Raw genomic sequence first — 144179 nt, forward strand, 5'->3', positions numbered from 1 at the left:
TATGTATACAAAAAAATTAAACAGCTATGCTATTTATTTGTTCACACTTTATTCTCAGTGATCTCTTATTTTTGGCTCAATTGAAACATCAGAAAGTAATAAAGATTCAGAAATTACCCAGTTAATGTCACCTATACCAATAGTCCACTGAGCTAAGGTAGGGGTTTAGGGAGAAATTTGCGTGGATGATTAAGCTTGGTTTACTAAGTCCAGGAAAGTTAGTATAGTTCCACAATACAATATTTCTAACAAGAATTTGATCAAGAAATAAAAACATATATACAGGAAATATAGTTAATTCTGTCTATCTAGAAGACTAGAATGAAAATCAAAGCCATAAACAGAAAATCGGCGCCAGGAGCTGGCAGCAGGAGCAAGCAGGGCTGGCCCCGGGGCGGGACTATGGAACATGGGAGCAAAGAATTTTCAGTAACCACCAGAGACTCACCCAGATGACAGCGACCAGTGCCCCATCTTGGTCTGGGGCCCCCCCGCTCACCTGCTCCACCATCCCCCTACAGCAAACGCCCACCATATTCCATGCTCTGCCACCTGCTGCTGACACCCACCATGTTCTGCATGCGCCCTCTAGTGGTCAGCGCACATAGTGACCGGTTGTTTGGTTGTTCGGTTGTTCCACCATTCGGTCTATTTGCATATTAGGGTTTTATATATATAGACTAGAGGCCTGTTGTATGAAAAGATTCGTGCAATAGGCCTTCCCTTCCCCTGGCTGCCGGCACCGATTTTCCTCTGGCACCCGGGACCCAGGCCTTCGCTCCGGCTGGAGCCACCTTCAGTCTTCGCTGCTCCAGCTGGAGTTGCCTTCAAGCCTTCGCTCCGCTGCTTTGCACCTACATATGCAAATTAGCCGCCATCTTTGTTGGTTAGCCAATGGGAGTGTAGCGAAGGTACGGTCAATTACCATGTTTGTCTATTATTAGATAGGATAGTCTATATTCTATATACAGTAGGTCCTCAGGTTACATCGGAGATCCGTTCCTACGGCACAACGTAACACGATTTTCGCCATAAGTCGGAACCCACCTACATAAGCACCTGAGTCACTCACGTGGAGCACATACACAGCAGTAATAAAGTGAAACAGTAAAAAAAATTTAAAATAAAGATAATTCCTGACCTTTACTTGTGGTAAATAAATAATAAAAAACATAAAGCACATATGTACAATACGTCGAAATGACAGAACTTTTTTATATATATATAAATAAATGGGAGATGGCGACGTAACCATGAAATGACATACATTGAGTCTGACGTAACCTGAGGACTGTCTGTATATGATGTTAATTTTTTATTTTAAGTGAACACAGAGTATTGAAAGGGCTGCAAGCTGCGGGCAGGAAACCTGGATCCCAGTTCTGTTTGTACTCCCAAGCAAATTTGAGCAAGCCATGAAATACTCTGATTCTTGATTGCTCGCCCTATAAAGGAGGAGAGTGAATTAGATAACCTCAGATCTCCTTTCTAATTTAAAACTAAACATGCTCAAAGTCACTAATCATCCGAGAGATGCAAATCAAAACAACAATGAGGTACCATCTCACACCTGTCAGATGGTTATCATCAACAAATCAACAAATGACAAGTGTTGGCGAGGATGCAGAGAAAGAGGAACCCTTGTGCACTGCTGGTGGGAATGCAGACAGCTGCAGCCACCATGGAGAACAGTATGGAGTTTCCTCAAAAAACTAAAAATGGAACTCCCATTTGACCCAGTGATCCCACTTCTAGGAATATATCCCAAGAAACTAGAAACACCAATCAGAAAGGATATATGCACCCCTATGTTCATAGCAGCACAATTTACAATAGCTAAGATTTGGAAAGAGCCTAAGTGCCCATCAGCAGAGGAGTGGATTAGAAAACTGTGGTACATCTACACAAAGGAATACTATGCTGTTTGTAAAAAGGAAGGAACTCCTACCATTTGCAACAGCACGGATGGAACTGGAGAGCATTATGCTAAGTGAAATAAGCCAGTCAGAGAAAGATAAATATCACATGATCTCACTCATTTGTGGAATATAATGAACAACATAAACTGATGAACAAAAACAGATCCAGAGACAGAGAAGCATGGATCAGACTGTCAAACCTCAGAGTGAAGGCAAGGGAGGGTGGAGGGAAGGGGGAGAGATCAACCAAAGGATTCGTATGCATGCATATAAGCATAACCAATGGACACGGACATTAAGGGGGTGAGGGCTCGAGCGGGGGGGGGGGGAGGGGAGGAGGAGGCCAATGGGGGGGATAAGGACACATATGTAATAGCTTAATCAATAAAGAAAAAATAAAAATAAATAAAAACTAAAGGGCTTTTTAATAGTATATATGGCCCTAGCCTGTTTGGCTCAGTGGACAGAGCATCAGCCTACAGACTAGAGGGTCCCAGGTTCGATTCCAGTCAAGGGCACATGCCTGGGTTGCAGGCTTGATCCCCAGTAGGGGGCCTGCAGGAGGCAATGGATCAATGATTTTCTCTCATTATTAATGTTTCTATCTCCCTCTCCCTCTCCCTACCTCTCTGAAATCAATAAAAATATTTTTTTAAATAGTACATATGAAAAAAATATACAAGTATTTTATAAATGTAATCCAAAATTACAAGTTGTTAGCTTCTTAAGATAATACTTTTTTATATTTTAACACTGTATTTGACTATTTTGCAAAAATACTCAATAATATTCAGACAAATTAGGATAGGATAAAATATCTGGTGAATGCACTTTTAAACTATAATCACTGAGAATTACTGTAATTTCCATTATCATTTTCCTACTATTTATGTTACTTTTGATTAAATTATTTATCTTTTATTTTGTTTTGCTCTTTGTTATATGTTTTTACCTCTATATTTTGAAGATGGGAATTATTTTCTCCCCATAATTCCAATATTGAATAAAAGGTCCTCAATAAGATTGACCAACACAATCAAGATTGAGATTGCCAGTTTAAGAAATACAAGCAATTAAGACCCAGGTGAATGAGTATGTTCTCATATTAAAGAAAAACTTAGACACAATATATTAAAAGGGTTTAAAAGTACATGTAATAGATGTATGTTTACACCAAAGTCAATCTAATGATAAATTATTGTAATTAAAGATATCTTTGTTGATAAGGATGGAAATAACTGCCTAAAAGACCCATAGAACATACATTAGAATTGGCAGTATATTGCTCCCAGTTCTTGAATGTCATAATTCTCCACTGCACAGAGAGCTAAAAATCAAGAAATGATCAGTCCAGTGGTTCCTCGGTGATTTCTCAGCATAGCCTCAGCATGGTAGAACCTCTGTTAAGGTCTCCAACAGGTTAGTGGTAGCCAGGACTGCAGCCTGTGCCAAGAAGCCACAGTGCATTGACTAGAAAAACCTCCCTTTGTCCCCGTTTCTACCAGCTCTTTTTCATCCTAGTCTTCCCTGGAAGCAAGAGCAAGACTTTCTCTTCTACTATAAAAAACTGCAGCCAAGGTAGAGTTCATAGGTGATCAAGTAAATGGTCAGGAATCTCCATTCCCTATCTTTACTCCCCACCTCAGTCAGATGCTCCTTTCGCCTCAGACTGCTCATGCTGGGCTCACCGCCTGGGTATCACTCCTTGAAGCCACATGTAAGACCCACGCCTTAGCAAGCACAATGAAGGGCACCCATAAGTGCAGCCTCATTCTGTGATTTCTGATTTGTAATTCCAGATATTTTACATTGATCTCTAAGTATCTACTTCAAAACCTCCTACCCTGTACTTCCAATTTTTTATGACTCCTAGGATTGCAAACCTCTGAGATCTGCTCAGCCCTTCAAATATCACTGCTATTCTAGGCCTGCCTCCACAACCATCCGTGCTAGCAGCGTGAGGAGCAGAATAGGGAATGGCTAAGACTCTGGAACCAAAATACTTGCCTTTGGATCCCAGCTTGTTTACAGTGTACTTACTAGCTTTGTGACTTTGGATAAGAAATTTAACCTCTCTAGAAATCAGTTATCTATAAAATTGGGATGAGTAACAATCTTACATAGTTACCATGAAAATTAATCATGTTTTTACAAATAAAATACTCAGAATAATGCCTGGTACATAATAAGTAATTTAAAATGTTAGCTATTATTAGAATGGCCAATTTAACTTTATTTAAATTAACATTATTAGAATGGCAGAAGACCTAAAAAAGCAATTAAATTAATTTTAATGACTCAACCATCTGGTAATCTTAGTTTCTATTTTTTTTAAATTAAGGTGCTCATATATCCTAGCTTCCCGGTTTAACCTTGTTGTCCTGGGGTAATTATTAGAACAACCTATTTTGTTTTAGTGTCCAGATTTGGACAATAAAGTATGTAATCAAGTAAATGGTCAGGAATCTCCATTCCCTATCTTTACTCCCCACCTCAGTCAGATGTAATCACCCTAATTATGATATAGAATTCTCAGTTGTTCTCCCGTACAATTAGGAGAATGAACTAGATGGACTCTGAAATCATGTAAAACATAAGGGTTTGTGTTAAAATAGATAGTATTTTGTTAAAATACAAATGTATTTTGAATTTTGTTAAAATACAAATGAAAAGAAGAAATATATGAATGTTTTATAAATATAGTCTAAAATATTATAAAGTTCTATTAGGTTTTGTTAAGATGACATAACTTAATGGCTTTTTAAATTTTAAATAAGAAGAGTTTGAACTTACATGTGGAGATCTTTTAGTTCACTTGTTCAAAATGCGTGAGAGTCTCTCTGGAACTGTGCCCTCACTCTCCTTCAGTTCTTCCTCTCCTACTTGCTTTCACTCCCTCTTCTTTCCCCTAGATGTGAGGGTGAGTGAGGGGTGGTCAAGAAGAGAGAGAGCTTCTTCCTCTCCTTAAACTCACCTTCAAATCAGGGTTTCCACCCAAAAAACTGGCCAGTTTCCAATTCCAGCCTGGAGAGCAATCGTTCTGATACAAATATTATCTGAACTTTTTAAATGTAGGGAAGAAAAAATGAATTTTTGCAAAGTCTTTTGTCACTGCGTGATATCTACAGAATGACAATATAAAACCTGAGAAGTGCTAACATCTTCATTTAGATCATTACTAACATTTTAAAGTACTTAAAGCCAGAAATAGCTTCTGGAGGATGACAGAATTTTTAAAGATTAGATTTAAATACACCACATGAGAACTGTTTTTATTCCTTATTTCTTTTCCCATCACACAGAATAGTTCCTCCAATTTGAATAATATACTATTTATGTCCACCTTCAAATTAATTACATTGCTTCATTATAAATCATGGATTGATAAAACCTATAAAATTTAGACCAAATAGGTATTACTTGTAAAGTATATATTGCAATCAATGCTACTTACTTAAAAAGTTGATTAATTATATAAACATAGTTCACAATTATGAAAAAGTACTTTTATATACTTCAGTAGACATGCAAAATGTAATCTTAAATATGAATCACACTATAATTGCTTGATTGTTGCAATGAGATGAAAGGAAAAAAACAACAAGGATCCTGCAGAGAACAAGAAACTGTGAAATTAATCATAGAGGGAAATAATTGTTACATTTATGATTCTTTCGATTATGGATTATGGAGACGACTTCTTAGCAACCTCTTCCATTTCAAGACAGCATGGTGTTTTATATAATAAGGCTCTGAATAAAGCAACTATTATCAATAGTGTTTGCAACTTAATTGGCTACCTTTGAAGTTAAAAGTGTCTTTTCGCTTTCTAACTTTGATTCACAGCTGTATTTTAAAACATTGCCATTCTGTCCAGCTGTTTAACCTCCATTTATGTTCTTAGAGTCTCTGGAGGATAAGTGCATATATGTTTTATTAGAGCTGAGAAACATTTTCACAAGGGAGGAATAAGTGCAAATTCTATTAAACATCTGTTAGTTTATGTGTTTATCCAACATGTCTACACTGCACCCCTATCCTATTATAATTACATTTAACATTAAAAAGAACTTCACTTTAAACCACAAGCAGAATTTCGTAAGTTCTTAACCAAGGCTAGCCTCTAATGCCTAGCCCATTTACCAGAAATAGTACTAAGAAGGACGCATTCCCTCTTTAAAGGTTTGTCTGGAAGAAGCCTTGGTGAAGGCTGATGTTCTCAAAGGTATCTACCCCAACACAAACACCAGTTAATGAAGATGGCTGATTGAGAAATGAATTTCACTGCCCTGGTTTAACCAACCAAAAAGAGAGGAAGATTCGGTGTAACCAAAAAAAGGGGGAGACTTACTAATATTAATACTGTAAAGAGGAAAGGAAAGAAGGTAAAAATGTACACCTCATTATTAAAAGGGGAGATCAAGAATTACATGACCTAAAAATCTTGGAAGGTTAAATTTGGGGGAAGGAAATATTCATCTCAGGCTAATCTCAATGATCTGTTTCACTTGATTTTCCTGCAGTGAGGTCTTCACTATAATATGACAACATCCTCTTTAATTAATGCCATAGAAAATAAGTGTTTATTTGATGCCTGTTAAGTATCATTTGATCAGTAATACCAACATAGAAAGTGTAAGAGAGTGTATTATTAGATACAACAATATTTAAAGAGCAATACACTGATCACGAAGTGATTTTTCCCACTGTGATATCACTTCAAGTGACTTGGTGTTTTGATTGATTTCTGTTTTTCCTGGATGATCTACGCTTACATAAAACTATTTGTAAGGAAGTAAATGCAGTTGCAGGCAGTGAGGTCCAGTCTTAGATCTCACTTTATCAGTCCCTGTAGGGAAGGAGTCCTTCTGTCCCTCAGCCAGTTCCTCCTGCTGCTGGCTCTACTCACTGCTGGCCCTGAAGAAAGGTATGTTATAATTGTTATAATCTCAGAGGCATTGAAAGGCTCCCAAAAAAATCTCTCCATGGAATCCAATACTGACAAATTCCCCCTTTTATGGCTTGTCCTGCACCTCAAGGAATTGACTCCAGAAAGCCCATATTAAAATACAAATATGTTACTGGAAAATCTAATACTTTATCACCCATTATGATAGCAACACCAACTTTGTAACTTCCTCAGCTCTTTGTTAGAAAAGGCATTAAAAAATGAAGTTGGTTTTCATTCATTCAAATATATATTGTCAGTCTACCACAGCTAGACTAAATGCTGAGAATCTCAAAATAAATAAAACAGTGTCTTATCCTCAGGAAGTTTACTGTCTGGTGGGGAAGTTGGACATATATACAATCATTTTGTTGCATGTACTAGATAGGTCTTAATAAGAAATAATTTGAAAACAAGAAACAGAAACACTTGGAAAACCTGGAAAAAATGAATAAATTACTAGAAGCACACAGTCTTCCAAACAGGAACAATTAGAAAACCTGAATAAACTTATGACAACTAATGAAATTGAAGTAGTAATTAAAAATATCCCAGCAAACAAAATTCCTGGGCCAGGTGTCTTCACAGGCAAATTTTACCAAACACTCAAAGAAATAACACATATCTTTATCAAACTATTCCCAAAAATTCAAGAGGTAAGACTCCCAAGCTCATTTTATGAGGCCATTATTCTAATCCCATTATCCTAATTCTTTAGATAAAGATGCTACAAAGAAAAAAAATTATAGGCCAATATCCCTAATGAACATGGATGCTAAAATTTTCAACAAGGTATTAGCAAATTGGATCCGGCAATACATCAAAGAGATCATGCACCATGATCAAGTGGAATTTATTCTGGGGATAGAAGGTTGGTACAATATTTGAAAATTAATAATTGTGATACACCACATAAATAAAATGAAGGATAAAAACCACATGATAATATCAATAGATGCAGAAAAAACATTTGATAAAATCCAGCACCTATTTATGATAAAAACTCTCAGCAAAGTGGGAACATACCTCAACATAATAAAGGCCATACTAGTATATGATAAACCCACAGCCAACATCATACTGAATGGGCAAAAACTAAGTGTTTCCCTTAAGATCGGGAACAAGACAGGGATGACCACTTTCACCACTCTTATTCAACATAGTACTAGAAAGTCTAGCCACAGCAATCAGACAAGAAAAACAAATAAAAGGAATCCAAATTGGAAAAAAGAAGTAAATTTGTCATTATTTGCAGATGACATGATTCTGTATACAGAAAACCTAACGGCTCCACCAAAAAACTACCAGAATTTATAAATGAATTCAGTAAAGTAGCAGGATACAAAATTAATATTTAGAAAATGGTGCATTTTTAAAAATATATTTTTATTGATTTCAGAGAGAAAGGGAGAGGGAGATAGAAACATCAATGATGAGAGAGAATCATTGATCAGCTGCTTTTCGCACGCCCCATACTGGGGATGGAGCCCGCAACTTGGGCATGTGCCCTAACCAGGAATTGACTTCCTGGTTCATGGGCTGATGCTCAACCTCTAAGCCACACTAGCCAGGCTCAGTGACATTTTTAAACACCAATAACGAACTATCAGAAAGAGAAACTAAGAAAATAATCCAATGTACCACCCATGGCCATATAATTCACTCTATCCCCATATCAATTTCTTTGAAAGAGAATCTGAAATAATTGTCACTTGAATACAATAAAGGTAGTTTCAAGATGAGCCTTGAAGAAAAGGTAAGCATCTTCCAGGGGAACAAGTGGGGAAAATGCAACCCAAGCAGACAGAGTGTCATGTTGAAAGGTATGAATGGAGCAAAGTAGCCTATGTAAAGATCTCTGGCCATGAAGCAATTGATTATGCTAGGAAGACAGTCAAGGACCAAATGACAAAGTACTTTTTATGCTCTGCTAAAAAGTATGGTTTTTATCCAATAGTTTATAGAAGTGGGGTGTCAAATTTTTTAACCAGAGGAGGGACAAGTGCAGACTTGTGTTTTAGAAAAAAACAAAAAACTCTGACAGCAGGTAGAAGGATGAACTACAAGGAGACTAGACTGAATGCTCCACTCAATAAGCTATTGCAATAATTCATACAAGAGATGGAGCCGTCTCAAAATAAGACGGTGACAAAGGGGATATAGAGGAAAGGAAGGATTACAGAATATTATGAAAACAATCTAAAATATAATTAAGTCAGTTCAAAAAACCAAAGAGCCATAAGCTTTAATATGGGAATAGAAGGAAAGTCTAAACCAAAGCCAAGGCAGATGCGAAGGGGTGCACCAGACATAGGAAGAAGAACACACTGGCAGAGAAGAGCACAAAAGATAGACTTTGCATTCTTTCCGATCTTTCCTTGGGGCAGACTTTCCTATGGTCTCTGAATATTTTAACCCAAATAAAGGCAGACTCCAAATCTTCAGGATGTGAGCACCAGGGGCGGCAAAATAATTGGTAATCTAACCTTTATCAAAGGTTTACTCTAGTTATCCTGCCATTTTATTAAAATGAGTGTCCATTAGGCCTACCACATAAAAGGACAAGAATTCATTCCTGGTGAAGCCTTAACTTGCAGGTGCCAGGCCTTGTTTCATTATGTATTTAATTAGAAGTTTTTGTGTTATGGTTTTCCCTTGAATTCCAAGAATAAAAATTTTAAAAATGAGAAATGTGAACTTCTCTGATGATCCTATGACTTTGAAGCCACATATCTGAATATATGATCTCTTGCTTTTGCATTTAGAATCCCTGGGGAGTAACATTATCAAACTGATTAAGAATGCATAAATCTTCATAAGAATATGCAATCTTGGCCAGCTCAGCACAGGACACTGAAGTGACTAAGTATCAAATTAAAGATTATTCATTTTTGTGTGGAATTCACTCCAGCAAGAAATTGAACAAGGGGATTTAAAATCCAAAAACAGTGGGACCACCTCCTGAGACATTATTAATTATTAGTGGGCTTCGGTCTTTCAGCTTCTTATCTCCCTATACACCCAATGCTCCCATTGCTTTAAATTATTATCATTATTTGCTAAATGCCTTCAATGTACTTGGTACCCTGGCAGGCATAGGAAAAGGTATCATACCTGCCCAGGGGTTTTTCTGCTGAAATTGCACAGATATAATTTAAGTTTGAAAATGGTCCGTAGTTGTCAGTTACAGTCTTTTCTACAGGCATAGAAGCAATAGAACAAAACTAAAAGTATGTAAGTTCATACACCTTCTTTTTTCCCCTTGGGTCTTCTTTATATTCCACAGCCTGGCCTACTACCCAGAAAACAATATCACAGAAATATGCCACAGGTCAGTAATGAGAGGCCATCAAGAGCTCGGAGTAAATGATGAACACTTAGAAATAATCCTGCATCTCACTTCTCACCCTGCTCCCTGCTGTGTGTGCTGGAGTGGGGGGCGGGGGGGGGAGTGTCTGTGTTCAGAAGCAATGGCAAGTGAGGAGAGTTGAGTGTAGGGTAAAGTCCCAGAGCTGACTTCCTCTTCCCTGTCCCTACCCCAACCAGTCCAAGCCATGACATTGCCAGCAATATCTACACCCTATTCAGATCTTCACATTCTCTCAGAAACCCTGTTCTTCCCAGACATATATATATATACTCCAACTCCTGTCACAAATGTCTAGAGAGAGAAGTGGAGTCTGAAACATAGCCTCTGATTTAGGTCTTTCTGTATACATTTGTGTTTCCATAACTATCTAAGTGTATAAAAGAAAGGAATAATGGAAGTAGCCTTTCACCTCTATTTGTTCCTCCAACCCTGTTATTACTAATAAAAAAATTATTTTTAAAAACTAAAAATGCTGTGTTTGTTTACCTCAAGGTCAGATAAGTGATGGGGTAAAAGCAGTGTTCAGAGCTCTATTCTACCATAGGATAAAGAAAACTCCAGACTAAAACCACAGGAGACTAGTGTAGAAAGGAAAGCAGGAAGACCAACCCTTGGACCAATGAAGAAAATAACAGTTGGGAGACTGGTGGAACGGGGAGGAGCTATTGAGAAATGGCCTAAGGCTGGAAAGAATCAGAGGGGGGGATTGTTTACTCTACAGAAAGTTACCTTTGGTACATAACCCCACTGCCACTGCAACCACACAAACCATCAACAGCCCCTAGGTCCCACCCCAGCCTCCACCAGTGGCCTTGGGATCCACCAATGGTTTATAACTCGGGTAGTCCCTGCTTCCTCTGTCCGCAGAGAAGAAGGGGAGTTCTTTCTGATGGCCCAAAAGAGAACCATGAGGTAGATCCAGAAATTCAATCACTGAAAGCCAGTCCCTTATACCACATAGTGAATTATCTGAATATGAGCACATATGTTTTTTCCTTTGAAATACATACTCCTTGAAGGCAAAGCTCTTATCTGAGCATGAATACAATGAACAGTGCATATGGATACATTTCCAGAGGTAAGTACTTACATATCTACTGAATTTTTGCCGACTGGCTTTACCCTATGTTTTAATTCCCACTAAGCCAGCTCTTCACTCACTGCAACCCGGCAAGGCACTACCAACTATGCCCAATTCCACAACTAGCAATATCCAACTTTGCCACCTCCTCTGGTCTTCTCTTTTCAGTCTCCTCTCTGTATTCATTCTATCCTGCATGTGTTACACACACGTATTCATTACTGATGTAAGGATTATTTACTGAGCGTCTACTATGTACAAGACATTGTGCTAAGTATAGGCACAGTTAAGTTTGGAGTCCCTGGAGTTTTAGCATTCCATTCATGTCTACTCTAACCTACCAATTTCTAAAATGTCAACTAGGTCTTAGTCCACTGAAGCAATATGAATCTAAGTTCTTATTCCTCATACTCCTGACATTTGTCTAGATTCTTGAATGCATGCATAGTTCTTTTCTTACTGATCCTTTGCAGTATTATTGTTTGAACCACCAAAATCCTAGCTCATTTTCTCAGAATGAACCCCAGTTGTTCAATCAAATAATTTGCCTTCAATAGATAGCTCAGTGAAACTGTTTTTTACAGAGATTGTATAAAAGTAACTTTAAAATGGTTATGTCCAGAGATAATTGAGGAGATAAAGAAAGAAAAAGGAGATGGAAATTATAATAAAAGTAAAATAACTAAAATCCTCAAAGTAAGAGGTACAACTGTGTCATGCTTGGTGAAAAAAAAAAAAAAAAGATTTTTCAGGGGTAAATGAGGCAGAGGCAAGTGTTCCCTTGATCAAAAGATTTACAGCATCACCTTGCAATCTGAATAAAGTATGGTTCAGGCTATAAAAATAGAATATACATACTTCTTTTCTGATTATATAGATATAGCACATCTGTAGTATTTGTACACTAATCATGTAAGTTTGTTAAATAACAGATGCCCATTTCTCAAATTTTAGCCCCATTTCATCTTTAAAACCTTGCCAAATACCTATAAAAATAAGAATAACCAGGAGGGAAGCATATTTTAAGAATAGGTTAAATGATTTATGAATGGATCAGTCCTCTGCTTTCTCTTATCCACCCAGACAAAAGCTAATATATGATTGTCAGGTCTGGAATCCCTAAATGTCATAAACACAAAAGCTGGATAATTTATATATCAGGGTGGGATGTGGGGCACAGAAGGCAAGGGAGAGAGAGGCAGAGAGATTACATTTAAAGAAAACATTTCATATGACATAGTTTCTAAATGTTGGTTAAAGGAATCGTTTAATCTTACTGAAATATATTTTTTCCTAGTTTCTGTACTGCCTTAATTCTTTCTGTCCAAGTTACTACTTAATTGTTATTCTTCCTTGTCAGTAAATATCCTATTTTTCCATCTTTTCTATAGATATTTTATTCTTATATTTCTCCAGGTTTTTTCATTCTTGCCTCTTCTCCCCTTTTCATTTGTTTATGTAATCTATTCCTCCCTCAACCACTTCATTTTTTATAAATTGTACTTAAATCTGGTTTGTACGCCGTCAGATTTATAGGTAACAGTGGTAGTAATACAGGATGCTAAAAACAAGTATAAGAACAATAGATACATCATCCTATTTTTAAATTTTAAAATATCAGCTTTTTGTTTTTCTCAAGGAGGTTGCTACCTTACTTTCTTTTTATTGTTATAGCATGTTTACTCAGTTAAAGGTATACGCGTGAATCAACGTTTCCAACAAGAACCCAAACTCCAAGCGGGAAGCCCAGAGAATCCAGGGTCTATAGAAACTTGCCCGGCCTCCACTTTTCAATAAGAATAGATTTGGGTCTGGATGAAGTCACCCATGTGCCTGAAGAAACAAATGTCAGAGCGACCTACTAAAATCAACCCGGAGCTAGGTAGCAACAATGAGCTGGGGATTAGCACTGACAGCTCCCTTAATGTGATTCTTTGGGACAGGGATTAATTTAATGTGTTGCTGTCAAATGAAACAAAAAACAAGATGGATTTACTAATGACTCTATTTCTATACCACACACACTTTTCCACCCCTGATCTATGTCAGAAGGAATCTGACAGCAAAAGAAAATAATTTTTTAAATGGAAGGAAGAAGGCATTGCCTTGTCGACAAACTTTCAGCATGAGAGTTTTCACTGGGCTCACAAGAGGATGAGCATAGGATGCGGGGCCACGTGGCGGGAGGTCTTCGGAGCAGTCTGGCCACCACTACAGGGTCCCCGGCTTGGGCACAAACTTCCACGATGGCCTGCACTTCTCCAGGCCTCCTTTGGCTCTGGGTTGAAAGTAAAAGTTAGGAGGCTTCTACATTTCCCAGCTCTAAATTGCTAATCGCTCAAACTGGAGGCCCCCAAACCTGCTGGGAGTTGCAAAGAAAACTCGGCAGTGAGGCTGTGACAGAGAGGGGGCGAGTCAAAGAGCTAAGGTTGATCTTTGGCAACAGTCAAACGCTAAAGCCTCCTTAAAATAATTTGGATTCTTCTTTGTTCTCCCTAACAAAGAAACTTTAATTTGCAGCTCTCTGCGAAGAAAGACAATGCAGACAAGCCATTTTCAGGTGAAAGGTGTCTCGTCAATTAATGATCATTAAGCAATCACTAAGGATTGGCAGGAGCTATTCATCGAATAGAATGCTCATAGCATGAAACTGCATCGATTTGCGGTATCGACTGTGTGGGGCATTGTTCCTGGTGAATGCTTTGTTTTTACCTCCTGGGAGGTGCACACCTCCCTAGTCTTAAGTATTTGTGTACATTCATGTAAGTTCCCCTGAGGTTAGTAAACACCCCGGGTCTCCTCTGGTCGGAGTCTGGTCTCCTTGACAGGGTTCGTTGTCCCCGCCCGGCGCCTGAGCCCTGAGCCTGTGGCTAAATCGGCGCCCATCAGGTACAGCCCTCAGGGGGCATTGTTGGGTCCGATCGGACCTGGCGGTGCGGCCCCGAGAAGGGGGCACCCCGCGATGCCGTGGCTGTGAAAACCGGCTGCGACCCAGGAAGAACCTGAAAATGACCGGGAGCGGAGAGATGTGGCGCCTCTCGCCTTTCAGCTCGCTCCTCACTCCTCTGAAGACGCCCCCGGGCCGCGCCCCGAAAAGTGCTCTTGCTTGGGGAGGCACTGACGGCTCCCCGCCCGGCCGGCTCCCCTGCGATCTCCTGGGGCATGAGCTCCAGTCCCGCGCGGGTCCTCGCTTCGCCCGCCCCGCGCGTCCCTTCCCCGGGCGGATCGCGGGTGTGGAGCCGAGAATCCTGGCTCTGGCACTAAACTCGGTGACCATGAGCGGTTACCCAGCCTCTTAAAATCCGGGTTTATCCACCGGGTAAGCGAGACCGAAGATGCCGGCTCCGTCTTCGTTGGATTCCGTTTCCTTTTCTCTGGTCTACCTTCTCTCTTCTCTGGCTTATGCTGCCACTTTCGGTCCTGTGTTTTCCCTTGATTTTGTCTCTCCAATTTCTCGGAATCCTTTTTCTTTTCTTCTTTCACTTCTTCCGCCCCCCCCCCCACCCCCCCACCCCCTCGCTTCCCCCCACAAGGTTCATTATTGTAGTCAGCAAATTTAACAAAGATTTGTTTCCACTTCCTGGACTCTGAGCTCTCCAAAGCAAATCTTAATCTCCGTCCGCCCCCCTCCCTGGGCCACCCCCAAATAATAGGGCAGTCAAGAAAGAACTCTGCAAGACACATGTCCCGTTGCCTTCCCCTGCGCCCCCCGCCCCGAGTTTCAACCATTAAATTTCTATAATGCGGGTCCCCTACCACCATCGCTGCCCTGAGGTCAGAGGCTGCTGTGACCCAGAAATCTATGCAAGGGCTCAACAAAAGTCCTCAAGCGACCTGCGTGCCGAACCGGGAAGCTGAATCCAGAACCCAGTCTTGCAATTATTCGTCTTGTTTCGTACAGAGAAAAACAAGCTTGTATATGATGTTCCATACTCATGTATGAACATGTTTTTAATCTTTGAATAAGCTGAAATATGCAGTATAAGAAGAAACAGCACAAGATCTACTCAAGGTTTTTTTTAAGCATGTCTGTAAATTTTACCTATATAACTGAGGTTTATTTCAAATCAAGTTCTTAATTATTGAGGTTGGTTAGAAGAGAGAGAAAATTTAATTGCCTAAAGCTTGAATTGCCTAAAAACGAAGAGCTGCATTTATACTCACTTATGGAAACATTTTAAAAGATGTCTGATAATGTTATTTCTTTACAATAACATAAAACTACATATACATTATCATAGTACATATCGTATAAATAAAATACTGTATAGGCAAAGTTTGTATAAGAATTTCTTTTAAAGAAGCAAAAAGCTAAGGAGAGAAAAACTCTTAAAGAAGGCTAAATAGAGAATTTTTAGTTGCTTGCCAGTTACCTCAAACCTAAAAGTATCAAGTTTCCTTTGAAATTATTTCTCAGTTTTATTAGAATCTAATTGAAGATCACCTGTAAAATGTTGGAGGAAGGAAGACAAGTAGGAAAATATAAATTCAACGCTTAGTTTTTGAAAGAGTAAAAGAACCACAGTACCACCTTGTGGAGAAGAGAGTTTTTTTTTCATCCTCTATATTCTGGTTGCTTTATTTCCCTCTTTTTCTCAGTCACATAGACCTACACAAATTTTAAATAAAAATTAATAAAGCTATTTAAGGCATAGGACAAAAACTTGGGTCTATATGAATAAATTATGATAATATTATCTCTATTATTTTAAACACACTAACATGTTTATATCAAAATAAATTATAAGTTTTATCAACAAGTTAAACATAATATATGGTATTAAGAAATCGTGCTCCTACCTGGGCTGGGTGGTTCAGTTGGTTGGAGCATCGTCCCCTATACTGATGTTTCACACTCCCTTCCTCTCTCTAAAATCAATGAAAACATATCCTTGGATGAGGTTTAAAAAAAAATTGTGCTCCTAAATTACAAATAATGCCAGAAATTAAATGTTAGGCATGAAACAGTAAAAATAAAATTATGTGTACCTTTTAAAAGAAGAATAATTATTTTTAAAATTAGTTTAAATTTCACTATTAAATACTATTTATGCTTTTTAAATACATATTTTTTTGTTCGGTTGTTAGGACCTGGAAAAGGCATATTCTTAGATAAAATACAAAATAATGTTCTATTTTTAAAGTTGTTTGTCTCATTACATTTAAGATTGGCAGAGCAACAAGACATTTATAGAACCTATGTTTGTTAGTTTAACAAAACTGTCCTGGTCACTATGAGGATATGAGAAGGGCATAAATCATAAAGCTTGGATTTTAAGAAATGCAAAATAAAAAGTGTTTCTCTACTCTGGTACATCTGGAAATATCTTACATGACACAAATGTTTCCTGTCCTAAATATGTTTTCTGTAAGGCATGAGAGAATTCCACGGTTACCTGTAGGCATTCTTTATTCTCTGTGCTTTAGAATCAGAGAGCTTGTATATCCCTCTGACCTTCAGGAAGGACTAAATCAAAAGCATCCCGGGAAGAGACCAGTGTATTTCAAATTGTGTTCAGCAGAGCCCTGGGGGCTGTCAAAAGATTATAAGAGGAGAAGAACATGGAGAGAGGCCCCTCACTCCCAGCTTCTACCAACTGACTCTGCTTTATCATTTTATATAAATCCAGTAAAGAACTGGTGTAAGAAATGTCCTGATGCTTCCTGCACATTTATTAACAAATGCACTTTAAGAGCAGCCCACCAGGCTTCCACATACCACATTCTTTTTTTTCTTTAAAAAATAGTTCATTTCAAAATGTATACAAGTTGGTTGTTTTAAACACACACACACACACACACACACTCAATTAAAAACAGAAGTATATTAAGTTAAAAATCTCTGTATCACAACTCCAACCATTCATTTCCCAAATGTTAAAATAGTTAACATTTTGGTTTATACCCTCCCAGAAATGTTATCTCTGTGGGCAAAGATACAAGTGTGTGAGCGCACGTGCGCGCACACACACACACACACACACACACACACACAGATTACTTGTTTTAAGAAAACAGGATTATATCACCTTTGTTTTCTCCCTCAATAATATAATAGAAATATCTTTCTATGTCATTACATACAGAACCTCCTAATTCTTTGTAATGACTCTATATTATCCAAAGTATAATTTATTTAATCTCACATCTATTGTTGAATAGTTGGATTTCTGCTTTTCTATCATGTTCTTCCCCCTACCAAAAATACATTTCCTACACTCTACTGCAGCGGTTCTCAACCTGTGGGTCGCGACCCCTTTGGGGGTCAAACGACCCTTTCACAGGGGTCGCCTAAAACCATCAGAAAACACATATATAATTACATATTGTTTTTGTGATTAATCACTATGCTTTGATTATGTTCAATTTGTAACAATGAAATTGGGGATCACCACAACATGAGGAACTGTATTAAAGGGTCGAGGCATTAGGAAGGTTGAGAACCACTGCTCTACTGGCTAACATCTACACACACACACAAGTTTCTGTTTTTTATGTTACTTCAAAGTAACCACACTAGCAACCTATGAGAAGCAACAATTTCAAAAAATGTAAAACATAATTTCTCAATACAATATACTTCTCTACCCAAACATTTTAAACACAATAAAACAGGGTTGGTGTTCATTTCTTCTCAAGAAAACAACAAACATACATCCATTTTAGATTGCTGCAATGCCTCCAGAATGGGATTTATGCTTTTTGGAGCAATTTGGCTGTGTCTATCAATACTTAAAATGTGCATATCTTTCAACCTAATACCACAGTAGCTTTTCTATAGGACTATTCATGCAAATTCATTAATTCATTCAACATATTTATTGAGCCAATCTAAATGCTAGTAATTTTGCTAGATTCTCATGGAAGAGTGGTTTAAAAAAGAAAAAAAAAACCTCAGGGATATATTTATCAGTAGGATAAATCTACACTGAATAAATAATTACATAGTATATGTGTCATTGCCAAAACCGGTTTGGCTCAGTGGATAGAGCATCGGCCTGCAGACTGAAAGGTCCCAGGTTCGATTCTGATCAGGGACATGTGCCTTGGTTGCGGGCACATCCCCAGTGGGAGATGTGCAGGAGGCAGCTGATCAATGTTTCTCTCTCATCGATGTTTCTAATTCTCTATCTCTCTCCCTTCCTCTCTGTAAAAAATCAATAAAATATATTTTAAAAAATTACATAGTATATGTGTCATTAATTGCAATAAATAGCAACAGAAAAATTATAATAAACTATTTTAACATTGGGGGTTTTTTTCTCAAAGAGCTACAAACTGTTATACAATCTCTCATTATACTTTACCTCTTAAACCCAATCTTTGATAGTATATTTCTAAAGCATTCCACGTATGTCCTTTCATTTTTTAAAAATACACCGCAACATACAGACAAGCCACTTAAGTCTGATGAACCTTTGATTGACCTTGGTAAATCACTGCTTTCAGCTCACTTAATAATTTTAATCTTTGTACCAAGTTCATTGTTAAGATACTTAGGCCTTTATGTCTCACCATCCCCTTCATTTTTCTATTATGAATTCATTTTTACAATAAGGATAAAATAGGATTTTCATATATTTAATAAATACTGTGCCTAAATAAAACCAAGAAAGGTAAAGCTGTGCCAAACCTGCATTATTTCAACATCACTGATGATAAGATGGTTTAGAAGAGTTCAAATTCAGTTTGGATGTACCATTGTTTAATGATTCAAGTCTGCAGTTTAATACATGAAAAAGAATGTATGAAAGCTAACATCCAACATAAAATATAAAGTATTTGTATTGGAGGAATAAGACCTAGAAAAAAGATGTGGCCCTTATCAACAGTTTAGTTTTCAAGGATGTCATTTGGAATAGTAGCAACAGATACCGAGATGAACCCACAGAAAATGTCTGAATGTATCTAGAGGACAAGTGAGATTTGGCCACCACAGGTCTATTTCTATAACAGACCAAGGATGCTCCTGGGAAGTAACTCATCTTTAGGTTAGCAGCCACTTCAGGAGTACCAGTAAGGTACCAAGTAAGTGTAACAAGCTAATGTCAACACTAAGGGATACTTTTGGCCACATTAGCAAGCTTATGTGAGATGTGTGGAGACTTCCTGAAAGCACTGGTAAGAATTTAAGAGGCCAGAATGATCTCAGAGTGGGGCCTGGGGGTTTGAGGGGAATAAGAAGGGTGGAAATGGAGGGGAGAGCATAACCAGAGAAATATTATTTTGTTTATCTTAGTATGACCCTGTGACCTTTGGCCCTGGTGCACCCTAAGGAATGTGAGTTAAATAACATAACACAATGCCCTAACTGGGAAAAGGCAATTGGAAGTTGACACTGTGCCAAGTTCTTTCTTTCAAGTTTGGGTTGATTTTAAATTTTGGAAGCAGAGTTCTTTTCTATTTGAATCATGAGAAGAACAGATCACTAGAGAAAGATTATTTGAGGGCTCATTAATGACACTAACTGGTGTAAAACTATGATGGGGGGTCGGGGGGGGGGGGGAGGGGGGCGGGGAAGAAACCCTGGCCTCTGGAGTTTGGAATAGGAATTTACAGGGAAAAGGGCACGAGGAAACTTACTAGAATGGTAGTAATGTTTTATATCTTGATTATATAGGTGCATTTATTTGTCAAAACTCAGCAAAAGTACACTAAAGAGCTGTGCATTTATTATATGTAAATTTTACCTCAAAAGAAAAAATGTAAAAAATATTGAACTCTTGTTAATGATATGAATGCTGAAGTATTTAAGGGAAAATGTACCAATGTCTGCAATTTACTTTCATCAGTGAATACATCAAAAACTAAATGCATTGCCCTAGCCGGTTTGGCTCACTGGATAGAGCATCAGCCTGGGGACTAATGAGTCCCAGGTTCGATTCTGGTCAAGGGCATGTACATTGGTTGCAGGCACATCCCTAGTAGGAGGTGTCCAGAGGCAGCTCATCGATGCTTCTCTCTCATCGATGTTTCTAACTCTCTGTCCCTCTCCCTTCCTCTCTGTAAAAAATCAACAAAATATATTTTTTAAAAAAGAAAACTAAATGCATTGCCCTAGGCCAGTGGTCGGCAAACCGCGGCTCTCGAGCCACATGCGGCTCTTTGGCCCCTTGAGTGTGGCTCTTCCACATAATACCACGTGCAAGCGCGCACAAACAGTGCGATTGAAACTTCATGGCCCATGCACAGAAGTCAGTTTTCGGCCTGGGCGAGTCTATTTTGAAGAAGTTTTATTCAACGTACCTATAGTTTAACTAAGACTTAAAACTTTAAGTAAAGTTTATTAAGTTAATTTTAGGGAATGTTGTGGAGCGAAAGAAGATGTAGTATCAAGGATTGAGAAAGGTATGTTGAGATGGTTTGGACATATAGAGAGGATGAACGAAAGGAGATAGACGAAACAAGTATACAAGACAAGTGTGGATGGGAGAGTTGGAAGGGGTCGACCTCAGCGAATGTACCTCAATCAGATTGAGGAGGTTTTTAGCAAAGGCCAGCTTAGGAGTACCCTAATTAAGTTAATAACAATGTACCTACCTATATAGTTTAAGTTTAAAAAATTTGGCTCTCAAAAGAAATTTCAGTCGTTGTACTGTTGATATTTGGCTCTGTTGACTAATGAGTTTGCTGACCACTGCTCTAGCCGGTCTGGCTCAGTGGATAGAGTGTGGGCCTGCGGATTGAAGGTTGTGGGCTCAGTCCCCAGGAGGGGGCGTGCAGGAGGCAGCCGATCAATGATTCTCACTCATCATTGATGTTTCTTTCTGTCTCTTCCTTTTCCTTCCTCTCTGGGATCAATAAAAATATACTTTTAAAAATAAAATATTGAGGAGAAAAATTAATTCCTTGGATACAAGATTTTAAAAGAGGCCACAGTAGGCTAAGATTTAGGTTTTACACCCCATCTAAAACCAACAAAGAACCAGAATGAGATGGAACTAGGCAAGATCAGTATGTCAGCTATCTCACTGCTCCTGCCTCTGACTTCCCCAGCACCCCAGGTTATACTGATTCTCCCACCTGGAGGGTCAATCTTTGCCTGTTTATCCAGCCATTCCATTTGCAGTTAATATGGAAACATAAACAGCTGTCCACTTTATAACCATCCCCGACTGACACACACATTGCCCTCCAAACAAAGAAGCTTAGAAGCTGACACACTTGTCCATATCTCCAGTCTCATCACTGGCTTCCATGTGGCTTCCTGAGCCTCTTCTGCCCACAGTCAGGCTTCAGATTCAACACCCCTATGATGACCAATGATTTCTGGGATTACTCTGGCCCTTTTAATTCCAGCTCTGGGAAACTAGTTGTAAGGGTGGAGTTTCTGTTTTGGTTCTTGTTATCTCATCAGGTTTCTGTAGTCACTCTCCCAGTTTGGTGTCTGAGGCCCAGACTATCACATAAATAGATGATGACTGCTGTACCAGAATGACCCCAGGACAGGCGGCTAAAGGAGGCTAAAAAGGGTCCTTGACTTGAAAGGCATGAGGCTCACAAAAGGGTTGAGATGATAAAAGCTACATCTAAAGAGGCGGAGATCAAGCCCCTTAGTTATGCAGCAAATATATTTAAGTTCCTACAATGTGCTAGGCACTATGCCAATCACTGAGTAATTCGGTGGTGAACAAAATAAATATAGTCTCTGACCTCACAGAGCTTGCAGTGGTGAAGAGGAAGTAAATAAACACTAAATAACAAATACGTATACACATTATTATAAAAACTGCAAAAATAGGGTTCTTTGTCAGAATATTAAGGAGATCCACTTTAAACTGGGTAGGGAGTAATGTCTCTCTGAAGAAGTGTCATTTAAGCTGTGACCATGTGAGGTGTCAGGGGGAAGAAATTATCAAAATGAAAAGGAGAAGATACAAAAGTTTATGAGACAGATTAATGTTAGAGGAAAGGGAAGAAAATTTATTTGACTGGAGCAGCATGAGTTCCTGGATAAGGTTTCAGACAAGTGAGCATGGGCCAGTTCCTGGTGAAGGCCTTTGGATTTTATTTAAGTACTAGAGGCCTGGCGCAAGAATTCATGCATGGGTGGGGTCTGGCCGGCCCACCCCGATCAGGCCAGTTGGCCAGCCTCAGTGCATGTCATAATGACTGGTTGTTCCAGTCACTTGGCTTTTATATATATATAGATAATGGGAAACCACTGGGTTTTAGACATTGAAATGAAGTCTTCCTGAGTACTATCTGCTCCAGAAATGGCTCCAGTGCTGGGTACCAAGTCTTCTGAAATAATACAAGAATGTCAGTTCCAAGCAATCAGGAACTTTTATCTATGTTGCTCACTGCTCTAGTTCCATGCCCGAAGTAGTAGGTAAACATTTGTTGAATAAACAGTATATCTTTAAAGATAACAGATCTGCTATATGATTGTAGATTTAGGTCATACTTAGAGTTTCAATGGTTCTGTTCTCCTTTATGCATCTAACTATGGTTTTTACACCATAGACACCTTTTATTGCTTTACAGTAAAGAAAAGGTAACTCTCTAGCACATACTCCAAGAGCAGAAAGGCTTTTGAAAGAGAAGACTATTTATCTGGTGTTTTGATCACAAGTCTTATTGGGAAAGGGAGAGTCTCCCTTATAGCTTCATATAGTCTATACAGTAAGCACTAGGAAACCCACAGTTGCGAGTAAGAAAAAAATGTAAACTGTAAAGGGTGATGGGAGACTGTTGGTGGGACAATTGGAACTCAATGGTTCATGTGAGTAAGAGTCCAGAGAAGGAGACCCAGGCACCACTGAACCCAGATGCTCAGGCCTCATCATAGGATGCTAGTTCCCTCCATCCAGGCTACAATTCACGTTACAGGCTTTGTTCTCAAGCAAGTCTTCCTAAGTGGCCAAAAAGACAGTTACTAGTAGCTCCAGATAGGCAGACTACCAGTCTAGCAATCCTAGCAAAAAGAGAATGCCACTTTCCCACAGTGCTAGCTGAAGTCTATTGGCTCTGATTCCCTGACTTGATTTATATATTTTCCGAAGCCTTTTGCAGCAAGGGTTCAAGGATCTGGAGAAGGAGCTGCACATAAATGGATACACTAGACAAGAAATATAAATTTAGAAGGCATGGGGGAAAGTCAGGCGGAGATCTCACCCTCTAGTGGAGTGGGCCCCTGAATCTCTGGACCCATCAGCTTTTACTAGAATATACATTTGCCCTTTAGTAAAGCAAACACACATATCAAAGGTAAGGTTTGGTAAACAGTAAAAGATGATCAGGTTAGGAGATTGCCTTCAGCCACCATTGTCTCCACAGAACAATCGGTGCATAGCTTTTAGCCCTTGCTAAAGCCCAATGTCCATCAGCCTTCTAAAGGACTTCTTGCATAATTATGACCTGCTGGTCTTAGCCTCCAGCACATATCCACTCCTGAACCAATCACTGTGGCCAAAAGAATGTACTATTTTTCATGGCCACACCTAGTTGGTGTTCCCACCACTGAAGTGGGGGAACAATTTCACCTAAAACCCAAGTACAGAGAGGGGTCATTCTCCAAAGGAAAACCAAGATGCTTATGCCAGAAGAAGGGAAAGTGAATGTTGGGTGGACCAATAAAAAGCCAACTAAAGACTGATAAGAATCATTTCTATGTGCAAAGAATATTAAAGGCGAAGAATGACTAATAAACAATTGTGTGGTTTTTTCCAAAGGAACACACATACGAGGGCAAATCTTCAAATAACAGAATCTATGTATATAAACTTTCTGCTGTTTCCTCCAGGTTTGGATGAGTGCAAATTTCAAGTGAACACTCCAATCTAATGCATGAACATGAAAAAAAAAAAAAAAATACCCTAGCTCTTAAATTATAAATGCTTACCCTGACATATGTCAGGAAGGCAGTAACCATTTATAAGAATTTTGTGCATTTCTAAGGAAGTTTTAACTTAATATTTTATAAATTAAGCTGAAAATTGCTGCAATGTGGAAAGCTAAATGTGGTACTTATTTCAAATTGCTGGATGCTATTCTGCATAACATGAAGAATAATTTGTGGGTTGTGAAAACATAATACCATATACAGATGAACTATTACAGAATTGTATACCTGAAACCAATATGATTTTATTAACCAATGTCACCCCAATAAATTCAATGAAAAAGAAAAAAAAGAATCATTTGTCTTTTGGACCAGTTATTTCCATAATTTAAAATGTATTCTGTTTTGAGCATTTTTATACTTAATCAAAAACTAAAAATCTTAAGTGTAAATATCATTGAACCAGATATGAGAACATTGAAAAATGCTAATCTCAATGAGACATTAGTGGAATAATAAAGTAGACCTTGAAACAAACAAATTATACAATAATGAGAAGTTATTTTTGAATAGAATTCTTGAAATAGAAGAATGACTGAAACTGAAGAGAGAAAAAAAGAATTAAGTAGACCTACCAAAAATGCAAAATCAGTTAACTATAATCAATAGGAAAAGCTTAACAGAGGAAATATACTACAACTCTAGATCTTGCAATATAAGTACTGGGGTGAAAATGAAACACATTGAGTAAAACCAATGACCTACTAACAACTATTAATATTTGCGAGACTAGCATACATTTGCAAGAACATCATGTAAACATAGCTGGGAACTTTAAGCTTCCATGAGTGTAGAGAGTTAAAACTAAATAATCATTATTCGTACTCATTGCTATATTTATAAAGCCTAGCATAGTGCCTGACACATAGTACACATACAATAAGTTTTGTCCAATTAAAGAATATATATAAAGAGATAATATGCAAATTAGCCAGGACGCCATAATGTCACAACCTTTCAGGAGGAGGCTGCGTGCACAGTGAGGTAAGCCCCAGATGGCGCAGGCCCGCAGAGAACAGGGCCTCTGCATGTGAGCTGCAGAGGAAACACCTTTTCTGACCACTCATTGGCTAAGCTCCCGGTACGCCACTCTCAGTGATCCTGGTAACTTGGGTAATAAGAATCCAAGAAGGTTGGCTGGAGCTCCAGTGGCGCAATCTGTTAGCGCGCGCGGTACTTATAAGAATCCAAGAAGGTGATCTAGGGTTTTTACACCTCACTCCTGAAGGAAAAATGAAGGTCTGCTGCAAAAATTTTTAAAACATGCAATTCCTGACTATTTAGGGGCACTGACCTCTCTTCCCTTAGACCAGTGGTTCTCAACCTTCCTAGTGCCGCAACCCTTTAACACAGTTCCTCATGTTGTGGTGACCCCCAACCATAAAATTATTTTCGTTGCTACTTCATAACTGTAATTTTGCTACTGTTATGAATTGTAATGTAAATATTTGATATGCAGGATGTATTTTCATTGTTACAAATTGAACATAATTAAAGCATAGTGATTAATCACAAAACAATATGTAATTATATATGTGTTTTACGATGGTCTTAGGCAACCCCTGTGAAAGGGTCCTTCGACCCCCAGAGGGGTCACGACCCACAGGTTGAGAACCGCTGCCCTAGAAGCAAATCCTAAGACAAGAATTAAGTGCATTTGATTTATTTGGAGCAGTGACCCTGACAGAGGGATGGGAAAGCAATAGAAAAAAAGAAAGGCATCCAACACAGGGACATTGTTAAAGCAACTACCCCAGTTGACACAAGAAAGCTCTAGAATTATTCCAGGAAAAGGGTGAAGAACCTGAGTATTTATACCTTTACCCCATAGATCTCTGGGTTAAGGGCCATCACCTGAGGGACATTAATTTCCACATATTTTTCAGCCTACCAAGCATGTGGACAAAGTGGATTAAGGTTAGCCCCTCAACAAAGATGTAGTTGGTGGGCCCTTGGAAGTCAAGCTGGGATGGATGGAAAACAGTAAGAGAATCTGAGAAGATATGGGTGAGACACTCATAGTGTCTGCTACACTCGGCAAGCAACAGTACTCTCTCTATATATAAAACCCTAATATGCAAATAGACCGAACAGTGGAACAACCGAACAACTGGTCGCTATGACGTGTGCTGACAACCAGGGGGCGCACGTGTGAAACATGGCAGGCATTGGTCGTGGTGGGATGGTGAAGCAGATGAGTGGGGGCCCAGACCAAGGAAGGGGGCTGGTCACTGTTATGAGGGTGAGCCTCTGGTGGTTCCTGAAAATTCTTTGCTTCCGCACGGCGTGGTCCTGCCTGGCGCTCGCACCTGCTGCTGGCACCAGCCCCGCTCGCACCCTCAGGGCTTCTGTACCTCCCCCTGCTCCTGAGGGGTGATCAGGGCTGGCAGCTTCCTCTCGCACCCGCTGCTGGCAATGGCCCTGCTCGCACCCGCTGCCGGCACCTGGCGCCGGTCCCAATCACTTGCTGCCATCAGCAGGTGTGAGCGGCAGCTGCCAGCCCCGAGGGGCGATTGGGGCAGCAGTTGCCGCTCGCACCTGCTGCTGGTGCCGGCACTGCTCACACCCACTGCTGGCACCAGCCCCAATAGCTCTGTGCCGTCAGCGTGTGCGAGTGCCAGCAGCAGGAGCAGGGGTGTTGGCAGACAGGGGACCGAGGTCCATGGTGGGAGGGGCCAGGCAGGGGCACAGAGGATGGGCCAAGACCCGCCCCTATGCCCACTGCAGCCTCGTGGCCCACAGTTCCTTTCAGGGTGCACGAATTAGTTCACTGGGTCCCTAGTTGTTATATAGCAGAAGAGGCCCTAGAGTAAAAAATAGGATACAATAATAAAATGATTCCACTTTGTTAGTTTAATAACGAAGATGGTTTATATTGATTAATTAAACTTTGAATTATCTGGATGTATGAGGAGGGTAGAACTTACTCTCAGATGATGTATAACTTCTTAGCACCAAGCTAAATAGCTTTTAAGGGCACTATTGTTAGTGGCCTCTACTGTCTACACTCAGTAAATCACTGTTGCTTGATGAAGGAGTAAATAAATGATTTATGACTGAGCTATCCAGGAACACATATGCCAGAACACAACATGCAGTCATAGCAGCCCACCTGCTACGAATTTAATTTTTTTTAAATTCACTTTTGACAACAGGGATAACTTTGATGCAGGACTTTTTCTTCTGTGAGACAGCCATATACTGTTTTAGCCATACAGTATAGAGAATAAAAATAATATATTAAACCGCAATAATTTCCCCCTAATATAAACACAATTATACAGTAAATTCAAAATCTAAAGTAAAAAAGCATCTTGAAATTCATACGGTTATTTAACTTCTTTTTCTCTGTATGTTCAATGTCCCACATTCTTTCTCAAGATCTAATGGCATTTCAAAGCTAAAATTTTAATATAGATTTTATGTCTTATTATAAACCTCCAGTTAAATTTTGTTGCTTTCAGAAATCGTCTGTATGCCTGTTCAGTATGCTTCAGTTGGAGGTGAATTATCCTTTCTGATATGTATTTTTCTTTACAAATTAAGCTTAAGACACAGGAAATAATGTATTCTTTGTTGTTCAAAGGGGATCGATTTGAGGGTTATTAAAGTTGATAATGAGTCCTTTAGAAAAAAAGTAGAAATCAATTCTGAGCAGGAAAGTTAAGGTAAGCAATATTATACGAAACTGAAACCAAAGATGACTTCATTTTTGTTAATTTAATAAGTACCATGTGTCAATTCGAATGTTATTGTTTTTCTTTTAATGGAGATGGCTTATACCGATTAATTAAGTTTTGAATTATCTGGATATATGAGGAGGTATAAAACTTACTCTCATTTAGGTTGATCAAGAATTGCTTAATTTGATCTCAGAATGAAATTTCCCTTTAGGCTATGAATTTCATCCAGTATAGACCAGGATAATGATATACTTTAAGCAACTGCCATTTATCAAGAAAACCAGAAGTATTTACTAGAATAAATTTCTAAAGAAATTTAGAGATTTAAAACCCTAACATAAACTGATGATAATATTTAATATTTTTCATCCTCCCCAAATTATCAGTATCTCCTTAATGCCATGCAGCATAACAACATTACATTTAATGCACTCATTACTTTGAGTAAAACAATAAAATGGAGTTACTGAATTTATAAAACCAAAGATTACAGCCAAAATCAAGTTGTTCTCAGCAAGGTGAATTGTCCCATGGACCCTACTGTAAACAGTTTTCAACTTTAGTTAAAAGAAATATATTACAAATCAAAACAGAATCACCAACATCAGCTTTCTTCTTTGAAACAATAGGAAAATGGGCCCTTGCCTGTTAGCTCACTGGTTAGAGCGTCGGCCCCTACACCAAAGGGTCTAGTAGACTAGACTCTCAGTAAAGGGCACAACTCAATGTGCGTGGTGCGGGAGGCAATGAAATGATGTGTCTCTCTCAAATCAATGTTTCTCTCTCTCTCCCCCTCCTTCCTTCCTCCCACTCACTCTAAATATCAATGGGAAAACATCTTCCGGTGAGGATTAAAACATATATATATTAAACAATAGGAAAATGGGCCCCAAATTAAAATGATACCAATATATTTTAGTTCTTCAGAATAAATTAAAATTATTTATTAAATATATGCCAGTGCATATATATGACATTAATGGTTCTGAACTCTGACTGAGCTATGAAATAGAAAGTAAGGCTGCCTCAGTCACATCTTAGACCTACTGTATCAGAATCTCAAGGAGTAATACTAACTTATCTGCAGGCTGAAGCTAACTTGTCACATCATGTTATCCATTTCTGTTCTTCTATATAGCATTCATTCATATTAACATTTTAGGGCACCACATATTTTCCAGGCACTGTACTATATATTTTCACACACCATTTCAGATACATTAAGCCTTGGAGATAGACTGACATGTTAATAGTTAACAATATTGATATGATTCATATCCCTATTAACAACACAAAGTAATTTATTTATTTTTGTTAATCTACAACTGAGGATATATTTTTTTTCCATTGCTTTTCAGAGAAAGAGAGTGGGAGGAAGGAATGGGGAGAGAGAGAGAGAGACATCGATTGGTTGCCTCCCACACAAGCCCCAACCAGAGGTGGGAAATGAACCTGCAACCCTGGAACCTGCCCTTGATTGGGAATCGAACCCATGACCCTTTGGTGCACAAGCCAGTGGTCTGACCACTGAGCAACACTGGCCAGTGACACAAATATTTTAATGTTGATAGGAATATAGTATAATTCACATCACATAACCCACTTAGCTCAATACTGACCTCACAGCTAGGCTTCAAATATTAAAAATTTATCATATTAGCCCTGGTCAGCATGGTTGTTGGTTGGGCTGCATCCTGTGCACCAAAAGGTTGCTGGTTGGATTCCAGGTCAGGGCACATGCCCAGGGTTTCGGGCTTGACCCCAAGTGGGGGTCGTGCAGGAGGCGGCCAATGGATGTTGAGCTCTCACATTGATGTCTGTCTGTCTGTCTGTCTCTCTCTCTCTCTCTTCCTCTCTCTCCTTTCCTCTCTCTTGCTAAATCAATAAAAATATATATTTTTTAAATTATCAGATTATTTCCTTGTTTAACAATGCAAGCTAAAACTACTGGGGTGGGTTTAATAATCCATGCTAATATTGTCTTCTGCAAGGGACAGTTGTCATGATTCATTTCCTAAATGTCTTATAACACTTCCAATATTTCTTCAAATATCTGAGCACTAAATATTGATTTCCCAAACTTAGATAGAACAAGTGTATATTAAAGATTAAACTAAAACCCCCTTTGATGATTTCCTGTTTAGACTATTTCCCTTAATTTTCTGAATGCCCCTGGGCATAACCGAAAGGCTTTGTTACTTTTCCTGTACCATTGTGTTAAAGTTTAAGTGAGTTACATCATTGAATCGATTAACAGTTTTTAGAAGATTAATTAGCATCCCAACAGAAATTTAACTGAACTTTTCATTAACACCTTAATCTTGATAGTATCAATTTTCCTCTCTGAACACTCTGAATTCCCAGAGACGGCTTCTAAATATGGAGTCTCTATTTACTTAATGGAGCTTTATACCACTGAGAGCAGCTCTGTGGGGTGCTGGGGAGCTCAGAGGAAGATGTGAAATGGGCCGCTTACGAAAAAGAATGCAAACTAGGCCCTCTCAGCCTTGCAGATTTCAAGCACTATATATCCCTTACCCTGATTGCAACTTCAGCAGAGTGAAGTGGTTTGTTTATTGAAATAATGAATAGTAGATGGCATCCATTTTAGTGGAAAGTTTTAATTTGTGATTCCCTGAGGCTGTGTGAAATGAAGCACCCTTATTTATTCCTGTAAATGAAGCCAAATTACTTCTGGAATTTCTTCAGAGAAAGACCATCAAGAACACTGATTTGACACATTAGTTTTCTGAAATAAAACATTTAATGAATGTGCTTTTGTAATGAAGAACACTATTTCTATCAAGATTCTTTTTATTCCTGAAGTATGTTATTAACTGATTAAGTTCCTACTTTCAAAAACTGATGCTGAGGACATCGTTTTTGATGTCCTTAGAAACTCAGAAAATAAAAATCTCTATTCTGTCTGATTTTACATTTATTTTAGTTAAAGTATCAGTTATTTCTGAAAGCAATCATTAGCACCACAATAACATCTTATTATTAAACTTCAATGAGCAAACAATTCAAATGGATTAAATAGTAGTGAGTTTTTAGAAACACGAGACCAAACTTTAGCCTTGCAAAATCTTAAAAGAGAACTACCTTAAAAATTCTTAATTTTAAGAATGGAGAGATTTCAATTGCCCAGGAGAACAAAACAATTTCAAAACTCTCAAATACTTAAGAAATATCCATGATAGAGAGGAGAACCAAGATGGCGGTGTAGGCAAACGCTTGTACTCACTGCCTCCCACAACCACATCAAAATTACAACTAAAATACAGAACAACCATCATCCAAAACCACTGGAAAGCTGGCTGAATGGAGGTCCTACAACTAGAGAAGTAAAGAAGAAAGCACATTGAGACTGGTGGGAGGTACAGACGTGTGCTGCTTAATCGGGAGGGAGATTGCCTCTGTGGAGGCTGCCCAGAAGAGCAAGGGGTCCAAGGCTCACACCAGACGCCCAGCCCAGGGTCCCAGACCTGGGAAAACAAGTCCCTACAAGCAGTAAGAACTACCAGCTGTAAAAACCAGTTCAGACGGACTGAGTGACACACAGTCTGCTAGAGACCCAATTGCTCCTCTTAAAAGGCTGGCATCACAAACTGAATTTACAAGCTCCTGCTTTCTCTGAGCTCCAGTGGCAGGCGAGGCTCTGGGGGACCCAGACACATATGAGGAGAAACTGGACTGTCTGGCATCAGAGCAGGAACTTGGGGGTGGCTTTCTTCTAGACAGAGGTGCTTGCAGGGATCATTGTTCCCCTGCTGGGACCTGCCTGGTGCAGGGCTGACTGGCAGCCATTTCTGTTTGCTCTGCCCTGGTGATTCCCTGAAACCCCGCCACACCCAATTTACAACCCCAACCAACCTGTGTGCAGCAGCTTTTGCATATAAATGGCCAGTCCTTTCTCAGGTTTAAAAACCTGTCAAACAATCTGCAGCTGGGTCAGGGAGCCTGAAACCTATCAATAAAAAGCCCAAGACCTGGCACCGGCACCAGCATCAGCCTGCCTTGCTTCACAGCTGGGCCTCATCTGGGCACTTCCAAACCCGATACAAAGAGGAGGATTCTGCAGATCACTCTGTAGCTCCTGCTAGATGTTCCCAGACAGTGGCTGACTTTGCACCTCCCTGGAGACCTAAGAGCCAGTGTACCCAGTGGTCAGTGTCAAACCATGCCAGATTACAACTCTTCACAACTGTGTGCCGAGCCAGCTCAGCCAAGGGTTCCACAAGCCTGAGTGAGGGCAGTGAAGGATGGAGAAATGACAAAGAGAATAAGCTGGGTCTAGGTGGATCTTCCTGTGCCTGGCTGAGGCCACAGAGAGAAATCCAGAGGCAAGCTGAGCCTTTATTTTATAGCCAGAGGTAAACAAGGTAGTGGTCACCATAGTTACAATGTTCTTGTGAGTTTCACTTGTTTTGGCAGCACTTGCTGCATCTCCCTCAGCCCATTAGCTTCCCAGATAAGATCTAGGGAGCGTCATAAGGTCAAGCCTAATTATACTAAGAGGACTGTGCCCTCTAAGCTGGGACTTGTTTGTGGCTTTGACAACAGGTCAGTCTGAGGCTTAATCCTATAGCCGCGCCCTACAATCCATAAGAGACACACTCAAGGGGCAGACTCAGTGAGCACCAAAGCCCCAATGAAGCAAGTCCTGCTCCATAGGGGTGGCTCCTGCATAGGAGCTCTCCCACTGTACTCACAGCTGGTCCTCACAGCCAATTGGCCTGGAGGTCAATTTCTCCCAGTGACACCAACAGCAATCAAGTCTCAACTACAACAAAACTGTGCTTACAGCCCGGAAAGGGGTGCACCTAGAGCTTCCATCTCAGGTGAATGGAGAGGCTGAGCCACTGGGCCCTATACAACACCTACTACACAAGGCCACTCTACAAACTCAAGGAGACATAGCAGCTCTACCCAATACATAGAAACAAACACAGGGAAGCAGCCAAAATGTGGAAACAAAGAAACATGTCACAAATGAAAGAAATGGAAGAAAGCAAACCACTGGATATAGAGTTCAAAACCATGGTGGTAAGGTTACTCACAAATCTAGAAATCTCCAAAAAAAAATGGAAAAGGACCAGTCAGAAATAAGCATACAATGACTGAAATAAAGAATAATATACAGGGATTCAACAGTAGAGTAGAGGATTCTGAGAATCAAATCAACAATTTGAAATATGAGGAAGCAAAAAACACCCAACCAGAAGAGCAAAAAAATAATAATAATAATCCAAAAATATGAAGATAGTGTAAGGAGCCTCTGGGACAATTTCAAGCATACCAACATTCACATTATGGGGGTGCCAAAGAAGAGAGAGCAAGATACTGAAAACCTATTTGAAGAAATAATGACAGAAAACTTCCCCAACCTGGTGAAAGAAATGGACTAACAAGTCCAGGAAGTACAGAGAGTCCCAAACAAAAGAAACCCAAAGAGGATCCCACCAAGACACATCATAATTAAAATGCCAAGGTCTAAAGACAAAGAGAGAATCTTAAAAGCAGCAAGAGAAAAGCAGTTAGTTACCTACAAGGGGATGCCCATATGACTGTCAGCTGATTTCTCAACAGAAACTATGCAGGCCAGAAGGGAATGGCAAAAAATATTCAAAGTGATGAATAGCAAGGACCTACAACCAAGATTACTTTACCCAGCAAAGCTATCATTTAGAATTAAAGGTCAGATAAAGAGCTTCACAGACAAGAAAAAGCTAAAGTATTTCATCACCAGTATTATATGAAATGTTGAAGGGTATTCTTTAAGAAGAGTAAGAAAAAGAAAAAGAAAAAATATATAAACAACAAAATGGCAACAAATACATACCTATCAACAATTAAATATAAAAAATCAAAATAAACAAATAAGAAATCTAATGAACAGAATAAACTGGTGAATAAAATAGAATCAGAGACATGGAAATAGAATGGACTGACAATTCTCAGAGGGAAGGGAGTGTGGGGATGGGAAGAGATTAAACAAAGATCTTACATGCATATATGCATTACTTATGGACACAGACAATAGGGTGGCAATGGCCTGGTGTAGGGAGGGACCTGAGTGGAGGGGGGCAATGGGGGAAAAAGAGGAATATCTGTAATAATCTCAACAATAAAGATTTAAAATAAATTTTAAAAATGCCATTGCTTTCTCACACCATGTAATTTTAAAAAATAAATACACAGTATTAGAGACAATATTAAACACTGAATTTGTATAAATATCAAATATATTTTTCAAATTTTTGGTAAAAATTTTAATAACCTTTTCTTCATAACTTTTAATATAAAAATGTATACTTGAAATGCCTACTATCAATTCCCGATCAAGACATTTTAAGAACGAGCTCTTTGAATTCTTGACTGTCATCATCAAAGAAAACTTTGTTCACACAAGTAAATAAAAAAGTATAAATATTTTTATAATCATTTTAAAGTTTACAAAGGTTGAAATTATGTTAAAGACTAATAATTCTTCCTTTTCTTTAAATGGCAAATGTAATGTTCAAATTCTTGTGATAATATGAATAAATGAATTTTGAAACCAGTTGAATTTTTCATGCCAAGTATTTCAAAGACAATGATACTTTATCTGCAGGACACAGGGGCACCACCAATGCAATTGCCTTGCAGCGAGCTTGGTTGGAGGGGGGATAACATTAGCTACAAAGAGAAAGGTCAGCTATCTGTAATGTCAGAGCAAAGGCTGCCTTGAAGCTGCATCTACCAGAAGACTCTACCTTCACAGACATACTCTTGCCAGCAACACAAACCCTTCCAACAGCTCCATGGTTCTGTGAAAAACCTAGGATGAAGATGTGGGATAAACTTAAATATTAAAGAAATGCGTACATTTGGGGAGCTTCTTTCCAGCAGTGTCATCGAAATGCCATAGCTATCTCCTGTGTATTGCAGTTCTGAATACAGTGCAGCAGAAAACTACTTCTGAACTTCCTGAAAAGACTATTGATCAAGTTAGACTAGTTTGGTTCTGGGAGGAGTTAAAAGTAGCACTTTTTAGGTACAGAGCTCAGCCTAAATAGACTTATGAGTAATGAACCTTTGTTGGTTGCAAACCATTCCCTGCTTTGCACCTCCTGAGAGTCTTCAGATTTTCCTCTGGTTAGCAGCTGCTCCTTCTCAAAGCCCATGCTTCCTTAAGTTCTGGATCTAAGCTAACTAAAATATTTGCAACCTCAAACCTCGTGGCCTCCATTCCTCATTCAAGGGTAAAGTTGCCAAGAGCTTTTTCTTTTTTAAATTTCTTTTTCTTTTTTTATTTCCATTGCTTTCCAGAGAGTGGAAGACAGGGAGGGGGAGAGAGATAAACATCAATGTGAGAGACACATAGATTGGTTGCCTCCTGCTCACATGCAGAAGACCAACTGGGGCTGGGATACATATATGCCCTTGACCGGGAATCAAACCTGAGACCCTTCAGTCCCTGGGCCTACACTCCAACCACTGAGCCAAACCAGCCAGGGCACCAAAGGCTTTTGAAAAAGAAAGTTCCTGCTCTTCTGAAATCGCTACTAAAGAGATTCTCTCTGTCATTACACTGGAAAGTGCAGTATGTCAGATGAAAAATGACCCACAGGGATGAAAACTGGGGAAAGGAAAAAATCTTACTCTTTTTATGCATAAACAGAAATATTTACATAGTACAAAAACAGATATATAGAATATCTGTGGTAGTAACACTTTAGAGGGCATTAGAAAAAGTCTTAAAACACTCCTTAGGGGGGAAATCCTATATAGTAAAAGCCAAGCGACCAAAACGGCGAAATGTCCAGAATGACCAGAGACCAGAATGACCATGGGCCCTCACCCAGCCAGCCCCACCTCCCAGTGGGAACCCCCATCTCGATGGGGGGCATGGCCAGCCTGCAAACCCCCTGCAGCCCTTCACCCCTGCACCCCAGCGGGGACCCCACCCCGATCCAGGGCAGGCTGGTCAGCCCCCACCCATGCACTGGGCCTCTATCCTATATAATACTATGTAATATATATATAATAAAAGGGTAATATGCAAATTGACCCTAACAGTGGAATGACCAGAAAGCTCACTTGACCAATCACTATCAGGCGCACTGACCACCTTTTGGTTTCTTTCCCTGGCCGGCAGGCTCCGATTGCCTGATGGTGAACGGGGAGCCAGGGGTGGGTAGCAGCCCACCAGTCACCCTACACACAGAGGGCAATCTGCGGCGGGGGCAGGGGCAGCGAGCAGGTGGGAACAGCTGACCTCTCGTCCCCTTCCCCCTGCCATCAGGCTCCAATCACCTGATGGCGAATGGGGAAATGGGGTGGGTGGCGATGGGTGGCGGGGCCGGCTGTGGGCAGCCAGGGAAGATGGCCCTGATCACAGGCCAGGCCTAGGGACCATATCTGCGCATGAATTTCATATGCCAGGCCTCTAGTAATAAAAATAAAAAGGTTGAGAAACACTGTTCTAGGGCAATGGCAAATACCACAAAAGGCAGAAGACAGTAATGGAAACTCATTATTTTTTTTATATTTTTATTGATTTCAGAGAGGAAGTGAGAGGGGGAGAGAGAGAGAGAGAGAGAGAGAGAGAGAGAGAGAGAAACATCAATGATCACCGATTGGCTGCCTCCTGCATGCCTCACACTGGGGATTGAACCCACCCCTGGGCATGTGCCCTGACCGGGAATCAAACCATGACCTCCAGATTCTTAGGTCAACATTCAACCACTGAGCCACACCAACTAGGCAGGAAACTCATTAATGCTAGCATTTAGTTTATGGATCAAAAGACACCTGAAGCCCATTCTAGCTCTTGAACTTAGCCAATAAATCCACTTTTTTGTTGAAGCCATTTTGTGTTGAGTTTCCTGTCATATATAACAAGTCATATTAACTGACAAAATATGGAACTCTGCATCTGATGTATTATTATATATGCCAATACAACAGAACACTGAAGGGGAACGAACTATTTTAGTCTTTCTGCTAAGCTTCCATGAAAACAGATGCCAGATATCCTCAAATTCAAAATAAGCTCAATAAGATGGGAATCCCATTTAGAACATGCAAAAAGATGGTGGGAATGGATCTCAAAACTCTTTTGGCTCTCATCCCCTGGATAGTGTAAAAGGGTTAAAATTTAAGACAGAGTCCAAGGTCAGAGAGGAGTTATCAGGACACTGACATGAAGTTGGGTGGGGAGAGTGCTCAAACTAAGAGGGACTTGAAGGAGACCACTTAAATAGTTTGATATGTATCTTTGGAAATTTGTAGACACACAATAGACTGGTGAACCAAAGTTGATGTGAAATTATGAAGTCCAAGTTTCCATCCTTAACTCGGTTAAAGGGAACGCAGTAAAAAAATTGAGGTTAACTAAGATGGGTTCAGCTCCCCTCCTTCATTTCTCTATATTGACCCTTGAACAACACAAGGGTTAAGGACATTGATCCTCGTCATGCAGTTGAAAATCCATATATAACTTTTGACTCCCCCAAAACTTACCTACCTTTGGTATCCAAGGGGAATTCATTCCAGGACCCTTCACAAATACCAAAATCTATGGATGCTCAAATACCCAATATAAAATTGTGAAGATCTATGCATACAGTTGGTCCTCCACATTCGCAGACTCCTAAGCACAGATCAGAAACAACACAGATACTTACTGAAAAAAAAAAAAGAAAAAAAAAGACATCCACAGCCCTAGCCAGTTTGGCTCAGTGGATAGAACATCAGCCCATGGACTGACAGATTCCAGGTTCAATTCCAGTTCTGGGCATGTACCTCGGTTGCAGGCTCGATCACAACCCTGGTCAGGGCTCATGTGGGAGACAACCAATCAATGTGTCTCTCTCACATCCATGTTTCTTTCTATCTCTCTCTAAAAATCAATGGAAAATATCCTCGGGTGAGGATTAACGATAACAAAATAAAACAACACCCACAAATCTGCATATAAGAGAACCCAGCCACTTCAAACCCATGTTGTTCAAGGGTCAACTGTCCTTAGGATTCTGATCACAAGTGAAAAAAATACAACTTGAATTACCTTAAATGAAATATGGAAATTTATCAGTTCACATAATCAAGTCACAGAATGGGAGAGGTAGATTGGACCTTGGGGATGACTGAATCCAGGAACACAAACACTGCTGGGACTTTCTTATTAGACGCTAGTGAAAAGGTGTCAGGCAGACACCCTCACCCCCACCCCCCCAAAAAGACAAGATGGTCTGCAAGCAAATAGCCATGAATTGATTTTAGACTAATATGAATATCAGAAGTCAAAATTAGTGGATAAGACACAGCAGCAGAAATATTGGGGTAGATGTTCAAAATCATGTAGGAAATTCACTTTAAAATGCATCCAACAACAATAAAAATAGAGCCTGGCCGGTGTTGCTCAGTGGTTGAGCATCAACCTATGAACCAGAAGATCACGAGGGTCATGGTTCATTTCCAGTCAGGGCACATGCCTGGTTTTCGGGCTCAATCCCCAGTAGGGATCATGCAGGAGGCAGCCAATCAATGATTCTCATCAGTGATGTTTCTCTCTCTCTCCCTCTCTCCCTTCCTTTCTGAAATCAATAAATATATATTTTTAAAAAGATAGATTCATGTATGTATGTATGTATGTACTGGACAGATGTGATAAATCAAGCACAATAAAATATTAATGGTAGAATCTTGGTAATAAATATATGTCTTCACTGTAAATTTTTCTGTATGTTTGATATTCTTCATAACAAAATGTTGGGGGTGGGAGGTTACAGGCAGAACAGCAGAAGAACAGCTTCATGGCTATATATAGTGCTTAGTCCCTTATCAGCAGAATTCTAGTCCTAAACCAAAGATATAGAACATACCTCTTGCATTCTAAGGAAAGGGAGGACTGGCAAAAGCTATTCATTCATCTACAACATATAACAAATATTTCTTGAGTTCTCACTTGGTAGCATCCACTGTATTAAAGTCAAGGTGTTAAACCAGATATGACCTGCAGAGTGAGAGCACAAGGTTAAGAGGTGACCATTCTAGCTTGGGAATTCGTATAGAAAAACTACAGGTAAAAAAAATGGTTATCTCATTGACTTAACCTGCTTCAAATTGGTTTTATTAGTGCAGTAAGCATCATTTTAAATGTAGAAATAAAGCTGATTTCTCACTTGGACAACCGAGTAGATGATGGGATCCTCCATGGAGACAGAAAATGCACACAGAACAAGTATGTGGTATGTGATAACTTTTAAATTTGCTTTTGGAATCTTGAAATTTACGTGTTACAGCTCAATAGAGATGTCCAATGGGTTCAGAATTCTGGAAAAAACCTGAGCCCTGGGAGAGATTGGGAGTCATCATCATAACAGTGGTATAGGTCATCAAAACCCTGAGTAAAATTATCCAGAGTATCTTGAGAAGATATTATTCTTTCATTCTTTTATCCATTCACCAAGCTCTCATCAAGTGTTTCTAGAACTATGAGGAAAAGAAATAGAGTATTTTCCAGGAATTCATAACGTCTCTTTCTTTTTTAATCTTCACCTGAGGATATGTTTTTATTGATTTTTAGAGAGAGAAAGGGAGAGAGAGAAACATCAGTATCTTACTGAGAGAATTTCACATTCTTGGTCCTTAAACCTTCATCTCTAACTCCAATTTTCTCATTAGACTTCAAGCCAAACTAACGAAATAAAGAATAACAGCTAGTTTAAAACTAAAAAGTTGTGTTGATAGCACAACACAGGCCCTACTACCCGCCTTGGAGATACATTGACCTAGGTCTAGGTTCTCCTGGCTTGTGAGGACCACAATTGTTTCGACAACGAGAAAAGTGAGATGCTCTAAATGACAGCCCCTGAAGAGCGAGACACAACTGTTAGTGTGTTATGGCTGCTGCTCACGTTCCTTTATTGCCGGTTGGAGTTTGGGGTTCATATCCAGGTGGCTATCTCCATAGATTATTTTAGTCAGGCACCACTTAACTCCAGGAGCCTCTGCTTGCTGTTGAAACCTGGGCTCTCCAGAACGCTGCCCACTGCCAACACACAGGAGCAGGCATTTCTTCATGTGGACCTAGAGCTGGCCTCGCTTCACCTCCTCCCACCGCCTGCTTACAGCGAATGTACATTTCTGATGTACAAAGATGCTTGCAAAACGCTACAGCTACACATGCTGTCTTTTCTACCCAACCATGCTTCTTGTGATTTGGACTCCATGTCCCAAGACTGGCCCTTCTTTTTGGCTAGCATTCAGGCTCAATGAAACCTTACTTAAAAATAACTTCACTGTGGAAGTCAATTTTTTTGTTTAACATTTTAATCTTGGAGTCTATTTGCTCATGTCCCGAAGATGGCAAACATTTTTTTTCAAGGCTATTGTTAGTGATTAATTATAAATGCACGGTGCTCCACACTCTATGTGTACTATTAATGCAACCCACAACTTCAGATAAACACAACACGTTATATCAAATTATAAATATCTACTTTATCTAATATTAACTTCCGTTCCTGCGCACTCAGCCTACGTATTGCTCTTCAGGTTACATGCGCTGGCTTGCTCTGTATTACTTGCTTTAGAATCTCTCATAGTCACGGGTTGGCTCAAAGTAACACTAGTAACTGCTTCCTTGCCCATACATTAAGGGAAACACATTTTCCAAGGATTCTTTAAAAAGAAAATAGTGCAGCTTGGTTTAAAAGTAAAACAAAGTAAGTTTCGTCACAAAAACAATCCAACACTACCCCGACTGTCTGCAGGTCTCTGACAAAACGGGAGAGGGTCCATAACATACTTCAAGAACCAGAGTCGGAACCAGAGCTTTCAACTTTCCCGCTGGTTCCTACAGGGCCAACCGCACCGACGCTCCGTCTTGCTCTGCGCCACTTCCGTTCGCGCATTTTAAGGACGTCAGAGCGTCAGCTCTCGCGGTATCATCTGTTGCTGAAGCACTTAAACAAAGATCTCGCGAAGTTTGTTCTACAGATCCAAGTTGGCCTCTTACCCTCCCCCACCACACCCTCAAAACTAGTCTTCCTTTCTCTGTCTCAGTTACAACATTCTTCCCTCCCTCAGCTCTCGTCCCTCCTCCCGTTTCCGATTTCAAGCCGGAACCGGAAGTCTAGTGGGCGGGGCTCGGCGGCGGAAAGCGCAGAGGAGCCGGAGCGGGGACTCGGCTGTGGCCGCTCCCCCTGTCCCTTCCACAGATCGCCGTGGCTCCAGGCTGACGGCCGGTCCGGAGGCGGGTGGGCGCGGGTCTCCCCCGGAGTGTCCGGGCGGCGGCCTCCCCGGGCCCCCCGGGCTCCGCGAGAGATCATGTCTACAGCCTCCGCGGCTTCCTCCTCCTCCTCGTCTTCGGCCAGTGACATGATCGAAGCCCCCTCCCAAGTCCTCAACTTTGAAGAAATCGACTATAAAGAGATCGAGGTGGAAGAGGTGAGCGAGGCCCGGCTAGGCGGTGCGGGCCCCGGCCGGTCCCGCCTCTGCCTAGTCCCGACTCTTACGGCGTCTCTCTGTCCCTCTGATTTGCGGGGCCCGCGGGGTTCACCTGGGGTCCTCATCGCCCCAGAGACCGGGTGTAGAGGAACTCCACGCGCACCGCTGCTCCGAGGTCGCGCTCTCTGGGCCTTTCTTAGGCATTCTCGAGTTGGATTTGAGTCATCTCAAGGGGGACGATGAACTGGTGAGACAGTTCATCTCTTAAGGCGTAAATTCATCCCAGACCCTGGCCGTTTGGAGCGTCATTGCACCAAGACGCGGCGCTCTTAAGTGCCAAGGCTTGTCCTCTCGCTCTGCCGGGCGCGTCATGGGCGCTCGGTAAATGGTCAATTCATGCATCTTCATGTATAACGAGGTGTTTCCCCGAGTGTGGAATGGTTTCTCTCGCCGATTCCCTAGAGCAGTCGTCAGAATACTAAATGTTCCGCCTTCCATGGGACTAATTTAGATGCATTTCAACCTTAGTAATGTAGGCTGGTTACGATGAAAAGCTATTTCAAGGAGCATATTCTGAAGACATAACTAATGATTTCCGTGATCAGACACCTCTGTTAGAAAATCTGAATCCATTCTCTGTGCTGTCGTAATTTAAGTTTAGAGCAAGGTAATATCGTGTCTTTAGTACATTGCTTCTTTTCAAATTCACAGAGGAGTAGACTGGCTCTAAGGACCATCACATTTAGAAAAGTAAAAACTGTATATATTTTAAAGACTCGCTTTTGTAAAGGGTTAAACTTTGGTTGAAAATACTATCAGATGTTATTTGTGCATCATTTTAAAAATTATTAAGTACTTTGCATTACATATGCCGTGAAGAACCATGTATGTCCTATATTATAGATTCTCAGTTTTCACTACTTTCAAATTCCAAAATTATTTTTAAGTAGTGGAACACTAGAAGTAGTGAGGTAATTTTCATTTAACAAACAAGTGGTTTTCTATGCATGTTTTGGAAAAATATTGTATTAATCATATTTTTTATTTCATAAGGTAACCTTAGAGATCACTGAGAACAACCTTATTTTACAAGGTAGTTATAAGTGGGATGAGAAAGGCCTTTGGAGTTAGAGGAAGGTCCGGTATATCAGCCATACCACTTAATAGCTGTGTGATTCAGAGCAAGTTTCCTATCCCCTGTGAGCTTTAGTTTTTTAGCTATAAAATAGGGGTAATTTCTATTTCATTTATTTGTATAACAGAGCCTACTAGGCAATATGCAAAACACCAAACACAGTGTCTGACACATATTACTAGGAAACTGAGTTCCAGAGAGGAAGTGACCTGCTTTAAGGTCACATGGCTAAAAGAAGGACCTGTATTTTGAAAAGGGGGGAATTTTTTTCGTGTGTAAGTGTTTTGTATTGTTTTGTTTTTCCTATTGATGCTATGATTAATTCCTTTTTCAGAAGTGGGTAGTTGATCCAGCTTTCGTGGCTAGCATTCTTGCTTTTTTAAGAATAAAAATTCAGTGAGTCAGTATAAAAGAATTGCAGTTTTTAAATAAACATTTACGTCTACTCTGGTGAACTGTCATACTTGTAGACAACAAATTGTTATATAATAATAACTTGTACTTCATGGTCAACCAAATGCTTTCACAGACTTACATCATTTGATCCTTACAACTTTAGTTTTTGCACACTACTTTCTAAAGCATTTTATATTCTTGCTTGGAGGAATGAAAGTTACTAAGGAAACATTTTGCTGTTCTTCTCCCAAAGCCATTTAACTTCTGATTAGGTTTTTATATTTCCAAAGACCCTTCTTTGAGTTTAGATAATGTTTCAACCTTTCTTTGGTATATTTAGGACATTCCTGAGATCTAGATTTTTGTTTTTAAATGAAAATTTCTAATATTAGGCAGTCATTTAGTTTTTAAAAAATATCCAGTGTATTTGCACTTTAAGGTTGACTTTCAGCCTTCCTGATGTTGAAGCCATTGCATAATTTCCATCATATATTCTTCATATGCACACATTAAAACAGTGTTACGTGATCCAGGGTGTACCATGGGTTCTCAGTAACTATTTCTTAACTTCGATTCTGCCTCTAGGTTAAAATCATGAATAAGAGAATACAGAAAGATGACCAGAAACAAAAAGTATTTTATATTGCTTTCAATATTTTATATGTACACGTAAATTGCCTATAAATAAAAGAAAATCATAATCTGTATTTCTCACATAACAATGTAATTGAATCAGAATTATGTCAATTCAATTAGAAACTGTTAGAAAAACATTCCAACTACAAGTCAAATAAATATGCAGTCATTTAATAGGTGTATATGTTCCTGATATTGTGACTCAGTAATATCAGTGTGGCATTTCCTAAATTCAATTCTGATATCAAATTATGTAAGGCTTTAGCCTTAGAAATCTACATAGGTACTTTTTTAAAAAAGTAATTTAGTTTTTACTATCTGGATCTAAGTGTAGAGAATAAATTGTGAGGTATCTACTTTGGAAACTAGCTTGCAAGAAGTGGTTAAAGGCAGTGTGGTATGGTGACAAGTATACTGAGCTGGGTATTTAAAAAATTTAGATGCCATACTGATTCTGCCATAATGTAATTCAGTAAATTTTAACAAATCTTCTGGGCCTCTGATTTCTCACATGAAATGAGGGATTGGACAAGATCATTTAAGATCTCTTTCCATTCTAAAATGAAAACACATTTATTGTTTCCAGTATTTATGCTTTAAGGACAGTGATCATGATCTCTCATGGAATGTAGTTGGACCAACTAATCCAAATTAGACAAGTGATATCCCCATTTTATAGATACTGACAAGTGATCATTGAGTTTGATTTGTCAGAAGTCTTACGCTTAAAATGGTAGAGTTAGGAATTGAATTTGAGATTTCCTGAGTCAGTTGCTCTTACCACTGGATGTTCCTTTAGTTCTTCCTAAAGTACAGTAGGTCCTCAGGGTTACGTGGGAGATCCATTCCTATGGCGCGATGTAAGGCGATTTTGCCATTAAGTCGGAACCCACCTACATAAGCAACTACGTCACTCATACGGAGCATATACACAACAGTAATGAAGTGAAATAGTAAAAAAAATTTAAAAGAAAGATAACAATTCCTGACCTTTACTTGTGGTAAATAAATAATAAAAAACATAAAGCACATATGTACATACGTCGAAATGACGGAACTTTTTTTTTTAAATAAATAAATGGGAGATGGTGACATAACCACAAAACAACTTACATTGAGTCTGACATAACCCAAGGACTGTCTGTAATCTATAACCAGACCTTATTTTTCGAATGAGGAAACAAATACTGATTTCCTTGATAGTAATTGGTCCTGAGCACTTAATGAACATTCTCCTCCCTGCACAATACTGTTAAGGTATTGAGAAAAATGAATAGAAGAATCTTAGGATTCTCTCCTTTGAAATCATCACTTGTGAGACAAGAATAAACACAGAACAGTTAATAATTACATTTTTAGGACCGATCACAAGTTTAAAACTATGAATCCTATATAATAAAAGGCTAATATGCAAATCGACCAAACAGCAGAACAACTGGTAGCTATGATGCGCACTGACCACCAGGGGGCAGACACTCAATGCAGGAGCTGCCCCCTGGTGGTCAGTGCGTTCCCACGGAAGGAGTGCTACTCAGCCAAAAGCTGGGCTCATGGCTGGCGAGCGTAGCAGCAGCGGTGGTGCGAGCCTCTCCCGCCTCCGCAGCAGCACTAAGGATGTCCAACTGACGGATTAGGCATGCTCCCTGCTCAGGCCAGCCAGCAAGTTGTGGGGAGTGGGCCTAAGCCAGCAGTCAGACATCCCTTGAGAACTCCTGGACTGTGAGAGGGTGCAGGCTGGCCAGGCTGAGGGATCCCCCCGCCAAGTGCACAAATTTTGTGCACTGGGCCTCTAGTATAATATAAATTGAGCACTTAAGCTATAATTTGAAAGTAGGTTTAACCCTACAAGGCTTCATTAAGTGGGAAAGAGTTTAAAACTAGATTTTGAATAAAGTAAGCATCGAAGATTGAGAAAAGCACTAAGATGAATTTTTTGCAGTTGTTTCTCTGCCTGGAATGAATGCTCTTCCCCCCAGAACTTCGGGGCTGGCTCCTTCTCACCATTCAAGTCCCACCTCAAATGTCACTTTCTTAAAAAGCTTTCCTGAGCAACCTACATCTTTGTCACTTCTATTTATCCTTATGGTGCTTCCCAATAACCAAAATTGTGTATCCCCCAGCAAAATGTAAGGTGCCTTATTCATACCTATAATTCCAGTGCCTAGCACCTAGAAGTTTTTCTATAAATATTATTTAAATGAGTAAATGAAGTAATTACAGCATACCCATGAACATTTAGTGACCATTTGGGTCTGTTATCTATGATAAAACTAGTGGTTAAGATTAGTTAGTGATTTGGCTAAGGCAGCATTTATACTAGAAATGAAATTTGATTCTTTTTACAAATGTTGATTTCATAACACTCCATTATACCTAGCAAATACTTTTTATTTATCAGGAGTCAGGTGCTGTGAATAAGCCCTGTATTGGTGCCTTTAATAAAATGCTAAATAGATCATATGTGGTGTAGTTGCTTTTTAAAAGGCTCACAGTGTTCACCTCAATTGTAGCATACTAGTGGCCCGGTGGACAGATTCGTGCACATTGAAAGGAAATTAATTAGAAGAAATATTTTAATATCACTATTCACCCTTTCTCTATAATAGAAGTGTCAACTAAATTCAAGATCAACAATGACACATCAAGACACATGCCTGCAATTGGCGCCAGCGAGAGCTTTATATGTATCGTGCATGCATATAAAGTCAACTTAGCCTTTTAGATATAGAATAAACTGGCTTAATTAGGCCTGTTTTCTGAGTTAGCTAAACTTTTTCCAGCCCAGTGAAGCACCCCAACTTCTCTTTCAGGTAATTGTCAGCAGCATAGCAGTAAATATCAACACAAAGCAGATTATTATTGTAGATAATGCAGGGAGAACAAAGGACAAAATATTTAACTGCAGCAGTGTTTGACTATATTCAGCACAGTGAGAAAATCTGAAGTCATTTTCAAGGTCCACCATTTCTTACTTCTTTTCAGTCGGGTCAAGTTTCTAAACTTTCTAAATCTCTGTTCTCCAGCTAATGAAAAGAAAATAGGATTCTACCAAGTCTCCTATCTACTTACTTCAGGATTTCTGTGAGGATCAAATGAGATGAGGCACGGGAAAACGCTTCACAGACATTTGGTTAAAGTGTAAAATGTTTGCACCTGGCTATAAAACAAGTTGTGTTCCTGGGCTGAAGAAACTGCAAGGAGGCTAGTTGCTAGGGAGAGGAAGCCATGCATTACTACATGACATCATTACCCAGCGCCCACAGTGACCGTTTCAGGGCTAGGTTGGCCTGTGGGCTGCATTTGTGCCATGGGGTCTTGGCAGCACTTGCTGCGATTTGGTGGGTTGTCACTCTGGGGTGCTGCGGGGCCTGTGTCCCACTTGGGGGAAGCAAGTCTTGCTTTGTTGGCGCCAGGTCTGTGGCAGCTCCTGTGTTGAGTGTCTGTCCTCTGGTGGTCAGTGTGCATCATAGCAACTAGTCAGGTGGTCGGAGGGACACTTAGCATATTAGCCTTTTATTATATATACTAGAGGCCCATTGCATGAAGAGATTCATGCAATAGGTCTTCCCCTGGCTGCCGGCACTGATTTTCCTCTGGCACCCGGGACCCAGGCCTTCGCTCTGGCCGGAGCCTTCAGTCTTCGCTCCGCCGCTTCGCCCTATGTATGCAAATTAACCGCCATCTTTGTTGGGTTAATTTGCATACTCTCCTGATTGGCTGGTGAGTGCAGCGGAGGGACATGTTTGTCTATTATTAGGTAAGATATATAGATATGTAGATATATAGATGAGCAAGGCACATAAAATTGCACCATTTATATGTTCTTAAGCTTTATTATAGAGACATGCAAAAGCTTTGTTTTAAAGAGAAACATGTAAAGAACTTTGGAAGTGATGTATACTTTGTAGTTTTAGGTTATGAATATATGGGCAACTGATAATAGAGAAAAACCTAATTTAATAGTAGCCTAAAAAAACTGAGTCCATATAATAATTATGGATATCCAAAATTATTAAAAAATTCTTCTTTGTGAAACTTAGTGATCCTTGGTTTCAGTAGATCTGGAATGTGATCACAGTGAAGAGGTAGCCCAACGATAACTTTTATGTTGTGCATGTATAGTTTAAAAGATGATACAAATATATTATTTGAAAGAAAGGCCTATTAAATGGGTCAGATGTCTTATGGCAAGCTTTGAGGACTGCATGAAAATTTTGAAAATAAGTTTGAATAATCTTTTGTGTTATCAAGTCTGTTTTGTCAGCCCATGACAGTTGTACTCTGCCACAGTTAATTAATAGATTTTGAAGTTCTGAAATAGTTGGAAGCTCTGAGTTCTAATTAATAAATGAAAGATCTATGCTTGTTTTATCATGTTCCAGATTTCTAGCCAGTGTAGTGGCAACATAGCTAGGGTCCTTTCACATAGTCCAGTGGTAGGCAAACTGTGGCTCGCGAGCCACATGCGGCTCTTTGGCCCCTTGAGTGTGGCTCTTCCACAAAATACCACGTGCGGGTGCGCACGTACAGTGCGATTGAAACTTTGTGGCCCATGCGCAGAAGTCGGTATTTTGTGGAAGAGCCACACTCAAGGGGCCAAAGAGCCGCATGTGGCTCGCGAGCCGCAGTTTGCTGACCGCTGACATAGTCCATAGAACAGGCCAAACCAAACTGACAGCTATAGTCACTGAACTAAAAATAACATGAACTTTGGACAATTAAGAATTATTTCATAGTAAATTCAAAGAACAAATGCATACATCCTTTTTGATTTAGTTTTGTTTAGATATTTTTCTTTTTAATAAACTGACTTGGGTGAAGGAATGGAGTAGTCTTCCATCCTAAGGAAATTAGTTTTTAAGGAGTTGCTTTCTTTATACACACACACACCAAATTCTGATTTTTATTATTGTGCTTTTTAAAGCTATTTGCCTGGAAATATCCTACATACCATCTCTCTTATTTTTCTGTTACATTTTTTATTAAGAAATTAAATTTAAGTCTGCTTTACTACATGAGACTAAAATTGTGGACCTCAAATCAAAAGGACACTAAACCGTGGGTGGTGGAGATGCATATCGTAAAAAAAAAAATATATTGATCTAAGAACATTTTAATTTGGAAAACATTCATAAATTTAGAAGGACATATTTCTAAATTGAATTCTTTAAAACCAAAGCCCTCTTTGCATTCCTCTGTTCTATTTATACAGATGAGCAATTGTGAAAAATATCTGAAATATTATTTCTAAGTTCACCATTTTAGATAGATGTTTATGATGGGGGAGATACTTGTAATTTGGATGTACACCCTTTTTTACATTCTCGGTGAAAATTGATCCTTGGAGAAAGTTGTCATTCAAAATAATTGTTATGATAATGTATCAAAGAAACTTGTTTTACTCATGTATGAAAGCAATCCAAAAAGCATATTTGATTTGTGAACTTGAATTAGAATTTTGGTAAAGTTTTGTAGTTTAAATTTAGAGTTTTGTAGTTTAAATTTAGTTTTTTCATTATTTATCTCAGTTGCCAGTGTGTGTCAGTTTGCTGTCAATGCCACTTTTTTCTATGTGGCAAGAAAAACATTGGTTTGCTCACAAGAATTCTCCTTTTTCTTTCTTATGCCCAAGATGGAATCTCAGTGCTCTGGAAAATTTCCATAAATAATATCAACAGCAGGGGAGGACTCTCTGGTTTATGTGATGGCTTGCACTGAAGTATCCTGTCTCAGTGTTAATTATGTTTTTAATATAACTTAATGCAGTGGTTCTCAAATATTAGAATCACCTGAAGGGCTTGTTTAAACACAGATTGCTAGGCCCAACCCTTGGACTAAGTAATTTGGAGTTGGAACCTGATAATTTATATTTCTCACAAATTTCCAGGTGATGTTGATGCTTCTGAACCAGAGACCATCCTTTGAGAGCCATTGGCTTATTGCTTTTGCTGTTTTTATATCTGCTTCTTGAAACTCTTCTCTAGGCTTCTTGTGACACTCCCCTGGTTTGCCTGTCTCTTATTGACTGCTCCTTCTCAGTTTTTGCAGGTTCTTTCTCTGTTTGTGTTCGAAGTGCTTCAAAGCTCACTTTTGGGACCCCAGTATTTACATATTATTTTTTGGTGATCTCATCCAATTGATTGACTAGAAGTACCAACTAAATGCTGATGACTGTCCCAAGTTCTTTTTTTTTTTTTTTTTTTTTTTTATTTTCCTCTTAAAGTATTACAAAGGGTATTACATAAGTATCCTTTTCCCCCCCCCCCCCGCCCTTGACAAACCACTACCCTCCCTTACCCCCCAGTGTCTTATGTCCATTAGTTATGCTTATATGCATGCATACAAGTCCTTCGGTTGATCTCTTACTCCCCTCCCTCCTGCCCCCCAACTCTCTCTGGCCTTCCCACTGCAGTTTGACAATCAGTTTGAGGCAGCTCTGCCTCTGTATCTATTATTGTTCAAAAGTTTGTAATGGTCTTTATTATCCATGAATGAGTGAGATCATGTGGTATTTTTCCTTCATTGACTGGCTTGTTTCACTTAGCATAATGCTCTCCAGTTCCATCCATGATGTTGCAAATGGTAGGAGTTCCTTCTTTTTAACAGCAGCATAGTATTCCATCGTGTAGATGTACCACAGTTTTCTAATCCATTCATCTACTGATGGGCACTTAGGCTGTTTCCAGATCTTAGCTATGGTGAATTGTGCTGCTATGAACATCTGGGTGCATATATCCTTTCTGATAGGTGTTTCTGGTTTCTTGGGATATATTCCTAGTAGTGGGATCACAGGGTCAAATGGGAGTTCCATTTCCAATTTTTTGAGGAACCTCCATACTGCCTTCCATAGTGGCTGCACCAGTCTGCATTCCCACCAGCAGTGCACAAGTGTTCCTGTTTCTCCACATCCTCTCCAGCACTTGTCGTTTGTTGATTTGTTGATGATGGCCATTCTGACAGGTGTGAGATGGTACCTCATTGTTGTTTTGATTTGCATCTCTCGGATGATTAGTGACTTTGAGCATGTTTTCATATGTCTCTTGGCTTTCTGAATGTCCTCTTTTGAAAGGTGTCTATTTAGATCCTTTGCCCATTTTTTGATTGGATTGTTTATCTTCTTTTTGTTAAGTTGTATGAGTTCCCTATAAATTTTGGAGATTAAGCCCTTATCCGATATGACGTTGGCAAATATGTTTTCCCACGAGGTGGGTTTTCTTGTTGTTTTGTTGATGGTTTCTTTTGCTGTGCAGAAGCTTTTTATTTTGATGTAGTCCCATTTGTTCAGTTTCTCTTTAGTTTCAACTGCCCTAGGAGCTGTATCAGTGAAGAAATTGTTTTGGCATATGTCTGAGATTTTGTTGCCTTTGTATTCTTCTAGAATTTTTATGGTTTCCTGTCGTACATTTAAGTCCTTTATCCATTTTGAGTTTATTCTTGTGTATGGTGTAAGTTGGTGGTCTAGTTTCATTTTCTTGCATATGTCTGTCCAATTTTCCCAACACCATTTATTGAAGAGACTATCTTGGCTCCATTGTATGTTCATGCCTCCTTTGTCAAAAATTAATTGAGCATATTGGTTCGGGCTAATTTCTGGACTCTCTATTCTATTCCACTGATCTATATGTCTGTTCTTGTGCCAGTACCAGGCAGTTTTGAGAACAGTGGCTTTGTAATACAGCTTGATATCTGGCATTGAGATCCCACCTACTTTGTTCTTTCTCAGGATCGTTGCAGCTATTCGGGGTCTTTTTTTATTCCAGATGAATTTTTGGAGAGTTCGTTCTAGATCTTTGAAGAAGGCCATTGGTATTTTAATGGGAAGTGCGTTGAATGTATAGATTGCTTTGGGTAGTATGGACATTTTAATGATGTTGATTCTACCAATCCAAGAACATGGTATGTTCTTCCATCTGTTTATGTCTTCCTCTATCTCTTTTTTCAACGTCCTGTAGTTTTCTGAGTAGAGGTCTTTAACCTCTTTAGTTAAGTTTATTCCTAGGTATCTTAATTTTTTTGGTGCGATGGTAAATGGGATTGTTTTTCTGATTTCCCTTTCTGAAAGTTCACTGTTGGTGTATAGAAATGCCTCAGATTTCTTGGGGTTAATTTTGTATCCTGCTACATTGCCAAATTCATGTATTAAGTCTAGTAGCTTTTTGATGGAGTCTCTAGGGTTTTGTATGTATAATATCATGTCATCTGCAAATAAGGACAGTTTTACTTCCTCTTTTCCAATTTGGATGCCTTTTATTCCTTCTTCTTGCCTAATTGCAATGGCTAATACTTCCAGTACTATGTTGAACAGGAGTGGTGAGAGTGGGCATCCCTGTCTTGTTCCTGTTCTTAGGGGAAATGGTGTTAGTTTTTGTCCATTGAGTATGATGTTGGCAGTGGGCCTGTCATATATGGCTTTTATTATGTTGAGGTATGATCCTTCTATTCCCACCTTTCTGAGAGTTTTTATCAAAAATGGGTGTTGGATTTTGTCGAATGCTTTTTCTGCATCAATTGATATGACCATGTGGTTTTTTTCTTTCAATTTGTTTATGTGATGTATCACATTTATTGATTTACGGATGTTGTACCATCCTTGCATCTCTGGGATGAATCCTACTTGGTCATGGTGTATGATCCTTCTGATGTACTGCTGGATCCGATTTGCTAAGATTTTGTTGAGGATTTTGGCATCTATGTTCATGAGGGATATTGGCCTGTAATTCTCTTTCATTGTGATGTCTTTACCTGGTTTTGGTATTAGGGTGATGCTGGCTTCATAGAATGAGCTTGGAAGCGGTCCTTCCTCTTGAATTTTTTGTAGTAGTCTGAGGAGGGTAGGTTTTAGTTCTTCCTTGAATGTTTGGTAGAACTCCCCTGTGAAGCCGTCTGGCCCTGGGCTTTTGTTTGCTGGAAGCTTTCTGATGACTGCTTCAATTTCTTCCATAGTTATTGGCCTATTGAGGTTTTTAGATTCTTCCTGATTGAGTTTTGGAATGTTGTATTTTTCTAGGAATTTGTCCATTTCCTCCAGGTTGTCCAGTTTGTTGGAGTAGAGTTGCTCGTAGTATTGTTTAACAATCATTTGTATTTCTGTGGGGTCTGTTGTTATTTCGCCTCTATCATTTCTGATTTGGTTTATTTGGGACCTCTCTCTTTGCTTCTTGGTGAGCCTGGCTAGGGGTTTGTCAATCTTGTTTATCCTTTCAAAGAACCAGCTCTTGGTTTCATTGATTTTCTGTATTGTTTTTTTGGTCTCTATTTCATTGATTTCTGCTCTAATCTTTATTATCTCCTTCCTTCTGCTCACTCTGGGGTTTTCTTGTTGCTCTCTTTCTAATTCTTTGAGTTGTAGAGTTAGATGATTGACTACCATTTTTTCTTGTTTTTTGAGATAGGCCTGTAGAGCTATAAACTTCCCTCTCAGGACTGCTTTCATTGTGTCCCAGAGGTTTTGGATTGTTGTGTTTTCATTGTCATTAGTGTCCAGGATGTTTTTAATTTCTTCTTTGATGTCATCGGTAACCCAATCAATATTTAATAACATGCTATTCAGCTTCCAAGTGTTTGAGTATTTTGGGTTGTTTTTATTGTAGTTTATTTCTAACATTATGCCATCGTGGTCTGCGAAGAAGCTTTTTATGATTTCAATCTTCTTGAATTTGTGGAGACTTTGCTTGTGACCCAATATGTGGTCTATTTTTGAATATGTCCCATGAGCACCTGAGAGGAATGTATATTCCGCAGCTGTGGGGTGAAGTGTTCTGAAGATGTCAATTAAGTCCATCTGATCTAGTGAGTCATTTAGGATTGCTGTTTCTTTGCTGAGTTTTTGTCTAGCGGATTTATCCAGTGATGTCAGTGGTGTATTAAAGTCCCCTACTATGATTGTATTGTTGTCGATCTCTCCCCTGATATCTTCCAGAAGTTTTCTTATGTATGTGGGTGCTCCTGCATTGGGTGCATATATGTTTACCAGGGTTATATCTTCTTGTTGTATTGATCCCTTTAGTATTATGAAGTGGCCTTCCTTATCTCTGGTTATGGCCTTCACTTTGAGATGTACTTTGTCAGATATAAGTATTGCTACCCCAGCTTTCTTTTCCTTTCCATTTGCGTGAAAGATATTTTTCCATCCCTTCACTTTCAGTCTGTGTGAGTCCCTTCTAATGAGGTGGGTCTCTTGTAGACAGCAGATGTATGGGTCATGTTTTTTTATCCATTCAGCCACTCGATGTCTTTTGGTTGGAGCATTTAGTCCATTTACATTTAAAGTTATTATTGAAAGGTATTTGTTTGTAGCCATTTCTTTTTGTGTGTGTGTGTGTGGCTGTTTTCTTTCTGAGCTTGATATTTCTTCTTTTTACACCAGTCCCTTTAGCATTTCTTGCATGGCTGGCTTGGTGGTGATAAACTCCCTTAGCCCTTTTTTGTCTGTGAAGCTTCTTATTTCCCCTTCAATTTTGAATGATAGCCTTGCTGGATAGAGTATTCTTGGATTCAGTCCTTTGCTTTGCATCACTTTGTAGATTTCCGTCCATTCTTTTCTGGCCTGATGTGTTTCTGTTGAGAAATCATTTGATAATCTAATGGGAGATCCCTTGTATGTTACTTTCCGTCTCTCTCTTGCAGCCTGTAAGATTCTCTCTTTATCCTGAACATTTGCCATGGTAATTATGATGTGTCTTGGTGTGGGTCTTTTCGGGTTCACCTTGTTTGGGACTCTCTGGGCTTGTGTGACTTTTTTCTTCCCCACCTCAGGGAAGTTTTCTGATATTATTTCTTCGAATAGGTTTTCTAATCCATGTTCATCTTTCTGTTGTTCTGGCACCCCTATTATTCGTATGTTGTTTCGTTTCATGTTGTCCCAAAGCTCCCTTAGGCTCTCCTCCTGTCTTTTAATTTTTTTCTCCATTTGCCGTACAGTTTGAGTGTGTTTTGCTTCCTTGTCTTCTAATTCACTAATTCGGTCCTCCGCTTCTCCCAGTCTACTGTTGATACTTTCAATGGAGTTTTTTATTGAAGCTATGTCACTCTTCATTTCTTCTTGGGACTTACTTAAGTTGTTGATTTTTTCATCTGTTTCTTCTAGCTTCTTGCATAAGTAGTTGAGTTTTTCATCTGTTTCTTCTTGCTTCTTGAACATGTGGTGCATGTACTCTAGGAACCTTATTCTGAATTCTTTTTCCGTCATGTTGCATATCTCTGTCTCACTTAGCTGCTTTTCTGGCGAGTCCTCCTTTTCTTTCCTTTGGGGGTTTCTTTGCCTACCCATGTTTGATCTCGCTGACATATGTAGATGTTGAGGTGTTCAGTGGCTGCTCCCTGGGTGGCAGGGGCTCCTTGGGTTGTGGTTGCTGCTCAGACGGTTGCGGTAGCAGCTGCTTTCCAGTTGGCAGCAGCTCCTCTGGTGGGTGTTGTTCACAGCTGTGTTGGCTCTTCTGGCTGGTGGGGGGAGGCTTCACGTACAGTTGCTGTTCCACAGACAGAGGGTGTGGTGATCAGGAGGCTGTGGTGATCAGGAGGCTGCGGTGATCAGGGGGCTGCTGTTGCTTGGATCTGCTGCGTTGATTTAAAGGCACAAAATACAACAGAGCAAGGCACAACGTACCAGGCACTGAACACAAGTATATTCACAATATTAATAACTCCAAATAAAGGTGACCAACCGAATTAAGAGAATTAGGGGATAAGGGAGAAAGAAGAGAAGAAGATAAAAGAGAGAACAGAAAAGAAAAATAAGAAAAAAACAAACAAAAAAGGAGTGCAAAAATAGAATTGGGAAAAAAGAGGGGGGAAAAGAGAGAGCGAAAAAAGAGAATGAAGTAGAAGTGGGGAAGAGACTCCCCGTATGAGGAGCAAACTCCAATAGAACTGCCACTAATCTCAACAAATTCCAGCAACAGATCCCTGGAGATGAATGCAAACTACAAACCACCAATAATATCCAGAGGGGTAAGGGAAAACAGAAGCACAAAAATAGCTGGGGTGGGGTGGGGGAGGGAAGGGAAAAACCAGCAGAAAAAAAAAAGAAAAAGAAAAAGAAAAAGAAAAACAACCTCACAACCAGTCCTAAAAAAGAAGAAAAAACACAAAACAAAACAAACAAACAAATTTAAAAAAAAAAAAAAAAAAAAAGCCCAATATATTCAACAATCAAGAAAACAATAGAAAGATAAGAGAGAAAAAAAAATGGTTGGAAAGTGAAGAAGGATAAAGAATAGGTGTATAAGGATTTAGAGCAGTAGATTGGAAATAGGATATATAAGTAGGGTGGAATTAGACAGGGGGTAAAAAGAGGGAATTGGGAAGGTCTGGAGCAGGAATAGGGTAAGAGAAACAGGACACCAAAAGGGGAAAAGTAAGGAAGAGGGTTTTAGCAAAGAGGTGGAATTGAGATAGGGAAAATTAATGCTAAAGGAACGATGAAAATAGAATGGAGAACACTAATCCCAAAAGAAAATAAAGAGAAAATAAAATGGCACTTTAAAAAATGGTAAAATGGTAGGAGTAATAATACTGGTTAAAAATAAAAATGTGGTAATTGAAAGGGTAAAATCAGGTGATGGAAAAAGAAGAAAAAGAGAAAAAAAAAATTGGTTTCTTAGTAAAAAGGTGAAAAAATTAAAAAGAAAAAGAAAAAATTTGCAGTAGTGATGGTCTTTCGGTTCTTCTACTCTTCAGCCTGGTTCGCCTTGGTCCTGCCAGGTATTTAGGAGAGTGTTGCCTGCATTACACTGTTCCTCCGTGTTGTAAATCACAGTCCTGATTTTAAAGCAGGCCGTATTTGTGATCCAGTCTGCCTTAATTTGTATTCCCCTAAGAGTCAGTTTGTGGCCCTGTCCCAAGTTCTTATCTCCTGCCTGACTTCTTCTTGACTCATGTTTCCACTTTATTTCTTGGTATTTCCACCCAGATATCTCGTAGGCATCTGAAACTTTGTATGACTGAAACAGAACTCTGTGTTATTTTTTAAAAATCTGCTTGCCGAATTGTTTTTTATCCTTTATGAACTGTGTTGCCTCGTCTACGTCTTCCTCTCCACCCATTTTGCCTACATCCAAACAATCAGCAAGCTCTTTTGACTTTACCTGTAAAATATAACCCAGATCTGCCCATTTTTCTGCACTACCATCAACCTTGTCCTCACAGCTACCCTCTCTTCCTTGGGCTGCTGTAATAGCCCTCCTACCTGATCTCTGTTTGTATATTCTAGCTTCCCTCCAATCTATTTTTCACATAAGAGCTAGAATGAATTTTTTTAATGTGAAATTATATTACATCTTTTCTCAAGTCCCTCCAATTGCTTCCCATTGCTCTTAGACTGAAATTCCGAGTCCTTATTATGGTGTAGAGAACCATTCAGGATCTAGACTCTGCCCATCTCTCCAGCCTTATTTTGCTTCACTCTTCCCTTTTCCAACTATGCATTGCCCACACTGAACACTATTTCTCCGGGTCATTATTAAAATGTCCTGTTTCTCAATGAGGCCTTGCAGGACTACTATGTTTAAAATTGGAGTGGGGAGAGTGCATGTACATGTATATACACACAAATTACGCTCCTTTTCTTCTTAGCACACTTAGCATTTTCTAAAAATTATATATTTTTCTTATATCTTCTTCTTTGTCTCCGTTAATGAGAATATAAACAGTAAGAGCAAAGATTTTGGTTTGTTTGTTTACTTCTGTGTCTTGAGTGCCTAGCCTATATAGATGGGTTCAAATATGGTCCAATGGGGAATGAGGGTGTTTTCCCCCTTAGGGCCTTTACATTAGTTATTTCTTCTTCTTTGGTTGGTTCCTTGTGCCATTCATTATAAAGTTAGTAACCTCCTCAGATGCCTTTCCCATACTATCTTGCCCTAAGTTTCTACTAATGTCTTTGTCACATCATCCTATTTTTTCCTACATGGCATTTTTTTAGAATATGATATTTTTTTATTCATCTTTGTTTATTGACTGTCTTCATTCCCTTCCCCTTTAATTGAAAGTACATTCCATGTAGATCAGGAACATTGTCATACTTACTGCTATATTTCTGATATCCCAGAGGCATTGAAGAAATATTGGTTTCAGGAGTAAACAAATGAGGTTCATTGTTCTCTTGGCATAAGCCTCACTTTCACCTCTTGAAAGCAGGAGACCTTACCCCATTTCTCCCTGCTTGCTGACTAGATCTTCCTCTTTGGCTTTTACTGATTGTCAAACTTTCTATATATCTACCATCCCACAGCTTCTGATATAGGTTCCAACACTGTGCCCAACAACAGCCTCCTTCCTGCAACCAAAAGATTCTTTAATTTTCAGTTACCTTGCTTTTCTCTTGGCAGGATTTTTTCTGTGTCATTTCCATGTCTGTTGGGGCTGAGCAAACCTGAGTAGGGCTTCCATCTATCTCCCTTGCCATTCTTACTCATTTGTAGCTTTCCATGTTGGCAAAGCATATTCTATGAGGCTGCCTCCTCCAGAGGTTCTTAGTGAAAAGTAGGGGGTAAAATCCTTTGTGCCCTCTAATCCCTCAGCTTGTTCCAGAAGGGGAAGTGGTGGTTCTTAGCTGCTGTCATGTACTCTCATTTTTGGCTTTCTTCAGCTAGGGGTTAAAAAAGTGTTTTGTTGTTTTGTCTTTAATTTCTTCTCTATCTCACTGTTATACCATAAAGTCAGGGGTCAATTCTTTATATATTTTTTAATTTTCACCCTTAATATCTCTACATTTATGCCATTTTAAAAAATGAAGTCATTTTTTGATACTGCAACATGATGATTTATTAGAAATATATATTTGGTCTTTCAGATTACCAAAATAAAAATGATATATATATTTGGTCTTTGTTCAGGGTTCCAGGCTCACAGCTCCCCAAAACCTCAGAATTTCATAAGTGAGGAGAGCCATAAGGATGTCTTTTGTTATGTTGATGTGGCTACTGTTGGACCACACCTGAGGATGGGGGCTGGTTGCCAGGACAACCAACCTTATGATTAGACTTTTAGAACTTTAAGTCCCACCTCCCCGACCTCCATGGAGTGGCGATGAGTTGGAGGCTGAATCAGTAGCCAATAAGGAATGATTAAATAAACCATGCCCATGTAATGAAGCCTCTATAAACACCCAAAAGGACAAAGTTCAGAGAGCTTCCAGGTTGATGAACATGTGATTAGAGGAGATTGTCACACAGATTGGGTATGGGAAGTTCCCATACCTTGCTCTATGCATGCTCTCTGCTGTTCCTGAATTATATTCTTTTATAATAAACTGCAATCTATTAAGTAAAATATTTGTCTGAATAGCTGCTCTAGCAAATTAATTGAACCAAAGGAATATGTGGTTGGTCAGAAGCATAGTCTTGTAGAATTGATCCTATAACCTGTGAAATCTGTTGCTATCTCCAGGTAGTGTCAGAATTGAGTTGAATTGTGACACCCAGCCAGTATCTGAGAATTGCTTGGTGGTGTGGATAAACTTCCCCACCACACATAGGAATTGGTGATTAGATAGGCCAACATTTAAATTCTTTAAACACTGACTCTATGTGTCTAACCTCACACCTTTGAAGTTACAGCAATTATTTTTTCCTATCATGTAATTCACTTTATATGTACAACCTGGGTGGGCATCTTGGACTTTATTATCATTTTTAGATCTGTTGTTCCACCATACTTATAAAATAGCTTATGGCCTAACTTGAGTCAAGGCTTTTTGAGGCATGGACTCTCATCTTACATGACTATGCCTATTTTGTATTTGAGTGTTCCAAAAAATTGCTTTCTTAAGCATTGTGTTCCCTGGTTTTAAGTTGAAAGCTCAGAGTCAGCCATCATCTCGGCACTAGGTGGCACTTGTGCATCACAGTTAGTCATACATTCCTAACACAGTTTTTGCAACAAGTGCATACTCCTCAAAATGTTTGGAGTCCCTATGTGGACATTCCTGAGAATAGGAAAATGAAACAAGAGGAGGCCTAATAAATACTAGTTGCTTGATGTATTTGTAAGTAAATGGTTGAAGAATATAGTAAATTACTGCATAATCATTATTTCATAGTAATATCAAATAGGTAGGAGGGTCTACATCCATACCTTCTTAGCCTATGTTGCCATAAAGTTTAAATTTCATTTAGGATCTGTTTGCTATTTATCAAGATCAATTGTAGAGAAATGAGTAGTGCAGCACTGGTTCATACCCAACTCCAAGTACTTATTGTTCTTTTGTAGTATTTAAGAAATGCCTGGTTTTGATTTATGAACCCTATAGATATTCACTGAGTAAAATGTCAGCATCTCTCTTCTACTGTTAAGAAAACAGGAGCTCAAAAACATTAACTTGCCCAGCATCATAACTAATAGGTAAATAGAACCAATATTCAAACTTAAGTCTGTTGGGTTCTAGAGCCCAGACATGCTCTTTCTATTATTTTGATGGTGCCAGGTTTAGCCAATACCCATTTATGTTAAAGCAACTGAATGACAAGTGCAAATTACTGATGTTGGTTCCTTTCTCTTATGAGAGGTGTGGAGTAGAGCAAGAATCTTAAAGAGCAGCAAGAACCTAAGCACCCTGGGCTAGAAAGGGAAAAAGGGAAAGTCACCAAAGGAAATACTGGCTACCAAATGTGTTGGCTTACTTTTGCCTAGCGTCAGTCCAGTTTCCTTTAAATAAACCGATGACACACAGGAGCTGAATAGTGAATTGGTATTGTAGGCTTTAAATCCTGGTTTCTCTGAATACTTACTGACCATGTGATCTTGGGCAGCTTGCAAACTTGTGACTTGGTTTACTTACCTTTAAAATGGAGGAGGGTTAAATGTGTCATTTTATGAAGCACATAGACTGGTACCTGGCATATGGTAAACAATAAATGTTAACCATTTGAGTGGTGTCATATATTAAGCAACATGAGAAATGTCTATAATTACCCTAGCAACAGCCAACTTTGTTATAGAAGAGTTTTGTGTCCAGGAATTTGTTCATGTAATTTTGGCTCAAGTGAAGACTCCTCCTTCAAGGGAAGATATAGCTGCTACTTTCTGAGATATAATACAGATATATATGTACAAATTAGCATTCTTAACACTCTGGTGTTAGATTGCCTGGTATCAACTAGATTGCTATTTACTAACCATATAGCTTTGGGCAAGTTAGTAGGCACTTAGTTGCCTACTACATAGAAAGTACATCAGAAATGAGAACCATATAGGGAGGTAGATTTTTTAGTTAAGGAAAAATAAATAGATCCATTGGAAGTTGAAAGATTGCAGTAAATGGCACTTAAATAAAGTTCTTTACAATGATAGAATCCCATGATGATTCTATTTTGTTTAGTTGTTATTTTTATATTATGGCAAGTCTCAAACATTTATAAAAGTTCACTAGATTGAGAGAGCAAAGAACCCATGAGGGACCTATCAGTTAACTTCAATAATGATATAATACATGACCAATCTTTATTTTATAATTTAAAAAAAAATAACTTTAATGATGTATTTTACATGTCAAAATACTTGCATTTAAAGTGTTACAGTGATATGTACAAATTACTGTGTAGCCATTACTATAATTCAGTTTTCAAACTTTTTTTTTGCCTTGGTAGTATTCCTCCTCCTCATTTACAGTTAATCCCTATTCCCATGCTCAGCCCCAGGCAAACTACTAATTTACTTTGTATCTCTATGGATTTGCCTTTGTTGGACATCTACACTAATAAAAGACAAAGATGCTAATTGACCATACCTTCGCTGCGCCCATCAGCCAATCAGAAGAGTATGCAAATTAACCCAACAAAGATGGCCGTTAAATTTGCATACTGCAGGTGGGGTGGACAGCGCCCGATGCTGCCTGCGGGATCGGGCCTGCTGTGGGCGACCCGGGGCGCCCGGCATGGCAGGGCGGGACAGCAACATCCGCCACCCGCCCCACTGCGGGATCAGGCCTGCCATGAGCAACCTGGGGAGGCGGGGCAGGCACCGTGGGATAGGGCCTGCCATCTGCCACCCGGGGAGCGGGCCTAAGCCAGCAGGTGGTTATCTCCCGAGGGGTCCCAGACTGTGAGAGGGCACAGGTCGGGCTGAGGGACATGCCTTCCCCCCCCACCCCCCCCCGCCAGTGCACAAATTTATGTGCACTGGGCCTCTAGTCCTATATAATAAAAGGCTAATATGCAAATCGATTATGCTATGATGCACACTGACCACCAGGGGGCAAACGCTTAACGCAGGAGCTGCCCCCTGGTGGTCAGTGTGCTCCCACAGGGGAAGTGATGCTCAGCCGGGCTCACGGCTGGCAAGGGCAGCGGCAGTGGTGGGAGCCTCTCCTGTCTCTGCGGGAGCTTGAAGGATGTCCGACTGATGGCTTCGGCCCGCTCTCCGTGGGGAGCGGGCTGAAGCCATCAGTTGGACATCCCCCAAGGGCTCCTGAACTGCGAGAGGGTGCAGGCCGGACTGAGGGACTCCTCCCCCCCACCTCCCCTGCCAAGTACACGAATTTCGTGCACCGGGCCTCTAGTTTCATATAAATGGAATCATATAATATGTGGTCTCTCATATTGCCTTCTTTCACTTAGTGTAATATTTTTTAAGTTCATTGATGTGTTAGCATGTATCAGCAGTGTTTCTTTTTCTTGACAAAACATTTTATTTTATACAGAATGTCACATTTTGTCTGTCCTTCACAATGGCCAATCTTTTATCTACATTTTTATCCTTTTCCCCTCCCTGTCTAATCCTACTGAATTATTCAAAGCTATTTTTAATTTCATAAATATGATAGCTTAAACATTGATTATGTTTCTTTTTATTTTTTCAGACCATTTTCTCTCTCCTCATCTTGTCTCTTTTATTTCCTGTCTTCACGAATCTTTTTTGTTTGCTGTTTTGGTTTTACTTAAGAATGAAGAGATGTGTAGATCATAAACTTTCAAATATAGAGACAAATGTATTTCATTTATCCTCACTTTAATAAGTCTTTCAGATTGGCTTTAGTGTTATATGTTGGACTGGATTTGCTTGTTTCTAATTCTCATGGTGTGTGTTTTTTCTTTTTTAACTTAGGTTGTTGGAAGAGGAGCCTTTGGGGTAGTTTGCAAAGCTAAGTGGAGAGCAAAAGATGTTGCTATTAAACAAATAGAAAGTGAATCTGAGAGGAAAGCTTTTATTGTAGAGGTAAGATGAGATGTTATTTCTATTGTATAGTTTTTTTCACCTAAGATATTGTGAATTTAATTATGAAAAAATGTTTCTCAATTGTCACTTCTCCATATACTTGAATATCAGCTATTTGGATGACTAAAGGTAATGCCATAGGAACATTTTTTCATTCACAGTCTTCATTCCGATTAAAAATAAGGGGGAAAGGAGACTTAACTAAATGAATTCATCCCTGAATTAAAATATAATTCAGATCTATTTCAAGGCATCAAGTTTAAATTTTAAAATAGAAAAGAAATACTATTCTCTCCCATTATCTAAAATTAAGATAGGAAATGCATTCATTTTGACTGGATATTTTTAGAAATTTGAATGAGATTATTTTAAGGAAAAATAATTTCAAATTTGGTTTTTCTCATGTAGCGTGAACATTTACAACTCTGTTCTTTTATAGATATACTAGAGGCACAGTGCACAAAAATTCATGCACTCAGGGGTGTCCCTCAGCCCAGCCTGTGCCCTCTTGCAGTCCGGGGGATGTCCACCTGTCGGCTTAGGCCCAATTTCCCGCAGTTGGACATCCCTCTGGCAGCCCGGGAACCCTCGGGGAATGTCCACCTGCCAGCTTAGGCCCAATCCCCTGGGGAACAGGCCCAAGCCTCAGCCAGACATCCTTAGCACTTCAGAGGAGGCGCGAGAGGCTCGCAGCCTTTAGCCCAGCTTGTGGTTGAGCGGAGCGCCCCCTGTGGGAATGTATTAACCACCAAGGGTCAGCTCCTGTGTTGGGCATCTGCCCCCTGGTGGTCAGTGCGCATCATAGCAACCAGTCATTCCCAGTTGTTCCACCGTTAGGATCAATTATATAGGATTGATAGAGAATTTAATAATCATGAGATTGTTAAATTATCAGACTTATTCTCTATTAATTTTGTACATTAAATCACAGTGTTTCACTAAATCAGTGGTTCTATTGCTTTTTAACCTTATCAGCCAGTGGATAAGTAGTCTTTATAAACCTTCTGAATTCATATCAGTGACTTTATTTAATGATAATTTTTAAATATACTGCATGATATTTTTAAATGTGTGTAACATTAAGAAATGAGAACTTGGTTGTGATATGATGAATTGGATTTTGTAATTAATTGAATGAGTTGAGAAATACTAATGAATGGTTTGATAGTATCATAAAGAAAGATAATCCCCAGTAGTATGCTCCAGGAGTCTGGCCTCAGCCTTGCTTACTCATAATTTTTGTTTATAGTTTAGATTAGGTCATTGATTATATACTCTTCTACTGACAATTTCACAAAACTAGGTAAAAGCATAGGTGTTAAATGCTAGGAAATGAGAGTCAAAAAGATTATAATAGCTTGGAGACAAAAATTTAATCAAGGTTATACATATGTGTAATTTAAATTGTCGGTTCTCCATATACTCTTACTAAAAAAGTTCAGTTCCTTATACCTTCTGTCAAGTTTTCTGCTTCTCAGAGGCAGCTACTTTGAGCTCATTTCTTAATTTTGTTTGGTGTCCCCAATCCAGAGACTCTTTATTATACCTTCTCTAAAGTATCCACACCTTTAATCTTTGGGATGATAAAGAGCCACTAAGCTGTTTGGAGTCAGGGAGGGAGTTTTTTTGGGTCTAACTTTCAACCCATCTCTCTGTTCTTTTATTTGCTTACTTGCTTACGTATCTCATGCTACCACCACTGCCCAAGCTTTAGGAGGTTTTATGAGCTAAATCTGCTTACTTCTCATTTTTTCTCATTTCTTTTTAAGTCTGCTTTGTCAGTTATTGCTAGTCATTTGCTTTCCAACTTCCAAAATGTTTACAGTCTGTTCATCCTTCTGAGTTTATGCCTTATAAAAAAAACAAACAAACCTTTACTGTCTTAGTGGGATTTTGAGAGAGAGCAGGAATAAATGCTTGAATAATCTGCCAACTAAACCTCAGTGCTAAATGTTAACAAGATGGTATATAATAAATATGTGTTTATATGTAATAAATGAATATGTATAACAAATAGTGTTATCAATACTATTAGGACCAAAGTCGTAAATATTGGCTGTAGAAAAGTACAGCTTTCTAGTTGCATATCATAAAAAGGTTTACCTTAATGAACTTCATATGAGCCAACAGTATATTGTAGGTAATAGAGAAGGGGCGGACGAAGAGAGGGGGAAAGACAGAAAAGAGAGAAGGTAGAGAAGAAAGGCAGCAAGGAGCAGTTTGAGGGGACATATTAATAGAAGTTTGAGATGTAAACAAGAGAAATGAATACAGCCAAACCCCTCACTGACCTCAGTATGATTCATTGGATCAGGGAGGATTAAAACTGGAAGTAGGGAGACCAGCTAGGACAAAGCTGTAGTTGTCCTGGTTGCAGGGTATTTAGCAGCTCACTTAACGCTCTCTGAGCCTTATCTTAAAGATCCCTCATCTTGCAGAGTTATGAGAATTATATAATATCTATAAAGTGTCCACCAGGGCCCAGCATAGAGTAGATAGATTATTCAACCATAGCTATGAAGATGTTGATGACAACCATAAGATGGCTTTTTCTGGCTTCAGTAACTCAGCCCAGTGCCATCTCTGGGATGCTGTCCTAACATTTCTGGGCAAGTTAATTTCTTCTTGTTTGTACTTGTTATGCCTGTCTATAACTCCTGTTATGACACTTTGCACCTTGCTTTAATTATGTATTTACATGTCTATTGCCCAACTAAACTGGGAGATCTTTAGGGCAGGGATTCTGTGCCATTCTGGGCAGGCACTTATGACCACAGTGCTGCTATGTAGTAAACAGTGATTGTTGAATGATTAATGTTTTGTACAACCTTAAGATTTTAATGATGCTGTGAAATCAGTTCCTCAAAAGTTAGCACTTTTTAAAAGAAAGCTTAATTTGTTACAGCTTCGGCAGTTATCCCGTGTGAACCATCCAAATATTGTAAAGCTATATGGAGCCTGTTTGAATCCAGTAAGTTTGTCACCTTTCATTGTCAACAGTATAAGAAATTACATGACAGATGTGTAGTTTGCTGTTATATTATTTGGGGGGAGGGGAGGATTGTACTTTATATATTTGTTTCTAGCCAGTATTATTGAAGGAGTTGTCTTAGGTGTTCTTATCCAGTAACCTCATCTTATGAGGCTTACGCTATTCTGTGATGGCACCTACTCATTAGCACTGGAGAAAGCCCCAAAGATCTTCTGATTATGTTTTTACATACTTCTCTACTCTTAGACAGTGGGTGCCTAGTCTGACAAGGTTTTAGATCATAGATACCTTTTTTTCCCCTGAGTACAGCCAACCCCCTCACTAGTGCCATTTACGTAGGTGCCAAGAGAATCTCTTTTAATGCATTTATAAAATCAAAGGTTGAACTAAGTTTTCTTTCAAGTCTTCTGAGATAGCTGTAGCTCTGTGGTTAAATTATTCTGGCATGTTTCCTTTAGGTGTGCCTTGTGATGGAATATGCTGAAGGGGGCTCTTTATATAATGGTGAGTATCATTAGACCTGTCTGTATCTAGTAGAATTGAAAAGCTTTTAACATAAACCGTAAGGTTAATATTTTTCTCATTTACCTTCAGAGTTCCCAAAGGAGATAATTTAAAAAAAGAAATCTGCTAAAGATTAAAAATAAAAAGATAAGACACTACAACATTAGTATGTAGAATTTAGAAATGGAAATATATGTACCTTTTAAATTGATGGTCCTTTTCATAATATTAGAAGCATTTAAGTAAAGTAAAATTTGCTTTTAAATAGATTTTAAAATATCTTCTCACTTTTCTTTTTGCCACTCTTAACTTTGAGCCTTCCTATTTTAGAACTCTTTAACCATACTTCCATTTCAGTCTGCTTTATTTTGCGTTCTTTACAAAAAATAAAACTGTGAAAACTCATTTTGCAAAACATTTTAATTATAACAATGAAAGAAAAATGTATTATTAACTAGTTACCTTTATAGAACAGAACTCTTTCACTCTAAGAAACACCAACCATATATGTAAATGTATCATCTCTTGTTGAACCATTTATATAAAGTAAATTGTTGCTTTTTATTTTTCAAATTAACATTATTTTATATAAATTTTTACTTATATTTACTGCCTATGTTTTCATCATTCTTAATGGGTATACTCCATTGTTTTATTTGGTTAAACTATTTGTAGTCATTAACTATTATAGAAAGCGTAATTGTAAACATTTTGATTCACATTTTGTCTCCTTCTGTACTACTAATCTATCTCTCATAATAGTGTGCATCACTTTGCTTGTAATTTATATAATTGTGTGAGATACTTTTATTAATATAAAAAAGTATGGTAATATATATTAATTTGACTTCAGTGTATGTATAATTTAATGGAAGTGCTATAAAATGTTAGATGCTTATGTGGTAGTTATCCATTTGAAATTATTAGATGTTTCTATCTTTTTATTTAGAAAATAATTAAAAATAGGATTGGTAGGAGCTTGTATGAAAAAGTACCCAGTCATGTGTTCTGATAGTGCTTGCATACATTTTGTATCTTTTGTTATATGCAATAAAGTTCTTTTTAGTTTGTGCTTTTCTTTTGCAGTGCTGCATGGTGCTGAACCATTGCCATATTACACTGCTGCCCATGCCATGAGTTGGTGTTTACAGTGTTCCCAAGGAGTGGCTTACCTTCACAGCATGCAGCCCAAAGCTCTAATTCACAGGGACCTGAAACCACCAAAGTAAGTGTCTCTCTCTTCCTCTCCCTCTCCCTCTCCTCACTCCCTATTTCAAGCTATAGGTCGCACATGAGCTTCTCTCCTTTTTTCCCTTTTGGCTGGCTTAAGAGTGTTTATTTTTACTCAGCATCAGTTAGTAATTTATCTAAGCTTGCATTTTAAAGTATATTTTTATTGATTTCAGAGAGGAATGGAGAGGGAGAGAGAGAGATAGAAACATCAGTGATGAGAGAGAATCATTGACTGGCTGCCTCCTGCACGTCCCCTACTGGGGATCGAGCCTGCAACTCTGGCATGTGCTCTGACCAGTAGTTAAACCATGACCCTCTGATTCATAGGTCGATACTTACCATTGAGCCACACTGGTCAGGCTAAGCTTGCATTTTAGAATGTTGTCTTTAGTGGCATTTTTATTTTAGTTGAATTTTATTTTTAATAACTTTTACCTTATATTAGCATACTTAGAATCTTTTAGCCTATCTTATTTGTGCCTGCAGTATATATTGTTGCCTCTAGACAGTTTCATGGGAGCAGAGACAAGTCTATCTTGGTCCCTTGTGTATCCCTAACAGCTAGCACAATGTCCACATATAGTAGGAAAATTTACAGAGTGGTTATCATTTACCCTTTCATAGGAAGGCAAAAGGGCAATTCTGGTATCTGGGTAGAATTTGAAAATATTCTGGATTTCTCCATTTTGAGGATTCTGGGACTTTGAAAGAACTTCAAAATTCCCTAAGTAGCCCTGACCAGTGGTGTTCAGTGGTTGGAGCGTCAGCTAAAACACGGAAGGGTTGTGGGTTTGATTTCCGGTCAAGAGCATGTACCTGGGTTGCAGGTTCCATCCCCAGCCCTTGTCAGGGAGTGTGTGGGTGGCAACCAATCGATGTCTCTCTCTCACATCAATGTGTTTCTGCCCCTCCCCCCCAAAAAAATCAATGGAAAAAATGCCTTTGGATGAGGATTAAAACAACAAAAAATCCTTAAATAAGTACTTTAAAAGGCTAAACTTTTTTGTGACGTGTCCTTCCCTCTCCCCCCCATCTCTGACCACCATAATAGGTTTTCCCTAGGAATTCAGTCTCAAATATTCCATTCTCTTAATACTGTTTCAAAGTAGTGAAGCGTCCCTTCTGAGTATAACATGTCACTGTCATGTCTAATCTGATATAGGTTCAGACTCTTGGAATCACTGTTCTCACTAGTGTACTGTATTTCTATGCAGGGGCTTAAAGTGATTTCTTTCTCCCCAGGTCCATGGTCAAATAATATTTAATCCCCAGATTCATGACACTTTTATTTTTTTTTAATTTGACTTCTGTGGCTGTTGGCTGTTGTCTCAGCTACCTATTTTGGCTAAGTGAAGAAGAAATCACTTAGCCACTTAGCTTTTTTCTTTTTTTGCTGGTTATGAAAATCGAGTCCTCCATCCCCTCTGTATTGAGTTGAATAGCAAAGCAAAATCAGGGAAATGATAGCTCTTTTCCAGCAACAAATTGATGATTCAAAGGATACAGACACAAAGCATCAGGCACAAAGTATCCTTTTCCTGGAAGAGCCAGAAACATCAGCTGCAAATCCCTAAAGTATTCCTTTCCTTCTGTATTAGAGCATGTTTTGGCTTTGTAATAACTGCGTTATTAAACAACATACATGAAAATATCTCACAAAAGGAAGGAAGTCGTTTCAGTTTTCTAACATTTTATATTTCATAATTACACAGCTTACATGACTACCTTCATTCTCTATCTACCCATATACCAAAAATCCATAAATTTTAGGATTTAAATTTTATTTTGACCCAGAGAAAACTATAGTCAGGAAAGATTATGGAGCTAGAGATGGAGACATCAAAATGTGGTTCTAGCAATTTTCCTAAGAGATCAATTAATTTTTACTGATATTCCTTTGAACTCTTAAGTTGTCATAGTGACCAGGTCACATTTCACAGAAGTTGAATGGTGACATTTTGCTTAACCCTTTCTATTTAATATACCACAGACGTCTCTTCTTGTAGAATCAAACATGAGTCTTGCAACCTATGATTTTATTATTTTTTTTAACAGTTTGCTGCTGGTCGCAGGGGGGACAGTTTTAAAAATCTGTGATTTTGGTACAGCCTGTGATATTCAGACACACATGACCAATAACAAGGGGAGTGCTGCCTGGATGGCACCTGAAGTCTTTGAAGGTAAAATGACAAGCATGATGTGATTAGTAATCTGTCTTATTACCAATATGTTCATGATCTTGCCCATTGTTTTATTTTGATATGGTAAGTAATTATAAAGTATATTCTCTAAAGTCTAAGGAGGTATTAAGTAAACATAGCCTTAGATCTTAAATCTCATAACAAGATTTAAGTTGTCTAGCACCTTCTATGCAAGTTCAAGCATATGTGCAGTTGATCTTCATTCTCAGATTCAATACTTGTAAAATTACCTGTGTGTAACCTTCAAATCAGTACTCATGGTGCTTTCATGGTTATTCACTGGCATGCATAGAGCAGGGAAAATTTTTGAGTTCCTCAAAACACATGATTCCTGCTAAGGTCAAACAAAGCAGCACTTGCCTTTAGCTCTCATACTGTGACATTTTTTCATCTCTCTAGTGCCATGTTTTTGTTCCGGGGTGTGTGTGTGTGTACGTGTGCTTTTTGTTAGTGATTTCACTATTTTAAATGGCCTCCAAGAATAGTATTGAACCGCTTTCTAGTGTTCTTAAGTATAAGAAGGTTATCATGTGTCTGGCAGAGATGTACTAGCTAATCTTCATTCAGGTATGAGTTATAGTGCTGTTGGTGATGAGTTCAATATTAATGGATCAACAAACATATTCAATAAAGTGTCTTAAACAGAAACATACATGTTATGTGTTGGTCAGTTGACAAATCTGTTATGAAGAGGCTCACAGGAAACTACCCCTGTATTTCCACTAGGAGAAAGTGATTCAGTGTTCACTAATTCAGTGTTCATAGCAACTTTATTGAACATAAATACCAGGAATAATGGGAATTAACTGCTTTTGTATTGGTTTCCTAGGAATTAAAAATTGATCATCTAAATGAGCATGCCTTAGGAAGAATACAAGTAATTGGGTGAAAATACAGTAGTAAGAGTAGCAAGTAAAGGATAAGCTTATGTTTACTTTCTTTTACATCTCTGTATTTTACTCAAGTTCTAAAAGAGTGATCCATAAATTTCATACTAGGTTTCTCTATAAAAACATCAAGTCGTTTAAATATGAAAAGTTTAACTGAAGATGTATGATTTGTATGTTAGGATGCAAGAATGCCCATAAAATTCAAATACGTTCAGTAATCAGATTCTGATTAAGGTTTATTCTTTTATTTTTTTATGAATTTGAAGGCGGTGTTTTTGTTTTTAGCCACCCACCTGAGAGAAAGAAATTTGCTATGCAAATGGTCATTTGAGTGGAACCATTTTGCCATAAAATTCAATTTAATAGTTAGTGGACAAGCGAGTATTAAATTATACAAAGTTAAATAATGCCTCATAATAATAATGTTTTCAAGTTCAAATACAGAGTGCATATAATTAGCATTGTTTAAAAATCATGTATTTAATATACCTTTCTGTGAGTTAAAATAACAGCATTCCTGTAGTATGGAGACCAAAAATATTTGTTTATACAAAAAAAAAAGAGAAATAAAAGTTATTGTTAATTGTTTAGAGCAACAAAGCTCAGACTATTAGGCCATGCAGATTTTTTTATTTCTGAAAGATGTCAACACAGTTAGCCCAAATTAGATTCTAACGTCATTGTAACAATGCACTGCTAAATGCATGTGTAGTACATATGGTACGCTAAGTACATGAAGAGCTGCTATGCTATTATAATAATTGTTCATTCTTATAGTGGGTTGTTTGAGGTTTGGGTTTTTTTTTGGGGGGGGGGGCGTGTTTATTGTAATGATTTATCCACCAACTTATAAATCCTTTAAATTTTGCTGCATAATCTGCCAACTGTAAATTTGTTATTCATAATACTCACTGTTTACAACTTATTTTTTAGTTTTCAAATTAAGAATTCTATCTTACCATATATTGAAAAGAAAATCTTAACACTAAATTAGATATTTGTTCTGCTTCAATAGTAACATAGTGCTTTTCATCAAGAGAATGGGAGAAGAAAATTTAAGATTAAAAAATTATAGAAAGGAATGTATAAGTGTTTCACTCTCTGCCCCGGATGAAAAGGTAGAGCATAACTAACTTTCTAAAGTAGATTTTCTAGTTTATTATTTACACTTAATTCATTAAAAAGTGTATTTTTTACAAAGATTTAAGGAACTTCAGAAAGAGTTATTTCTCAGCTCTGCATGTGGGCTCCTCTTGTTTGTACACGATGTTCATTCTTAAAATTTATGAAAACAATTGTTTCTTTAAGTCATGAGGAAAAAAGTCTTGAACTTGTACTACATTTTTTTGTAGGTAGCAATTACAGTGAAAAATGTGACGTCTTCAGCTGGGGTATTATCCTTTGGGAAGTGATAACGCGTCGGAAACCCTTTGATGAGATTGGTGGCCCAGCTTTCCGTATTATGTGGGCTGTTCATAACGGTTTGTGAACCAACATTTTAAAAAATATATTTGTATATTCCCTGTATGGAAAATTGTTTCTCCTCCAAAGAAGACCATTTATCTTTAACATCTTTGGTACCAGAATACTTTTCTGCCATCAGTATCCCACCATCCCCACAACCCAAAATCAGGCAGGTCAGGGCTTAGAGTGGTCCTGGCCTTTGTACAAGGCTGAGGGGTTCTGCTGGCTGTGCTGATTTGAGCAAGGTTATCAGTAGTCAGCGGGAACCAACTAACTACTTAGGGCCATGGTCGGCAAACCGCGGCTCGTGAGCCACATGCGGCTCTTTGGCCCCTTCAGTGTGGCTCTTCCACAAAATACCACGTGCAGGAGCGCACATACAGTGCGATTGAAACTCCATGGCCCATGCGCAAAAGTCGGTATTTTGTGGAAGAGCCACACTGAAGGGGCCAAAGAGCCGCGGTTTGCCCATCCGCGGTTTGCCGACCACTGATTAGGGGATAGAGAAGCATCGGCCTGGACTCTGTGGAGGAAATAAATTTAAAAATTAAATTAATAAGTATATAAAATCTTTCACATCATTAAGATCATTGGGGCGCTATAGCTTTTTCTCCTGAGGAAGCACAAGGATCTCACTGGAGAGATTAAAGCAAAGAATAATAATAAGAGTTGTTACTTAAGCTATGCAGAAAGGCAAAACACAAAGTGTTCTATGTATTTTTTCTTTATATCTTCTTCATCCTTATGAGGTGCATACTATGATTGCCTCATTTTACAGTTTTACAGATTAGGAAACTGAGACCTAGAGAGGTTCAGTACCTTGTCCAAGGTCACATACAAGATTAATTGCTGGTGCCCCAGCCGGGTGGCTCGGTTGGTTGGAGCGTCATCCCATACCCAAAAGGTTGTGGATTTGATTCCTAGTCAGAGCACATGCCTAGGTTTTGGGTTTGGTCCCTGGTAGGGGCAAATACAGGAGGAAACGGATTGATGTTTCTCTCTTTCTCCCTCTCTCTTTTCCCCTTCAAATCAATAAACATATCCTTGGGTGAGGATTTAAAGAAAGATTATAACTGGTATTTCTGGGATTCAGTCTCTAGTTTTCTGACTCCAATCCTCACATTTTGAAGTTATGTTGATTTATGGATTCAATGTCCTTACATCCCTTCTATTCATTTTATATTTCTAATTAGAATGTTTTTAACGACCCATGGTTTGAGAATTCATCTTCTTCATTAATCAAGTTACTTCACATTTGCTTTGGGAAAATAAACTCTTCATAAGGGAAATTGCTTAACCTTCCTAACTTTTAACATCACTGTCTGTTATTTAATTTCTGTCACTTGATTATAATCATTCTGATTACTGGCATTTTAATATACTATTTCACAAGTGATGCACAGATATCTGCCTATTTAAGTCATTTGTAGACCTGTCAAACAGTACTATCATCTGAGTAATCTTAACACTTTACCAGTTTCCTGTACCACCTATCATTTTACTTCCTTTAATGTCATTGTAGAGAATACCAGAGCATTGACCAAGACTTCCTCCCCCTCCCCCTCTGTCAGTTGTCAGTAAATAATTGAATGTCAAAGAAGTAAGGAATAAAAGAACTAATTTATTAATTGGTAAAATTATAAGGGTTTCATTGTATTTGAGGCCTTCTTTAAGTTGGAGACCTTACTTATAATATTAAAGTTTGGCAATTACAAGAAATTGTCCGTTTTCAGCTTATGAAATGATTGATTCACAGCAGCCAAAAGGACTCCTTCCCACAAAAGAGTCATTTGGAGATAAGTTTTTAGGAATGGAAGACGATTTTTCAAACACATTTGAAATTTTTGCAGTGAATCTGAAAATATAGTTCAAGTAAGATTACCCCAAGCTACCATTTTATTTTTCTTAAGACACAAATTAAGCCATTATTATTTGTTAAAAGAATATTTGTAACAGGTGAAATATTATTCTCAGGCTTACTATTACCATATTGAATGTAAACTTTTTCATTTAACTTTTTGAAAAGTGTAGCTTCTCCTCTTTATGAAAATACAGTGTTAACCTAAAAGACAAAAAAACAACAACCCTACTTTTATTACTCCAAAAAAAATCTTAAATTACAGGTCCATGAAATAAATATTGTTTTAGAAATACATATAAAAAGCTGACAACATTCTTTGGGTAAAGAATTCTTTCCCCCTCCTTTAATTTTTATTCATAGGTACTCGACCACCACTGATCAAAAATTTACCTAAGCCCATTGAGAGCCTGATGACTCGCTGTTGGTCTAAAGATCCTTCTCTACGCCCTTCAATGGAAGAGATTGTGAAAATAATGACTCACTTGATGCGGGTATAATCCTTCTTTTGAGGGGCTTTGTGTTTAGGGGCATGTGATGTGTACTGAGTTTTAATGGAGTTTTAAAGTAAAAAAACATTATTGCTAATTTCTGCTTTATATTTTTCTGTTTTTTCCAAGTTACAAAGGACATTTATTACTCAGTAATCAGAGGATGAAACACTATTATAGGGGGAAAAATTTAGTTATTTATAATGAAAAGGGGCTAGACCAGCCGTGGGCAAACTACGGCCCGCGGGCCAGATCCGGCCCGTTTGAAATGAATAAAACTAAAAAAAAAACAAAAAAAAAAACGACCGTACCCTTTTATGTAATGATGTTTACTTTGAATTTATATTAGTTCACACAAACACTCAATCCATGCTTTTGTTCCGGCCCTCCGGTCCAGTTTAAGAACCCATTGTGGCCCTCGAGTCAAAAAGTTTGCCCACCCCTGGGCTAGACTAAGTTTTGGGACTTGCTTTTTCCTCCTGCTTAACTTAGTGGGTAAATGTGTTTGTTTCTGGGCCTGTTGCCTCATTTGCAATTAGGTGGTCTCTAGGGCCCTTACAGGACCTAGGTATTTTATGACTTTTAACACTTGTATGTACAGTGCGATTGAACCCATGCGCAGAAGTCGGTATTTTGTGGAAGAGCCACACTCAAGGGGCCAAAGAGCCGCATGTGGCTCGCGAGCCGCAGTTTGCCAACCACTGCACTAGAGGCCCAGTGCAGGAATTCCTGCACCAGCAGGGTCCCTCAGCCTGGCCTGTGGGATCAGGCCAAAACTGGCTCTCTGACATCCCCTGAGGGGTCCTGGATTGTGAGAGGGCGCAGGCCAGGCCGAGGGACCCCATCAGGGCCGGGGAGGGACACGGGAGGGCTCCAGGGCATGTCTGGCCCATCTCACTCAGTCCCAATCGGCCAGACCCCAGCAGCAAGCTCACCTACCGGTCGGAGCATATTCCCCACCCTGGTGGTCAGTGCACGTCATAGCGAGCAGTTGAGCGGCCTTAGCATATCATTAGCACATTACGCTTTGATTGGTTGAACGGCCGACCGAACACTAAGTATATTAGGTTTGTATTATATGGGATGGCATTGATCACAATTAAAATTCAGAAAAGGAGCATGTTGTTGTCATCTTTATAAATATCAAAAACTTAGATATCTACAAATTCACTCTGTGCCTTAAGGAAAATAAAGCAGTATCTTTGCTGCATTCAAGTCCCATGATAGCAAAATAATTAGGATGTACTTTTCACGTTAACTGTATAGGATTTCGTTTGTATGAAAGGAATTTTAAGTTAGATTTGCTTTTTATCTGCAGTACTTTCCAGGAGCAGATGAGCCCCTGCAGTATCCCTGTCAGTACTCGGATGAGGGACAGAGCAACTCGGCCACCAGTACAGGTAAGCAGAGAGATCGGAAGAATAATCATCTAATTTTTTTTGTATCTTTCCCAAAAAATTATAGTCTTCATTTGCAGTTTAATTTCTTCATTTCGCAAGACTGACTACAGTTTGAGTTTCCAGGTGCACCATTCGTCATGAAGGTCCAAGATTAAAGAGTTATTAAAGTTGTGCTTCCAAATCTTGGGATTCTTGTATAGTTATATATAAAACGATTGCATATTATATTACTGTGAATGCTATTCTTTCTTTGAAAGATAGTTTATATATAGATACTGCTAGATCTAATACTATTAGAAATTATTGTAAATGTATGTAACAACATTGTTCTTCATTATGCTCACCTTATTTTTTTTGCTCTTTATAGAAGAGTTTACAGAGACTCTTCTACAATTTTAGTTCAGAGTTCCTCAGTTTTCTAAATATAATTCATAGATTATGGTCATCAAAAAAGATAGTAGAGCCCTGGCTGGTGTGACTCATTTGGTTGAGCATCGATCCATGTACCAGAGGTCACTGGTTCTATCCCAGGTTGCGGACTCAACCCCCAGAAGGTGGCATGCAGGAAGCAGCAGATTAATGTTTCTCTCTCATTGATGTTTCTATCTTTCTCTCTCAAATAAATAAGAACTTAAAAAAAATGATAGTAGAAATAATACTCGTAGAAAAATTGTTCTAAATATATATTTGGGAATACATTATGACATTTTATTATTAATTAAAATTAAAAGGTGTGTGTGTATATACTCAAAATTTTATTTTTATTGACAAATATTTTCACTGACCTATAGCTCCCACCTCAAAAATAATTATATTTATTTTAAGCTAGTTACTGTTTGGCTAGTTATTTCCAAATTCCAGTTTTACTGAAAATATTTTAGTTGTGCTAAATTTTAAAGTGAACACTAAAATTCTGTTTTGTTTTGTTTTTTGCTTCTGCTTTCAAACCCTCTCCCTGTTTTTATACTTGACCTTTAACCCTTTGATCTTTTCACTGACCCTCAGTCCTCCTAGGTTCTTCCTTTTTTCCTCCATTTAATTCCAAGCAGTTTTTATAATTCCATTGGGAATAATTCTCAGCCTTCTAGCCCTTTACTCAAGCTTCCTTGGCTAAACCACAGGCCTGGTTAAATCTGACTCTCAGCTTACTCCACATATCAGTGCAGCTGAACGTGGCTGGAGATGACACACATTTATTTACTATCCTCAAATCTCTATTTAATGCTGCTGGACAGTTGTACTTTATTTTAGTCCATCTCGCCTCTCCTAGATGATTTAATTTTATATTTTAGCCTCTCTCCTCAAACTTTAAACTCTCCTCACTCTCAGCTGACCTTGTTTACTATTTCTCTGAAAAAAAAAATGGAGTAATCAGTAGATGGTTTCCACAAGCTCCTTCACTATATCTGCCCATCTACTCTGCATTTTCTTCTATTACTATGGTTGAACTGCCCCTGCTTCTAGCCAAAGGCAAGCCTGTGAACTCGTGTATTAAATCCCATTCCAGCAATCCTTCCCCCTATCTCTGGCATCATCAGTTTTAGCCTTTTTACTGGTATCATTGCCAGAGCATATACAGTCTATATTTGATTTTCTAGTTTCTCTTCCCATTCTCTCTTGTGTCCTCTCCTCTTCAGGCTTTTATTATACCAATACATCAGAATTGCTCTTCTCACGTTGTCACCAGTTATCTCCAAATTATTATATCTAAATAATTTTCAGTTCTCATCTTTTTTGACTATCAGTATTGATACAGTTCATTATACTCCTTCTTACAGGACTTTCTTCAGTTGGTCTCCAGGATCCCATACTAGCCTAGATTGTCTTATATCTCTGGCCACTATTCTGATGGTTACCTATGCTGATTATTTCTTATCTTCCCAGGCTATATATGTTAGAGTGCCCAGGGCTCAGTAATTTGGACTCTTTGCTTATCTGTCTATACTTATTTCCTTGGTAATCTCATTTACTATCATAGCTTTATGTACCATCTATTTGCCGATGTTTTACTCCATCCCAGACCTGAACTCTACACTCATCCAACTACTTGCATGATATCTAATAGGAATTCAAACTTATCATTTTCCAAACTAAGCTCCTGGTACTCCTTTCAAACTCACTCCTACCTTGATCTTCCCCATCTTGATTAATAGGCACTTCATTCTACTAGTTCAGGCTAACAACTTTAAAGCATCTTTGACTATGAGAAGACTATTTAGGTATTTTGGTTCCCTTTTTGTGTTATTCTTAAATTTCACTTAAAAATTTGGGGGGAGGCTATCTCCATTAGCTTGGAACGTCTATTTATGTCTTGCTAGTTTAGAAAAGAATTTACATTACATATTGATGAAGCATTTGTATTTATTATTCATAAATGTTTCTGCTTTCCTAGGCTCATTCATGGACATTGCTTCTACAAATACCAGTAATAAAAGTGACACTAATATGGAGCAAGTTCCTTCCACAAATGATACTATTAAACGCTTAGAATCAAAATTATTGAAAAATCAGGCAAAGCAACAGGTTTGTTTTGTTATTAAAGTAAAATCATATGGTAACCTTAGTAGTCATAATGTTATACCAACTGAAATAATTTGCCATCTTCCATTATACAAATTCTGAATCTTGTTTCTGAAACAGATAAGCTTAAGAGTAGAGACATATGAGAATCTCCTATTACCAAATTGTTTTCCCTTCTGATGATTGCTGCCTTTGCCAACTGTGCAGCTCTCTCCCTATGGTGATTCCTAACTTTAATGGTTAATGTTTAAAAATGTCAAATGGCTATTTCTTGGCTGTACTATCCAGTTAAAGTTGTCCTAAATCTATCATTTCATGTTGTTCAGATATATTTTTGCTATTTAAGGTGTGATTTTATTCATCTTGCCTGAGGCAACTAATAATTGGGGCATTTAACTCCAGTGACCACCCTTCTCTGAAGGCCAGTATTACAGCTTGCTCTCCCTTAACTCTGTAGCTCCCTTTCCCTGAGAACTTCCCTTTTCTTTCAGAAACAGAACTCATAAGAATCCCAGTTGGTATTTTTCCTCCTTCTAGGCCAGGGGTGGTGGGCAAACTTTTTGACTCGAGGGCCACAATGGGTTCTTAAACTGGACCGGAGGGCCGAAACAAAAGCATGGATGCAGTGTTTGTGTAAACTAATATAAATTCAAAGTAAACAACATTACATAAAAGGGTACGGTCTTTTTTTTTTTAGTTTTATTCATTTCAAACAGCCAGATCCGGCCCTTGGGCCGTAGTTTGCCCACGGCTGTTCTAGGCTGTCTAGGATTTTAAATCCAGAGTTTCAGTAATTCACATTGACCTGTAATTTTAACAGAGTGAATCTGGCCGTTTAAGCTTGGGAGCTTCCCGTGGGAACAGCGTAGAAAGCTTGCCCCCAACCTCCGAGGGCAAGAGGATGAGTGCTGACATGTCTGAAATAGAAGCCAGGATTGCTGCGACTACAGGTAAAAAGGAAATAAAAGTGTGAAGAGGAGTGAAAATGATAGTTTCAGTTGTTTCAGTTATCAGGGATTTTTGTGTCTTAAAAATTTTTGAAGCAGGAAGTAGGCTTAAAAGTTACTTTCTAACTTTTAGCAATAATTTACACATTTCTCTCATTGCAATAAGGAAGATGATAGGACTTATGAAATTATTTGGACCATACACTATATGTTTCTATTTATAGATTTTATCAGATGTTATTCTTTCAGTGTAAACATGAGCAGAAAATAAATCTAAATGAGAAATTGAAATTTTACCAAAATCATGTTTTGCAAGTTTTTGAATTTTTTTAAGAGAGAGAGAGAGAGAGAAAGAGAGAGAGAGAGAGATTGATGTGAGAGAAATACATTGGTTGTCTCCCACACGCACCCGACAGGAGATTGAACCCGCAACCCAGGTAAGTTTCCTTACTGGGAATCTATCCAGCGACCTTCTGGTGCATGAGAGAATACTCCAACTGAGTCACAACGGCCAGGGCTGGAAGATTAAGAGTGATTCTACTAGAATGTTGTGCTAAACTCAAATAATAGCAAATATCTTGTTTTGAAATTAGCAAAAAAATGTATTCCAGATTCATATATGATTTGACCTTACTATCTGCTCCTCCAGCTCGTAGCAAAGGTAGTTAAGTTGGTTGTGGTTAATGTTTTTAAGTGTAAAATAAAAGATTATGTTAATTATATTTGATCTTGAAAACGCTAACATTTCCATTTTGTCAGTTCTTAAAATTATTAATTATGGAAGGACTGGTCACACACAAAAATTATATGTGTTGTTACCTGCGTAAACATCTAACCTTCTTTTCTAGCTAGGTTTCATTTTAGTAATGGTGGTTTAATTTGCCTTCTTTCTGATTCCCCCAGGAGTAGAGGGAAGTCATTATACACCTAAATACATTTCTTTTGTGAAAAATGTGGAAATGTAAACAAAAAATCAGTCTTTCATAGTGTCCCATAGTTATATATGTATGTACATGTATATTAGCATATATGTATTTTAAAAATTAACTAACCAGGTTTTTGTTTTGTTTGTTTTTTAGATCTTTTGTCATTCATTTGGTTTTTTTCTAAATTGAATATTCTCATTTTGTGTGGAGTTATTTTCAGATAGAAGTTGTCCAGAGGACAATCATACTATACTTGACTTCAACTAATCATGATCAATGATTTTATTAGTCAGCATTAGAATCAGGTCGATATAACAGAGTGTCCAAAATAACAGTGTCTAACACATAAACTTTTATTGTTCACACTTAAACAAATCTGGAGGTAGGCTTCATGATCATTAGGCAACTAGATTCCTTCTGTCCCTCTGTGCCACAGTCCCTATTATGTGGCTTCCATCCTCATAGATACTTGGGTGCTCCAGATTGTTGTTACAGCTCCAATCATCACATCCACACAATCCAGACATCAGGAAGGAAAAATTAGGAGAAGGCCAAAGGGCACATATCCAAGCTCTTCATGGAGCTTTTCCAGAGTAAAGTCAGGGCTCTGTTGCTAAGAAAAAGGGGAAAATAATGATTGGGAGGGCACCAGCAGTCTCTGCCATACAGATGGATCTTCAGAAACGATCAAGTTGATGGGAGATCACTAGCCACTGATAAGCTCATCTGCTCTATGAGTCACAAGTGTTTCTGTGGAGGGGGGGAGACTCACTGTAGTATCAGATAAGTAGGGATATGCCCTCACACTTGGGGGAATCTTTTCCGTTTCAGGGATATCATTCAAGATAGACCTGCCAAATAGTGATTTCCTCCTTAAAACAGGAAGTAGTGCTATAATAATTTTATATCTGCCGGTGTCAATATTCTAGTCAGGTACTGGTTTATAACTATTCTTTACAGAAATGACATTTCACTAAGTTAAAGATAACTATACGCATTTAAATTACCCTATCCTTTTTCTGCCTAAATGTAGAATAGGTGCTATTGAACAGTCATTGAATTCTACACAGTTCAGATGTTTTTAGTGAATTACCTTACTTTGAAAGGTTCATTTTCTCTAGCTTTTCAACACTATTCATGTTTAGCAGGAATATACCCTAAACTTTGAAACTACAATAAATACTCAGTCTACTAGAAGTATATGTAAATATTTATAATTATAAAAGCATATACATTTTATACTTTGATGCAATAATTGTAATTTAACCAATGAATTCTACTTTATAGCACACTTCAAAAAACACCTAACTTGAACATATATTCCTATATTTTTATAATAAAACAAATATGGTAGCTTATTTCTTTTAACTCCTCTCTTCCTCCCCACTTTCATCCTAGCCCCTCCATTGTATATCAGTGGTTTCACTTAGGTAGATTGTCTCTATGAACATATTTGTATTTAGCTTCCTCATTACCCTGCAGCTTTGTTTGTCTCTGTCCCTTTTCTTTTCTTTTCTTTTTTTTTCTTCTGCTAATTAAAGCCAGTGTGTGAAACATCTTGTATTGGTAGTTGTTTGCTCCTTAATCACGCCTTTTCTGAGCATGGATGAAAAGTCAGATAGTTCTGCATGCCTTTCTGCACGGAGTGTTATTAACATAACTATTTGAAAACTATTTCGTTTTTGTAATTTATTGTTTTCTGTGTTACTTTTGTGGTTGTTTGCATGTATACTGTGTATATGTGTTTTTGCAGCCTGTTCCAAGCCTAAACGGGGCCATCGTAAAACTGCTTCATTTGGCAACATTCTGGATGTCCCTGAGATCGTCATATCAGGTATCATAGGCCACCTGAGTTGGTCTAATAACTGTGGAACCGGAATAATGATCCCTGGTACTTACAAAATGCTTCTTGCTCCAATTTTTGTAGGACATGAAAATAGGTACCTTGCATGCAGTAATTAGGGAGACAGATTGAAAATGTATACATTTATCTACACTGAAGTGGGCTTGACAGGATACCTCAGATATCCAAAAATGAGGATAAAATAGAAGGCAAAGTAAACCTTTTCACAGAAGGGAGAATGCCTGCCCAGACTTTAACAACTTCCTCTCAGCTTTTAGGTGAGTAGATAAACTGAACCCAGACCTTTTTTGCACCCAGCAGAAAGAGGAAACAACTATTTAAAAAATATTTGTTGTCCTTGGCTCCTTTTCTTTCTTAGTTACTATTTTAGGGGTGTCCGCTAGGCTTTCTATCCCAGCCTCTTTCTGTTGGTAGCAAGTGAAATATGAAGTTGAGAAAAGAGGATTGCTAAATACCATTTTGCCTTAACTTAGAAAACAGAAAGTAAAATTAAATGAGATTTGCTGTTTTGCATGGTATCTTGCCAAAGAATCATGTTCAGTTCTGATTCTTGTGCATTATCAGGACAGTCTTCCCACAAATTACTTTTTATACCTAACTCACACATGGTACTTAAAGTTCTAAATCACCATTTTTGATAGAAGCTTTAATGGCATCTGTGACCTTCAATATTGGTTAATATGTGTTATCCAAATTATCATTTCTTTATCCCTCTGCTTCAGGTTTTCCTCTACCTCCTGCCCCCAAATTTTGATAAGAAAATTACATTTCCCTTCCACACATTCATGGGTTTGCTTTGGGTGAATTCTCTAGCACTCTGGTACTTTGCCTGTGATTGTGCTTTTAGCGTACTATTGAATACCTAGTGGGTTTTTTTTTTCTCCTCAAGGAAACTGAAAACTGAGGATAGAGACAATGTCTTTGTTATTTAGTATTGATTGAATCAGAACTGGTCAATGTCTTTTACATAGTGTTTAATAAATTGTGCCTGTTTAACAAATTATAATTGAGGTTCAGTGGCCAGGAATTAGCATACATCTAGGATCCATATAAATTATAAATATGTATAAAATATAAATTATACAATTCCTAGGGGCCATTTTATGTATACAAAACCATTTTTTTTAGCGTAATTACTTTTCATTCTGGTTATCAAAGTAGTTTGTTTTATATCATCACTATTGCTGTTCAGAGAATAGAGTTAACCTGTTTGTTACATTGTACTTTTATTTATTGAGTCATGGGTTGCTTTCAAAATTAACAAGTACTTGAGATCATTTTACTTCATGGTAAAAGGTACTATATGTTTAAGGGAATAATATTCTAACTAAAGTGGCAGCATTTTACACACATATTGCTGAACTGTGATTATATAAATGTTTGAGGGAATCAGGAAAATTTAGGCAAATGATAGTACAATCTTAATCCAGGTCTTAGGGGTAAACATACACACACACACACACACACACACACACACACACACACACAGTGGGCAATACAGCCAATACTATACAAGATGAGGGAGAGAGAATAGGAGAAAATAATAGTCTCAGTGGTTCTCAGTCAGGGTGAATTTGCCCCCCTCTCCCCCTCCCAGGGCACATTTGGCAATGTCTGGAAACATTTTTGGTTGTCGCAGTTGGCAGGTGCTGCTGACATATAGTAGGCAGAAGCTAGGGATCCTGCTAAACATCAACACTGTACCAGACAGCCTACCACAGCCAAGATTTGTCCAGCCTAAAATGTCAGTAGTGCCAGTGCTAAGAAAACCTGGTTAGATAGGCATCTTGCTCCTCTTTTCTACTTTTTGTTCTTTTATACTACCATGTGTAACATAGATATTCACATATCAAGGAACCATTAACAAATGTAAAATAAGTGAGTTTCTAAATTAGTATTTAGTTGCAAAAAAATTCAGAATCAATCTAAATTTACTAAGAACACACCCAGTAATTTTCACTTTTAATGATAGGTATTTGATATTTTTTTACATTCATATTTCTAAATTACAACCTAAAATTTAATATTGGAGCAACAAGTATTTGTTGATTGTAATCCTTTTCTGCTTTGTCTGAACTATTTGCCAAATGGTTTCTGCTTTGGTTCTGCTAATTAAATACATTGCTTAATATTGCTTGCTTTGACTCATGCTATAGCTTAAAAGATTTTTCATTTTATGGCATTTGTGAACTGTCAGCTCTTCTTTACCCTATTTCCTTAAAAGTTTTTACTTCCCCTTTCTCTTAACCTTCACCTAGATTTGAGTTTGTTTTTGTTGTTATTGCAGTGGTGATGTAATGATTTTTAGACACATGTGCTGGGTGGTTCCCCAGGTTCACAAATGTTGCTTATCTGAAAAGAGAATTCCAGACACTTTTACAAGCCTGTCTCATGTAAGCTAATTTTAGAATGATTGTGTTGAATGAAATGTGCCTAAAATTGCTTATTAGTCATGACGGTAGTGGGGATCTTTTTTGTCTTCCAAAAACAGGGATAGTTAAAAGTTTTCATAAAAGTATCTTAGTGTGCCTGATTCCATAAATGTGCAGTTTGTTGCTCTGTTAGTTTGTAATCAAAAGTTGGAACTGGAATAAAATGAAATTTGAAGTACATTTTTGAGTTATAATTACATAAAGAATTTTAAACATAGTTTAAAATGGAAAAGAGTGATGATGTCTTACACTTTCAAGGGTGGCTATACATTTGAGCTTTTATATTCACTACACATTATTGCATCAAACATTATTTTATTGTAAGATCCTTTTAGTTTATGTGTAAAGTAGTAATGGGGTCTAATGGATTAATGTGCTAAATTATATTGCTGATTGGTTTAAAATAAGATACTTAGAATATGGAAGTGTAAATTTTAAGAATGAATTCTGCCTGCTGATCAGGGCACAGCTATTAGAGTACATGTTCCTGGGGCTGCCCACAGTTGAGAAATTGCATAATATAGCTTTCAGAGTCAAAAGAATTTCGAGTATTGTGTCAGCTGTTACTCATAATATTTCGGTGTTTCCTTTTAGACAGCTGATCTCTCATCCCAAATAAAAGTGCTGAGTGAAGCTAATGCTTAATTCATTCTCTTTTGTTGAAGACTTAAATTTATAGAATTCTTTCATGAATTGATTTTTAAATTATTACAGCATAGAAGTTCCTAAAGCAGGATTAACTCAATAGCCCATTTAAACAAGCTGTATATTTGAGAACAGAATGAGAGTCATTCATCTCCAGTAGGAAATTAAAGAGTTGTTCACAACTAACAGATTACCTGAGTCTGACAAAGACTAATGGGCTTAAGTAAGTGTGACTAGGTTTAATCAATTTTAAGCCTAAGCATCCTTTTAGGCCCTGAAATGAAGAAGGTACTGCTGTTGGTTAAAGTCAGTCATGTCTTACAACCTGATAGCTGTCTTGCTGTAGAAGCTGTAACGTAAGGCCCTTGAAATAGATGCCGTCATCAGCCCCACCCCCCAAGCATTCATCTATTTAAATACATGACAGAAGATGGTGGGAGAGAGTTCAGCAGCTACTCGTGTGGTAGGAGTGGTTATTGTATTAGGACATGCTTTGTTGTAGGCCGGCAACTTTTGAGTTAAAACATTCCAGCTGTTTCTCTCCCCCACCCCCCTTTTATTTTTACACCTTTCTTTTTATTTTTTAAATAATAAATTCAGTTTTTTTCTCACAAACATTTTGTATAGATTCAAGGAGCAACAAATTTGAACTTCCTACTGTAGCAATCAAATCCTTATTGTATGTCTGAATAGATTTCGGTATTTTACTTCTTTTATTTTTTAAAAGGCAACGGACAGCCAAGACGTAGATCCATCCAAGACTTGACTGTTACTGGAACAGAACCTGGTCAGGTAAGACTTAACATTCAAATTCTCAGTCTTTGAAGAATAATAATGGGCAGAAATAAAGAATTAACTGTAATATATACTCTGCAAAATTATTTTATGAGTTGACTTAAAATTGTGATAGAGAAGTTTATTTATACATGAATTAAGTTCTTAGGAAAAAAATCTGGGTGCCATTATTAATTTAACTTGAAGGATAATTTAGGAAATAGCACTCTGTGCATGTTATGTGTTTTTTATGTATGCTTTAATAAGGAAGTATTTAGTCTTGTAATTTAATAATTATCATTGTCCTCTAAAGGAAATCATGAACTATTTCCCCAATAAGATGTCATTCCACTGAAATCACATAGAACACTGACATACCTGGAGGACTCTTAACATCTTTTAATTTGTCATATTCACTGGATTTATAATTTTATGAAATACTAAGTTAAGACAATATTTACTAAGCAGATGGATAAATTCTAGAATAGCTTCTATCCCAGTGGTTAAGATTTTTATTCTTCATCTTTATATTTCTGGATGCTCTGCTAAACTCCTCTTATCTCTTTATCATTGCTTTTTTGTAGATGATCCAGACAGTGCTATAATTAAGCCATTACTGACTAGTACAGAGTTTTGACTCCCCCAAGTATATAAAAGTTGCAGCTTAGTCATTGTTTTTTTATCTCTTATTCAAATTGTTAAACTTGATATATATAACATATATTACATAAGTCATATCCTTAAAATGAATGAGAACTAATTATGAGGTGTTTGTTGATTCTTTTTTTCAGTTGTGCAGAAAAAAGTAAATTTTGTGAGTATAGCATCCATTTGAATTAATAAAAATATCACATGGTCCATATTCATATAAAATTATAGGATTATATATTATAAACAATGTGATTTAATTTATGGTAAAATGTATTAGTACTTTTTGTCCTAGAAAGATATTTCATTTTTATAACATACTTTTAATTTTGGAGATTCTTTGTAGTTGTTAATAAAAATTTGAAAGCCTTTATTGGCATCAACTTAACTAACAAAAATCACTTGAGATATTTAAATGGTAAATACCCTTGATCTTCATTTATATCTGGAAATATTTTTATTTCTCACAGTACCTACACACACACACACACACACACACACACTCATACTCACAGATATGTACATACATAGATAAAATATATATACACATATTACTTTATTATGTATTTTATTATATTAAGTCACTCTAAATCTTGATTTTATTTATTTAATAGCAGCTTTTTTCAATATATCTGCTTTTGTGAGACTCCAGAACTTCTGAATGAAGTTTTCCACTTTTCTCCCCCTCAAATACTTAAAGTATTAATGAGGGCATTTAGTAACAGATAGTTTAACATCTGGTATTTGCTTTGATTCTTTACAGGCTTGATGAGCTCAACCTTTTTAACTGTTTACTATTGCTCTTGATATTCCAGTTATGAGAAACTCTAGCCAAGTGTTCTCCTGTTGAGTAGGAATGAGAAGCTTGCCCTAGACAGTTCAGGAGCATCTGCTAGAACAAGTGCTTTTCTATGTCCTCTAATAAAGGCCTTGCTATAATTCAGCACTGACCTCACCACACCAAGCCTTGCTTATTTCCTCACAAGTTCTGTGTTACTTGAGATTATGATTGTTATGCTTTTCATTTACAATATCTTCAAGTAGGAAAACACTGGAACTGAGGCAGACCATGATTGTGGGGCAGTCAGTAGCATGAGTTGTCATGGATTACTCCAAAAGAGCTGGAGTGAGGGGAGTATGACATGGCAGTAAAATGTATTCTAAAATAGGTGATATATAGCCAGTTTTTAAAATTGATTCACTCTTTCAAAATTACTGAAGTATTAGAAACTTAAAATGCTTAATATCCAGTTTGGGATAAGAATGGCAAACAGTAAGCCCAAAATGTACTAAAGTGTACTATGAAAACATTTTCCCCTAAAGCTGTTATGATAATTGACCATTAAATAATTTATATTACTCATGAAAATGACATTCATCATTTGAAGAAGAAAGGTATGCATAATATGGATTTTTAAAATTAAAGGTATAATTCTTTTCAAGGTCTGGCTAAGCAATGATTAAGCATATGCACCAGATTTGCTTGTTTGTTTTTTTGTTAAGACCATGGTGATTGATGAAGAAAATAATTTGCCCACCTAGTAGTCATCAGAGGAAGAGAGAACCTACTAATGAAGTATAACATTACATCTTATAGAGGAAGGTAAAATGACCAGAGTCTGTGTTTTAGCTCTTGGTTCAAGACTGATCTTAATAAGATCACTTAGACTTTCCATCTGTAATAAAATTAAATTGGTTGTTTTTATACTGCCACTTCTTTTGAGAGGTATAGTGAACCAAGCAAGCTTCTTTATTAAAAGTAGTAGTGTAAGTATTTTTGTAGACTCAGTTTTAAATTAATTAATTAAATCAGGAAGCTTATTAAGCACATGTAATGGATCTGGCCTCCTAGATACTTTGAAAAGATACTGAGAAAAAGCAGCCGCTGATATCCAGGAATTGATCTGACACTGAGGCCTCAGTGTTGTTAGAACATAAACAGTTTCTCAGAACACCAGTAGACAAGGTTATGTTGAGACCATGGTAAGATGAGACAAAACAAGACCATTTTGAAATGTTGCCTAAGCACAGACAAAAACAAGGTCACTGTGTCACCCACGAAATGCCAAACTGCCTTCTCCCAGCTGATATGAGTGGCTGCTGCTGCTTGTCCAGTTGTAGCTTTAGCCTCACTCTGGTCTGTCCTCCCTGTAGAATTGCCCTTGCTTTGTGGCAGTAGCCAATCTAGAGTGAACCCCTCCTTCCTTGGAGCTTCCCCAAATCACAAAACAAAATTCCAAATCCTATAATAAGCTCTTTATAAAGCCCTCTTACTGAGACACTCCACAATGCCCCATGGTGAGCTTTCTGGTTCTCTTCAACAAAAATTAAACCCAACTTCTCCTACTCCAGGTGTGTTCCTTTTGGTCTTTGGCTGCATGGGGCGGGGCGAGGGGGGGTGCGGTCAGGGGGGCATAGACTACCAAGAAGGCCCAGTCCCCAAGGAGCACAATTGAGCAGATTTTTTTTTTTCTCTAAAGCGTTACATGTGTCTGCTTTTTCCCCATTGACACCCCCCTCCCCAAGCCATTCCCACCCCGGGCAAGCCCCCACCACCCCAGTGTCTGTGACCATTGGTTATGCTAATATGCATGCATACAAGTCCTTTGGTTGCTCTCTAACTGCCCCCCTCCCCTACCATTTGTCTCTGGATCTATTCTTGTTCTTCAAATTATGTTGATTATTATATCCCACATATGAGTGAGATCATGTGATATTTATCTTTCTCCGACTGGCTTATTTCACTTAGCATAATGCTCTCCAGTTCCATCCATGCTGTGGCAAATGGTCAAAGTTCCTTCTTTTTTATAGCAGCATAGTATTCCATTGTGTAGATGTACCAAAGTTTTTTAATCCTCTCATCTGCTGATGGGCACTTAGGCTGTTTCTAAATCTTAGTAGCTATTGTAAATTGTGCTGCTATGAACATAGGGGTGCATATATCCTTTCTGATTGGTGTTTCTGGTTTTTTGGGATATAGTTTGAGCAGATCTTATCTCCAGATCACTTAAAAGCTATAACAATAACAGGTGCCATTTATTTGTGTACCAACTTTGTGCCAGTCAGGCCTTTAATATATGTTATTTAATCTTAACCCTATAAATTTGTATTGCTTATTTTCCTCATTTTGTGGATTGAGAAACTGAGGGTTAGAGAAACTTACCCAAGTCTCTTAACTTCCCTTACACCATCAGTAATTGCTATCACCAAGTTTTGTTTTTTTTCTTTTAATATATTTTTATTGATTTCAGAGAGGACAGGAGAGTTAGAAAGAGGTAGAAACATCAACAGTGAGAGAGAACCATTGATCAGCTGCCTCCTGCACGCCCCACACTGAGGATTAAGCCTTCAACCCTGCAACCCGGGCATGTGCCCTGACCAGGAATTGAACCTCGACTTCCTGGTTCATAGGTCCACACTTAACCACTGAACCATGCCTGGCTGGGATATCACCAAGTTTTAAATCCAGATCTGAATCCAAAGCACCCAAACTCTACACTGTATCATCCATTGTGTATATAAAACTGAATGGTACATATGCTAAAGTAATCCTAGATTTCTTTAATGTCAAGTGTTTTGGCTTCCAATAGTCTGCATTGTCATTAATTATTTAAATAGTGATGTTGAATGTTCACTGTATCTATCATATGATTGAGCAAGGCTAAACCACCTTGATAAAAAATTTCTACAGATGACTGCACAAATTTATGTTTTATACATCTGGGTGAGCCTTTCTACATTTCACTAAAATTATACATTCTCATGTATACCTGCCTACCCTTTCTGAGAATGCATATAATATAGATCTATTTTCAAGATTTCTTTTGGTGGGGTCTGATGTCAGTAAAAATCACAACTGGAAGACAATGCGATTATAATTATTTAGAAAGCTAGACATACTATACTTTTGTAGGGAGTTTAGAATCTACTTTTATTAGTCAAATAGGTGACTTTGGGCAAGTTGCTTCATTTCCCTAAACTTCAATAACCTCATCTTCCAGTGGGGACCATAATACCCATACCTCATGGTTCTTATAACATACTAGAGGCCCGGTGCATGAAATTTGTGCACTGGGTCGGGGGAGGGGGGTGTCCCTCAGCCCAGCCTGCACCCTCTCCAATCTGCAACCCCTCAGGGGATGTCCGACTGCTGGTTTAGGCCCGATCCCATAGGGACATCCCTCTCACAATCTGGGACTGCTAACTCCCAACCACTCGCCTGCCTGCCTGCCTGATTGCCCCTAACCACTTCTGCCTGCCAGCCTGATCACCCCCTAACCACTCCCCTGCTGGCCTGATCGCCCCAACTGCCCTCCCCTGCTGGCACGGTTGCCCCCAACTGCCCTCCCCTGCTGGCCATATTGTGGTGGCCATCTTGTGCGAGGGCATGACAGTCAATTTGCATATTTCCTCTTTATTATATAGGATGAAAATACCAGACACACAGTAGATGCTTAATACATGTTGTATGCCTACACCCCAGAGTGTGCCTTCCAGGGCTCTTACTATTTCCTTATTCTCACTATAGGGTATTACTATCCAGAAGTAAAGCACTTGGAAAGAAGTAAAACTTACTGGCATTCTGTTCTTTCTGTATCATAGGAGAAGCTTCTATAAGGGATTATGGAAAATATTTGCCTTAAAGGCCTTTAATCACATATTCAGAGATGTATTATCATACATTTTTTTATTTAAGGGATATAATTTATGTCCATCTTCAACTGCACCTTTGGTATAAATATTTTCTATGAAATTCTAAATCAGAAGCTTACATAATAGTTTTAAATAATTATTGGTTCATAGAAATTTTGTCTTTATATTAGAGAATTTAAAGACCATATAAGAATAATAAAATTCTAAAATTTTCTTATTGTGCACTATAGTGAAACCAGAATTAGATTGAACCAGTACCTTCAGATTAGAAAACAATGTTTTCAGTATACCCTGCCATGTATGGATTTAATTGAAGTATCTGTGACTGTCATACTAGAGGAAATGCCCTTATAAATCCAGATTACCAACTGAGGTCTATTTCTTTTTAATATTTATGTCATTCAAGTGTTCCTTTAGCAAGAATATCGTATAATTTGACATTTAATCTCTGTGTTTTGTGCTTGTATAATTTTAGCAACTTAGGTTTGTGAGGGTTTTAAATAACTTTAAAATGTCAGTCTAAATAGTTGCACTGGCCATAAATTCTTGCCTCATGAAAATATTTTCCCAGTCTTTCAGGTGAGACATGAAAAGAAGCAAAGCTTTATTTTTGTCTGTAAAATAACACCCAATTTCTTTTTATAAATATAGAGATAAAGTTCTGGTCCACGTCCAATTCTTGTTCATGTCTATTGATGGTAATTTGTCCCTGCAGTTTAAATTTGGCTTATTATTCTTTTGCTGCCTTAAATTGCTATGTGAGTATTTCTGTTTTTCATACCTACTTTCGTATCCAGTTCTTTTTTTTTTTAATATATTTTATTGGTTTTTTACAGAGAGGAAGAAAGAGAGATAGAGAGTTAGAAACATTGATGAAAGAGAAACATCAGTTAGCTGCCTCCTGCACACCCCCTACTGGAGATGTGCCCGCAACCAAAGTACATGCCCTTGACTGGAATCGAACCTGGGACCCTTCAGTCCGCAGGCTGACGCTCTATCCACTGAGCCAAACCAATCAGGGCTGTATCCAATTCTTATCGTGATTCAGGTTTCTCTATATCTCTTAAATTTTGCAGTTCATGTAAGCATAAAAAAAAGTAATTGCAATATCTTGAAGGAGCAACCTAAATAAGTTAATAGTTTGAGAACGTTATGGCCATTGTAATTTTACCAGTGGTTTTTTAAAAATAGCTACTATAAAATAAGATATTTTCCATAGCAAGTTGTAATTAATAACACAAATTGAGCCCACAAACTAGATTTTTTAAAAATAGTCAGGTTATTACCTATACCTCTCATCTATGCCTTTTATTTTTCAGGTATTCAAAAAATACAGTTATGGCTTATTTAAAAATACTTAGTTTTTTTATATAAACACTAGAAGCCCATTGCTCAAAGATTCGCGCAATAGGCCTTCCTTCCCCTGGCTGCTGGCACCAGTTTTCCTCCGGCACCCGGGACCCAGGCCTTTGGTCTGGCTGCAGCGGAGAAGCCAAGCCTCTTCAGTCTTCAGTCTTCAATCTTCACTCCACGCCTGCGTATGCAAATTAACCACCATCTTTGTTGGGTTAATTTGCATACCCATCCTGATTGGCTGGTGGGTGTAGTGGAGTGACACCAATTTGCATGTTTCTCTTTTATTAGTGTAGGTATATATTATTCATTGAGAGATCAATTCCTCGAAATCTGAAGACTTTTGAGGGATTTATATGTAGCTCTTTAGAGCTTTTCTTGAAGCTTTAAAGAACCACTAGTTTTGAAACTTGACCTAAAAATATTAGCCTTGTTTTCTTAGTTTTATAGCTATAGGAAATTTTTTTTTTTTAATATTTTTATTGATTTTTTACAGAGAGGATGGGAGAGGGATAGAGAGTTAGAAACATCGATGAGAGAGAAACATCAATCAGCTGCCTCCTGCACACTCCCCACTGGGGATGTGCCCGCAACCAAGGTACATGCCCCCGACTGGAATCGAACCTGGGACCCTTGAGTCCGCAGGCCGACGCTCTATCCACTGAACCAAACCGGTTAGGGCTGAGCTGTAGGAAATTTGAAGTAGGAAAGAAATGGCTGCACATGAGATGAAAAGAAATAAGTAACAAAGAATTCTCTTGGGAAAGATATAAACTTAAGGAATACTATAATTCATAGTTGGTCCAAATAGGATTTTTTGTCTTAATATGACAGATGTTCAGTGGCTTTTTTAGTATACAAAATCTATTCTTGTATTTTGTAAACCTAATTATTACTTGTATCTTATTTAATATCTTATAACTGATACTGAGTCTCACATGTCACAAACACTTGTATTTATTTCTCTTAAAATGTTAAAGTAAAACTATTAATATAAAATTAGGTTGACTATGAAACCCTCCTCTGCTAGCATTTTGAAAAAATGTTTTATAAATGTTTTACAGTACAAATTACAGTATAACTATGGTCAAATCATTGTACTCTTTTTAAATCACAAGACTTGCTTTCAGTAAAAGAGGTTAAAAAGACTCAGCAATAATGTCATAATATCTGTAGTTGTTGTACCAAGGGTAATAGCAATCTAAAAATAGGAGATATATTTCATCACTGGTTCTCTTTGGTGTGTATTCTTACTCTTCTTATGTATAAAAGGTAAATAAGCCTAAGCACTAGTATTATTTCTGAGTGCCAACAGCTTATGTTATCATTTTATTCAATGAGTATTGATTATGTGGTTATTATATAGTCAGTAATTTTCTGAATCCTGAGGACTGTAATACAAAAGTACACATGATCTCTGCCCTTAGGAGATTTTTGTGCTTTTGCAAAATCACAAACTTGGAAAGTATAAAGCATTTGTGACTCAAGATGAAGTTTACTAGTATGTAGGACAGGCTATGAATACAGCCAAAATTCAAGGAGAAAAATGTCTTTGTGATAGGGTTTAGTCACTGAATATGTTTTATATAAGAACTGTGATTTTTTTAATCTAGAGAGGGAATTGTTGGGTGCTACAAATCTCATATATTCCCATCTTTATGTCAAGACACTTCAAGTATATTATTTCATTTGATTTTTCACAACCTGGTGAGATAGGTAATACTGTCTTCATTTTATTATTGAGTCTTAGAAGCTAAAGAGCTTACCCAAAGCCACAGTGCTCTAAATGGCAGACCAGAGACTCAGACTCTGGGTTGTATTGTCTCCAAGGCCTGACTTTAACTATTGCTATTTGTCATCCACACTTGATAAATGATGAGCCTACAGCTCAGAGAGGGTAAGTTACTTGTTTCAGTTTACACAGCTATAAATAGCAGAACTGAGATTTAAACCAGGTCTCCCAAGTATTAGACTAAATCAGTGAGAATTTTTAAAACATATAGTACCTGACTATTTAGTCAAGGGCACTGGCCTCTTTTTCCTTAGATTGTCAAATTAAAAAAATAACAACCAACACAACAACTATCAGGTGTGAATAAATCAAAATTATACCTTTTTTTCAGGTTGGAAAAAAATATATTTTTTGGTGTGCCACAGAATTTTAGTAATTAGCTTATGTGTGCCATGAGATGAAAAAGGTTGAAAATCGCTGGACTAAATCATGTGAATTTTCTGACATTTGACAGTTTTTGACCTATAAAAGTGGCAGTTATATATATTTCCATTTCATATGTGCTCTTTGCACTATACCATATAATCCTTGAATGAATATAAGGGCAAGCTTAAAAGCAGGAAGGGAAACAGGATATAAGGAATTGTCAGAGGAGGCATGATCTGGATAAGTAAGATAAACTGCCTATGGAAGTTGAGGAAGATCAGGGTGAGAATTTCAGAACTGACCCAATAATAACCAGTAGACATTTTCTGTTCTGAACACTGCTAGGCACTCCTCTCTTGTTACACAGGTTCTGGCTTTGTGTACAAAGAACCAGGGATGTAGCAAGAATGAGCAAATCTGTTGAAGGGAACATGAGCTGGGCCTTACATGATGGAGAAGAATTAGCAAGGAGAAAACAGAATGAGCATTGTGGTGCACAGGGCTCCTTTATAAGTGATATGAATGAACTAAGGTTTTGGAACTACCAGTCTGATACCGAGTTTTTAAATTGTTAATGGTATAGAAAAGCTTTTGGGAATTTCTGAAGCAATTTCAATAGGTACCCAGAAGAAAGTAACATTCCAACACTTATTCTTTTCTTCCAAATTATTTTATGATTTAATCTCTTAAATTATTATGTGTGCCTTTCATTATTTAGTATCCTCAATCCACTGTGGGTTTTCAATGTTTAAACTCATAGAATTTTAGCACTGGAGGGAACACTGAAAGTCATCACATTCTTAACTCAGCCCCACCCCTTCTTCACATAAGGAAAGCAAGACTTCTTGAGGTAAACTAAATCAGACATTACACCATAATTAGAACTCATATCTCATAATTTCTCCTGACGGGTACTTTACACTACTGTGCAGCCTCTCATTTTTATTTGATGCAGTCTTTGAGTGTTCCTGTGTTTACATACTGAAACTGGACAGAAAATCCTTTATGAATTTATTTTTTATGTTTGACTTTATATAACTCCATATCCTATTGGGTATTTAATAACACCTCAAGAAAAAAAATTCTTATGAAATCCATTTTAGTTTATATGTCCTTGAGAGTTTTAAATATATGATATATAAATACATAGACAAGAACACATGTAATATGTAAGCAATGAAACCTAATGATAAAATGAACACTTATGAGCCCACCACCCAACATAAGAAAGGGAACATGATCAATGCCCCTGAGTCTCCTGTGTATTCTTTACCTGTGATCTCCGTGTCATCCTCTCGCCAACCCACAATGTCATTTTCTATTGTATATTCTGTTTCTGGACTTTTTATTAGTAGCATTTGTCTGGCTAAGAAATTCTCTTAAATGACGTTTAAGTTCGTTAAATGTATTTTTATAAATGGATGTTAAATTTTCTGAAATACTTTTTATGTGTCTATTGAGGTTTTTTTTTAATTTTTTAATAGTGAATTGCATGAATAGAATTCCTAATGTCAAGTGACCTGTTCATTTGTAGAATAACCTCAACTTTTATATATTTCTGTTGCTGAATGAGTCAGGAACTGTTTCTCATTCTTTCAAGAATAATTTCTTTAAGATGAAAAATGTCTTCTTGGATATTTGGTAGAACTCACCAGTAAAACCTTGCTATTTTCTATAAAGTATAGAAATTTTCATAATTTATGGATTGAGGGTTTTTTTTTGTTTTTTTCTATAATGTATAGAAATTTTGGTAATTTATATGTTTTTTGGAATTAGTATTTCACTTTGGTTTGTTTTGTTTTTGTTTTTTATTTACTAACCACAAAATTTTTATAGTATTCTCTCATTCTTATTTTGTTTCTTTTGGGAACCTTATTAGCTTGGCTCTTTTTTTTAACTATGTAAGTTAAATCCTTAGCTTGTAAATTATCACTGCTTCTGACTTTTTCACATAAATATTTGAAATTAAATATTTTTCTCTAAGTGCTTCTTTAATTGCATGCCACAGTTTTAGTGTGATTTGAGTTAAAATTCAGTTCAAATACTTTTTAATTTTCATTTTGGTTTTTTTGACCAGTGAGTTATTTAGAAGTGTTTTTAAATGTTTAAACATGCGTTTCTTTAAAGATTATTTGTGAATCAATACAAAAAGATATGGCTTATATGATACTAAATTTTTAAACTTTTTTGAGAACTATTTTATTGCCTACTGTATGACCAGATTTCATAAATGTTCCCTGGGTGCTTTAAAAAATTCATGTTCTCATTTCTCAGGCATAGGGTTCATGGAGTTCAGGTTGTACTGTGTACATGTTTTGTTCCTTGGTCTGATTTTATGTATCATTTATAGAGGGGGTTTTTGTTGTTGTTAATCCTCGCCCGAGGGTATTTTTCCATTGATTTTTGACTTTTTTTAGAGAGAATGGAAGGGATGGGGAGAGACAGAAAGAGAAACATGATATGAGAGAGACGCATTGGTTGCCTTCCTCACACGCTTCGACCAGAGCTAGAGATCGAGCCTGCAATTGAGATATGTGCCCTTGAGCAGAATTGAACCCAGGACCCTTCAGTCCGCAGGCTGGCTCTCTATCCACTTAGCGAAACCTGCTAAGGCTACAGAGGATTAGTAAATATTGTATCTCATTATGATTGATCATGAATGTTTCTCAAAGTTTTATTGTTTTATCTCTTTGGAAGCTATGTATAGGTACAACCTATATTGTAATAGGCACAGCATGTAAATTTTCAACTGTTATATTCTGAATCTCTTTCCCTAGTAATTTTTTTAAAATATTTTTTTATTGATTTCAGATAGGATGGGAAAGAGATATAGAAACATCAATGATGAGAGGGAATCATTGATTGGCTGCCTCCTGCATGCCTCCTACTGGGGATCGTGCCTGCAACCAAGCATATGCCCTTGACCAGAATCGAACCTGAGACCCTTCAGTCTGCAGGCTGACACTCTGTCCACTGAGCCAAACTAGCTAGGGCCCTAGTAATTTTTTATGCTCTAAAATATATTCTCTGTGATATTAATATCTATAATAATAAAAGCATAATATGCTAATTAGACCGGACAGCTGAACGACCTTTCCGATGTCATTCTAGACCAAGCCGCCATGGCAGGGGCCAAGGCAGAGGTAGTTGGGGTGACCAGGCAGGCAGGTGAGAGGTTAGGAGCAATCAGGCAGGCAGGTGAGCAGTTAGGGGCGATCAGGCAGGCAGGCAAGTCAGGCGAGCAGGTGAGTGGTTAGGGGTGACCAGGCAGGCAGGCAAAGACGGTTAGGGGCAATCAGGCAGGCAGGTGAGCAGTTAGGGGAGATCAGGCAGGCAGACAGAGGGGTGATCAGGTAGGCAGGCGAGCGGGCCTAAACCGGCAGTTGGATATCCCCTAAGGGGTCCCAGATTGTGAGAGGGTGCAGGCCTGGCTGAGCGACACACACACACCCCCCCCCCCCCCCCCCCAATTCTGTGCACAAATTTTGTGCACCGGGCCTCTAGTAGCTATATAACCTTATTTGGGGTAGTTTTTGCCTAGTTATCTTGTTTTATTCTTTAACCTTTTGTTTTCTCTATCTCTGTAAATTAGATATGTCTGTTTATACAGCATTTAATCTAGCCTGATAATCTGATTTTTTAAATATCTAACTGGAGAATATAATTCATTTATATTTATTACTAGAGGCCCAGTGCTCGAAATTCGTGCAGGTAGGTCCCTAAGCCTGGCTGGCAATCAAGGCTGATCTGTGGGGCGACCAGCGGGGCGATCGGAAGGCCCCCGCTGGCACCCGCCTTGGCTGGTGGCCTGGAACCGCCTGCTGGCCAGCCCCGCCCCCGCCTACTGGTAGTTCTGCCATTCAGTCGATTGGCATATTAGGGTTTTATATAGATAGATGATTACTGTTCTCTCATTTTGTGCTTTATTTTTTTTACCTCCTTTTTTTTGCCATCTTTTGAATTCAATAAGTATATTTCTTTTTTTTTTTTTTTTTTTTTTTTTTTTTTTTAAATATATTTTATTAATTTTTTACAGAGAGGAAGGGAGAGAGATAGAGAGTTTGAAACATCGATGAGAGAGAAACATCGATCAGCTGCCTCCTGCACACTCCCCACTGGGGATGTGGCCGCAACCCAGGTACATGCCCTTGACCGGAATCGAACCCGGGACCCTTCAGTCCGCAGGCCGACGCTCTATCCACTGAGCCAAACCAGTTTCGGCAATAATAAGTATATTTCTTATTCCATTCTTTCTCTCTGATCGGAGAGTTAGGTATATTATTACTTTTAGTAATTAACTGTGAAATTTTAACATTCACTCCCAACCTAAAGTTAATATCTTCACCCTCATCCTGAACAATATAAGTATTTTTAAATTTATGTTCCTCTTGCTGATGCTATTATTATTCAGATTTTAGTACCATATTATTTATTTATTTTGTATTTCTATAAATTAATCATTGTTTTCATTGTTTAATATTTTTGGTGTATGGATTCATACTTGTGTTTACCAATAATCCTCATTTCAATTTGGCCCTTCCATTAGGGAAACATTTTTCTTCTCCCTGAAGAACTTATGGAAAGAGTCTTATGGAAAGTTATAGAAAACTTATGGTAAGAGTCTATGAATGCTAGACTCTGTTTTTGCTCATCTGAGAATGTTATTCTGACCTTATTCTTCACATTTTTGTTGGCTAAACAATTATGGTTCTCAGTTATTTTATTTTAGAAGTTTGAAGATAATTCTAATTTCTTCTGGTTGCTATTAAGAATCTAACTGGTATTTTTTTTATAGGTAATCTATCTTTTCTCTATGCTGCTTTTTACTCTTTTCTATTTGACTTTGTTTTCTAGAACTTGATTATAATTTGCCCCATGTTTAACTCGGTATTGTAAATTTTCTCTTATTTTTTTCTCTGGATTTGTTATGGTTGGGATTTATTATATCTTCATCAATTCTGGAAACTTTTTGCAGATTCACAGTGAATACATTTTCTCCCCTACACCCAGAGCCACAAATTTGCTTATCTTCTTTCGTAGGATAGATTTATTTTTCCTCGTTCCTTCTTTCCCTGAGTGTGAAGCCTTTCTTGGCTTTTGATTTTAAGCATGAAGGTTCTCCAGCTTTACTCCCACCCTACAAAGGCCCAAGATTTTACACCTGGTCCTCTGGGTGCAGCAGGCAGTCAAAACAAACACTTTAGACCATTAGTGATCAAGTGTTCAGGATGTGTGTGTATATATATTATGTGTGTAGAGGATTTGAGGTGTTTTTGGTTTTTTTGCAAGAGTGTTTTGGGACCTCTACTGATAAAAATGCAATTCTGTCCTTTGCCTTATAATGGAAATTTTTTTCTTGTCATTTAAAAAAAAATAAATCTCCTGTAACTTTTTCCTATAGGTGAGCAGTAGGTCATCCAGTCCTAGCATCAGAATGATCACTACTACCTCAGGACCAACCTCAGAAAAGTCAGCTCGAAGTCATCCATGGACCCCTGATGATTCCACAGGTGACCAGTTTATTTTCTCATTTTAATTATGAAGTGGAATTTACCATGTTTATTTTCATTTAGTTGTGTCATTACTGTAATTGTAATTACACAACAGAATGAACGCAGGCATTATACAGTAGTTTAGATTTTCATATTAATAAAAAAATATTTAGTAATAAACTTAAAAATGTCTTTTTGAGTACTGAGACGGAGACCATTAGCCCTCGCATTTTTTTTCACCCAGATACTAAACATGTATTTTGAAGATGGTTTGTTTGGGGTTTTCCCAAAGAGGAGATATTGTATTCTTGATACTTTAGTCTGTTATTGTCCTATTATGATCCATTCTACTGCATGGTAGTAGTAAAGTCATTATCTTCTAAATCCCTAAATTCAGCAGAATGGTAAAAATAATCATCTTCATCTCAATCTTTTGTTTTAAAGATACCAGGTACCTTAGAAAAAATTTCTGATTGTGACCTTTTGAATCAATTTTAAATAATAGGGAAACTTCATTTTGGTTATATAGTCTGTTAAATGGGCCTTTAAAAGTCTGTTAAGAGTTATTAAAACTTCCTAACATGAATAACTTAACTGGTCAAAATATTAGTATTAAAATCTAGTGATAGAATAGTTTCATTATGGGCAAGCAGAAAATTATATGTCATAGTGGAATTAACTTTTCCTCTGCACTAGAAGAATACCTTGATAAATACTCAGCAGTATGCTCCTATAAAAATTATTTATATGTTATGATGTCAGAGAACAAACAACAATCTCTTAGACCTTGGAAAATTAAACCATTTGGGATTTTATATAAAATCAATTATGTTATTAATAGTGGCAATTAAATTGAAATTAAAAAGTCAGCTCTCTGAATTTACAAACTAAAATACTGCTTATAAGTATTTATAAATATTTGGCTTGGTTTAATCAAATTTATAATTTAAAAAATTGGGTGGCCTTTCTCTGTGTCATGTAAGATAGGACTATGTTTAGCCAGGGGTGTACTCTCTAGTTTTAGTAAGTTTAAATTTAGCGGTAGCAAAAACTCTTCTAAGTTTGACTCCTAGCACAATCCAACCTAGGATTGCTCAAAACATTTACCACTACTCGGCACATGTGCAGAATTCATCATGACATGCTTTTGCTCAGAGACAGACAGGGAAATGCTCTTGACAGATTTGATCATTGACAGTCAGGTAATAGCTCTTTTTGGTTCCTAAATCCTCAGTGAGGGAGTACTCTCCCTGACATTACAGCATTTGCCTAAATCTGGGACTCCACATGGCAGGCCTCCTGACTTCAGCCTGGACTAAACTCAACATGAGGATAAAATCAAATTCTCTTAGGTCCATCTCACTTAACTGCTGTGTTTCTACTTCATGTGCTCTCCCATCTCGTTTTTTTTCTTTTCTGGAACCTAAAGTACCACAAAATATCAATAGCTGGAAATCGTACATAGGTCCAACTTGTTATATTAGCTGATTTTTTTCTTTACCTTGAAATTATTACAAATGTGTGGTTATCATTTTTAAATAATGTTGAATGCAATTTTAGAAGTTGAGGCTCTGCTTTAAATTTATAATTAATGAAGTTCAGCTTTGCACAATTTCTAAAAAAAGTGTTGCTAACCAAGCTAATATAATAAATTACAGGGAAGGGGTAGATAAACCCTTTTTCTTTGAAGGTTCACTGATTCAGGAAAAAATTAGAAGTGCATACATAAGTTAAAACAACCTAATTATTTCTTTTATTATTATTATTTAAATAGGAAAGCGTTCTATGTATTTTCCAGAGAAAAATAAAGAGCAGAACAATTTAATAATCATCGTACATAATGAGTGCTTGTGGGTTTCTGGGTTTCTATTTATAACATAGTAGAGATTTAAAAAAATAAAAAAAGATAAATGTATAGTGAGAGAGTTGCCTGGGCCTAGTAGAGGAAGCCACAGAACTTAGGAAAACTCACTGGTGAGTTTCTCCTGGGCTTAGAACTTGGCCAAGATAGAAGTATAAGACATGGCCCATTGTTATAATCTGATTAGAGTGTCATGATACAGACATATAAAAGTAAAGTAGTCATGATATGTAATAAACTACTAAATTTGTAGTGCCAGCTGAGAATTTTAATAGCTAAAATCAATTAGGTAAAACCTAGTGTCGTCTGCAACATTTTGTAAAATTGTGAGACTTATTCTTTAATCATAAAGCAGAAAGAAGACAATACTCCACATGAAGGGAACACCTTCTTAGAAGTGTCTTATAATCAGTTATTACTATTAGACAGTAAGAACTAAAGTTCAGTTTGTGTATAAGTGAGAAAGTGAAATCTCACTTCTTGGTTTAGAGAAAAACTAATATCTAACAAAGGACCTTAGGTTCCCACCATTGAAGGGCTTTAATTGTTTGAATAAATATTTGGACTTTTTTCCACTCCCAGAATATTGTGAAACATTGACATATTATACTTAATTCTGAAACACAGATACAGGGTACTGATTAATAAGATACATCAAGTATCAAAGATTTAAGAATGAATAATAGGAGTGGAAGTGTTAAATTGAAAATTTTTCAAGACAGTTGTTTCTATAAAGTCAAGAGGAAATCATTTATTATTTTTTTAATTTATTTTTTAATTCTCACCCAGGGATATGTTTACTCATTTTAATATATATTGATTTCAGAAAGGAAGGTAGATGGATAGAGAGATAGAATGAGACAGAATCGTTAATCAGTTGCTTCCTGCACATCCCCACTGGGGATCGAGCCCACAATCCAGGCATGTGCCCTTGACCGGAATCGAACCCAGGACCCTTCAGTCTGCAGGCCGATGCTCTATCCACTGAGCTAAACCAGCTAGGGCTTGTTTATTGATTTTAGAGAGAGAGACATCAATGCGAGAGTGCAACATAGATTTGTTGCCTCTCCTACTCATTCCGACCGGGGATCGAACCTGTGACCTTTCAGTATACAGGACAGCATTCCAACCACTCTGGCCAGGGCAAGGAGAAATCATTTTTAACCAATTTTAACTTAGTGGCAAGTAGTGTTCCATGGGAGCCTAGTTTGAAACAGCTGTTGGGAACAGGGAGAGGGTTGGTCAGAAAGATAACAAATTAACTATACTTCTCATTTAGCCATTTCAGAAAAACTTTTATATTACTGTATGATTTTAGGGTAAATAAGGCTCTCCTAGGCAATACTGTTATTCTATCTTTAATAAACATTACTGTTCAATCTGAAATACAAACTTGAGTGTTTTTAAACGCCCTTTCTTCCTTATTCTCCATTTAGTATCAATAACAAGAATAATAACCACTATGTGTTGAGTGCTTATCATATGCCAGTATTGCGTGGTATTTCTTATATGCATTATATCATTTGGTCTGTTAGCTTAGCTTTTGGAGTTATTTGCAAACACATTCTCAATAGTTTAAAAAAAAAATCAAAAAGCTATTAGAGTACCGGTCAACAATAAGTCAGGATGTTACTGAGCCATCAAACTCTTAAGTTTTTTCGTGCATTGGATGCAGAGCCTTGCTGCTACCCTGACCTTGCCTTTATCCACACTACTCTTTCAGTCAGTTGCTTGTCAGAAAAAGGGCTGAAGAGCAGCTCACTTGTTTAGTTCATTTGTTCTCTACTAACAGTGGGAAAGCAGCTACTTCTGAAATAGAAAAGTCCATCTTACTTCACAGTTATCCTGCCTGCTTCTGGAATTGTATTTAAATATTAATGTCGGGAAAAGGCCATTCCATGCTTCTCAAGCAAGTAGTTAGGGCAGTTTACCTCTATTAAAATACAAACAAAAGCTATCTGTTCAAACAGTTTGATAAAATTTGACTGGTTGTTTGAATTAACCCATTTAACAGTTTGGGCATGACTTTGAGCCACAGTTTTCTTATGTGTACTATATCCCCAATCAATAATCTCTCTCATTTTCCACAGTGATTCTCATTAGGAGGGTTGGGGACTCACTAGAATCTATATACATTGGAGGTGACCCACTGGAAGAGAATGTGTCTCTTGCTTTCCCCTTTTCCCTATTAAGGAACACTAATGTTGCCAGAGTTGACATAGCCTTATAGTAAACCTAGCATGATCAGGGAAAGAAGCAGATGTGGGTTTGATTAGGTAAAGTCTGTGAAGACTGAATTGCAAATGTAAAGGGCATGATTCTGAATTAAAATATAAAGGGTACTGTATTCATGGTTCTGTATAACAACAAAAGGGTTATAACAGCAATGTAAACTTAAGTTCTAAATTAACTCTGACAGAAAGACACAGATTTTCTTACTTTTAAAAGGTCAGCACTTTAGTATAGCACTTCTGTTTTTAATTAAACTAGGGCTTATGAGCTTTAATATTATTTAACTTATAGCCACCTTAAATTATAAGTATGAGAGTATGGTTGCATTCTAATTATCTGGTAATTGGATATCCTCTGTTTAGTTTACCTTTAGAATTCAGAACTAGACTCTTCATTACCAATAATAACTTTTTAAAAAATATTTTTATTTCAGAGAGGAAGGGAGAGGGGAAGAGAGATAGAAACATCAATGATGAGAGAGAATCATTGATCGATTGTCTCCTGCACGTCCTTCACTGGGGATCAAGCCCGCAACCCGGGCATGTGCCCTGACCGGGAGTCGAACTGTGACCTCCTGGTCAACGCTCAACCACTGAGCCATGCCCACCGGGCCAGTAATAACTTTTATGTTATTTACTTTAGGGGAAAAAAAACACACCAATATTTCATGCATGCTTTCCTGCTTTTGTTTTAAAGAATTTATGACAGAAAATAAATAAAATCCATGCTTGAATTACAGATACCAATGGATCAGATAACTCTATCCCAATGGCCTATCTTACACTGGATCACCAACTACAGGTAAAGGAGTCCTGTACTTTCTCAGTCAATGTTTACTTTGTCTTACAAAAAATTTAAAGAATTTATCTTTAAAGCTGACATTTGTGTTTCTGTCATTGTATATTCATTTATTTATGCTTTTAACCTCCTTCGTCTTGTTAAAATAAATGATTCAGTTAAGTTAATTAAATTTAAAATGGGCAAAATCATATGTTCTTATCCTAACAGTCATGTTAAAATACTCTCATATCTTTAAGACTGCCAAGAATAGCAATTTTTTGTTCTTTAATTTTAGTGCAATAAAATATAAAATTCATATAAGCTCATTTCTGTGTAATAAATTTTGTGATATATTGTCGTGTTCATAGTGGCTAACTATCTAAATAATACACTTTAGTGTCTCCATTATACCAGATGTTTTTTGGTATAATGCCTTTTGGCAACCTGAAATATAAAGCCTTGAGTCTAAGAGTACGCTTCATGGTTCTTGGGAACAACTGTTAAAACAGCAAGTGTAAATTTAAGTTTGAGTTAACTCTGACAAAAGGACACAGATTTTCTAGGGCATGGTTGAACACTTATTTTTAAAAGATCATTACTTGAGTGCTATAAAAATAATACATCACAGTAACTGTTTTAACTCTCATCTTAGCTAGATAATGAGATTTGATTTAATTATGTTTTAACATTTTTTAATTTATTTTCAGCCTCTAGCACCATGCCCAAACTCCAAAGAATCTATGGCAGTGTTTGAACAGCATTGTAAAATGGCACAAGAATATATGAAAGTTCAAACAGAAATTGCATTGTTATTACAGAGAAAGTAAGTTATCTCTTATGAATAAAAATTAAAACTCAGTATTTTGAGTTTGAAATATGTTAAGGTGCAATATGAAATAAAGACATGAAAACTTGATCATTTTTAGAATTAATCATTAAGCATATTTCTAGCTTGGAGATTTTGTATATGTTTATATTTAAGCACCCTTTGGCTATTTTTCATGCAAAACTCAGCCCTTTTTACTATCATATTATAGCAGTACTAAGGAAAGTAAACTGGTGGTACATAAACATGTTTTATGCTCTCAGAGTTATAAAGTTAAGCTATTTAGATTTGTTTTCTTAGACGTAGGTAAAATAATCTGATTTACTAATAGTTGTGCTTTATCTTAGAAACATAAAGTACAATTTTTACAAAACTTTATTTGCATTTCTTGTTTTAAAAAAATCTTTACTTTGCATGAAATTCTATGCCTTTGAAGCTGATTTATGGTGGTAACTAAAATGAAATGTAGGAAAAAAATCATGGAAGCTATATATACACATGGTAACAGGATTCCCTCTATTAATTTTCATCAAACAAAAAATAATCTGGTTTTCTGAAGTAATCTGTGGAAAGTTTTCTGTTTGTACTTCCAAGAAAAATAAAAAAATAGTTTCATCACAATTTACTGATAATAGTGATTTAAGTGATTTCAACCTAATACAGTAAACCCTCAATTTTGCAGACCTCAATTTAACAGACAAAATTTCCTGTCCATATGTCATATGTGAAAATGAACGCCCCGTTAATTTTTAAATGCTTTTAACCAAGATTTGCTTATTATTAAGTTAACAGGTTTTTGGTTGTTGTTGTTTTTTTTGGTGTTATTAATTCACTGTTATTTTTAACAAATTTTAGCGAGTAGGCCCTATGTTGGAAAAAAACACTAGTAATTTCACTAGCAAAAACTGTATTTCTTATTTCACATGTTTAATCTATACTTTTTCCATACTTTAATCATTTGAAAGAGAAGTTCTGTGCTGGAAAAACCAAATAGTAGATTGAGGGATGTGAAAGCTATGATAATTTTAGTCAATTTAAATACTTTAACTGAGAAATATTACTCGGAAATCATTTTTAGGATTTTTCATTAATTATTGAGGTATATTCAGTAGCCTTGCTTCAGAAGCTAATACTTAATATCCCCCAAATAAAAGGGACTTTTAAAAGTTTATTAGGCTACTGAGGATCTTTCCTGAAAATGCAGACATGCAATTTAAAAGTGGTACTTTATATTGTTCTCAGTTTTAAAATAGGTAAGAGATTTAAATTGATAGCGTCTATTTTAAACAGTTTGCAAATGTTCTGCTGGCTACCACTTTGCACTGTAGTTAAATAGAATTGTGACTTCAGAATATAAGTACATAAGTATAAAAGTGGAATGCGAACTATAAAATCTTTAAGTGTTATTTTCCTGTAGTCAGATGAAACTTTTCCCAGCTTTTTCTTCTTCCTTCCTTCACAAAAAGGCTATCAAATGAAATGTTCTGAGACTTTTATTATTCCATATTATCTGTTTTCACTAATTATCTAAGTACATTACTTATTAAAAGAATTATGATATTTGTATGTTTATACCAGAAGAGTGATTGATAGTTTCCATTCCAGCCCATAAATCTATTTGAGTGGTATACCTAAGATGTATAATGATAGACCCAGAATAAAAGTTATAATTCATTAAGCTTCCATCATTAGCTATAAGATATGAATTTTTCCATGTAGAATATCTTATTATTGGTATTTGTTTTTAGGCAAGAACTAGTTGCAGAACTGGACCAGGATGAAAAGGACCAGCAAAACACATCTCGTCTGGTACAGGAACATAAAAAGCTTTTAGATGAAAACAAAAGCCTTTCTACTTATTACCAGCAATGCAAAAAACAACTAGAGGTCATCAGAAGTCAGCAGCAGAAACGACAAGGCACTTCATGATTCTCTAGGACTGTTAAATTTTAAAATATGCAAAGAAAGACTTCTTTTTTTTAAAGAAACAAAAACCTTTATAATGACAATCATGAGTGTTAGCTTTTTGGCATGTTCTGAATGCCAACTGCCTATATTTGCTGCATTTGTTTCATCGTTTATTTTCCTTTTCTCCTGGTGGACATGCAGTTCAACTGTCTCCTTGCATAACTTGGGGGCATCCGTGACTTGAATAAGCAGCAGTTCTCAATCAACTTCCAAACAGATGCGTGAGCCGTGGCTGTATATGCATGCTCTTTGTGTGAAGGCTAGCCTAACAAAACCAGGTGGTATCAAACTAGCTATGTGCAAAACACCTTATTTTTTTTTTTTTTTTTTGAGGTGGAATCTCAAGAATGATGCTGTTCTTGTATCTCATCTCAAAAAAAAAATGAATAAATTTTTTTCCCCAAAGGATGCTATATACGAAGTTAAAGACAGGGTATGGTAAATCTAGAATAATTGGTGGAGCATTTTAGAAATGCAATACGTTGAGGGATAGTCAAAGTGAAGGCTTTGATGCCAACATCCTTGGATCAGTACTGAACTTAGTTTCATCCATAAAATATTTAAAGGTAAGTGGTGGCTACTGTATTTAATAAAAGCATATTTCATTAGATGAAAATTTGTCTAGGACACATTAAACAAAGTGGAACCCTTTATAAGGTATAAAGATTTTTAATTCTGTGGCATGTATGCGTGTTGAAATTGTAAAGCTTTTATGACTAATGTTAATATCTCTCCAATGAGATTAAAAGGTAAATGAACACTATCCAACTTAAATGATAATTCCTCCCTGTAATGATTATTGGATTGTTTTACTATATATTTGAAAAACTGAAGAGAAATATGGAAAATGGAAATAATTGCTCCAGTGAAAAGGCTTGGACTTAGATACTTTTACAATATGATATGCATTAAAAACTAGAAAATCAGGAAATATTAGTAAGAAATTTAAAAAGTAATTATAAATTTATCAAGTATCTTATTTATCGATATTAGAATAATTGGTTTTCCTTGCAAGCCCACCCTAGAATGTCTGTTGCCTTTCAACACTTTTAAGGAAATTCCAACACTTAAAAAGAGAGAAAATTTATATTGTTAACAGTAACTTTGCTACCAATTTTGAAAATAAAAGTAATAATAAAACTTCATTGAAATAATAGGCTATATAACATCTATTTTTTCAGTTGGTATTAAAATAAGTCATATTTTGATACCAGTACAAGGTGTCTTTTAAATAAGGATGTCATCAACCTCATTTTTATAGCATTAATGTTTTTTAAGAAAAAATTTAAAATGAAAGTATAATTGATGTGATTATTAGAACTATATCATGATTGTACTGTAGTTTTGCTCTATTTCAGATTAGCAGGTTGATCTAAGTTACCAAAACTATTCTTAAAAATGCTAAAGCAGGTAACTTTTTCTTTCATTATTTTTTCCTCCTTCCACTGAGTTTTATAATGTAATCTTTGTGTATACAAGCAATAAAGGCAAAGGACAGTTTGTACTAAACTGTGTCATTTTTTAGCTCTTCAAAATCTGTTAGTAAGTTTCTGATAAATAAATGTCTACCATCACTTCATTTAAACAAAAGAAGGTTATTATTTTCTTTTTCTTTTTTTTTTTTAATTAAATCTTTATTGTTCTGATTATATTTGTTCCTCTTTTTTTCCCATAACTCCCCTTCTCCCAGTTCCCGCCCCACCCTCCGCCGTCACTCCCCACCCACTGTCCTCATCCATAGGTGCACGATTTTTGTCCATTCTCTTCCCGCATCTCCCATTCCCCTTCCCCCCCCCCCCCAAGAATAGTCAGTCCATTCCCCTTCTATGTCCCTGATTCATTGTAATCACCAGTTCATTCTGTACATCAGATTATTTATTCACTTGATTCTTAGATTCACTTGTTGATAGATGCATGTTTGTTGTTCACAATTTGTATCTTTACCTTTTTCTTCTTCCTCTTCTTAAAGGAAACCTTTCAGCATTTCGTATAATACTGGTTTAGTGGTGATGAAGTCCTTTAGCTTTTCCTTATCTGTGAAGCTCTTTATCTGACCTTCAGTTCTGAATGATAGCTTTGCTGGATACAGTAATCTTGGTTGTAGGTTCTTGGTATTCAGTACTTTGAATATTTCTTGCCATTCCCTTCTGGCCTGCAAAGTTTCTGTTGAGAAATCAGCTGACAGTCGTATGGGTATTCCCTTGTAGGTAATTGAGTCTCTTTCTCTTGCTGCTTTTAAGATTCTCTCTTTGTCTTTTGCTCTTGGCATTTTAATGATGATGTGTCTTGGTGTGGTCCTCTTTGGATTCCTTTTGTTTGGGGTTCTCTTCGCTTCTTGGACCTGTAAGTCCATTTCTTTCACCAGGTGGGGGAAGTTTTCTGCCATTATTTCTTCAAATAGGTTTTCAATATCTTGCTGTCTCTCATCTTCTGGCACCCCTATTATTCTGATATTAGTGTGCTTGAAGCTGTCCCAGAGGCTCCTTACACTATCTTCACACTTTCGGATTCTTTTTTCATTTTGCTTTTCCAGTTGGGTGTTTTTTGTCGAATCTTTGGTTTGATTCTTGTGCTCCTCTGGTCTGCTATTTGGTATAATATTCTTTATTTCAGTCTGTGTATGCTTACTTTCTAATTTCTTTATCGTAGCATCGAGGGTCTCATTAGTTTTCGTGAGGCTCTGCTCAAGTTTATAGCAAGCCCTCAAAATTGCGATTCTTAGCTCCATATCCTCCATTTCTGTCATGTTTTTTTGTCTCCGCATCTTTTATGCTTTCTTGGTGCACCCCCTTGTGGTCTTTGTGCGCAGTCTTGTTCTAGCCAAGCCTTAATTGTTGTAGTTAACACTAGAGGGATTTGACCACCAGGCCGACTGGCTGTGAGAATCAGCTGTGTGGAAAACGTTTGTGTTCTGGGGAGGCGCTAATCCAGCCTTTGCCTGAGGCGATCTGCAAGTGGCTGTGCGCAGGGTTTGGGCAGGGCGGGCTCAACAGGGCGGGCGGAGGGAGCAGTTATGGCCACTCTCAGTCCCGTTCCCAGAGGCTCTGCTTCTCAGAACCCCGGCAGCCGCTGCAAACCTCGGAGAGAAAGCTGCCCTCAGGTTCCAACTGATGCCGGATAATCCCGCTTCTCCCGTTTGAGTCTGGGTCCCTAGAGACTTGCCCGGATCTGGAGCCCAGAGTCTGAGACTCACTCCCGACCGAAAACGACAACCGCGCCCTCAGCCACCAGCCCGCTTTCGTGCGCACCTCGGTACCTTTGTATTTTCCACACTGCGCCGCCTCTGAGCCTCGGTTTGCTGTTCTCTTTCCTTCTAGTTGTAGCGTCTCTCTTCAGCCAGCCTTCCTGTGGTTCTGGGTGATGTCCGTTCCGTCTTTTAGTTGTATTTTTGAAATGGTTGTTTGCGGCAGCGGTCTCTGGTGTTTACCTACGCCGCCATCTTGGTCTCTCCCCAAGAAGGTTATTATTTTCAAATAATTTGATTACCTAGCTGGAAGTAATATTGGGCTTTAACATATTAATAGTAAAATAAAATTGGCACAGAAAATAACTGTAGACTAAGGAAAAGCATAACTCAACCATAGCATTGCTGTTTAATATATATATTTGTCACTCCTCCAAAAGGGACCTAATCAGTGTTTAAGGATGTTTTTGATTATCAGAGAAGAGCATGAGCTATGCAAGTAGGGATACTAAGGCTTGACTTTTCCATTAGGATTTAGCATTATAGATTTTTTATTTCTTAGTTATTAATGTGTATTTGCTCTACATCACATATTTAAAGGAGAAAGTTTTTGTTAGTATTGTTACATGTAGTCACTTCATAAAAAATATCTGAATAGATAAATGCAAGTAAATAATAGTTTTAAGTATGATGCCAAATACAGAAAAGGCTTTTTGCACACTTGCCGGTTCATTAACATTAAGCTCCTGGGATTTTCAGTAGTGTAATCTTCCTGGACCCTGGGTGCAGTTCAGCCTTACTCAGTTTTTAAGTAGTTGTTTTGCCAAGCTCATACTTTGTAAATCCTGATTATCTTCAATAATCAGAGAAAAGGATTTCAGTGATCATTAAAATCCACAGCCAGTTTCATCAGTGTCCTTAGCCATCAAACCTTCAAAGAGATGTTAACAATGAGCCAATTTTTTTATTCTGGTTTTAGTATTAATTCTAATCCCTGGGGCTTTTTGTTTTTGTTTGTTTGTTTGTTTTTTGTTTAGTTTTGTTTTTTGGGGGGAAATAACAGACAAGTGGCTAAAAGCTCCCAATATAAGAAATTAATGAACAGTCTCTGAACAAGCCAGAATTATATTTTGTTCTTACCTCCAGGAAAGGAAAGCAAAGCTTTAATCTAAAAGGAAGTACTCCTCAACCATAAAAACACTTAGTTCAGAATATTTACCTTAAACTTCAACAACATAAAAAAAGAAATGAAAACCATAAAAAAGAACCAGACAGAAATGAAGGATACAATAGCTAAAATGAAGAATAATTTATAGGGTTTCAACAGTAGAGTAGATGAAGCAGAGAATCAAGTCAGCAATTTGGAATATAAAGAAGCAGAAAACACCCAATCAAAACAGCAAAGAAAAAAAAGAAAAGTAAGGATAATGTAAGGAGTTTTTGGGACACCTTCAAGGGTAAAATATTCGTATCATTGGAGGTGCCAGAAGGAGAAAAGAGAGAGCAAGAAATTGAAAACCTGTTTGAAAAAATGACAGAAAACTTCCCTAACCTGGTAAAGGGAATAACTATAAAAGTCCAGGAAGCACAGAGAGTCCTAAACAAGATGAACCCAAAAAAGCCCATTCGTATGACACATCTATAATTAAAATACCAGGGCTTAAAGACAAAGAGAAAATCTTAAAAGCAATAAGAGAAAAGCAGTCAGTTACCTACAAGGGAGCTCCCATAAGATTGTCAGCTGATTTCTCAACAGAAACTTTGCAGGCCAGAACAGATTGGAATAAAATATTCAAAGTGATGAAAAGCAAGGGCCTATAACCAAGATTATTCTACCCAGCAAAGCAATCATTTAGAATCGAAGGATAAAGATCTTCCCAGACAAGAAAAAGCTAAAGTTCATTACCACCAGCCAGTTTTATAAAAAAAAGGGCCTTCTTTAAGAAGACAAAAATGATCAAAAATATGAACAATAAATGGCCATAATAAAGAACAAAATATTGGCCTGGCCAGTGGCTTGGTTGGTTGGAGCATCATCCTGGTGCAGATTCGATCCTGGGTTGGAGCACATAAGGGAGGCAACTGATCAATGTTTCTCACATTGATGTTTCTCTCTCTCTCTCTCTCTCTCTCTCTCTCTCTCTCTCTCTCTCTCTCTCTTTCTCTCCTCTGTCTCTCGTCAGCAAAAACATCCTCAAATGATAATTAAACAGACAAACAAAATTTTACCATTTGGGACATTATGGATGCACCTAGATATATTATGCTAAGTGAAATAAGTCAGAGAAAGACAAATACCATATGATTTCACTTATATGTGGAATCTAAAGAGCGATGTAAACAAACAAAACAGAAACAGACTCATAGATACAGGGAACAGATTAATGGTTGCCAAAGGAGGGGAATTTGAGGAGTGGTTGTAAAAGGTGAAGAGAATGAGAAGTACAAATTGTTAGCTACAAAATAGTCATGGGGATGTAAAATGCAGCATAGAAAATATAGCCAATAATATTGTAATAGCTATATATGGTGTCAGTTTGGTACTGGAAATGTTAGGGGGAGCACTTTGTAAAGCATATGATTGTCTAACCACAATGCTGTACACCTAAAACTAATCCTATTTAATAAAAGAGAAACATGGTAATTAGCCGTACCTCCGCTACGCTTCCCATTGGCTAATCAGGGTGATATGCAAATTAACTGCCAGCCAAGATGGCGGCCGGCAGCCAGGCAACTGAAGCGAACATGAGGCTTGCTTGCTCCAGTGATGGAGGAAGCCAAGGTTCCCGGCCTGCCGCAGCCCAGCTCTAAGCCCGAAAGCAACAATGTTTCAATTATAGAAGCTAAACAAACCCCACATACCTGCTTTCAGCCGGCTGTGGCCTCAGAGCTGGGAGCGCCAGTGACGGCAACAATGTTTCAATTATAGAAGGTAAATAAATCTCAGAATAAAAAAAAAGAAAAAAAGGAGAGGCTGGGAGCTTCAGTCACTGGCCAGCCTGAAAATGGCCCTCAGCCCCTCACCCAGACTGGCCAGGCACCCCAGTGGGGACCCCCACCCTAAAGGGGGTGTGGCCAGCCTGAAAACAACCATCAGCCCCTCATCCAGGCTGGCCAGGCACCCCAGTGGGGACCCCCACCCTGAAGGGGGTGTGACCAGCTGCAAACAGCCATCAGCCCCTCACCCAGGCTGGCCAGGCACCCCAGCGGGACCCCCACCCTGATCCGGGACACCCTTCAGGGCAAACCAGCTGGCCCCACCCATGCACCAGGCCTCTATCCTATATAGTAAAAGGGTAATATGCAAACTGACCCTAACAGCAGAAAGACTGCGAATGACTGGTCACTATGACACACACTGACCACCAGGGGGCAGACGCTCAATGCAGAAGCTGCCCTCTGGTGGTCAGTGCGCTCCCACATGGGGGAGCTCTGCTCAGCCACAAGCCAGGCTGATGGCTGCCAGTACAGCGGTGGTGGTGGGAGCCTCTCCTGCCTCCTCAGCAGCGCTAAGGATGTCCGACTGCAGCTTAGGTCTGCTCCCCGCTGTCAAGTGGACATCCCCCGAGGGCTGCCAGGCTGCCAGAGGGATGTCTGATTGCCATCTTAGGCCCAATCCCCTGGGGAGCAGGCCTAAGCCAGCAGGTGGTCATCCCCTGAGGGGTCCCAGACTGCGAGAGGGCACAGGCCGGGCTGAGAGACCCCCCACCCCTGAGTGCACAAATTTTTGTGCACTGGGCCTCTAGTATAAAATAATATTGAGTATAAACTGTAATTGAGAAAAAGTTTTAATTTAAATAAATAATTTTTAAAAATTTACCTTATAGCAGCATATTGAAGATATTTGTGTAAGTGTTGTTACAAATGTTTGACTATTTTTGCTCAAGTATTCTCGGGCAGCGGTCACCAGCTGGTGATCTGCAGACCACTGGTGGTCCATGAGGTCCAAAAGGTTGGCAACCGCTGACTTAAGGAAACCTTTGGAGCAGCAGTTGACAACTGGTGGTCCTCGGACCACTGGTAGTCTGTGAGGTCTGAAAGGTTAGTGACTGCTGTTCTAGAGTATTGAATGTCATTTTTTCCTCCAAGTTTCTTTTGTTTTTTAAGAATAGTTTATTGATTTCTTCACAATCTCAGTGAATTCTTCTTTGCATGAAGTACAGAATGGCATGCACTGCTAAGTGATTCTTCCGACTAGAAAACTGATTTTTTGTAATTTATCTAAGTTACATTAAGTATTTTATTCCTTTACCAACCTACTAAGCCCCCCCCCCCACCAACCAACATGTCTGTGTGCATGTGTCCACCTTCATTTTAGTAAATCCATTCATTCATTAACATGCCTGTAACAAATTTTTATGGAGCACCCACTATAAACCAAGTTGCTACGGCTAATGCCAAGTTACATATCCATTTTAGTCGCATGGTAGTCAAATGATATTCCCATTTCACAGATGGGAAAATAGGCTCCTTAAAGTCATGACTTGTGCCCGAGTCTGTCTTTCCATCATCTGTGTTAAGCAGAATCTTATGGAAGTGGACTCTGGTCTCTGTTAATCTATGATGTCAAGAAGAGCATAGGTTCACATCCATTTACCATGGCATGTACCATGGTCATCCTACCTTCAGGGATGGAAGGAAATGTCTGTATAATGGACAGACATGTGCCTAACTTAGAGTTGGGATAAAAGCTAGGCCACTGTCTCCTCTGAATCATCTGTCCCCACTTTTCATAATAAAAGGAGGAATAGGAAAAGCTGGCCTCACAAGAATGTGAGGTAATTTCCGTTTCATTAGTATCAAAATCTGACCAATATGGTGTACAGTACTTAGGATTTTGCTGTGTTTATAACTGATGCAGCTTGGAAAAATAAAACTTCAAAATGTGAAGTTGGAGCACTTTAGTTGGAACACTAGTTGGGAAGTAGACTTGAAGTGATTTAGGTATTCAATAACAGATAATTGACCTTAGAAAACAGCTTTCAATTGTATCTCAATTAAATTAATGAACTCAAAGTTACAGAGAACAAACTGACAGCTGTCAGATGGGAGGGGGTTGGAGGGGGGGCTGGGTGAAAGAGGTCAAGGGATTAAGCAAAAAAGAAAGGAAGAAAGAAAGAAACTTTGGTAGAACAACCCATTATGAGAGAAAAAGCCATAAGAGAAAAAAAGTTTAATAAACTTAGAGATACTATTAGAAACAATGGAATTAACATTTACTAAGAGTATACTGTTTCAGGCATTTTTTTTTTTATTCTTTACTAGTGCCCCGGTACACGGATTCATGCACATTGAAAGGAAATTAATTAGAAGGTGGCTGGCAGGGCAGGACTGGGTGAGATGGGCCAGACACACCCTGGAGCCAACCTCTGTGGTCCTTCCCCTGCCAGCTGCACCTGGGGCGGTGCCAGGGCTCGAAGGGCATCTGCGGAGTGAGCAGGGTCCCTTTAGCAGGTGGGGCCCATCGGCCTGGCCTGCGGAGATCTGGCCGAAACCGGCTCTCTGACATCCCCCAAGGGGCCCCAGATTGCGAGAACCACCCCAGAATCTGGCTCCCTCCTCTCTGGTTCCGAGAACTGCCACTGCCAAGTCACCGCAGCTTCGCAGCTCCTGTGTTGAGTGTCACCCCCTGGTGGTCAGTGCACATCATAGCTACTGGTAGGAGCATCTGCCCCCAGTGGTAATTGTGTGTCATAGCTACCGGCTGGATGGTCTCTTAGCCTTTTATATATATAGATTATTTAAAGTATTACGTATATCTTCTTTTCTCCCCTTTGACCTCTCTCTGACCATTCCCATCCCCTAGCACAGGGGTCCTCAAACTACGGCCCGCGGGCCATATGCAAATACAAATATTGTATTTGTTCCCGTTTTGTGTTTTTTTTTACTTCAAAATAAGATATGTGCAGTGTGCATAGGAATTTGTTCATAGTTTTTTTTTTAAACTATAGTCCGGCCCTCCAACGGTCTGAGGGACAGTGAACTGGCCCCCTGTTTAAAAAGTTTGAGGACCCCTGCCCTAGGACATGCCCTCACCTCCCTAGTGTCTGTGTCCATGGGTTATGCTTATATACATGCATACAAGTCCTTTGGTTGCTCTCTTACCCTCCCTTCCCTGATTTTCCTCTGAGATTGGACGGTCTGTTTGATGTTTCTGTGTCTCTGGATCTATTTTTGTTCATCAGTTTATGCTGTTCATTATATTCCACAAATGAATGAGATCATGTGATATTTATCTTTATCCAACTGGCTTATTTCACTTAGCATGATGCTCTCCAGGTCCATCCATGCTGTTGCAAATGGTAAGATTTCCTTTTTTTACAGCAGCGTAGTATTCATTGTGTAGATGTACCACAGTTTTTTAATCCACTCATCTGCTGATGGGCATTTAGGCTGTTTCCAAATTTTACTATTTTAAATTGTGCTGCTATGAACATAGGGGTGCATATATCCTTTCTGATTGGTGTTTCTGATTTCTTGAGATCACTGGGTCAAATGGGAGTTCCATTTTTAGTTTTTTGAGGAAACTCCATACTGTTCTCCACAGTGGCTGTACCAGTTTGCATTCCCACCAGCAGTGCATGAGGGTTCCTTTTTCTCCGAATCCTCGCCAGCATTTGTCCTTTGTTGATTTGTTGATGATAGCCATTCTGACAGGTGTGAGATGGTACCTCATTGTCGTTTTGATTTGCATCTCTGGGATGATTAGTGACTTTGAGCATGTTTTCATATGTCTCTTGGCCTTCTGTATGTCCTCTTTAGAAAAAGTGTCTATTTAGGTCCTTTGCCCATTTTTTGATTGGGTTGTTTATCTTCCTTTTGTTAAGTTGTATGAGTTCCCTATAAATTTTGGAGATTAAACCCTTATCGGATATAACATCGGGCATTTCTCAAATGTTATCCTTGCTTTAGAGGTAAACTGAAGCCCAAAGATATTTGAAAACTTGCCCAGCTAGTACAGTAAATGACGGACTCCAGTTCAAACCCAGGTCTTAGCCTCAAGGCCTATAAAAATCTGTTTAGAACTTGTAATGTATTTCCTTGTAGACTTAACAAAGAGGAGGAGAGCTAGGTTCCTAGGCCCATTCAAGAAAGTCTATTTGGTCTTTAATGGAAATGAGATACTAATGCCCCCGAATATTCCAACAAGAACTGAGAGAAAACAGAAACATGAAGTGGATGTTGTTCAGATGTTGACATTGTGGTGATTTTACTCTTTTAAAAGTTCTTTCCCTTTTTATTGTATGCTGCACAGTAAAAATAAAAACCAGGCGGGAAGACCACCTTACCCATAACTCTACCCATGTTTCTTTGGCAGGAGCCCAGGGCCCTTTGCCATGGCCACAATTGGAGCCCCTGCAAGAAAACTACAAGGGCAGGAACTTTCCCTCACTACTGGCCCCAACCTGGATCCCTGCAGGTAGGGCTGGGCTTGAGGGGTGGGGATTCCCAAGGTTCTCCTGGAAGATTTGATGAGGGTAAGCACAGTCCCAACAAGAGGGGGGAAGCTGATTCAGAACTATAGTGGCTTTAAGTTTTTTGTGTTTTTTTTAAATGCTCATTGTGGGGGGCCCAGCCTCAAATTCTGCTTCACAATGATAGGATATGACCCAGGGATAAACTTTTTGTCCCCGGTTTCTCAAGCAATTCTTTTGCACAGACAAACTTGAGAATACCTACACCATGAAGTGGATATAAAGAATAGTGGTTATAAATTTTTTAGATCCTAACACATCTAGTATTGTGAAAGCTAAAAGGATGCATGTGATATTGTAAGTTATAATAAATATGTATTTGGTCTTGTCCCCTGTTCCTGGCACACAGCTCGAAAAACCCTCGGGATTTCCTAAGGTGAGAGTAATAAAGGTGTCTTTTGTTCTGTTAATGAGGTGACTTTTTGGAAAGCCCACCCCTTCTCCCCCCACGTAGTGCAGTGGTGGGGACTAATTAATTACCAGAGAACCAAGTACAGGTTAGAAAGTTGCAACTTTTAGTGCCTCCTCCAGACCTCAGGGGAGGGGAGAGGGGCTGGAGATTGAGTTCAGTCTCCAATGGCCAGTGATTGAATGGATCCTATCTGTGTAATGGAGCCTCCATAAAAACCCCAAAAGGACGAGGTTAGGAGAGCTTCCAGGTCAGTGAACACGTGGAGGACCTGGGAGAGTGGTACAACAGGGAGCATGGAAGCTTCTTGCACTTTCTATACACCTTACCCTATGCATCTCTTCTACCTGACTATTCCTGAGTTACATCCTCTTATAATAAAAGGGTGATTCAGTAAGTAAAATGTTTCTCTGAGTGAGCTGCACTAGCAAATTAATTGAATCCAAGGAGGGGTCATTGGAACCTCTAATCCAGTGGTTCTCAACCTTCTGGCCCTTTAAATACAGTTCCTCATGTTGTGACCCCCAACCATAAAATTATTTTCGTTTCTACTTCATAACTGTAATTTTGCTACTGTTATGAATTGTAATGTAAATATCTGATATGCAGGATGGTCTTAGGCAACCCCTGTGAAAGGGTCGTTCAACCCCCAAAGGGGTCGAGACCCACAGGTTGAGAACCGCTGCAGCTGATCCATCAAAAAGAAGCACAGGTGACAACCTGGACTTGTGATTGGTGTCTGAATTGGGGTGTGGGGGAGTGCAGTCGCTTGGGACTGAATCCGTAACCTAAGGAATCTGATGTTATCTCTGAGTAGATAGTGTCAGAATTGAGTTGACTTGTAGGACACCCAGCTGGTGTCTAAGAATTGCTCCGTGTAGGCAGGGAACCCACACTTCAGAATTGGAGTCAGAATCATTAATGAGTCAGAGAAAGATAAAATCTGCCATACCCCTGGGATTCACACAAAATAGGAGCATGGAGGTAAGGATAAGATTTGGAAAGATGCAGAGATAGGGTTTTCAAAAACAATGGAAAGCCAACTCAGAATGTTTTTAGATAAGTGAAGGGAGCGGGGGTGGAGAGAAAGCTGCTTCTATATAAGAAGGTATACCTGAATATCAGAAAATCAAAAAATTTTGAGTATATGAACTTTGTCTTTCCCACCAAAGGAGGAAGCAAAGCAAGTAAAGGTGAAATTAGAAATTATTTTAGAGGTATACTATTCTACAATTGTGTTTATCATAACAATGAGTATAAAAAGGCAACCTAAATAGGAATTAGTCATCAGGGTTGAATTAGTAGAGCTATTCTATATAATACTATATAGCCATTAAAAAGTATGATATAGTTCTATCATAGCTGTATAAATTTGTCCAAATTGAGAGTGTCAAAATATTAAAAGATTGATACACCTAGAAGTAAAGTTTATAAGAAAAATGCAACATTCTTAAATCTCAGTGAAATTCATTATATAAACAATTTAAAGGAGCTGTACAGTTATATCAATAGATGCCTAAAGGACATTTGCTAATACTTACAAATAAAATAGAAGGATTAAAATGTAATTTTCCAAACTTAATAAAAGCCAATCATCTAAACCAACAGCATATTAAATCAATGACTGTCATTTTAATTAAATCTGCAACATTTTAATTAAATATGAAACAAAACAGAGATGCTCTATCTTCATTCAACATTTTAAAGTTTTAATTAATGAAAAAAGGCCCCAAAGTAGAATAATTAGTGTAAACACTGGAAATTAAGAAACAAGACTATCTTTGTTTGCAGACTGTAAAATTGTATAGAAAGTTCACAAGATTCTATTTAAATTCTACTGGAATTATAGAATTTGATAAAGTGATTGTGATATGTATTGAAATCAGTAGTTTTTCTCTATAAAATAATAATTAGAAGTAGGAGTGAGATTTTTTTAAATTATACTGACAATTGCAATAAAACTATAAAGTACTGAAGAAAACATGTAACAGGAAATAAGAAGAATTAAAGAAACCAGCATCTTCATGAATAATATAAAACAAGATTCTGAATTTAACATTTTCCTAAATAAGAAAACAATTTGATAAGATATTGTAGCTATATGTACGTGTAGATTATTTGTTTAATGTAATTTCAATAAAAAATCCAATGGAATTAGGAATGGGTTTGTTTTGAATGGGACCAATGATTTTAAAACTCTTAAATATTCAACAGTTGAAGTATAATTTACATATTGTACATATTTAGGTGTACAGTTTGTTAAGTTTTGGTAAAATGTATTTACCTGTGAAACCACCATATTCAAGATTCTGAGTTTCCCCAATTCTAAAAGTTTCTTTCTGTCCCTTGATAATTCAATTTTTCTCCATTCCCTCCCCAGACAACTACTGATCTGCTTTCTATAACTATAATAATTTGGCATTTTCTAGTATTTAATCCTACAGAATATAGTCTCTTTTTGTCTGGCTTTTCACCGAGCATAATGATTTTGATGTTTACCCAAGTAGTTGCATGTATTAGTAGTTTGTTCCTTTATTATTTTTGAGCAGGGTTTTGTTGTATAGATTCAACAAATTTTGTTATTGATGGATATTTTGGGTTTCCAGGTTTTGGCTCTTACAAATAAAACTCCTGTGAACATTTCTGTACAAGTCTTCATGTAGAATAGACATCTTTTTTCATTCCTTTGGGTAAATACTTCGAAGTGGCTTAGCTGAGTTTTATAATAGGTTTTTGTTTAACTTTTTAAGACAGTGCCAAACTTCTCCAAAGTAGTTGTACAACTCAGTATTCCCACCAGCAGTTATTAGAGTTCCAATTGCTCCACATCCTTGTCAGCCTTTGGTATGGTCGGTCTTTTTAACTTTATCCAGTAGGGGTGTAGTGATATCTGATTGTGGTTTTGATTTGCATTTCCCTAATAACTAATGATTTTGAGTGTCTTGTCATGTGCTTATTGGACTGTCGTTTAATTTATTTTGTGCAGTGTCTGGTAATATCCTTTGCCCACTTTTTAAATTAAGGTGTTTTTCCTCTTAATATTGAGTTGTAAGATTTCTATATACTTTTGTTATAGTTCTTTCCCTGATATTTGTGCTGTGAATATTTTCTCCCAGCCTGTAGTTTGCTTCTTTCATTTCTCATTCATGCTTGTTAAAGAAACAAGACTTTAAATTTTGATGAAGTCTAACTTACCCATTTTAAAATTTTGTTTTATGTCTCATGCTCTGTGTTCTGTCTAAAAAATTTTTGCAAAGATTTTTTTCCCTATGTTTCTTCTAGAAAGTTTTCCAGTTTTAGCTTTTACATTAGGACTGTGACCCATTTTGAGTAATTATTGTGTTTGGTTGAAAATAAGGATCAATGTTTATTTTTTTTCCATACAGCTATCCAGTTGTCTTTGTAAAAACTTTCCTTTCCCCCTATTGAGTTGCCTTAATCAGTAATATAAGTTATATTTCTTATATTATAGTAATATAAGTTATGTTACTTATGAAATCAGTAATATGTTTTCCAACATTATTCTTTATTAAGATTCTTTTAGCAGTTTCCATATAAATTTTGTTTATTTTTTATTTTATTTTTTAATTTATCTTTATCATTGAAGATGTCCCCTTTGTTGTTGTTTTTCTCATTGACCCCCTCTACCCCAGACTTGCCCCTTCTAGGCCTTCACCACACTATTGTCTGTGTCCATGGGCTAAACATATATGCATATAAGTTCCCCATTTAATCATTCCCCTCCCACACTCCCCCCCCCCGCCCAACCTCCCACCTTCCCTCTGAAATTCATCAGTCTGTTCCATGCTTCCATGTCTCTGGGTCTATTTTGTTCAGCAGTTTATTTTGTTCATTAGATTCCACATATGAGTGAGATCATGTGATAGGTATCTTTCTCTGACTGGCTTATTTTGCTTAGTGTAATACTCTCCAGGTCCATACATGCTGTTGCAAATGGTAAGAGTTCCCTCTTTTTTATAGGTACATAGTATTCCATTGTGTAAATGTACCACAGCTTTTTTATCCACTTATCTGCTGATGGACACTTGGGCTGTTTCCACATCTTAGCTATTATAAATTGCACTGCTATAAACATAGGGGTGCATATATTCTTTCTGATTGGTTTTTTGGTTTTCTTAGGATATATTCTTAGAAATGGGATTGGATCACTGGGCCAAATGGGAGTCCCATTTTTAATTTTTTTGAGGAAACTCCATACTGTTTTAGTATCAACTTGTTAAGTATTATTTTAAAAAACCAGTGTACTGGTATTTTGATTGGAATTTCCTTGAATCTATAGTTGGGGAGAATTGACATCTTAATAATATTGAATTTTCTAATCCATGAACATGGTGATTTTCTCCATTTATTTAGATAATTTCTGGTGTCTTGTGGCAATTTTTTTTTGTATTTTTTAATGTACAGATTGTGGATATGTTTTGTTTTATTTATTCCAAAGTAGTATGTTAGCTTCTATTAAAAGTAAAATACTTTTAGACAGGGCTTCCCCACTCTGAGGAATCTACAAGATTAAGAACATCTGTATATAAGGACATGAAGTTACTTGAAACACTGCATAAAGGCCAAAAAATACTTTTTTAACTAAAATAAAATACCTAAACAACAAAAATATTTATCAACAGAGAAAAGATTAAATTAATTATGGTAAATTATGTAGTATCTTAAAGGAAGAATTAGGTCTATGTATGTTGATCCAGATCAATGTCCATGACCTAGTGCTATGGAAATAGGACATTGTAGAACAGATGCATGATGCTATTTTGGTCAAAAAAATTTTTAAAGCAAAACAAAAACTGTGTGTGTAATATGACACGCATATAAATATAGTGGAGAAGGATACTCCTAACAGTGGTTATCCCAGAAAGGGTAGATGGTGGTGGAGAGATTATTACCTTTTTATATATTTCTGAATTGTTTTGGCATGTGTAATGTGAATGGCTAACTTGGTAACTTAAAAATCTAAGCAAATGTGCAGCAGGAAGGCACCGATGTCGAGACGGGACTGTGAGTGGTCATGTGTTAAAAGATGCAGTGGTATGTGTTGGCACAATTTGCTGTTGGAAGGTGGGAGTTAGGTGATTTGTATATTTTAAAAGATTCTGCAACAAAATTGAATGCATTCTTTGATTTACAAATTGATTTCCATTTTGAAAATAATTTTTAATTATAATACTTTTGCAAGTTGTAGCAAAGGAATAGGATTTCATAAAATGCATTATAGGCATTTATAGCAGATGCAGTGTAAACAACCCTGATGTATCCCTTCAAAGATAATTGTTTTTAGATAATCAAGAATATTTTTTTATTGATCTCCTGTGATTTCCTTAGTCTGCATGCAAACAGTGTCACAAAGACTCTAATAAATGAGGAGGGAAGTAAGAGAGGGAGGAAAAACAAAAGAACACAGCATAATGACTTGGTCTATAACCATCTAGAAGAGGACAAATTACAACTAGCAGTTTTTCAGGGCTCTTCCACAGCCACATATATATGAATCATAACCCTCTCCGCACCTCAGTAAGGTGCTTGATCGGAAGCACACATGGAAAGCGTGTCTCCCCTGAGTTAGAAAGAAATGGAGGCAAATTCATAAATCAATGAGGAACAAATCCCTGTCTCTGCCTGAGACATTCAGTTTATAGCATTACGTGCAGACGTAACAACAGAATATACACGTGGACAGAAAACTTGAGTAAACAAACCACCTTTGTGCCTAAAAGTAATCAGACATTGAAACCAGAAACCCAAGGAGCTCTCAGGAAGCAGTGCTCTCTCTGCGCTCACACACCTTCACTAGCCATGAAATGTCCTTTTCCTTTAAGCAGATAAAGTAAAAGTTTCCTGCTGTATTTCTGTTCAGGTCCTGCCAATAGGTGACACTTGCCAACCACCAAGAGGACATGGCAAGAGACCAGAAAAAATACTGCAGAGAGATACCTTAGCTTCAAATCTATTGTAGCTTATTCTCACACTTAGGAGGAATCAGATGAGTCTACTTTCCCCAATACTCGCCATGCCAACAATCATACTTAAAACTACATGCCTCTAGCTTCAGTGACTATCTTAAAACTAACAGAAATCATGTACTCTTTGGGTAGGTCTGTAAAAAAAAAGGAAATCTACTTTTATTTTTCTTTCTTGCCTAAGCAAGCTAGTACCTGGGCCGGTTTTGCTGCTTGAAATGTTTAAGCGTTGCTATAATTATGCCTTAGAACTTCACTTAGGATCTGAATAATCTGCCATTTCCCTTAAATAACAACCTGTCACCATGACAAATGCGGAGGTGGTTGGTCCACAATGCAAAAGTAGGCTGTGTTTCAGCTTACTGTTCAGTGGATGAGCAAGAGGCAGGTTCATTAAAAATGAAACAGTAAAATTGCCCCTACCCAGAAATAGGGCTTTGGTTATTTGGGGGTAGAGGGATATCCTATTTTATACTCAAAGATAGCCAAATGGGACCTAGAAGTATTAAGTATTGGTTACTTAAAAGATTTCCTTTACCTTTGTTCCAGATTCTCTTATTCTGCTGGCTGTTAGGATTGGGGTATTTTATCATCCATTAAAATGTCACCTTTTTTGTCTTGTTGGATTTATTGGGGTGACATTGGTTAATAAAATTATATAGGTTTCAGGTCTATAATACATCATCTGTACTATATTGTGTGTTCACTGCCCCAGACTCCATCACCATTTATGCCCTCTTTACCCTCTTTTACTTCTCCCACCCCTTCTTTCTGGTAATCACCATACTGTTGTCTATATCTATGTGTTGTTTTTTGTTGTTGTTGCTTTAGGGTGGTTTTTTTTCTGCTTAGTCCCTTCACCTTTTTCTCTAGCCCCCCAACCCATCTCCCTTCTGACAGCTGTCAGTCTGTTTTCTTATGAGTCTATTTTGTTTTTTAGTTTATGTTGTTCATTAGATTCCACATATAAGTGAAATCATATGGTACTTGTCTTTTTCTGACTTGCTTATTTCACTTAGCACAATGTTCACCAGGTCTATCCATGCTGTTGCAAAGGGTAAGATTTCTTTCTTTATCATGGCCGAGTAGTATTCCATTGTGTAAATTATCATAGCTTTTGTAAACACTCATCTACTAATGGGCAGTTGGGCTGCTTACAAATTTTGGCTATTGTAAATAACCCTGCAATGAACATAGGGGTGCATACATTTCATTTCACAGGACTGTTTCCACAAATTGATTTCAAGAACATATGGATATGCTCCTTTAATTTTTTTCTTGGTGGATAACTATATATATTTTTTTAGTGATTTTTTAATACATATAAAGAAAAGGAAAAAGTAAACTGTAATGATGGAGACAAGGACAGGCTATTCACTGACATGACAATCTCTAGTTTTTATTATTTGTAATTGTAGGGTAGGCATGCCAACTCTGGATGTAATGGTAACAAGTACATTTCTGTCTTTGCTTACATCAGCATTCATCAAATTGCTCCTGAATGCAGGGAAGGCACTACAGTCATTAAAGGAGCTTTGCTTTGGAGCCTGAAACTGAGAGGCTTGTCACTGACTGTGAGGAAATAGCACTTCCTGGAGGAAAAGACTTGGTGGCAGACCCGTTCTGGGCCTGGCTGGGTGCCACCTTGCTGTTGGGAGACTTGGCAGAGTCTGGAGGCCCGGCCTCAGTTTCCTAATTAAGTAAACACAAGGAAGGCCTAGGTCCAATTCTCAATGCCTATAATCTCGATATTGTTAATGTTACCTCTCCCATCCTCCACTAAGGCTAATTCATTTCTTCTGTCACCTATACTAAAGATGTTGATGATAAAATAAGAATGAACCAAAATGTTGTGGGGAAATAGAATGTGTATTTGTTTATTCCTCCTTTCAGAAGAAATTGTAAGTCCTCTCATTTACAGTAACAACAATATTTTTTAATTTTTTTTATTTTTTAATTAAATCTTTATTGTTCAGATTATTGCAGTTGTTCCTCTTTTTTCCCCCTATAGCTCCCCTCCACCCAGTTCCTACCCCACCCTTTGCTCTTACCACCCCCCCACTGTCCTCATCCATAGGTGTACGATTTTTGTCCAGTCTCTTCCTGCACCTCCCACACCCCTTTCCCCCCGAGAATTGTCAGTCCACTCCCTTTCTATGCCCCTGATTCTATTATATTCACCAGTTTATTCTGTTCATCAGATTATTTATTCACTTGATTTTTAGATTCACTTGTTGATAGATATGTATTTGTTGTTCATAATTTTTATCTTTACCCTTTTCTTCTTCCTCTTCTTAAAGGATACCTTTCAGCATTTCATATAATACTGGTTTGGTGGTGATGAACTCCTTTAGCTTTTTCTTATCTGTGAAGCTCTTTATCTGACCTTCAATTCTGAATGATAGCTTTGCTGGGTAAAGTAATCTTGGTTGTAGGTTCTTGGTATTCATCACTGAATATTTCTTGCCACTCCCTTCTGGCCTGCATAGTTTCTGTTGAGAAATCAGCTGACAGTCGTGTGGGTACTCCCTTGTAGGTAACTGACTGTTTTTCTCTTGTTGCTTTTAAGATTCTCTCTTTGTCTTTTTTTCTTGGCATTTTAATTATGATGTGTCTTGGTGTGGTCCTCTTTGGATTCCTTTTGTTTGGGGTTCTCTGCATTTCCTGGACTTGTAAGTCTATTTCTTTCACCAGGTAGGGGAAGTTTTCTTCAAATAGGTTTCAATATCTTGCTCTCTTCTTCTGGCACCCCTATAATTTGGATGTTGGTTCGCTTAAAGTTGTCCCAGAGGCTCCTTACACTATCTTCATATTTTTGGATTCTTTTTTCTTTTTGTTTTTCCGGTTGGGTGTTTTTTGCTTCTTCATATTTCAAATCGTTGGGATCCTCTAGTCTGCTGTTGGGTATCTGTATAATATTCTTTATTTCAATCAGTATATGCTTAATTTCTAGTTGGTCCTTTTTCATATCCTCAAGGGTCTCACTAGATTTATGGAGGGTCTCACTAAATTTATCGGCAGTTTCTAGAAGATTCTTGAGTAACCTTACAACCGTGGTTTTGAACACTATATCCAGTAGTTTGCTTTCCTCCATGTCTTTCATTTGTGACCTGTTTTTTTGTCTCTTCATTTTGGCTGCTTCCCTGTGTTGATAGAGTGACTTTCTGTGCTAGGTGTCCTATAGGGCCCAGTGGCTCAGCCTCCCCAATTACCTGAGGTGGACACTCTTGGTGCACCCCTTTGTGGGCTTTGTGCACAGTCTTGTTGTAGTTAAGCCTTAATTGCAGTTGGTATCACTGGGAGGAATTGACCTCCAGGCCAATTGGCTGTGAGAATCAGCTGTGTCTACGGTGGGAGAACTTCTGTGCTGGAGACACCCTTATGGGGCAAGACTTGCTTCAGTGGGGCTTTGGTGCTCACTGAGTCTGCTCCCTGAGTGTGTCCCTTTTGGATCTGAGGAGTTGTAATCTGGATGGTCCCACTCTGACCACTGGGTACACTGGCTCTTGGATCTCTAAGGAGGTGCTAATTTAGCCTCAGCCTGAGGCTACCCAGCAGGAGCTATGGAGAGATCTGTAGATTCCTCTTCTTTGTTTGGGGTTTGGAGGTGCCCAGATGAGGCCCAGCTGTGAAGCAATGCAAGCTGCTGTGGGGCCTTGGACCTTCTTTTGGATGTTCTGGATCTCTCTGAACCAGTTGCAGTTTTTTGGGTAACTTTAGATTGCAAAGGGCCAGGTCATTCATATGCAAAAGCCTCTGCACACAGCTTGGGTGGGGCGGCATCTCAGGGAATCAACAGGGCGGAGCAAATAGCTATGGCTGATCCTCAGCCCTGCCCAAAGAGGCTCCGGGTCTCACTGTCCCGGTAATCACTGCTAGCACCTCTGAGAGAAAGCCGCCCTAGAGTTCTGACCTATGCCAGACAGTCCATTTTCTCCCTGTATGATTCTTGGGTCCCCAGAGACTCACCGGGAACTGGAGTTCAGAGCAGTCGGGAGCTTGAGACTCCCTCCCGATTGAAAAAGACAACCACGTCCTCAGTTGCCAGCCCTTTCCGCGTGCGCCTCTGTACTTCTGCACTTTACTTCAGCACCTCCTCTGAGTCTCAGTGTGCTTTTCTCTTTCCTTCTAGTTGTAGAATTTCCACTCAGCCAGCCTTCCTGTGGTTCTGGATGATGTCCATTTTGTCTTTTAGTTGTATTTTTGAAGTGGTGTGCGAGGCAGCAATTTTCAGTGTTTATCTATGCTGCCATCTTGGTTCCTCTTCAGTAACAACAATATTAACATAAATTCTTCATAGTCATTTTTAAAATATTACCTCGATTGCCCTGGCCAGTGTGGCTTGGTTGGGCATCATCCCGTGCACTGAAAAGTTGCTGGTTCGCCGAAACCGGTTTGGCTCAGTGGATAGAGCGTCGGCCTGCGGACTGAAGGGTTCCAGGTTCGATTCCGGTCGGGGGCATGTACCTGGGTTGCGGGCACATCCCCAGTGGGAGATGTGCAGGAGGCAGCTGGTCGATGTTTCTCTCTCATCGATGTTTCTAGCTCTCTATCTCTCTTTCCCTTCCTCTCTGTAAGAAATCAATAAAATATATTTAAAAAAAAAAAAAGTTGCTGGTTCAATTCTTGGTTAGGGCATTTTTAGAAAAATGTTACCATGATTTAGGAGTCATTAAATGTTGCATAAACAAATGTCAAAATCAAACTCCATGGAGTACTGTAGAGAGTCCTGGATTTGGACCAAATTACTGCTGCTGCATTTGCAAACCCAGCATAATGAACTGTCTCAGATAATATGGCAGGGTAGCATTCCCAGATCCAACACATGACCCATTGCAAGTCTTGTTGTAGTAAACCTGAGGGACACTGAGAGAAAAGCTGCCTCCAAACATAGGTGGAAATTGAACTTAAATTGTAGCGATTATTTGTGTAATACCATAAATGTACACATAAATGAGTCATTTAAGGAATATCCTTTCAGTTATTAACTTGGCATAAATACTAATCCCTGAAGATTAAGCTGAGCACTAATCACTTTAAGCATTTAAGGACCTTTTATAACCTAAAATTTCTTATTTACATATGATAATTTCCCCAGTGGTAAGGTGAGTAGGGCTGGTCATTGCTATGTAAGCAATAATATAGGACAAGACTTGTTGTAACAAGGAATGGGTTTTCATCTCTTCATTCCCAATTTGAGCTTAATTAAAACTCCTCAGACCTTGGCTCTGTTTAACACCAGGGCAAAACAAGCCCTGAAGTGCTGACACCTCCTTCACTTCTGCCTGCTGGGTCAGCTATTTAAGAGTCATGATTGTATAGCACATCCACAGTGGCCTGGCCACAGGTCCAGGACAGCAGGGTGCCTCAGAGCAAAGAAACAGAACACACCTCAGCAAGTATTTCAGCAATTTGCCTGACTTTTTTAAAAAAAAAAAATCTTTATTGTTACAAGTATTACATATGTCCCCTTTCCCCCCCTTGACCCCTTTTCCCCCGCCCCAGGCTTTCACCACCCTATTGTCTGTGTCCATGGGTTATGTATATATGCATACAAGTTCTTGGTTGATCTCTTCCCACCCACCCCCGCTTTCCCCCTGAGATTCATTAGTCTGTTCTATGCTTCTATGTCTCTGGATCTATTTTGTTCCAACACTTTATTTTGTTCATTAGATTCCACATATGAGTGAGATCATGTGATACTTGTCTTTGCCTGACGTTTAAAATGCATTTTGAAGACAGACTTTAATTTTTTAAGGCAATTCATGCAGATAGTTTTTAAATCAAATTTATCTTCTACCAAATGAACATCTGCTGCCCCAACCCCTGCTCTCAATCCATTTTTTCTCTTTACCCCTTATTTGTAAATAATATTATAACTGCAAATCCAACTCAAAATGGTCCTATCTTGTTTAATGAGGTACTGAGATTTGCTCTGAAAAGCAACTCAGATCAAAACCACAAGTCATGCAGCCAAAGCATGGTCAGAGGAGAGAACTTTGACCTCCAATTGCACCCAGACCAAAGTCTCACCTCCGCCCCCCCCCAACACACACACACACACACACACACACACACACACACACACACGGCACCACACACAGCACCAAAGGGCCAAGACATAACCCAGAACTTAACTTGAACACTGGAACCCTTTCAGAAGCCAAGGGTTCATTGTCCAGGAAGAAATTGACAAGCATTGCAACATGAGGATTACATGTCCATTAGAACTATATTATCTTTATTTAAAAGCAGTTATTTCTGAATTGATAGTATTCAAATGAAAGAACTAGACATGTCATGAAAAAGGAAGGAGAATATCAACAAGATATGTCAACATTTTTTTGTTTTGTGCTTTTTATGAATAAAAGCAATGCTGCGAGGCTTGTTCACCATTAAGTCTGGTGAGCGAACATGTGATGATCCTGCATCCGGCTCTGCTTCTGTTTCTCTGCAGTCCACTGCCACCGAGAGCTAGAGTGAGCCTAATAGCACATACATTGCACTGTGACTGTCTTTGGCTTAAAACCCTGAAGTGGACTTCCCATGGTATTGGGGATAAATTGAGACACTACACACCTAACAAACCCTTAGCACGTCTGGCCACTGCCTTCCCCTTCGGTTTCATCCATACCCTCTTTCCAGTGGTTTCTCAACCACTTCCCAGCAAACTCTTACTCAGCCGTTAGGCCCCAGCTTAAACAGTACTTCCTCATCCCCAGGAATCCTTCCTTGAGCCCAATCTAAAGTAAGTTCCTTTGGTATGTTTTCTTTCTTTTATTTTTTTAGGTAAAATTCACTTATACATGGAATCTAAAATAGTCTCTTAGAAGCAGAGAGTAGAATGGTGGTTGACAGGGCCTCAGAGGTCAGGGGAGGGGAAGAGGGAAAATGGGGAAGTGTTGATCAAAGGGCATAAACTTTCAGTTTTAAGATGAATAAGTTCTGGAGATGTACAACATGGTGACTGTAGTTAATAATATTGTTTTGTGTACTTGAAATTTCCTAAGGGGTTAGATATTATGAGTTCTCACCAGAAATAACAAAGAAAAAGCAAGCAAGAAAGAAAATGGTAAATTAGCTTGATTGTGGTGATCCTTTCACAACCTAAGCATATATTAAAACAAGTTGTACACCTTAAACATATACAATTTTTACTTGATTATACTTGAAAAAAGTTGGGGGAGGAAAGCTCGGAGCCTGAGACTCATACAATTGTGTTTTGCTTTCTTTTTTTCTCCCTTATTTCTTTTACATGTGCCTTCTTTAGCCATTGCAGAAATGTTATATTTTCCAATTGGAATATTCTAAATATTTTTATTGTGGTAAAATACACATAACATAAAGTTTACTATTTTTAAGTGTTCAGTTCAGTAACAATTAAATTCACATTGTTCTGCAACCTTATCACATTCATCTTCAGAACCTTTCATCATCCCAATCTAAATATATTTAAATATTAATATTTTACCTAAGAAATGTGTTCAAAAGTTAGAAGTAAAATATTGATCAGCAATTAGGCTTTTTTAAAAAAGGAAAACCAATAAAATATTTTTTCAATATAATTTGATGAAGTTGCTGAATTCCCTAAGTAGAAAAATTGTTTTTGAAACATCTTCTATGTTTATGAACTGATTTAAATGTCATTTGTTTGAGGGTCCAGAGAGATAAAAAGCATATAGATTTTGTGCATATCAATTAAAAAAACCTTCTATTCCAAGAACCAATAAACGAAGCTTTACAAGCATAGATTACCAGCCTCAGGCAATTTAGTTACTTGCTTTATGTGCACCTATTTGAACTCTAGTTGCTTTCACAGCAGAGTATGTATAATCAGCACCACGTGTCCATGTCAGAATCTCATAGGTAAGACTTAAAATCCGTTAGTAACGCCAGTCATTTTTGACAACAGTGCTCGTTTCTGTTTCTCCTCCAGTTGACCTCACCTCTCCATGAAGTTCTGCTTGGGTGCTGGGCTCTGCTGCCGGGGTTCAGTGCAGAGGTGGGGCTGGGTCACCAGGGGCTCCACCATGACAGCTCGTGACAGTCCCTGGCAAGAGTGCCCAGAGGGCCCAGTCCAACCAATCACAATCAGCTTCATATGGTTTTACTTTACTTCCTCCATTTGATAGAAGCAGAATCACCAAATTCAAAGGATTACTGGGCAGCAAAGGTGAATGAAGCAAATGGCTAATATCTGACACCATTTCCAAAGCAACTGCCTGGATAAGCTTTTAATAGAATTTCCCAGGTTACAACTCTGAAGATGTAGAAGGCAAGTTACCATGGAAACAAATAGTCTCTTTAAAGAGAGACAGGCTCCTCTCTTAGCTTGAGCTCTTTCCAGAGGGAGGAGGGGGGAGGTGGGAAAAGAAAGGCCAAGGATCTGCAACTAGAACAATGAAGGGAAGTTTTCTTCTCATAATTAAAATTGTACCAATGAAATTTTTTTGGAGGGTCAGCTCAAGACTATTTCATTTGGGGGGCTGTCCTATTAAAAGAAACCTCGAGTCAGATATTTTGAGATACTTAAGCAACATGACATTTTACTGATCATTTCTGTAAATTGTTTTCTTTGTTCAGTTAGTGACACATGCTGGTAACAAGTGAAACCCTCCAGCACATGACATTGAAGGCAAAGATGTCACTTCCCTTTGTCTTCTATTCCTAACACACCACCTGTGAGATGACATTCTGTGGGCTATTTTTCTCTGTCTCTGTCTCTATTCTTTTAGTATATAATTAAAAGAATATAGATAAATAAAATAAACCCAAATAAACCAATTTTTAAAAAGGGCAAAGGACTTTAACAGCTATCTCTCTAAAGAGATGTACAAATGACCAGCAGGCACATGAAAAGATGCTCAACATCACTAATCATTAGGGAAATGAAAATCACAATGAGATACTGCTTCACACCCATTAGGGTGGCTATTCAATAAGCTAGAGGCCTGATGCACGAAATTCATGTGGGGGAGGGGGGTTCCCCTCAGCCCAGCCTATACCCTCTCCAATCGGGACCCCTAGGATCAGCCTAAACCGGCAATCGGACATCCCTCTCACAATCTGGACTGCTGACTCCTAACTGCTCACCTGCCTGCCTGCCTGCTCGCCCCTAACTGGCCCCCCTGCCAGCCTAATCAATCACCCCTAACTGCCTCTGCCTGCCAACCTGGTCACCCCTAACTGCCCCCTACACCCCCCCTCCCCCCCGCCAGCATGGTTGCCCCTTATTGCTCCCCCTGCCAGCCTGGTCATCCCCAACAGCCCCCCTTTGCCAGACTGGTTGCCCCTAACTGCCCCCCCCACCCCCGCCAGCCTGGTCGCTCCACGCAGCCTGGTGTTCAGTCGTTTGGTCGTCCCTCACTAACCCCCCTGCTGGCCTGGTCGCCCCATGCAGCCTGTTCAGTCGTCCATTCGGTTTCGGATGTGATGGCCCCTGGCTCTTTATATACATAAATAGATAATTAAGTATTGTTGAAGATGTGGAGAAATTGGACCCATTATGCACTGCTAGTGGGAATGTGTTATGTTATAGCCATTACACAAAACATTATGGTATGTGTTCAACAAATTAAAAACAATTACCATTTGATCCAGCAATTTCTTTTTTTTTTTTTTAATATATTTTATTGATTTTTTTACAGAGAGGAAGGAAGAGGGATAGAGAGTTAGAAACATCGATCAGATGCCTCCTGCACACCCCCTACTGGTGATGTGCCCGCAACCCAGGTACATGCCCTTGACCGGAATCAAACCTAGGACCCTTCAGTCCACAGGCCTACACTCTATCCACTGAGCCAAACCGGTTCGGCTGATCCAGCAATTTCATTTCTGGGTATATATCCAAAAGAATTGGAAACAGACTCAAGCAGATATTTGCACACCCAGGTTTATGGCAACATTATTCACAATAGCTAAAAGGTGGAAGCAACCCCAATGTCCATCGATGGTGAATGGATGAACAAAATGTGTGTACATGCAATGGAATATTATTCAGCCTTAAAAAATAAGGAAATTCTGACACATGCTGCAATCTGGTTGAACCTATAAGACCTTATATTAAGTGATCTAAGCCAGTCATAAGAGGACAAATCTTGTGTGAATCCACTTATATGAAGTACCTAGAGTAGTTAAATTCACAGGGACAGAAAGTAGAAGCATGGTTTTGGGGAACTTGTGGGGAGGTGGGAGTTGAAAGTTAGTGTTAAATGGGTACAGATTTCAGTTTGGGAAGATGTAAACAGTTCTGGAGATAGATGGTGGTGGTGATTGTACAATAATGTGAATGTACTTTAATGCCATAGAATTGTACACTTAAAAATGTTTAATTACATATATATATATAATTAATAGATGTACAGGTTTGGAGTTTGTATGCATAGATGTTTTTTACATATAGATGTACGAAATTTTGTCTTGCTCTTGATTGTTTTTTTAAAGAGAATATGGTACACACACATTCTTCATGTAACAAACCTTAATGGTATGAAACAACCATTTAATTATGCTTAGAATTAGGGATTCTTTGGATCAGGAATTTGACGTAGGCACAGAAGGGACAGCTGTCTCTGCTCCATGGTGTCTGAGGCTCCTCGGGAAGACTCAGAGGCTGAAGCTGGGATTACCTGGAGGCTTCTTCACTGAACGTGCCTGGCAGTTGATGCTGGGTCCTCACTTGGGCTGTGGACCAGAACCTATGCGTGTGGGCTCACCATGTGGGCTGCTCCTTTGAACTTCCTTGTAGCACGAAGTCGAATTAACAAAGGAACTCTAAGAGAGCAGAGCGGAAAAACACGGCAGTTTTACCATCTAGCCTCAGAAGTCACATTGTGTCCTGTACTCGTCTGGTGGAGGCCCTTACACAGGTCTGTCCAGGTTCAAGGGGAAGAGCTCACTGGGAAGAGGGTTAAGGTCCTTAGTTAGAGGAGCATCTTTGGAAAACAGCCATAATACACTCATTATTTTGCAATTTGCTTTCACAATATTTCATTGACATCCTTTAAAGTCAGTAAAAATGTCATTCTTCAATTTTTCTCATTTCTTTATCATTACAAAGTTACTTTAAATTCCAAAAGTAATATAAATATAATAACAACACTTGGAAAGCAAACAACAACAACAAAAAACACCTATTCACAATCTCCCTTCTTCAGACAATCACAGTAGGCTTTTTACTCCATAATTTCCACATAATGTACACAGTTTTGTTTGTTTTTTATTTCCCCTTAGCATATAAACCCCCAGATTCACATCTCAACACTGTTACCTTGTTTATTTTTCTTGTGTGGACAAAGCAAAAATCAGAGTAAGTTATACCACGATATAAAGTCCTCAGCTCAAAACTTTTGCTTAGCCTAATCCTACCTAAAACTCACCAGGGGAAATCACATCAAGGCTTCAAGTCCTCCCTCTTCTTTCTCTAATGAACATAAAGCAGAGACTACACAGAGACCCTGGACAAGTAGCGTCATGAGCGGGTTGTGCCTGATGCCGCAGCTGTGTACGGAGCAAGCAGGTGGCTGGCCTGCGTGTGGAATGCTAGCCGGTGGACTTTTACTCTGCTTTTGGCTTTGGAGTTCCAACAAAATACATGGAACTAGCTTTTAAAGATCGACAAGATCTTCCAAACACTGCTACAAACCTTTGTTGGTTTTCATTGGCCACTGCAACATGAGCAAAATAATGACAGTGTGGTGAGTTTTTTATAAAGCTAAATGTATTCCATTTAAAAACTGTGCTTTAGCCTGAGTTCATCCCTTTGTTTTTCAATGTCAGCATTTATTTTCTTTTGTGACCTAATTTTGACCATCGATGTTTATTCCTAATTAACAAAATAAAAAGCTGACAATTCTAACCTCAGTCATCCTTAAACTTAGTTTCAGCTGATCTGTGACCCACTGACCCAGTCCAAACTGCCTCCTCGTGAAGAGTCTTTGAGTTTGAGGTATAATGTTTGTCAAAGGGATTACATCCTGAGGCAGGAAAGAAAACTATTTGACACGAGAGGAGGATCCGAAACTGAATTCTGCATGTGACAGTCCAGCGATGTGAAATCGAGCGAGTCATTTATGCTTAGAGCTCTTACCTCAGCCATCGAATCCAGTCAATAATGCTGGCCTTCCCGACCCCACCCCACCCCCCGCCTTCCCGGAGGGGTGAAAGCTTAATTGTTGAAAGTGCGAGTTCTGTGTGGGAGCTGAGTGTCTCATTGTGCTGCGTCCACAGAGCTCTCCCTCACAAAGGCTGCTCAGCAGGTCCTGTAAGGAGGGAAACTCTAACACACCAAGTGTTTCCCTGGGAGTTCCTCATTTCAATGAGAAGAATATTCTCTAATTAAAATACCACTGCTGCAGATTTTTTTAAAAACAAATTGCCATCTAATTTCTCTTTGATCTGCTTTTTTCCACTTAGGTTGCAAGGTTTTACAGAATTTTCCCCAAACACTTTGAGTCTGCAGTAATTTCATTCCATTCTGATTAAACTTCAAAGGACAAAACACCGAGCCATTGGAACAAGCGAAGCCTTTGTTCCCTTCACTTATGCAGTGAGCATTTTGGGGGTGTCTACAAAGTGCCTGACGTTGTGCTGGGTGTGAGATACAAAGATGAACAAATACATCTGGGGCCTTGCCCTCACTGAGTGCAGTGTTTCCAGGGCGTGAGCGAGCCATAAGCAGAAACTGGAAAGCAATGTGGTGACAATAGACATGGCATCACACAGCCATTTCATATAGGGCCCGGTGGGAGCCAAGGGGTGGTTCTGAGCTGACACTTAAAAAATAAAATAAATGTAGCAAAACAGAGTATGAAGGAAGTCTCAGAAAGAAGAGACGTCACAAGCTCAGGGCTGGGGCGGGGAAATGGCATGGCGTATGTGTGTGTGTGTTTGCATCTATGTTTGCATGTATGCTTCTGTGTGTGTATGTGTGATTGTGTTTTCATATTAGGAAAGGGTAGGAGCAGGTATGGTTTGGGAGACTTTACTGAATGGCATGGGGACAGGCAAATTAACCTGAAGCAAGCTGGCAGCAGCAATATTATCTGTGGATTTTGGGATTCGAAGGTTTGCTTAAACAACCTGGAAAGAAGAAAAAACTGACTCCTGTGCAGATAAATTTGACTTTAATGCATGTTTCAAACACATCTATTGGAGGTCTGTAGACACCGACGCTGACCCTCGGGAAGAAGAACCCAAGATCTGTAGAGATGATTTGGGTGACCCTTGTCCTTTGGGGACCCAGTCCAAGGCTTCTCAAGCTTTGACATCCATATGAATCTCTGGAGATCTTGTTATGATGCAGATTCTGATTCAGTGGCTGAGGATTCTGCATTTCTAAACGCTCCCCGGTGATATCAATGCTGCTGGTCCACGGAGCACACTCTGGTAGTGAGATCTGTGCACTGTTGCCTGTTTGATTGCCTGCCAACCTGGACAGACCACAGGGGTTCACTGCCCTCAGTAGCCACAGTGCAGAGACCAATGGAGAACCAAGCTTGGACCCCCATCCAGCAGGAGTCCAGGTCCGGGAGGGCTGGCTGCTGGCTCCACAGACCTAGGATTGAAGAGTGGAGTAGAGAGGAAGGAGGTAGACAGGGTAGATGGGGCTGACAGTTGCTTAGAAAATAGGCCCAGAAATCTCCTGTGACAGGAGTTAAGTACAATCCTAAGGGGCACAAGAAAAGGAAGCAGGAGGTCAGGCAGGGCCCGGGCAGAGCCTTGGAGTCCAAGCACTGGTCACTGACTGTACCACGGACCATGCTCGTGCTTTACATCGATGTCACCCAAAGCCCTTGCAGAGCAGACTGTAAATTCCTGCTAAGAGAGAAGGAAGCTGAAGTACAGAGCAATTCAGTAAATTGCCCGACTCTCTGCAGGCACACTGTGGAGCCACAGTTCACACCCAGATCTGCATGTTCTGAAAGCACAGGTCTTTCAGGGACCACACACTGTCTGCTGTCCCTTACAACAATGGCTGAGATCCCAGCTCTGTGCCTGGGCCTTATGTAGGGTCTTCTGATATCTGGATCCAAAAACAAGCAATGTCAGCCATGAATGAAGAAAGCGCTAGGCCAGGAGGAAGCAGGTGGAGGGAAGTCAGCATCTAACGGAGACCTGGTAACTGGAACTGGACCACCGAGGACACAATAGCCTGGCTCTCCTGATCCTGAAGGAGGTCCGCCTCCACGTAGGCCAGCCAGGGGTCCCATAGGGTCCGCTTGGTCTCGGCACATGCAGAGATGGGCAACCTGGTTGGTGGGTATTTAAGGCTATCTTGGATAGAAAGTTTGGCAGAAGTGGAATGTTTACCTGAGGAAAAAAGATGGAGCACTAAATGGGAAGGACTAGCATATGACACAGTGTCTTGAACATAGTAAGCAAGCAGTTGTTGGTGGCTGTTGCTATTATTGTTGTTGTGGGGAGAACCAGCCAGCAATATACTAGAAATGTACTCAGGCATAATTAGATATGGAATATTTCCAGGAAACCAAAGTATAAATGAGTCCACCCAGGTGACCAAGACAAACCTGTTGAAGCTTCATAATGTTTTGTGGAGGAGCATTCACCCCCACAACATTCTGCATCACTAAGATTCAGATTTCAGGATGCTTTTCACATGTGGTCACTGTTCGTGCCCACTGGTTCCTCCTCACTGATGTATCATCCAAACTGTGTGTCTAGACACCAGGAGCCTTCCTATTGAAAGAGCCTCACCTGCAGTCAGTGACCCTCTCTGCTCCTCACTGACACTGTCTCCTTACCTGTAAAATGGAGATGCTCACGCCTGTGCTGCCCACCCCACACCAGGAGAGATGAAGTGTGCGAAAGGAGGGAAAAGCTGCCAAGTCCTACACACAGAAGCCATGGTATTACTCTTCGGATGTCTTGCTATTCTATTCTAATTTGGGAACTAATTCTTCATTAAATTGTTATTTAATCCTCTGTGTTTCCTCTAAACTGCCTCAGATCCTTTGAGAAACCGGGTAAGGTTTAGTTGCACCTATCCATCCATCAAATAAAAGTCTACATGGAATCTAAAAGCAAAATTACATGTGTAGATCTAAATACACCTAGATGTGTATAGAAATATGTTTGTGTGTATGTATGTGTACAGATATATAGAGGTATATAAATACAATTTCTCCTCTGTACTAAACTCAAAGGACTTCTTGTTAAAGTAGGTGAAACATTTGCACAATTAGTTTAAAAGGTTATTGTTTAAAAACAGAAATAGCTTGGAGCAGATGACTGGAAATCATTTCTCGCTACAACACAGAGGAAGAAGCCATCTAATTCTTGGAAATTTAGACATTCTTCTAGTAATTTAGCACAAAAATTGGCCTGGCTCAATCTGCTCTTCACACTTTGGTAATTTAAAAAGACGCACAGAATTTTATTTTAATGGTAATTGCAAACTCATGCAGAAAATGTAAATGCACATTTCATGATTAGCTTACAGCATAAACTATGGCTTCTATTAATGTATTCCAATTTGTAATTCTTTTCACAGTATGAGATTTGAAAGCTGTGATTAAAATTAATTAGGTTAAGTAAAGTTTATCCCCCCTGAGCACTGCTATTGGGAAAAAAGCAAGAAGAAAATGCGAACTACATCTGGCTCTGCAGGAAGCTGTGTCTTCACAGGAAGTCGGCTGACTTCTCTTCTCCCCACAGAGGTTGCATGCTGCTTATTTGGCACGTCTCAAGCACCATGTATCTCCGCAAGAAGCTAATTGAACCATTAAAGTATTCTTTGCTGGCTCACAAAACCACATAGGCTGTGACTACATCATCTTCAAATAAGGACGTTAGGTAGATCCTTTGATTGTTTAAACACAGTAAAACACGTACATCTGGTAAACCTAAGGTAACGGAGGCCACCCAGAATCCAGTACTATAATTACTACGAAAGAGGTACCAAATGAGGGAACAATAATAGAGATAACAACTAATTAACACCTGTAGGGAGCTCTGCTTTGAACATAATTGTCTTGAATATGATCTCAATCAATTTTCCCAACAATCCTAATAAGGAATCCTATTGTTGTCCCGTTTCACAGATAAGGGTACTGAGGTTAAGTGAGGTGCCCAGATTCAAGGAGTGCTGGAGATTAACCCAGGTCTACTGAGTTCCTATTCTTCATCCTGTGGCTCTGCTCTGTAGCTACTCAAAATAAAACAGAACAAAACTTTTAACTTATGCCTGGTCTATTTTTCATAATAGATTGAAAATTCATTACTAAGTCTGAATTACTAAGTTCCTACAGGATATGATATGAACTAAGGCAACGGTTAACAGCTACAAAATGGTGTCGTGTATCTTAGAATGTACAGCATACATTTAGAGGCCAAGCCAAGTCCGAGTGCAAAGCTGGCACAGGGACCCTACTTCTTATTAAAGATCCTGGTCAGAGTTCCCCAGTCTTCCCTAACTGTCCCTTTGCTTGACACAGAGCAACTTGTGCTACCCCAGCTCCTCTTGTTTCCTTTGGCCCAATGAGTCCCAGCCCTGGTCCACGCACCCTGCCTCTGGGCTTGGCCCAACCTGCACTCTGAATCCTGGTGGACCCTCAGCTCCTGGGACTCATACTGTGGAGCTCTCCACACCACCTGACCCGGCTTTTTCTAGGGAGGGCTAGATGGTCCTGTTGTGATGATATGTGGTAACTTACCACGGAGAAACGCTCTCTGGCATTAAATGGCTCCTCCTCCAGTGTGGTGAAGAGAGCAATAGCTTTCAAATGTGGAAAACAGTTTCATTCATAGAAGTTCTACTACAGACCTTGGGTGAAGTATTTAATGTCTTCTTTCACTTTAAAATCAGTGCTTTTGCCGGCCAGCATGTCTGATAGAAATTTCTGTGGCAATGGCAATGTCCTATTTCTGCACTTTTAGTATGGAAACTACCAGCCCCATGTGGGCATTAGCTCTTGAAATATGACTAGTGAGACTGAGGAACCAAGTTTTCCAATCTCTTATGCAGTTTTAATTAGTTTAAAGTGAAGATGGTCACATGTGGCCAATGGCTGCTGTATTGGACAAAGCAGGTGACCCCTTGAGCCCCTCTCATCACTGGAGCTCTATATTAAAGAAAGTCTAAGGTAGGAACCTCTAGCTCATAAGAGCAGATTGGTGGGGAAGGGGGTGGGGAGGGGGTGGAACCTAGTGATGACGCTTACCCCCAGCCGCATAAAAAACTACAAAACCCTGGAGACTAACTGTGGGTCAAATTTTTGCTTTTAAGGTTGAATATGGTGCAAGAGGAGTCCTCTATTGCCAGTGCAGGTTGGGTCAAGGAAGCCCAGTGGCCAGTTCCTACAGGATATTGCTGGTGTGGTGTGGGGATCTGCTAAAATACCAAAAAGTGAGCAGGGACCAGTCTCCGGAATCCTTTGCTTGCACAGGCTCCCAGAATTCTTGCTGTCTCCTCCTGCTACCTATCAGAGAGGATCGAGTGAGCTCCTCTGCCTTCTGACCATCTACTAGTATGAGGAGCATGTTACATGGAAACAGGTTTTAGCTCTCCTGGAAAGTAATGTCCTATTAGAGCTGCCCGGGAACAGAGAGACTAAATCAGCGGTTCTCAACCTGTGGGTCGCGACCCCTTTGGGGGTCTAACGACCCTTTCACAGGGGTCGCCTAAGACCATCGGAAAACACATATATAATTACATATTGTTTTTGTGATTAATCACTATGCTTTAATTATGTTCAATTTGTAACAATGAAAATACATCCTGCATATCAGATATTTACATTACGATTCGTAACAGTAGCAAAATTACAGTTATGAAGTAGCAACGAAAATAATTTTATGGTTGGGGGTCACCACAACATGAGGAACTGTATTAAAGGGTCGCGGCATTAGGAAGGTTGAGAACCACTGGACTAAATGAACTTGTGAACTCCTCTCTACTGAAAACCCATTCAATTCAACAAACACAGCACCAAACCAGGTCGTCTGTAGCAGAACAAGATGGATGAGGCAAGTTTGGAAACCTCTGTCCTAGACGTCAGTTGGGAACACAGGACACACAGGGGCTGAGTTAGTGGAATGCAAACAGGTTTGCTGAATCGGATCCTGAGAGAATTTCTGAGATCAGAGACCGGTGGTGTGGGCAGGAAGTTGTTCTGAAGATGCACCCACGCAGGTCATGCAGGAAAGAGGGCCAGGGTGAAGGCTGGGGGAGACTAGCAGAACCCTTGGTCTCTGCTTGGGGCCCATCACTGGCGTAAACTCAGTATGTCCTGTCTGTCAACCCCCCTTAGTTTGGCTGTTTGTTGTCGTCTGCGTGAATTTTTATCCTAAATGGGGGGCTGTACACGGCAGGGTCTCCCTTGCCTCCTTTTATCGCTAACTCTCCCTGTGAGCATGTCCTGGGCTGGATATTCCCCGTTTGGGGGGTTTGTGTGTTTTCTATTTTCAGCACTACCAAGGGAGAGGAGGGCTGGTGGATTTTACTAGCGCAAGGTGGGGGCATCAGGGCTCAGAGAGGCAGGTCCGGGTGAAGAGGGGCAGCAGCATGTTAGAGAGGGGAGGATGCCAGTTTACAAAGCGACTCCACAGTCCAACCTCACATCCGCGTAAACTCTGGGTGTTAACGTCCACCTTTCTAAGAGAAAATGGAAGGTTTGCGCCACTTCCAGAGGTTTCTCGTGAGCTAGTGGCTCCAGTGGGCCTTTAGACTCCTGGGCTGGTGCTTCGGTCCCTACCTTGGCTCTCAGAAACTTTTCAGTGCTTTGGGATGATGACATTAAATTAAATTAATAAATTAGTTTGCAAAGCTGTGAATAAAATGTCCATCATATAAAATTTCCATGAGCAAGATGTTGGATCTATAATGTACATGGAAGATTGATATAGTAATATATCACTGAGACCATCGGAAAACACATATATAATTACATATTGTTTTTGTGATTAATCACTATGCTTTAATTATGTTCAATTTGTAACAATGAAAATACATCCTGCATATCAGATATTTACATTACGATTCATAACAGTAGCAAAATTACAGTTATGAAGTAGCAACGAAAATAATTTTATGGTTGGGCAAATCACTTCACCTCTCTAGTCCCGTCTCATTTGAGGATTGGGATAAAAATATATACCCATTAGAGTCACTGTGAAGTTAAACGAGGGCATCTCTAGCACAGTGCTTACTGTGTGCTCAATAGGCATTAACTAATATTTATAGCAGACGTAGTTCCGGTGCAGGGCGCTTATATACACTTAATATTCATAGTGAGGAGCGTCCTCAAAATGGTTTTGTTGATAGGGGTGCACACACAGCTGACTCGGGGTCTAGAATCCTTCCCAGACCGAGTCTTGCTTTTTGGAACCACTAGGTGGCAGTACAGGCACAGCCTTCTCATCTGCTCTCTCTGGGATGACGAGTGAGGGG

At 38.5% G+C, this 144179-nt stretch overlaps 1 protein-coding gene across 4 annotated transcripts; it reads left to right on the plus strand.

Moving 5' to 3' along the window:
* The first annotated feature begins 40966 nt into the window (after nucleotides 1-40966).
* MAP3K7 (mitogen-activated protein kinase kinase kinase 7) lies at nucleotides 40967-109228 on the plus strand. 4 transcript variants are annotated; one of them, XM_070418067.1, is made up of 17 exons: nucleotides 40968-41288; nucleotides 62497-62607; nucleotides 65513-65578; nucleotides 66058-66103; nucleotides 67190-67328; nucleotides 69392-69516; nucleotides 71780-71908; nucleotides 74113-74243; nucleotides 75559-75640; nucleotides 78033-78163; nucleotides 78981-79110; nucleotides 81787-81867; nucleotides 85702-85766; nucleotides 99962-100070; nucleotides 104885-104946; nucleotides 105633-105748; nucleotides 107500-109228. In XM_070418067.1, exons 1-17 carry the CDS (start codon nucleotides 41169-41171, stop codon nucleotides 107678-107680), a joined length of 1824 nt encoding a protein of 607 aa, XP_070274168.1. In that variant the 5' UTR covers nucleotides 40968-41168; the 3' UTR covers nucleotides 107681-109228. The 4 variants fall into 4 exon arrangements, with proteins under 4 accessions (XP_070274170.1, XP_070274168.1, XP_070274169.1 ...); XM_070418068.1 differs by lacking the exon at nucleotides 81787-81867; XM_070418069.1 differs by lacking the exons at nucleotides 78033-78163; nucleotides 78981-79110 and having other exon boundaries at nucleotides 40967-41288.
* Nucleotides 109229-144179: the final 34951 nt, after the last annotated feature.

The sequence above is a fragment of the Myotis yumanensis genome, unplaced genomic scaffold (assembly GCF_028538775.1).
Source record: "Myotis yumanensis isolate MYYU_CA2020_CCGP unplaced genomic scaffold, mMyoYum1.0.hap1 SCAF_6, whole genome shotgun sequence".
In the NCBI taxonomy this organism is placed as follows: Eukaryota; Metazoa; Chordata; class Mammalia; order Chiroptera; family Vespertilionidae; genus Myotis; species Myotis yumanensis.

Excerpts from the sequence above, each read along its gene's own strand:
- MAP3K7 (XM_070418067.1), top strand. The coding sequence starts at position 41,169 with ATGTCTACAGCCTCCGCGGCTTCCTCCTCCTCCTCGTCTTCGGCCAGT. Across the intron at positions 66,104-67,189 it reads AGGGGGCTCTTTATATAATG|TGCTGCATGGTGCTGAACCA; the intron begins GTGAGTATCATT and ends TTTCTTTTGCAG. Across the intron at positions 79,111-81,786 it reads CAGGATTGCTGCGACTACAG|CCTGTTCCAAGCCTAAACGG; the intron begins GTAAAAAGGAAA and ends GTGTTTTTGCAG.